Source organism: Zalophus californianus, chromosome 8, assembly GCF_009762305.2.
Source record: "Zalophus californianus isolate mZalCal1 chromosome 8, mZalCal1.pri.v2, whole genome shotgun sequence".
In the NCBI taxonomy this organism is placed as follows: Eukaryota; Metazoa; Chordata; class Mammalia; order Carnivora; family Otariidae; genus Zalophus; species Zalophus californianus.
This window is the reverse complement of record NC_045602.1, coordinates 101,893,032-102,037,210: the sequence shown is the minus strand read 5'-3', so window position 1 is coordinate 102,037,210 and position 144,179 is coordinate 101,893,032. Positions and strand designations below refer to the sequence as shown.

Genomic DNA, 144,179 nt, shown 5'->3' with positions numbered 1-144,179 from the left:
TTTAGGCTTTATTTGCTGTTCTTTCTCCAGCTCCTTTAGGTGTAGGGTTAGGTTGTGTATTTGAGACCTTTCTTGTTTCTTGAGAAAGGCTTGTATTGCTAAATACTTTCCTCTCAGGACTGCCTTTGCTGCATCCCAAAGATTTTGAAGAGTTGTGTTTTCATTTTCATTGGTTTCCATGAATTTTTTTAATTCTTCTTCAATTTCCTGGTTGACCCATTCATTCTTTAGTAGGATGCTCTTTAGCCTCCATGTATTTGAGTTCTTTCCGACTTTCCTCTTGTCATTGAGTTCTAGTTTTGAAGCATTGTGGTGTGAAAATATGCAGGGAATAATCCCAATCTTTTGGTACCGGTTGAGACCTGATTTGTGACCTAGGACACGATCAATTCTGGGGAAGGTTCCATGGGCACTAGAGAAGAATGTGTATTCCATTGCTTTGGGATGGAACGTTCTGAATATGTCTGTGGAGTCCATTTGGTCCAGTGTGTCATTTAAAGTCTTTATTTCCTTGTTGATCTTTTGCTTAGATGATCTGTCTATTTCAGTCAGGGGGGTGTTAAAGTCCCCCACTATTATTGTATTGTTGTCCATGTGTTTCTTTGCTTTTGTTATTAATTGCCTTATATAATTGGTTGCTCCCATGTTAGGGGCATAGATATTTACAGTTGTTAGATCTTCTTGTTGGATAGACCCTTTAAGTAGGATATAGTGTCCTTCCTCATCTCTTATTACAGTGTTTGTTTTAAAATCTAATGTGTCTGATATAAGGATTGCCACCCCAGCTTTCTTTTGGTGTCCATTAGCATGGTAAATGGATTTCCACCCACTCACTTTCAATCTGGGGGTGTCTTTGGGTCTAAAATGAGTCTCGGGCGCCTGGATGGCTCAGATGGTTAAGCGTCTGCCTTCGGCTCAGGTCATGATCCCAGAGTCCTGGGATCGAGTCCCGCATCGGGCTCCCTGCTCCTTGGGAGCCTGCTTCTCCCGCTGCCTCTCTCTCGCTCTCTCTCTCTGTGTCTCTCATGAATAAATAAATAAAATCTTTAAAAAAAATAAAATAAAATGAGTCTCTTGCAGACAGCATATTGATGGGTCTTGTTTTTTAATCCAATCTGATAGCCTGTGTTTTTTGATTGGGGCTTTGAGCCCATTTACATTCAGGGTAATTTTTGAAAGGTATGAATTTAGTGCCGTTTTATTGCCTGTAAGCTGATTGTGACTGTATATTGTCTGTGTTCCTTTGTGATCTATGCTGCTTTCAGACTCTCTCTTTGCTTAGCGGACCCCTTTCAATATTGCTTGTAGGGCTGGTCTCGTGTTTGCAAATTCCTTTAGTTTTTGTTTGTCCTGGAACCTTTTTATCTCTCCTTCTATTTTCAATGACAGCCTACCTGGATATAGTATCCTTGGCTGTATATTTTTCTCGTTTAGTGCTCTGAAGATATCATGCCAGTCCTTTCTGGCCTGCCAGGTCTCTGTGGATAGGTCTGTTTCCAATCTAATATTTCTACCATTGTAGGTTACATATCTCTTCTCCTGAGCTGCTTTCAGGATTTTCTCTTTGTCTCTGAGACTCGTACGTTTTACTATTACATGTTGGGGTGTTGACCTATTTTTATTGATTTTGGAGAGCGGTTCTCTATGCCTCCTGGATTCTGATGCCTGTTTCCTTCCTCACATTAGGGAAGTTCTGTGCTATTATTTGCTCCAATATACCTTCTGCCCCTCTCTCTCTTTCTTCTTCTTCTGGGATCCCAATTATTCTAATGTTGTTTTGGCTTATCATACCGCTTATCTCTCGAATTCTGCCCTCGTGATCCTGTAGTTGTTTATGTCTCTTTTTCTCAGCCTCTTTATTTTCCATTATTTGGTCTTCTATATCGCTGATTCTCTCTTCTGCCTCATTTATCCTAGCAGTTAGTGCTCCCATTTTTGGTTGCACCTCATTAATAGCCTTTTTGATTTCAACTTGGTTAGATTTTAGTTCTTTTATTTCTCCAGAAAGTGTTTCTCCAATAACTTCCACGCTTTTTTCAAGCCCAGCTAGTATCTTCAAAGTCATGATTCTGAACTCTAGGTCCGACATTGTACTAATGTCCATATCAAGTAGTTCCCTGGCAGACAGTACTACCTCTTGTTCTTTTTGCTGAGGTGATTTTTTCCATCTTCCAGAAAGTGGTTGCTTTTCTGTTCAGAGAGTTATTGCTATTCTTCTCTTCGATCTCCTGTTGAGTTCATAGGTGTTCAGAATGGTTTGATCCCTATTCAGCTGAATTCCTGAGACCAGACGAAATCCAGGTCTCCTACTCCTCTGACATCTTGCTCTGCCCCCCGGGTAAATATATTTTTAACTTTATTAAGAAATACTAATTTCCAAAGTGATTGTGCCATTTCCTATTTCCATTAGCAATGTATGAGATTTCCAGATGCCCCACATGTCAACACTTAATATTTTCAAACTTTATAGTTTTAGATATTTTTACATGTGTGTAAGTAATGTATCTCCTTGTGACTTTGTTCTGCATTTAGTTGACAATTATTGAAAGTGATCATTTTTTTTCATGTGTTGGTTGGCCTATCACTTATCTTTTGTGAAATGTTTTGTGAAATTCATTGTCTATTTTAAAGGGAGTCACTTTATCTTAGTATTGATTTGTAGAAATTCTTTATTTATTCAGGATATGAAATTTCTGTTATATATGTGTTGCACATATTTTCTCCCAGTCTATGGCTTACCCTTTTATTTTCATAATGATGTTGTTTTTGATTAGGAGAAGATTTTAGTTTTTATAATATCTTACTTGTGAATTTGTTTCTCTTGTGGTTAGTATTTTTATGTCCTTTCTAAAATATCTGTTTCCTCTTCTTCTATGATTTATTTCAAGTTAATTTTTGAGTACGGTGTGGGTCACGGATACTTTTTTCTATATAGACATTCAGTTCCAGCACCATTTGTTGAAAGGCTTTCCCATTAAGTTGACTAGATATCTTCGTTCTATTTTTGAGCTTTCCATTTTATTCCATGTTATACTGGTCTATCCTTACAAAAGAGTCACACTGCATAAATTACTGTCACTTCTTAGTAAATCTTGAAATCATGTAGTTTAATTCCTGTTTTAAAAAATTTATTTGAGAGGGGCGCCTGGGTGGCTCAGTCATTAAGCATCTGCCTTTGGCTCAGGTCATCATCCCAGGGTCCTGGGATCGAGCCCCGCATTGGGCTCCCTGCTCTGCCAGAAACCTGCTTCTCCCTCTCCCACTCCCCCTGCTGTGTTCCCTCTCTCTCTGTCAAATAAATAAATAAAATCTTTAAAAAAAATTTATTTGAGAGAGAGTGTGTTGGGGGAGAAGGAGATGGGAAGGGGCAGAGAGAATCTCAAGCAGACTCCCCGCTGAGCATGGAGCCCTATTTGGGGCTCCATCTCAGGACCCTGAGATCGTGACCTGAGCTGCAATCAAGAGTCAGACAACTGACTGGGCCACCCAGGCACCCCTAATTCCTTTGATTTTATCCTTCTTCCAAATTTTTTTCTATTCTAGATATTTTACAGCTTATCAATTTCTACATGAACAATTCCTAAAATTTTAATTGTGATTGCATTGTATTTATAGATCAATTTGGGGAGAATTGATAGCTCACAACTTTTGAATCTTTTTTTAAATTTTATTTTATTATGTTATGTTAGTCACCATATAAGACATCATTAGTTTTTAATTTTTAATCTTTTAAGCCATGAATATAGTATTTCTCTCCACTATTGGTCTTTAATTTCTCACAGCCATATTTTGGTGAAGTTTTGCATGTCATTAACTTAAATTTATTCCTAGAATTTGATTTTTGATGCTACATAAATGGAATTGTTTTAGATTATATTATCAGTTGAAGAGGTTCTATTCCTAATTTGCTAAGAGATTTAATTCTACATGGGTGTCAAATTTTATCAAATGATGTTCTTTATATCTTTAGATGGTCATATTTTTTATTAAATTAATATAGTACATTATATTCATTACTTTTCAAATTCTAATTCAACTTTGTGTTCCTTAGATAATCTCCACTTTGTCACAGTTTATATATTTTGAAATCAATTTACTAAACTTTGTAAAGAATATTTTTGTTTGGGTTGGGCACCTGGGTGGCTCAGTTGGTTAAGTGGCTGCCTTCAGCTCAGGTCGTGATCCCAGGGTCCTGGGATTGAGCCCCACATCAGGCTCCCTGCTCAGCGGAGAGCCTGCTTCTCTCTCTCCCTCTGCCCGCCACTCTGCCTACTTGTGCTCTCTCTACCTCTGTCAAATAAATAAATAAAATCTTTAAAGAAAAAAGAATATTTTGTTTCAGTTAATGATGGATATTAGTTTGTAATTTTTTTCATGTTTTCATATCAAGGTTATGCTGGCTTCATAAAATTAGAATATTACCAATTATACATATAATTCATTAATTATATAATGTTAATATATTTATATATTAATTACATGTTATATATCAATTACATATATAACACATAATATATTCACACAGTATATAATAGTAATATATAACATTATTAATATATGATATATTAATTATATATATATTTTGAAAAGACAAATTGGAACAGGAAAAATTTAATCCTATAAGATTACATGTAAGATGATAATTGACTATAAATTTAATACTTTAACTACTTCACTACCCTTTGTCTATGTTAGTATTTATGTTTACATTTAAACATATAGTAAGTTGATATATAAGGCATAAAGTTTTACATAATGGTCAAACAATTTTATATCTGCAATTTGAATTCCCCCACAGAAAAGTATAAATTAGACATGGTAAAACAATTATTTACTATCACCTCTTAACATTGTTACAGTTGAATGCCTTTAAATATTACGAAGCAAACTTTCTTAGTACTGCAACGTCTTTAGCAAGATGGGAGACAATCATAAATGCTCCCTGGTAGTTGCCATTATAGTGTTCTCTGGAGCCAAATACAGAAGTCCTGCATTCTAGGCATCATTTGTCTAAAAGGTTCATCCAAATATCCATTGGCTATGGTGATGTGATTCAGAACCACAGAGAGTTCAAAAAAGAGACAATCTCCTTTGGAGTTGAGGTTCAAACACAGATTTTAAGAGTAGATAAGGAAATCATATGAGCACAGAAGGCAATTGAAGACTAGCCTCAGATTTTTCCCATCACAGCATTCAGTATTGAAATATAGGGAAAAAGGTTCCAAGGGATAACAATACAGCCTCAAGAATTTGTACCCAGCTGTATTTTTCTCAACTATAATGGCAATACAGAGACATGTTTGAGCATGCAGTATTGGAGATCAGAATAATAAGCCCAGCTTATGAAAAAATATCATGTCTATCTAGAATAAATCCAAGTTTAAAATCAGGAATGAGGAGAGAAAAAAAAGAAATCATGGTAAAAGGAAGAGTGATAAGAATTGAATCCCCTAAACTTTAAAATTAAGATCAAATAATAACCATTATATTGGTCATAAAACTTTTGACAAAGTAAACATATAAATGCTAAATATATATTTATAATATGTAAATACCAAAGATTAGGAGGGTAGTATGAAGAGGGTATACTAGTTTCCTTATTTTTCAGAACAGGAAGTCAATAAAGCTTGTCTAAGTTTGAAACATAAGGTTAAAAAAATACTCTAACATCATAAAGTATCTCTAATCTAATATATTGATTTCAGATTGCTCTTTTGTCAATCAAAGTCAGGTGGTGAAGCAACATTTATCTGAAGCTCAATATTCTTTAATTTCAATGCAGGTTTTGCCACCTATCTTTGGTTAAATGTAATTAAATTTTAATTAAAAGTCTAAGTGTAGCATTGTAATGTGATATCCATCTTTCTAAAATAATTTACATTTATTTGTTTATCATTTATTATTTAGATGGATGTATTTACATAGACATCCCTAAAATATTAGTCCTTAAGTGTTGACAATGATCATTTTTGAGTGGTAAGATATGGATTTTGAAAATATTTTCTTGTATATTTTTGAATTGTCTGATTTTTTAATATATTTGCATTACTTATATATAAAATCATCCTTCTAAAAATTAATTAGGAAAATTAAAGTAAATGATATTTGACTTAAAAATACAAACTGGAACCACAATGGAAAAAGGACAAAGAATAGCAACAAAAAGTGAAATGTTGTTGACCAATATATTAAGAATAAATAGTGCAGATTCTCTAGTAATCAAAGAAATTCAAATTCAAATCAACTTTTCTTTCTCTTTTTTAATCTGCTTCTAAAGGAGTATTGAGCTGGTCTTCTCACAATCTGGTGTTGGAAGTATAAATTGATATAACTTATCTAAATGCAATTTGGCAGCATTTTGTCTGAGTTTTAAAAATACTCATAATCTTCCACAACTTCAGGAACTTCAGCCTGCAAAAATACTCAAAATGTAAACAAGCACTTATGAAAATAGATGATAGATATGTATTTCACTGTTATTGCTAGAAAAGAAAAAAATAATCTAAAAGTTCAACAATAGAAGAAATATTAGAGTCTATGAGAAATAATAGTTTCCATTTATTGAGCTTTCATAACATGCCCAATTTTGTCAAGGGCTCTCCATATGTGATCTCATTTTATCTTTATAATGACACAGGGAATAAGGGCTATTGACATTTTGCACTTGAGAAATTGCCCATCTGAGAGATTAGGAAACATAGTGGAGATTATCAAAATCATACATGGTAAGGTTTGGATGCAGTGTCTAAAAATGAATGTTCTTCAATTTTATGTACTTCCTTCCTTTATATTAATATTGTGCATCCATTTTATTTTTTTTTTCATTTTAACAGTTTTTATTTCAAGTCACATATAAGATTATTTTACTCCTGCATCTTCTCAATTGTTTCTTCCTTATATTTGCCCTTTTCCTTTCCTACTTGGCGAGATTTGGCTTTACGTTCAAGGATCTTTTTGCGGTCTTTGTCCAGTTTTAGTCTGGTGATAACCACCTTGCTAGGGTGAATGCCCACGTGGACGGTTGTGCCGTTTGCCTTCTCTCGCTGCACTCGTTCGATGTGGATGACGTACTTCTTCCTGTAAACCTGGACTACTTTGCCAATCTGCTGACCTTTGTAGTGTCCTCGCACAACCTGCACTTCATCATCCTTTCGGATGGGCATGGATCGAACGTTGTACTTCTGTCTCAGCTCTTTAGAAAGAGGGGAAGACATGATCTTCCTGCGAATGTGGGAAGGTGCATTGAAATGCCGTTTTCGGTTCTTGCTCCGGTCCGAAGTCACAAAGGGATTAAACTTCATTTTGGCCGGCGCCGCTTCAGCGATGGCCACAAGAAGGAAGAGCTTGTGCATCCATTTTAAATGAGGGTTTCATTTTGTTGAGTCATCATTGAATTGACCTATCAACAATGCTGCTCAAGTGTAAATGTCATTTTACTAACGTTTGGTTATAGAGATCTAAAGACTTGAAAAAATAAATGCCAAGTTTTGGTTCTCAATTCCTCATGTTGGGAGCTTGGAAGTTGCCACTCTATCTTAAGAGCAAGTAAAAAGTTGGACAGACTGAGTAATCAACAACTCTTCTTGGATCCATAAGAGGATCTAAGAGGGGAGGACACAGGGCAAACTGCTGCCTGCAAGATTAGAGAGACAGACAGGTTGCCACAAGGAGTCACAACTTACCAGAGTGAAGACTCAGGAGTAGAAACCTCCATGGGAACCAGTGCCTGGGTAGGAAAACCTGAACAGTAATTGAGTAATTGCTGGAGGCTCAGTGTAGACAACTCTGAGAGTTAAACATTCCAGAGAGACCCAGTCTTGGTGTGGGGGAACCACCACAGTTTTGTGAGATTTACCTCTGGGAGATTGATCAGGTTCTTAAAATAAATATTGGAGAAAAATGTCCTCATACTTTTGGCAGAGGGAGAGGAAAAGGAGTCATTGTATAACTAGAACACTTTGAAATTCTTAACAAGGCCTGCTCTCCTGAGAAACTAATTAAACACAGCCCAATCAGCTGGTTTTTATCAGAGCCTAACTGAATGGGGGGCAAGGAAATATCCAACTCCAGTCCCCTTGAGCCATCCTGTCTCACCTAAGCGGGGGGGGGGGGGGGGGGGGGGGAGGGAGAAAAATATCTGAGAAACACTTGTAATGTTCACAGTCCAGGGGCAGTCTTCCTAAAAGACTGAGACTTAGTCACAGGACTGCAGAACGGTTCATCTCCCCCCACAGCTTACCACCACATCACTAAAGGCCTGTTTACAGCAGTTTCCTTTACCAGGTACAACATGTCCGGCTGTCAGGAAAAAGTTATAAAACATTCCAAAAAGCAAAAGCAAAAAAACAATTTGAAGAGACTGAGCTAGCAAGAAAACCAGACATGGCAGGGATATTGTAATAATCACATCAGGAATTAAAAACAACTATGATTAATATGCTAAAGACTCTCATGTATAAAGTAGACAGCACACAAGAACAGATGGGCAATGTAAGCAGAGAGATGGAAATCCTAAAAAAAGAACCAAAAACACTGTAACAAAAATGAAGAATGTCTTTGGTGGGCTCATTAGTAGACTGGACATGGCTGAGGAAAGAACCTCTGAGCTTGAGGATATCTCAATAGAATCTTTTAAAACTGGAAAGCAGGGAACAGAGACTGAGGAAAAATAGAACAGAATATGTAAGAACTGTAAGACATTTATAAAAGGTGTAACATCTGCGTAATGGGAACACCAGAAGCAGAAGAAAGGAGCAGAAGAGATATTTGAAAAAATAATGACTGAAATTTTCCCCAAATTAAAAATTTAGGGGTGTAGATGTTTCTCGCAATGTTATTTGTTTTTTCAAAAATACTATTTTTTATTATTAGAATTTTTTAAAAGATTTTTTTATTTATTTTAGAGAGAGAGGAGAGAGTGTGTGAGCTGGGGGAGGGCCAGAGGGAGAGGGAGAGAAGCAGTCTCCCTGTTGAGCATGGAGCCCAAAGTGGCCTCGATCTCATGACCCTGAAATCATGACCTGAGCTGAAATCAAGAGTCGGATGATTAACCCACTGAGTCACCCAGGCACCCCCTATTACTAAGTTTTTAATTTTAATTCCAGTACAGTTAACATAGAGGGTTTTATTAGTTTCAGGTTTACAATATACTGATTCAACAATTCTATATATTACTTCAGTGCTCATCATAATTGTACTCTTAATTCCCTTCACCTATTTCACCCATCCTCTCCCAAACTCCCCTCTAGGGACTGTCAGATTATTTTCTATAATTAAGATATAATTTCTGTTTCTTGGTTTATCTCTTTCTTTTTTTTTCTTGTTTGTTTCTTAAATTCCACATATGAGTGAATCATATAGTATTTGTCTTTCTCTGACTTATTTTGCTTACATTATACTCTCTAGCTCCACCCATGTTGTTGCAAATGGCAAGATGTCATTCTTTTTTATAGCTGAGTAATATTCCATTAGATATATATTCCACGTTTTCTTTATCCATTCATCTATTGATGGGCACTTTGGCTGCTTCCAAAATTTGGCTGTTGTAAGTAATGCTGCAGTAAACGTAGGGGTGCAGGTATCCCTTTGAATTAGTGTTTTTGCATTTTGGGGGTAAATACCTAGTCATACAATTACTGAATCATAGAGTAGTTCTATTTTTAGCTTTTTGAGGAAACTCCATACTGTTTTCCAGAGTGGCTGCACCAATTTGCCTTCCCACCAACAATGCATGAGGGTTCCTTTTTCTCCACATCCTCACCTACCCTGTTGTTTCTTGTGTTTTTGATTTTAGCCACTCTGACAAGTGTGAGATGATCCCTCATTGGAGTTTTGATTTGTATTTCCCTGATGATGAATGATGTTTGAGCAACTTTTCATGTGTCTATTGACCATCTGTATGTCTTCTTTGGAGAAATATCTGTTCATGTCTTCTGCCCATTTTTATTTTTTTATTATTTTTATTTTTTCACTTTAAATTTTTTATTATGTTAATACCCATACATTACATCATTAGTTTTTGATGTAGTGTTCCATGATTCATTGTTTGTGCATAACACCCAGTGCTCCATGCAGAACGTGCCCTCCTTAATACCCATCACCAGGCTAACACATCTTCTCACCCCCCTCCCCTCTAGAACCCTCAGTTTGTTTTACGGAGTCTATCGTCTCTCATGGTTCGTCTCCCCCTCTGATTCCTCCCCTTCATTCTTCCCCTCCTGCTATCTTGTTCTTTTTTTTTCTTAACATATATAGCATTAATTGTTTCATAAGTACAGATCTGTGACTCAACAGTCTTGCACAATTCACAGTGCTCACCATAGCACATACCCTCCCCAACGTCTATCACCCAGGCACCCCATCCCTCCCACCCCCCCACCACTCCAGCAACCCTCAGTTTGTTTCCTGAGATTAAGAATTCCTCATATCAGTGAGGTCATATGATACATGTCTTTCTCTGATTGACTTATTTCACTCAGCATAACACCCTCCAGTTCCATTCACATCGTTGCAAATGGCAAGATCTCATTCCTTTTGATGGCTGCATAATATTAAATTGTATATATATACCACATCTTCTTTATACATTCATCTGTCGATGGACATCTTGGCTCTTTCCAAAGTTTAGCTATTGTGGACATTGCTGCTATAAATGTTGGGTGCTTCAATTCCCTACATTGGTATCTTTGGGGTAAATACCCAGTGGTGCAATTCCTGGGTCGTAGGGTAGATCTATTTTCAACATTTTGAGGAACCTCCATACTGTTTCCCAGAGTGGTTGCACCAGCTTGCATTCCCACCAACAGTGTAGGAGGGTTCCCCTTTCTCACATCCCCGCAACATCTGTCGTTTCCTGACTTGTTAATTTTAGCCATTCTGACTGGTGTGAGGTGATATCTCATTGAGGTTTTGATTTGGATTTCACTGATGCTGAGAGATGTTGAGCACTTTTTCGTGTGTCTGTTGGCCATTTGGATATCTTGTTTGGAAAAATGTCTGTTCATTTCTTCTGCCCATTTCTTGATTGGATTATTTGTTCTTTGGGTGTTGAGTTTGATAAGTTCTATATAGATATTGGATACTAGCCCTTTATCTGAAATGTCACATGCAAATATCTTCTTCCATTCTGTGGGTTGTCTTTTGGTTTTGTTGACTGTTTCTTTTGCTGTGCAAAAGCTTTTTATCTTGATGAGGTCCCAGTAGTTCATTTTTTCACTTGCTTCCCTTGCTTTGGCGATGTTTCTAGGAAGAAACTGCTGCGGCTGAGGTCGAAGAGGTTGCTGCCTGTGTTCTCCTTTAGGATTTTGATAGACTCCTGTCTCACATTGAGGTCTTTCAACCATTTGGAGTCTATTTTTTGTGTGGTGTAAGGAAATGGTCCAGTTTCATTCTTCTGCATGTGGCTGTCCAATTTTCCCAACACCATTTGTTGAAGAGACTGTCTTTTTTCCATTGGACATTCTTTCCTGCTTTGTCAAAGATGAGTTGACCATAGAGTTGTGGGTCCATTTCTGGGCTCTCGATTCTGTTCCATTGATCTGTGTGTCTGTTTTTGTGCCAGTACCATACTGTCTTGATGATGACAGTTTTGTAATAGAGCTGGAAGTCCGGAATTGTGATGCCTCCAGCTTTGCTTTGCTTTTTCAACATTCCTCTGGCTATTCGGGGTCTTTTCTGGTTCCATACAATTTTTAGGATTACTTGTACCATTACTTTGAAAAAAGTGGAGGGTATTTGGATGGGGATTGCATTGAATGTGTACATTGCTCTAGGTAACATTGACATCTTCACAATATTTGCTCTTCCAATCCATGAGCATGGAATATTTGTCCATTTCTTTGTGTCTTCCTCAATTTCTTTCATAAGTATTTTATACTTTTCTGAGTACAAATCCTTTGCCTATTTGGTTAGATTTATTCCTAGGTGTCTTATGGTTTTGGGTGCAATTGTAAATGGGATCGACTCCTTAATTTCTCTGTCTTCTGTCTTGTTGTGGGTGTATAGGAATGCCACTGATTTCTGTGCATTGATTTTATATCCTGCCACTTGACTGAATTCCTGTATGAGTTCTAGCAGTTTTGGGGTGGCGTCTTTTGGGTTTTCCACATAAAGTATCATATCATCTGCAAACAGTGAGAGTTTGATTTCTTCTTTGCTGATTTGGATGCATTTGGTATCTTTTTGTTGTTTGATTGCTGTGGCTAGGACTTCTAATACAATGTTGAATAGCAGTGGTGATAGTGGACATCCATGACATGTTCCTGACCTCACGGGGAAAGCTCTCAGTTTTTCCCCATTGAGAATGATATTCGCTGTGGGTTTTTCATAGATGGCTTTTATGATATTGAGGTATGTACACTCTATCCCTATACTCTGAAGAGTTTTGATCAAGAAAGGATGCTGTATTTTCTCAAATGCTTTTTCTGCATCTGCTGAGAGGATCATATGACTCTTCTTCTTTCTTTTGTTAATGTATTGTATCACATTGATTGATTTACGGACGTTGAACCAACCTTGCAGCCCAGGGATAAATCCCACTTGGTCGTGGTGAATAATCCTTTTAATGTACTGTTGGATCCTATTGGCTAGTATTTTGGTGAGAATTTTTGCATCCATGTTCATCAAGGATATTGGTCCGTAATTCTCCTTTTTGATGGGGTCTTTGTCTGGTTGGGGAATCAAGGTAATGGTGGCCTCATAAAGCAAGTTTGGAAGTTTTCCTTCCATTTCTATTTTTTGGAACAGTTTCAGGAGAATAGGTATTAATTCTTCTTGAAATGTTTGGTAGAATTCCCCTGGGAAGCCATCTGGCCCTGGGCTTTTGTTTGTTGGGAGATTTTTTGATGACTGCTTCAATTTCTTTAGTGGTTATAGGTCTCTTTAGGTTTTCTATTTCTCCCTGGCTCAGTTTTGGTAGTTGATACATCTCTAGGAATGCGTCTATTTCTTCCAGGTTATCTAATTTGCTAGCATAGAGTTGCTCATAATATGTTCTTATAATTGTTTGTATTTCTTTGGTGTTGGTGTGATCTCTCCTCTTTCATTCATGATTTTATTTATTTCTGTCATTTTTATTTTCTTTTTGATAAGTCTGGCCAGGGGTTTATCAATGTTGTTAATTCTTTCAAAGGACCAGCTCCTAGTTTCGTTGATCTGTTCTACTGTTCTTTTGGTTTCTATTTCCTTGATTTCTGCTCTGATCTTTATTATTTCTCTTCTCCTGCTGGGTTTAGGCTTTATTTGCTGTTTTTTCTCCAGCTCTGTTAGTTGTAGGGTTAGGTTGTGTATTTGAGACCTTGCTTGTTTCAGGAGAAAAGGCTTGTATTGCTATATACTTTCCTCTTAGGACTGCCCTTGCTGCATCCCAAAGATTTTGAACAGTTGTGTTTTCATTTTCATTGGTTTCCATGAATTTTTTTAATTCTTTAATTTCCTGGTTGACCCATTCATCCTTTAGTAGGATGCTCTTTAGCCTCCATGTATTTGAGTTCTTTCCAAATTTCCTCCTGTGATTGAGTTCTAGTTTCAAAGCATTGTGGTCTGAAAATATGCAGGGAATGATCCCAATTTTTGGTACTGGTTGAGATCCGATTTGTGACCTAGGATGTGATCTATTCTGAAGAATGTTACATGGGCACTAGAGAAGAATGTGTATTCCGTTGCTTTGGGATGGAATGTTCTGAATATGTCTGTGAAGTCCATTTGGTCCAGTGTGTCATTTAAAGTCTTTATTTCCTTGTTGATCTTTTGCTTAGATGATCTGTCCATTTCAGTCAGGGGGGTGTTAAAGTCCCCCACTATTATTGTATTGTTGTCAATGTGTTTCTTTGCTTTTGTTATTAATTGCCTTATATAATTGGCTGCTCCCATGTTCGGGGCATACATATTTACAATTGTTAGATCTTCTTGTTGGATAGACCCTTTAAGTAGGTTATAGTGTCCTTCCTCATCTCTTATTATAGTCTTTGGTTTAAAATCTAATTTGTCTGATTTAATGATTGCCACCCCAGCTTTCTTTTGGTGTCCATTAGCATGGTAAATCGTTTTCCACCCCCTCACTCTCAATCTGGGGGTGTCTTTGGGCCTAAAATGAGTCTTTTGTAGACAGCATATAGATGGGTCCTGTTTTTTAATCCAATCTGATAGCCTGTGTCTTTTGATTGGGGCATTTAGCCCATTTACATTCAGGGTAACTATTGAAAGATATGAATTTAGTGCCATTGTATTGCCTGTAAGGTGACTGTTACTGTACATTGTCTGTGTTCCTTTCTGGTCTATGTTGCTTTTCGGCTTTCTCTTTGCTTAGAGGACCCCTTTCAATATTGCTTGTAGGGCTGGTCTCATGTTTGCAAATTCCTTTAGTTTTTGTTTGTCCTAGAAGCTTTTTATCTCTCCTTCTATTTTCAATGACAGCTTAGCTGGATATAGCATTCTTGGCTGCATATTTTTCTCATTTAGTGCTCTGAATATATCATGCCAGTCCTTTCTGGCCTGCCAGGTCTCTGTGGATAGGTCTGTTGCCAATGTAATGTGTCTACCATTAGAGGTTACATATCTCTTCTCCTGAGCTCCTTTCAGGATTTTCTCTTTGTCTTTGAGACTCATAAGTTTTACTATTAGATGTTGGGGTGTTGGCCTATTTTTATTGATTTTGAGGGGCATTCTCTGTGCCTCCTGGATTATGATGCCTGTTTCCTTCCCCACATTAGGGAAGTTCTCTGTTATAATTTGCTCCAGTATACCTTCTGCCCCTCTCTCTTTCTTCTTCTTCTGGGATCCCAATTATTCTAATGTTGTTTCGTCTTATGGTATCGCTTATCTCTTGAATTCTGCCCTCGTGATCCAGTAGTTGTTTATCTCTCTTTTTCTCAGCTTCTTTATTTTCCATCATTTGGTCTTCTATATCGCTGATTCCCTCTTCTGCCCCTTTTATCTTAGCAGTTAGTGCCCCCATTTTTGATTGTACCTCATTAATAGCCTTTTTGATTTCAACTTGGTTAGATTTTAGTTCTTTTATTTCTCCAGAAAGGGTTTCTCTAATAACTTCCATGCTTTTTTCAAGCCCAGCTAGTATCTTTAAAATCATGATTCCTAACTCTATGTCCGAGATCGTACTAATGTCTGTATTGAGTAGGTCCCTGGCAGACGGTACTACCGCTTGTTCTTTCTGTTGAGGTGATTTTTTCCATCTTGTCATTTTGTCCAGAGGAGAAGAGATGAATGAGAGAACAAAATGCTAACAAGGTGACAACGTCCCCAGAAATTATAGTCTAAAGAAATCAGAAAAGACCTGAAACCCGGGGAAAAGAAAGGAAAAGAAAGAAAAAAGAAAGAGAGAGAAAAAAAGGAAAAGATAAAAACAAACCAAAAGAGAACAAAACAAAATAAACCAGAATATGATCAATTATGATCAGACTGGTGCATAGATCAGTGCCACACACTAGATTTTGGGTGTATTTTGGTCTTTTAGAAGAAACTGCTTCCCAAAATTTTAAAAAAGAAAGACATATGTACAAAATAAGGGTTGATACAATGAAAAGATGGAATATGAATGTAAATGTGAAAATTATAAAAATTTTATAAAAGGAATTGATAAGATAAGAAGTTTGAAAAAAGAAAGAAGAGGATTTAAAAAAAAAAGAAATCAAAAGGGGGAGAGAATGTCATCAGGCAGGAGACTAGAACAAAGCCATACACTAGAGATTTAGGGTATATTTTGATCTGTTAGAAGGAACTGTATCTCAAAATTTTAAAGAGAGAACAACTTATATATATATATGCCAAAAATAAGGGTAACTATTATGAAGGGATAGAATATTACTCTAAAAATGAAAAATAAAAATGTTTTTTTTAAAAAAGGGATTGTTAAGTTTTTGGGTGAAAAAGGGAAAAAGAAATTCAAAAAAAAGACAGTTATAAAAATAACTTTGGAAGACTACAGAATCTTTTTTAAAAAGCCATGAATTCTATGTGCAGTATTCCCCTAGCGCTGGAGTTCTGCCGTTCTCATTGATTGGTAAACTTGGTCTTGGCTGGCTGTTCTTGCTAATCTTCTGGGGGAGGGGCCTGTTGCCGTGGTTCCCAGAGTTCTTTGCTGGAGTTGGAATGCCCTGCCCTTCTCAGTCTGAACTAAGTAATATGCTCAGGTTTCCTCTTGGGAGCTTTTGTTCCCTGCAAGCTTTCCATACAGCTTTGGAGGATGAGAGTGAAAATGGTGGCCTCTGATGCTCCGCCCTGCAGAAGCTGAGAACTCAGGGCCCCGCTCCTCCGTGTGCCCCCAGAGAAAAGCAGTCAGTCACTCCCGTCTCCCTGGTCTCCGGCCGCACTCTGTGCTCACCTGGCCTGTGACCGAGCATTTCTATCTCTGGCACCGACTCGGTGTGGAGTCTCGAAACCCAGCAGATCCCTGCGGTGTGCTCCCGTGCCGCTCCTCCCGAGGGAGTAAGGGGAGTCTCCCCAGATCTGCCGCTTGTTGGGTCCCTGCTGGAGGAGCAGTGGCATGAGTGTGTCAACGATCACAGTTCATGGCAACCCCGAGGTGAGAGCCCGCACCTCATCTCCATCTCTGCAGCTGGCTTCCCTGATCTGATACCCAGGAACTCTGTCGCACTCAGGCACCCCTGGTCTTTTTGTGACCCTGAGGGTCCTGAGACCACACTGTCCCGTGAGGATTCCATCCCCCCCCCCCCCCCCCCCCCCCCCCCGCTTAGCCACTGGAGCGACATCCCTCAGTGGAGCCAACTTCTGAAAGTTGAAGTTTCAACTTTCAAAACTCCGATTTTGTGCTCCGCAGCTCTATCACTTGCCAGAAGTGGCTGACGGAGGCCCCCTCCTCTGCCATCTATCCTCCCGAATATCACCTCGGATTCACTTCTCCACACGTCCTCCCTTCCAGAAAGTGGTCGCTTTTCTGTTCAGAGAATTGTTGCTATTCTTTTCTTCGATCCCTGTTGAGTTCGTAGGTTTTCAGAATGGTTTGATCCCTATCCAGCTGAATTCCTGAGACCAGACGAAATCCAGGTCTCCTACTCCTCTGCCATCTTGCTCCACCCTCTCTCTTCTGCCCATTTTTATGTTGGATTATTTCTTTTTTGGGTGTTGAGTTGTATCAGTTCTTTATATATTTTGGATACTAACCCTTTATCAGAATTGTCATTTGCAAATATCTTCTCCTATTCAGTAGGTTGCCTTTTAGTTTTGTTGGCTGTTTTCTTTGCTGTGCAGAAGGCTTTTATTCTGATGCAGTCCCAATAGTTTATTTTTGCTTTTATTTCCCTTGCCTGGGGAGACATAGAAAAATGTTACTAGGTCCAATTTCAGAGAAATTACTGTCTGTGTTCTCTTCAAGGATTTTTATGGTTTCAGGTCTCACATTTAGATCTCTAACCCATTTCAAGTTTATCTTTGTGTATGATGTAAGAAAGTGGTCCAGTTTCATTCCTTTGCATGTAGCTGTCCAGTTTTCCCAACACCATCTGCTAAAGAGACTGTCCTTTTTCCATTGCATATTCTTTCCTCCTTTGTTGAAGATTAATTGACCATATAATTGTGCATTTATTTCTGGAATTTCTATTCTGTTCCACTGATCTATTTGTCTGTTCTTGTGTCAGTATCATACTGTTTTGATTACTGTGGCTTTGTAATATAACTTGAGGTCTGGAATTGTGAGACCTCCAGTTTTGTTTTTCTTTTTCAAGATAGCTTTGGGTATCCAGGGTCTTTTGTGGTTCATACAAATTTTAGGATTGTTTGTTGTAGTTCTGTGAAAAATGCTGTTAGTGTTTTGATAGGAATTGAATTAAATATGTAGATTGCTTTGGGTAGTATAGACATTTTAACAATATTTGTTCTTTCAATCCATGAGCATGGAATGTCTTTCCATTTTTGTGTCCTCTTCATTTCTTTCATTAGTGTTTTAGAGTTTTCAGAGTACAGGTCTTTCACCTCTTTGGTTAAGTTTATTCCTAGGTATTTAAAAAATATTATTTTAGATTTTCATAATAAGAAAATAGATTAGCATATGTTTTTAGATGAAGCTACACTCATTAAGAGTTTTCAAAGAATATATAATGATTTAGGAAAACACATAAAATATTAAATTAATTGGGAAAAGAACATAAAACATTTTATGTTACATCTCAGTTCTATCTATCAATACAGGGAAATATCAGAAAAAAAGGCAGAAATAAATAAAACATCTTAATATGATATCTGAGTGGATTTCTATATAATTTTACTTTTCTTCATATCTCCCTTTTTAAAATTTTGTAGTACATACACACATTATTTTCTTCATTGGAAAAATAAGACACTTTTTAAAAAGAGTATATTGTGTGGGGTGCCTGGGTGGCTCAGTTGTTAAGCGTCTGCCTTCAGCTTAGGTCATGATCCCAGGGTCCTGGAATCCAGCCCCGCATCGGGCTCCCTGCTCAGCGGGAAGCCTGCTTCTCCCTCTCCCACTCCCCCTGCTTGTGTTCCCTCTCTCACTATGTCTCTCTCTGTCAAATAAATAATTAAAATCTTAAAAAAATTAAAAAGAGTATATTGTGTGAGAGTATTTTGAAACAGATGCACAACAGCCAAAAACTATAATCTTCCAATAAATGTGCCATTGCAGTGAGGTAGGAAAATGGCTATCTGTTCTATAGTGGTTCTGTGTCTATTCATAATCCATATGAAAAACAATAGTTTGATTCCTAACTCACTCCATACACACACACACACAATCAATTCTAGGTGAGACAGGTAAAAAGTGAAATAAAAAACAGTTTTGCCTAATAGAAATATAAAGGATGCCAATTTTTACAGAGGTGTAATTCATATACCATACAATCTACTACTTAAATTACATTATTCAGTGCTTTTTAATTCTATTCACACAGTTGTCCAACAGTCACCACAATTTTTTGGAAAATTAATTGGCAGTTTCAATTACATTAAACATTTGTTTTACTCTGTACCACTCCTAAGTATATACCAAATAGAAATGAGTACATATGTCCACCAAGATATATGTAAAAGAATGCTCATTTCAATATAATTTATAGTTGCCAACAATTAAAAAGACCCTAACACTCATCAATACCATGGGTAAATCATATAATGATATATTCACCAATGGAATATTAAATAGCAATGGAAAAGAACAGACAGCGCGTCTAGGCAGAAGTATGTGTTGCACTCACAGACATAACATTCAGGAAAATAAGCCATCTGTGGAAGTGTATCGATGGTATTAGCCCATTTATATGAATCAGGAAGGGAAGCAAATGAATCTGTGGTAATAGCTGCCAGACCAATGGGTATTTTGTGGAGGGTATTGCGTGGGAGAGGACAAGAGAGAGCATTTTAGGCTGCCGAGAATTTTCTATGTCTTTAACTGTGTGATGATTGCCCAAGAGTAGGCATATGGAACATTTATTTCATCAGGTGGTGCACCTAAGGTTTGTGCATCTTACTGCATGCACGATACACCTCAATACAATTTTTAAAAATTTAAAAAGTGTAATATGAGCAATGAAAGATTCCCGTAGGCCAAACAACCCAGGAGTGATGGGAATAAAAATTTAATGATGTAGAAGATCCGTCTTTTCAAGGAAATAAAGATTGCTAGGACTAGAGCATGACATAGACTTTTCAAAGCAGTTTTATCCATCATTTTTTAGTTGATTTGGTTTGGATTTAAATTATTTTTATATTATGGCAGTTTTGATAGCTAAATTTCTTTCATGATTTGAAATCTCCAGATATATTTAAGGGCAGGAAGAAAATAATCGCTATAATGAGTAAAAAAGAACTTTTTCTGCCTCGAGCTTACAAAGATAAGAAGACATTTAATGGAGCTTTTCGTTTAACTTTAAAAGCACTCTGCATGGGGGAACCCTCTTTCCATATAATTTAATGATCCAGGAAGAGTTTTCATGAATGGCAAACTAGTATGCTGAAGGAAGGGTAGAAAGGAAGCAGAAAGAGTAAGTGAGTTGGCTTACACCATAAAAGAGGTGGTAGTGTTTACCCTATCAGAACTGGGCTAGAAAAAAACAAAAGGTAAGGAAAGGAAGGTAAGGAAATACACATTAGGTATGACACAAAAAGATTAGCTAGTACTACATTGTGGACAATAGCTCTTTGAAGGATCCGCTGGCTCTTATACATGACCAGACTGAGAAAGAATAAAAATGAAGTAGGTCAGATTATTTACAAAACTCCAGGAAGATATCTGGCCAGTTTCCTCTGTTCTGTGAGGTCAGTCCCATTCACATCATTTTGGTATATATATGATATATATATATATATTATTATTATCAAATGATCTGATCAGTATTTTTCTTTACATTAACTGTTTTTTTAATTTTATTTATTTATTTGACAGAGACAGCGAGAGAGGGAACACAAGCAGCAGGCAGAGGGAGAGGGAGAAGCAGGCTCCCCACTGAGCAGGGAGCCGGATGTGGGGCTCGATCCCAGAGTCCTGGGATCATGACCTGAGCTGAAGGCAGACGCTTAATGACTGAGCCACCCGGGTGCCCCTACATTAACTAATTTTTATAAATCAATTATACTTTTGTTAAGCAATACTGTATGAAACTATATTTTGGGGTTGCTACATTCTAAATACCTAGTCAAGTACACATATAATTATTAATATTTAAAAACAATATATAGGTATAATCTGAAAGCCTCTCTCATGTCACCAGTGGTATAAGTACCATCATTTGAGGAACATTGGCTTAAGGGATGCCAAATGGCACACTTAATCTCAAAGTGTGGCCTTTATTATAGGAAACCTATTATGGTGTCTGAAGTTACCATCAAGAAAGCAAAATCTTTGTATTATGACAGTACCTTTTAAAGGTCCTAGATTAGAAAATTGTGTCAACAGAGAAGGAAAAGTCATTATCAGACATAATTACAGTTAACCTTACCCTCGTATACAACAGGTCTCTCAGAAAATGGACTAGTAGAAGCTCACATTTTGATATTTGAGGCAGGGAGATCATAGACCCTGGTAAGGCTGGACAGAGTTAGAGAAGATAGTGAAAATATCAGGAGATAGAGATAGATAGATAGATAGATAGATAGATAGATAGATAGATAGATATAGAGATATATAGCCAAGGAGAAGCAATCATGATGTCAAGGGAAGTTTCAAAATCCAGCCTGGCTATATTCCAAACATCAGTGAATAAGACACATTGGTAATAGTGAAAATGTGGAATGGAATGGAACAAAATATAAATTACATCTATATGGTCAATTGCTTTATGACAAAATTTCCAACACAATTAAATGGGCAAAGGAAAGTCATTTTAACAAGTGATGCTGAATTAACTAGATATTCGTAGGAAAAAAATGAAACTTGGCCATTATTGATGCTATATGTATATAGCATCAATAAAAAAGTAACTCAAAATAGATCATTGTCATAGGGTAAACTTAAAATTATAAAACTTTGAGAATAAAACAGGAAATGATCTTTGATTTTTGGCTGAGCAAAGATTGCTTACAACATAAAAAGCATGAACCATTAGAGAAAAACTGGATAAATTGGACTGCATCAATTTTTTTTTCTAAAAAGCTCTTTAAAAGGTGTTTAAGAAAACTAGGCAAGCCACAGAGTGAAGAAATACTTCCAACACATATTATCAGACAAAGGACTTGTATCCGGAATACATAAAAACCCCTTGCAACTCAATAAGAAGATGCACAACCTAATAAAATATGGGCAAAAATTTAAATAGAGATTTCACTAAAGAAGATATGCAAATGACCAACAAGCACATGAAAAGATACTCAATATCATTAGTCATTAGGGAAATACAAACTAAAACCACAAAGAGATACCAGTACATACTGCTGGGCAAGGGGGAACCAGAGTGTCCTGATTTAACTTTTGGAGGGTTTCTTCTTGTATTTTAACAGTAAGTCTTTTCAATTTTCAAGGGCAAATGTCAGCAGGAATCATTAAGAAGCCAACCCGAAGGGGGTAGAGGATACATGATTTCATAAGGCCAATTAAAAAAAAATGATAATTCTAAAGATGCTGTTTTTCATCTTTTCAGTAATGAACTTGGGAGGCATGGGATGCTCAGTTTTGTGTGCCATTTCAGGCTGGGATAATGGGCTCCCCTGGGTCCTACCTCAGTGATGCTGCCTTGCTCTGTCAGGCAGGGAAACAAAGACACCAACTTGCATCCCTGGCTTTGTCATATCCATGCCTGAAGATGATTTTATGTATGCGCTTCTGGAAATATGGGGATTTAAGTTCCACTACTCCAATAATTGTCTCAGAGAAGTGGGATTTTGTGAGGTTGGGAGGAGAGAGACGATGAAGGCTATTACTGAATAAATGTCCTGCTTCTGCTGTTAGGATAGATACATCATCGTCCCAGCTGTCACCAGTCACCACTAAATGAGCATGCATTTGTCACGCTTCATTTAGCAGGCTTTTGGGACTGGCTGAGCTTGAGCCTGGCCAAGATTATAGACTATTTAAAGTCTCTAAACCAGAGTTCATAATAAATCCCCCCACAAAGCCAGAGCCAGTGGTGAAGGGAGCCAGGTTATTGCAAGGCTTTGTGAAGAGGATAAAGGTAGGATCGATACTGCAGAAAAGGACTAGGGAAAGGAAAGAAGTAAGGCAAACCTCTTGGAGGTCTTTAATCTGCATGGATTTTTCTATGCCCCACTAGCTACAGGCAAATCATTATCATCAATTCCATAATCATCATAAACAACAACCAATAAAGGTAATGGAAACCGTAAGTCTCCAAAGAACTGGGAGGTGTTTTTGCAAGGGGGGCTGGGGCAGGAAGCAAAAAAGTCACTGTTCAGCCTTGGTATTGTTACAACTCCACTAGTATATAAGCTTATGTATGCAGTTGATGGAAAGAGCTGTGGCATGGGAAATGTTTGGTCCTTTCCTTGCAATCACTTAGAATGTGTAGGGACCTATTGTAAAAGCTAGGAACATATGTGTACCAAGCAGCTGATCTCATCCTGAATGGCCTTCTGAGCAGTGTGAGTTAGGAGAAACACTCATCTCAAACCTGTTCTCTCTCATCTGCCCTGTGATGTGGATGTCAACACCAAAAATGATGTACAGAATCCAAAAGCAGAAGGAAATCCTAGGGTGCCTGCTAGAGAATGTGGGTGGATACCGGATTCTCTCTGTGAAGCAGGAGGGAAGGCAGGTAAAAATTATATGGCAGGAACCGGGACTGTTCGGGGACTGTTCAAACCAAGTCAGTAGGGAGGATGAGCCAGAATAGAGAAAGGGATGTGTGAGGAATGGATGAGGCATAACATGCCAGGAGGAGAGAATGTGAGGTGTGCCTGGGGAAGTCAGATGATGGAAGAGCTTCAAATCCATCCTATGGAGTTTCAACTTTATGCTGAAGATAATGGAGAGACATGGGAGAGTCTTAAGATATTGGAGGATCTTAAGAGTGTTGTAAGGAGATCATTGTAATTACAGTACGGAAAATGGGTTGAGAGGGAGTAAAACTAAAGGCAGAGAGGTTGGTCAAGATGGCTGTACTGATCCAGATCAATTATGATGAACTGACCTCCTGAAGAAACAGAAATGGAGAAATGAGAAAAAATGTGGATGGATTCCTCGAGTCAGTGTTGGCATGGATTTGTGATTAGTTTACTGGTTATTGTGTTTCCCTGCTTTGCTGCTTGAAGTATGACTCAGTGCAATATCTCAGCCCCAACTCACTCTCATTCATGGAAAGTCTAACACTTGTTGCTAAGGTCTCCATTCATTGATTGATATCTCCAAGAATCTTTAGGGAGCATCCTCATGCTTGAATTTGAATTTGAAAGACTATGGTACCATTATGAGAAGTTGGATCATCTAGTTTAGGAGGATCTGTGATGCCACTGGTGTTATCTCCAGTACCAGAGGCCTGGGGATTGCAGATGAAACCTAGTCAAGAAAGATTATCCTGCCTCCATGGTGCAGCTTCTGTCACATTTCTGTGATCCCCTGTTGTGTCCAAAGCAATGTGAGTACTTGCTCTATCACAACCATTGGTGCAAAACCCTGCTGAAGCTACAATGATTTTTTTTTCTTAGTCTTTCACAAACCCCAGTGGTAATTTGCTCAGCAAAGAACATACCTGACAGAATTGTCATGAGCTCCCAACATTAAATTTATGTAGAATCCATCACATTGTTTCTTCCTTAGGGTTTCAGAATGCCCGCATAAAGTGGTATGGAAGAATCTCTATTCTCTGCCATCTTCGGAGACCAGAGTTACCATTTTTGTACAACACCAAAATCCTAGGTCAAGTTCCGAGAAGCTGACCCTGAATTGATGATTCCTGGGAAAATGATTTATTTAAAAATTGCATTTAGGGGAAAAGTGTAAGGGAGAAGAGCAGGGAAGAAGGAAGAAACCAAGCAAGGATACAGCTTCAGGCAAAGCCTCAGTTTTAGCCTAATCCTACAGGGACTATAGTGTTTAAGTTATATCCCAGAATTTTCCTTGACTCAAGGCAAAAGAATTGGGCTTTCCTACTTGTTGACCAAGGTCCATTCCAGGTGATGTAAACTACCAGGCACTTCCTAATCTCTGCTGGTGATGTGGGCAGAGAAGCTTCAGTAGCCAAAGGACAGTCCTGCAGGTGTCTGCAGGTGTGAGCCTTAGGCAACAGCCCATAGAGCTGAGGGATGGGAACACAGAGAGGGTGAGAGGAAACTGAGGGGAACTGGGGTGAACACCAGCTGTCCTCAAACTACACCTGGTTTTGTAATCTCCTGATGCTTTTATCATGGGTGACTCATTGCATTCATTGAATCTGGAGGTTTTGTCATGCCCATTTTTTTTTTCTATCCAGTCACATTCTAAAGGTTTTGAACTTAAAGGAAGAGGGTGAGGGACTCTTGATTCCTCCCCTTCCAGAAAGACCTGAATTCTTTATGCAAATTTCCTTATCACCTTCAATCTCTACATTTCAATATTGTCTCTCTCCTATACGTCCAACATTTATGTTTCCACCTCATCAGAGATTCTATTATCATTAAATCTGGGAATGAGGAAAGATCCAGAATGACATCCAGGATTTTTACTTCATCTACTGGGTTTCAGAGCACAGACTTCGCTGGACATGAGCCTGAGCTCCTTGTAGGCAGTTTCTCTGGTTCATGAAGCTTGCAGGGCAAGGGGTTGGCATTTGGGAAATACTGTTGGGTTTCCTGAAGAGCATGAAAAAGCTGTAAGTGATCTTCAGAGAGGACCTTCAGCCCAGATTCTTTTCTAAAACTAAAGATATAAAAGAAACTGAGGTGCATTTATTGTTCTAAGGTACACAGTTCCTACAATCATAGAGTGATAGGGCTCTATCAGAACTATGGGATAGTTTAGTTATCCCCTTTATGGTACAAAGCGAGAAACTAAAGCCCAGAGGTTGAGTGACCCAAGCACTGGTTGCTCAGTTAATTGGTTGCAAGACCAATGCTGGAGAAATAGAAACCAAAAGAACAGTAGAACAGATCAATGAAACTAGGAGCTGGTTCTTTGAAAGAATTAACAAGATTGATAAACCCCTGGCCAGACGTATCAAAAAGAAAAGAAAAATGACAGAAATCAATAAAATCATGAATGAAAGAGGAGAGATCACAACCAACATCAAAGAAATACAAACAATTATAGGAACATATTATGAGCAACTATATACCAGCAAATTAGATAATCTGGAAGAAATGGATGCATTCCTAGAGATGTATCAACTACCAAAACTGAACCAGGAAGAAATAGAAAACCTGAACAGACCTATAACCACTAAGGAAATTGAAGCAGTCATTAAAAATCTCCCAACAAACAAAAGTCCAGGGCCAGATGGCTTCCCAGGGGAATTCTACCAAACATTTCAAGAAGAATTAATACCTATTCTTCTGAAACTGTTCCAAAAAATAGAAATGGAAGGAAAACTTCAAAACTCCTTTTATGAGGCTACCATTACCTTGATCCCCAAACCAGACAAAGACCCCATCAAAAAGGAGAGTTACAGACCAATATCCTTGATGAACGTGGATGCAGAAATTCTCACCAAAATACTAGCCAATAGGATCCAACAGTACATTAAAAGGATTACTCACCACAACCACATGGGATTTATCCCTGGGCTGCAAGGTTGGTTCAACATCTGCAAATCAATCAATGTGATACAATACATTAATCAAAGAAAAAAGAACCATATGATCCTCTCAACAGATGCAGAAAAAGCATTTGACAAAATACAGCATCGTTTCTTGATCAAAACTCTTCAGAGTATAGGGATAGAGAGTACATACCTCAATATCATAAAAGCCATCAGTGAAAAACCCACAGCGAATATCATTCTCAATGGGGAAAAACTGAGAGCTTTGCCCTTAAGGTCAGGAACCCAACAGGGATGTCTACTATCACCACTGCTATTCAATATAGTATTAGAAGTCATAGCCACAGCAATCAGAGAACAAAAAGAAATCAAAGGCATCTGAATCAACAAAGAAGTCAAACTCTCACTCTTTGCAGATGATATGATACTTTATGTGGAAAATCCAAAAGACTCCACCCCAAAACTGCTAGAACTCATACAGGAATTCATTCAAGTGACAGGATATAAAATCAATGCACAGAAATCAGTGGCATTTCTATACACCAACAAAACAGAAGAAGGAGAAATTAAGCAGCCGATCCCATTTACAATTGCATCCCAAACCATAAGGTACCTAAGAATAAGTCTAACCAAAGAGGCAAAGAATCTGTACTCAGAAAACTATAAAATACTCATGAAAGAAATTGAGGAAGACACAAAGAAATGGAAAAATGTTCCATGCTCATGGATTGGAAGAACAAATATTGTGAAGATGTCAATGCTACCTAGAGCAATCTACACATTCAATGCAATCCCCATCCAAATACCCTCCACTTTTTTCAAAGTAATGGAACAAATAATCCTAAAATTTGCATGGAACCAGAAAAGACCCCAAATAGCCAGAGGAATGTTGAAAAAGCAAAGCTGGCGGCATCACAATTGCAGACTTCCAGCTCTATTACAAAACTGTCGTCATGAAGACAGTATGGTACTGGCACAAAAACAGACACATAGATCAATGGAACAGAATAGAGAGCCCAGAAATGGACCCTCAACTCTATGGTCAACTAATCTTTGACAAAGCTTGAAAGAATGTCCAATGGAAAAAAAACAGTCTCTCCAAAAAATGCTGTTGGGAAAATTGGACAGCCACATGCAAAGAATGAAACTGGACCATTTCCTTACACCACACACAAAAATAGACTCCAAATGGCTGAAAAGGCCTAAATGTGAGACAGGAGTCCATCAAAATCCTAAAGGAGAACACAGGCAGCAACCTCTTCGACCTCAGCCGCAGCAACTTCTTCCTAGAAACATCACCAAAGGCAAGGAAAGCAAGGGCAAAAATGAACTATTGGGACTTCATCAGGAAAGAAAGCTTTTGCACAGCAAAAAAACAATCAACAAAACCAAAGACAATCGACAGAATGGGAGAAGATATTTGCAAATGAGATATCAGATAAAGGGCTAGTATCCAAAATCTATAAAGAATTTATTAAACTCAACACCCAAAGAACAAATGATCCAATCAAGAAATGGGCAGAAGACATGAACAGACATTTTTCCAAAGAAGACATCCAAATGGCCAAAAGACACATGAAAAAGTGCTCAACATCGCTCAGCATCAGGGAAATCGAAATCAAAACCTCAATGAGATACCACCTCACACCAGTCAGAATGGCTAAAATTACAAGTCAGGAAACGACAGATGTTGGTGGGGATGCGGAGAAAGGGGAAGACTCTTACACTGTTGGTGCGAATGCAAGCTGGTGCACTCTTGAAAACAGTATGGAAGTTGCTCAAAAATTTGAAACTAGAGCTACCCTATGATCCAGCAATTGCACTACTGGGTATTTACCCTAAAGATACAAGTGTAGGGATCCAAAGGGGTACGTGCATCCCAATGTTTATAGCAGCAATGTCCACAATAGCCAAACTGTGGAAAGAGCCAAGATGTCTATTGACAGATGAATGGATAAGAAGATGTGGTATATATATATATATATATATATATATATATATATATATATATATACACACAATGGAATATTATGCTGCCATCAAAAGGAATGAAATCTTGCCATTTGCAACGACGTGGATGGAACTGCAGGCTGTTATGCTGAGCGAAATAAGTCAATCAGAGAAAGACATGTATCATATGACCTCACTGATATGAGAAATTCTTAATCTCAAGAAACAAACTGAGCATTGCTGGAGTGGTGGGGGGTGAGAGGGATGGGGTGGCTGGGTGATAGACATTGGGGAGGGTATGTGCTATGGTGAGCGCTGTGAATTGTGTTAGACTGTTGAATTACAGACCTGTACCTCTGAAACAAGTAATACATTATATGTTAAAAAAAAGAAGATAGCAGGAAGGGAAGAATGAAGGGGGGGAAATCGGAGGGGAAGATGAACCATGAGAAACTATGGACTCTGAGAAACAAATTGGGGGTTCTAGAGGAGATGGCAGTAGGGGGATGAGTTAGCCTGGTAATGGGTTGGGGGAGGGCACGTGCTGCATGGAGCACTGGGTGTTGTGCGCAATGAATCGTGGAACACTGCATCGAAGGCTAATGATGTAATGTATGGTGATTAATATAACATAATAAAAAAAAAGACCAATGCTGGAATCAGAGTCTTATAGTTTCTATCAAAGTAAATGCATTCCTGAATATAAAAATGAAAATTGCTATTATAATTGTCTAGATTTTATTTCCCCAAATTCACCATTTTATTCCATTCCTCCAATCTTCCATGAAAATCTTTGAAACTTTTCAATTAATTTGTTTGCCTCAAAAACCATGGTCTAAATATACTGAGTTATTTTATGCTGTTTTTATTTGTCAATCACTCTATAAATATTTACTATCCTCATGAGCCCAAAAGAGTTCAAAGAATTACTTTTCCAGGAAAGTTGAGGCAAAATGCAAGCACATATCCCAATAAATATGATGACAATAAAAATACATCTTTCTGGCTGTAGTATTCCAGCACATGCACTCACCCCAGCTCAGGAGCTAGATGTGCTGCTTAGGTTCTATTCCGAGTATCCCCAGTACCACCAGTGCTTAGCTCTGTGACCTTGGACAAGTTATTTAATCATTCTAACTACTAATTTCTACAAAATGTGTGCAATAATAGTCTTCCTTTAGAGTTGCATAGCAGTAATAATTAATGTTGTGTATAAAGCCCTTAGCATGATACCTAGAATAAAAGCATCCTACTAACAGTTCTTATTATTATTGAATTTATTTTACATTTTTCATTATTGAGATGTAATTGGTATCTCATAAAATTCATTATTTTGAAGTGTATAATTTAGTATTGTTTAGAATATTTCACAAAGTCTTGCAATCATCATCACTCTCTAATTCCAGAACATTTTCATCATCTGTAAAAAAGCTACCATACCCTTTAATAGTGGATTCCATTCTTCTGTTCCCCTAGCCTCTGGCACCTACTAATTTACCTTCTTTATTTATGGATTTACATATTCTAGACATTTCATATGAATGGAATTATACAATATGTAACTTTTTGTGTCTGGCTTCTTTCACTTAACATTATATGTTCAAGTGTCATCCATGTTGTACTATGTATCAGTACTTCTTTCCTTTCTATGGCCAAATAATATTCCATCCTATGGATATACCACATTTTGTTTATCCACTCATCAATTGATGGACATTTCAGTTGTTTGACTTTTTGGCATTATGAATAATGCTGCTATGAACATTCATGTACAAATTTTTGTGTGGATACATATTCTTAGTTCTCTTGAGTATACGCCTAGGAGTGGAAATACTAGGTCATATGCTAATTCTATGATTAAAGTTTTAAAGAACTGAAGAACTGTTTTTCAAAATGGGTGCACTGTCTTACATTTCTACCAATAATGTAGAGGATTATAATTTATTCAAATCCTGTTCAACACTTGTTATTATCTGTTCTTTTGATTATAGCCATTCTAGTGTATGTGAAGTGGTATCATATGATGGTTTTGATTTGCATTCCTTTAATGATTAATGATCTTGAACATCTTTTGATGTCCTTATTGGCCATTTGTATATCTTCTTTGGAAAGTTGTCTATTCAAAACTTTTGCCCATTTTAAATTGAGTTTATTTTTCTTTTTATGGTTGAGTTGTAAAAATTCCACACATTTTATTGGGTATTACTTTGCAAACACAAAGTTGCAGACACAAAGAAGAAAATATAGACAAATTCCTGCTTTTGTGAATTTATATTCTAATGCAGATATAGGTAACAAAATAAAAAAGGCAAACAAGTAAATTAGCAAGAAAAATATCTGAGAACAATAAGTGTTTTTAAAGGAAAGAAAATGGGGGATATAACAGTGACAGGCAGAGTGGGGACAATATAAGATGTGGTGGAAAGAGAAAGATACACTTCCAACTTTAGTTGAAACCTATAGCAATAGAACTAACCTATCATAGAAAGATAAGCTACTACTGAAAAGATGTACCAAGATTTCAGTAACATAAGCAAAAAAGGAAAACTGTACTCCAAAATAAAGTGTTACCCATAGTTGAAAATGGCCCTTTTAGCTTAGTCACATTGCTGATAGAAATTTTGATCAACTTGGCCCTAAATCTGCAATTATATGACAATATGTAATTTTTGCCCAAGATTCCTTTCACATGTCATCATGTAGGCAAAATTTGCCTTGATATATTTTAAACAAAAATGTTGTACCTCTTGAATTCAGGGCCCATACAGAGCTTTTTTCCAGTTTATTAGTAAATACATATTTATTAAGTATATAAAATTCAAGTCTAGTCCCCACCAGTTTACAGTAATGAGACCAAAGGGTAAGGAATAACTTTAACTTATCCTCTTTATTAAGAAAATAGATGGCATGGGAAAAAAATCAGGCATTCAAAAATGCTAGAGCTAAGTTCTATGCTCCTAATGTTGAAGTTTGAGATCATTTTCCAAAGCAAATCCATAAAATATGAGGTAACCGTATTTCCTATTTGCAAACAATGCATAAAACATAAAGTAACAAGCACAATATTCACATTTTAAAAATGCAATTTGGAATGTAGTGCTCCCTTTTTTGTTTTGGAGCCAGCTGCCAGAGGATATGAATAACAAGATCAGAAAAATCCAATAAAGCCTAAGTGTGCTTGTGGGTAATTTCCCCATCATTTTGGTGTAGTTCCACTAAAATGAAGCACAGATATCTGAAACCAGTGCACACATTTCACTAGAATTTAGCACACACACAAAAAAGACCCTCTGTTCAAAACTTCAATGTAATGCAGCTTGACCTATTTAACCAAGCATCAGCAACACCTTATTATGAAGGTTGGTGCTTTTACTAAATTGATTAAGAGCAGAAATTCAAAACTAGAAGTTAGCAAAAATGCCTCCAGAATAACTTATATATGGAAAGTAGTACCTATTATTGGTAGCTATTAGACATCAACTTTATAAATAGCCATTTATTGGCTACCTACCATGTACCTGATGCCATTTTTAGATGCTGGAACACAAAGATAACAAAAATAGACAAGGCCTCATCTTAGTAAGGCTACTACACTCTAGTGAAAAGCACAGATAATAAATAAATAAATAAATAGATAGATAGATAGATAGATAGATAGATAGATAGATAGATGATAGATGATAGATAAGCAAGAGAACTTTGGGATATAACAAATGCTAACAAAGAAGAGAGAATGGGGTTGTGTATAATGATAAGAAGGGTTAAATGGGGACAGGATTAAATAGGGTGATTAGCAAAGATCTCTGTAAGATTATAAAATGGGACTTGAGACTTGAAAAGCTAGGCTTAAATAAAATGTTTCATGTTGTATTTTTTGTATATCCTATGTGTGTGTTGTTTAACCTTCTTTGTTACAATTAAAGAAGGATTTCTAGTTTGTGTTGTTTTTCACTACTTTTCTAACCTCATTTTTATTACTTTGCATATTTATAAAGGTTTGAATCAATTACTTTTTTGGGAGAATATTAGCATATTAAAATAATTTCTGCATTTGTAGGTCTAATATTTTACAAAAAGTAACTCTATTATAACCGATATTGTCCTGCTCCAGTATTAAAGGATTTGCTTGCTTACTTTCTATATCAGTTAGCTATCACCATAATAATGCCATGTAACAAAATCCCCAAGTTCAGTGTTTAAAACAGTTATTTATTCTAGTTATGTATCTGTGGGATAGGCTGATCAAGGATTGACTTTGGGTTTGGCTGAAAGCTGCAGAGTGGAGTTTCCCATTTTCCTTAAACTAGTAGTTACCTGAGGGAGGATCTTTTCATGTAGAAATGTAGAATTGTGAGAGACCAACCCCAACCATGAAGCACATGTTAAGCATACGTACTAACATCCCATTGAGCAAAGAAAGTCACATAGCCAAGCCCAAATCAAGTGGTGGGAGCTACACCCTCCCCATGATGTGGCCTGAGGAAGTCTCATTGCCAAGCCCCACATCAACGGAGCACAGAAGTAACCCCTCCCTTGCAGTTAAAAGGAAGGAAGTAAATTACCACACAACAGCCTAGTCTACTACACATTTCATCCAGCAACTGAATATTTGAGCATCTGGTATATTTAAAATATTGTGTCATGTGCTGTGGGATATACAAAAATTAAATAGAAGCACAGGTTATGTAGAAAGAAACTCATTTAGGTGTGCTTATTTCAGTCAGTGACACAAGGTAGCAATTCTCAAGTGTATTTTCAAAGAATCACGTAAAAGACCTTGGACATTCAGAGAAGGATGATATTACATATGTTCCTCATCTTACATTGTCTTTTCAATATAGAAGATCTTAGGTTGAAAAAAATGTACACCTACTCACTATTTCTACACATAAACACACAGACAGACTCAGTATATATGAAACATTGTGTTGAATGTTGAACATATACATAATCTTCCATCTTTATAGAAGATGCTGTCAGTATCCTTTCCATTTCTCCTTGCCACTTACCTTCCTGTAATAACCAATGGCTTTGCACTGCAAGAACCTGCAGCCCTCTGTGTAAAGTCTTTGTCTTCTCTGAGGTGCATGTGTGTCCTATGCATGGGATTGGCTAGATGAGCCATGGAGTTAAAGCCCTGGTAGCTGCCCTCAACTAGGGATGGACCAGACTTGATGGGAAAACCTCAACTCCTTGCCCCCTGGCTCATTAAGTGTTCTCCAGCAGGATGGAGCCCCCGGCACCCACAGTAGTACCTGGTTTAACACACCATCTGTTGGCTCCCTTCCCCTCCCTGCCTCACTTCCTTGGTCCTTATCAGTGTGCTTCATGGGATCACCTCCCTAATAAATTATCACTGTACTTGGATCCTTGTTTTACGGTCTGCTTCTGGGGAATCCAAACTAAGATCATGACATAAACTGAAATAACTCGATTTGAAGCAGAAACGTTAGACCAAAACCAAAAAGCCTTGAGGCCATCAGTGTTAGACTTGGTATCTGACTTGGAGCTTTTAATCTGTGCTGAGTTTCTGTATAAAAAAACAGCAGTTTCCATCTCTACAGAACACATTATATGCTTTATCAAGCAACGCAACTCAAGTTAAATTTGCATCACCAAGAAAGATTATACACATCCAGCTGAAGGAATTGGGGATTAGTTCTTATGTAAACAGTTCATTCTTCATGAGGACCTGATAAAAACCAGAACCATGCATCCAGAAGCTGGTCATTTCTTCCTAACCACTATTAATTCTACCAACACTTAGTGATAATATACTACATGAACGTTTCTATTCTACTTTTTGAGATTAAATATTAGATTTAGGCCTGGTGCCTCCTGCCCTCTAAGTATTTATAATCCAGTTAAGAGTCAAGGATGGAAGAAGATAATGAAAATTAAACTATAATATAAATTATGGCAAATGCCATAATCAAGGAATAAGTAAACTATTCTCTGTATGCACCCAAACCCGATCTGAAGTGAGACTTGCTAACAAGATAATCTCAGATAAACATTAAAATATAGGTTGGAATAGGTTTTTTAAAAGAAAGACAAGCCACTGCTGAAAATATAACATATAGTTTAAGATAAACGAATATGTAGTTTAATATGTATTTTTGTTTTTTAGCAAAAGACTTTTTTTTTTTTTTTTTTTTTTTTTTTACAAATGGTGTGGCATTGGACCCAACTTTGTGAAATCTGGATCAGGCAACATTTTGTCAGGAAAACAGAATTGTTTTTATAATATTTTATAATAATTTACTCAGGGTCAGGGAATTGGTTGCACAGGTACTGGAGGACAAAGGGGCCAAAGAGGAAAGTGGTGTCCCACCTGGGAGCAGGAGACCTGCAGCATGCCTTGGCCTCAGAGAGTTAGGGGATGCTGGCCTTTAGGCTTGTTGCTAGCAGGAGCCAGAGATAAGAGACACCCTCCTTTCCTCCTTCCCATGTTCCAAACTCTCACCAAGTCTCCCATTGGCTGAACCCCGTAGTAAAGTGCAGCAGTGGGAGCCTGAGAAACACAGCAGGTGAGGGACAGCCGCGCTGTCATGGGAACTGAGTCAGGGCACAGGTAAGGAGAGGACTGGAGGGTAGCCCAGCCTAAGACTGGCACGGGAACTAAATTTCACATCTAGGTTCTCAGGGCCTTTCTCAGCAAATAGAAAATAATACCCACTCCTCTCTTGAGAAAGAAATTATATATATATAATATATATATGTATGTGTATATATGTGTGTGTATGTATGTGTGTGTATGTGTGTATGTGTGTGTATGTGTGTATGTGTGTATGCATACATATACATATTGTGTGTCTATATAGGTACATACGTGTGCATGTGTGTATGCATATATATTGTGTTATCGTGTGCACATACACACACACAGCCTGAAATCCTGAGATTGGCATATTAACATCCATGAGCGAAAGTTGAGAAATAACTGTTACTTGCAATTCACACTGTAGCTTATCAGCAAGCGAAACTAACGCTTCATCTTTCTCAAAAACATTTTAAAAATACATGTAAGCACTTCCACATCTTTATGTCTTGGTGTTTAGATCCAGTTTATATTTTGAATAGAAGTTGTGCTACCCTTCCTGGAAGGTGCCTTGTTCTATCTCAATCCATTCTCTTGGGCTTTTTCTTTCGCTAGTTAATTGCCTGTCAAACCGATGCAGAATTTAGCCGCTCCTCCCATTCCCCTGCACACACTGAAATATTTGTTTTTCTTCACTTACAGTAACAATGCAAGAAGGTTAGGAGTGGTAGAGATGTTCAAAAGAAACCGTTGTTTAAAGGAGGATCCAGAAACAGAAAGTCGGTCACCAGAAATTGCTAAGTACCTTTACATGCTCAGCACTAGCTTTGTGCTTATGTGGGCTCTAAGATACTTCGTGTCATCAAAGTTGTTATAATCTCACCTCCTCCCCTCCCTCCCTCCCTTCCTTCCTCTTTGTCACTCACATTACAGGTGAGTGAGTACTTCTAAAGTGATACAAGATGGATGATTTCATACAGAATCAGGTTTTTACCTCCCTCACCCCAGGAAAAGCAGGGAAGTTCATGAACAAGCACCAGCTCAATCAGAGATAATTACCTGGTCAAAAAGAAAAAAAAAAGTTACATTTTTCATAATGATAGCCACAAAAAAAGAAAAGGGAGAGAAATGTATTTTTAATGTGATATAGCTGTCTCTGAAATTTATTAAAATCAAGGTCCAATTTGACCTTGAAATGAGCCTGTCAACATTTCTTTTTCATCTTCTCAGCTTTTCTAGCTATTGCTGTTTGAGAACCTTTCTGGAACAAAGCTTTTATGTTTCATTCTAGGGCTGCAGCATCTGACTCTCTTTGTCATCAGTTTACAAAGAAGTGTACTATATATTCAGATTCTAATTGCTGAACATTCTACTTGCACAATGTGATTAAGAACCTTCAATGACGTCTCAAAATAAACTGAATTTTTCATCTCAATCTCTCTCTTGATAAGTCAACAAACACCAAGCAGACATTTTAGACTCTGGGCCTGGATATGTAACCTTATTTTAATTTTATCAAGATCAGGATGTATTTTATTTTACAGGTCATTTTTCAAAAAGAAATCATCCATTTTGCATCACTTTATAAGTACATACTCACTTGTAGCATGAGTGACAGTGGGTAAGAATGGAATGCCAATTCAGAGCCACGGAGGAGGATATTTGATTAGGCTCACTAACTTGCTATGTAATTCCTTCCCATCTGCCAGTCTGAGAGTGACCATCATTCATATCTTCATCCTAGCAAAATTGCAAATGACTACTTGGAAGAGACCTTCAGGAAAGTTCTTGAATGAGCAATATTAAATATTAAATCTGTAAGTACAACCTACTAGTATACTTGATTTAATTTTGACTCCTTCTTTTGCTCAGTGTGGTGATTAAGAGCACAGGCTCTGGAACCAGGTTGTTCCTATGTGAATCCACTACACCAGTTACCAATATGGCAGCTTGAGTAAGTTCTTTAACTTCTTTTTGCCTCCATTTTCCTCATTTAAAGCACTGGTAATAGTAATATTTATGTTGTAGTATTGTTGTTTGGAATAAACATGGTAATACATGTAAAGGACACAGAGGAGTATGTGGCTTTTAATAAGCACTCAATAAATGCTAGTTTATTTTTTTCTAGCCATTAATTACCCCCATTCTACCTCACCCTTGGGTTGAACATCATTTACATGATTTTCTAATGACTATTTCCAAAGCATGTTATCATGCAAAATAGATCAAATGAGCTCTATTTAATGATTTAATTAATTAATCATTTAGGCTGTATTTAAATTAAGTCCTAGACATTTTTATCTAAGATATATTAATTTGCTTGGCCTATTTCCTAGGCTCTTGTGAATAAAGGATGCTTGAATGAAATACACCCTTTATTCTTGTCCCAAATTATCCCAGTGAGAGGCTCTTTGAAATGGCATCCCTGTCAGGAAATTCAAATAATTTTGAAAACAAACAAACAAACAAGCAAAACCCAGACTATTTGGCTGTATTCTACATGATAATTAAATGGAGCTTGAGAAACCTTATATTGAGTTAGGGTGCTTTAGCACCTTTTGACTTCTTTAATGTCCATCTGAGATTTCAGCAGCTCTTGTTCAGATTGAAATGTAGTTTTCAAACCCTGGAGAATCTAACCAAAATGAGTGAAAGTAGAAGAGGAACAATGAATTATTATGCTTTGTGGGTTGTAGGTGTGGATTTTCTTTTCCTTTCCATTTTTTTTTCCTTTTTGGTAGTGAATTCAAAACATTTATGATTTGCCAAGATTATGTTTTTTTGGAACTGGAGAAATAACACAATGTAACAAAAATAACATTCTAATCCACTGACTGTCCTCCATGATGGCATTTTGGGAAGCAAAAAGAGGGACTTCTTTCTGATTCACTCCAATTTTTTTTAAGAATCAAAGGGAAATTCGAATACCTTTAATTTCCTGGGCTTTGTCTTTTGACTCTCATCTTATTGCATACAACAGCTAAAAATTTAATAAGCCTGCTGAAAAGCATTTTTTTCCTTAAAGATTTATCTTAAGGCAGATATTGAGAGGGCTATTTCTATTTCTTTGTTTTGGAAATGAAAGATGTGAATGTAAGCTACAACAAGTGGAAGTCAGAATTGATTTTGACTATGCAACCTACCTCTTTAGCATAACGGTCTGGGTGTTGAAAAAAAAAACAACAATGGATCACACCGTTGTTCTCTTTTACCTCCTATGGAATTATCCTCTAGGAGGTAAATGCTGCTTATTTGTAATGAGGAATATATGGGAAAACTGGACAAGAAGAGCACATATAACTCTTGAGGAATCCCCAGAGGAGCTGAACACCATGGTCCCTCTTGTTTATTATCTAAGTTCCCCACAAAGAATGCCAAGATGGTCCCCTGATTTATGGAGTCTGCTGGGAGGATAGATTCATAAATATTTTTAGCAAGTGTTGAGTGACTATATTTTAGGATTACTCTTCTTGATTTGGGATGTCACCTTGCATTTTAAAATGATGCTTTATTTTTCATTGAGATATTCCTTTCTGCAGGTTCAGGCCCCATTTACACTGTGTGTAATATGCCAGAACAAACAGATAAATCATCCCCAGCCAGAGCAATGTAATGCTAGGTTACTGTAATTTTGCCCTGAGTGCTGAAATCCTGGCACTTTCAGGGTTGTTACCCTATAATGTTATTTCAGTGAAGAAATAATAGCACTTTCCTCTATCTCTTAAAAATATCTTCTGGCATTTTCCAGGGCACTAATCATAAAATCTGTGTTTAATAAAAGGAGAAATGGGAAATAATAAGAAATGAATTAGGTTTCAAACAGCACTGAAGGGAACTATGTGAATGCACAGTGTGTTGAGAGGTAAATGTTTTGGATTTTTGACATGTTAAAATTAAGACTCTAAATAAGGTATTTTTCTACTCTTTGGGGATAGAAAATGTTGAATAAAGGTGAGTGAGATGTATTCCATTTCTTTTTATATTTTAGTGCTTTTTCACATAGTTATTTTCCCTAAATTATGCACCTGAAAATACAAATACAAATGTGTCTTCGATAGTTAAAATGGAACTCTGATGGTCTGAAAATAGCCTGAACGGTCATAAGGAGGGTTTAATTTACATTTACCGAGGAAAATTATTCAAGTATCACAGTTTTCAAGGCTTGAATTTCTATATACTTGATGTAAAGGCAGATTACTAACAATAAAGATAAAATGAGATAATTAGGGCATCTGGGTGACTCAGTCAATTAAGCATCTGACTCTTGATTTCAGCTCAGGTCATGATCTCAGGGTTGTGGGACTGAGCCCCATGTCAGGCTCTGGGATGAACGTGAAGCCTGCTTAAGATTCTCTCTCCTGCCCTTTCCACCCTCTCTCTCTCTCTCTCTAAAAAACAAAAACAAAAACAAAAAAACAAAAAATGGGATAATTAGTGCTCCTTTCAAATACACACCATTGAGAAACTCTAGTTTATAGGAACAGGGGACATTAATTTTAAAAGAGAAAAGTTGATAATAATCTAAATCTAAATAAATAAATTGAAATCTGATAATCTAAATAATCTAAATTGAAACATGAATTGAATTATATTTCCATAATGATACTATACAGCAGTTGAAATGAGTAAGTTAGATCAACATATAACTATGCAGATAAATCTTAAAAACACAACTTTAAGTGCTAAATAAAATTGCAATGTGATAGCAGGTACAAGAATTTTAAAAACACCATGTAATGTTATTTATGGATATTCACATATATGTAATAAAATATGGAAACCTGGCTGAGAGAGACACACCAACTTCATCCTCTTGACAATCTTTGAAGAGGGGCTCCTGGGTGGCTCAGTTGTTAAGTGTCTGCCTTTGGCTCAGGTCATGATCCCAGTGTTCTGGGATTGAACCCCACATGGGGCTCCCTGCTCAGCAGGAAGCCTGCTTCTCCCTCTCCCGCTCCCCCTGCTTGTGTTCCCTCTCTCACTGTGTGTCTCTCTGTCAAATAAATAAATAAAATCTTTAAAAAAATAAAATAAAATAAAAAATAGGGAAAGATCAGTGAATGTGGCGAAACCTATTTTAGATGAAGCTGGAGGGAACATGGCTGTTGGCTTGTGTCATTCCCTTACTTTCATTGTATGTTTGAATTATACTGTTTGAGGAGAAAGTCTTATCTCTGGCCTGAAGATCTTACAGTCTACTGTGAAGAAGGTAGGAGGTTTTGTGGACATGAATGGCGTGTTCAGTATTAGATGTTCAGTAATATGTGTAAAGGCCCTCAAAGTGATAGTCATAACCTGAGGGAGCCAGGGAAGTCTTTGCATTCCATGAATTCTGTATCTAGTTGCTGGAACTGGAACGTCCCCTATGAAATGCAATGGCTCTCAATCTGGGGCCACTGGGGTGAGGCATCATTCTGCTCATAAATGATTATAGTGCACACGTTCAGGTGAGATCTTCATACAGAAGAGCAAGGGATGCCAAGAAAAGCTACCTACGAATATTATGAGGATGTCAGTCTTGAACCAACACACAGAAGGTGGCAGAAGCAAGACAAAACATAATTGCCCTGCTAACCACAGTTTTCATTTCCTTTTTTTACATGGACTGGCTTCACTGAACTAATTTGATCTGTAACCCAGACATCTGCCAGTCATTTGAAGGGACTCCCTGTCTGAGGAACACTACTTAAAAATGGCCATTTAAAGTTGAAAGTCATACACATGTGGATGGCTATTTAGAAATGAGAAATTGCATAGAACACCAGAATGTTAGTGTTAGAATTCATAGTTCAATTAAGTCACTCTTCGTCCAGGTAAGGAAATTGAGGCCCCAGAGTGATTCTGTGACTTACCAGACATCCACAGAGGAAGAACAAAGTGTAGGACCCAGATGATTTACTTACGAGCTGAGTGACCTGCACACTACTGCAAGAAATCATTCCATTACAAAACTTCAAGGATGATTGTTTGGGATTCTCTTTTATTCTAAGCTCAAAAAAAAAAAAATCTGTTGAAAATCCCACAGGAGCTGAAATTGGTGAAGACACTAGCTCTTTAATTATGATGTGCAGGGAGCTGCTTTTACTTTTCGCTTATCTCTGAAGTTGGATTGCCCAGTACATCTGAATGTTCCCTGACAGGTCCCTGTGATTTATATCAGCTCACAAAATTAAAAAAATGCAGACTTGTAGCTCTAATTTGCCAGAATCCTTAAGATCTCTTTTATCATGCCCTGCTGCCTGGATAGAAAGCAGCATTCTCTTTAGTGGCAATCTGCTCTAATCATTTTTTATTCAGGTAGCAGGCAGGGTTCAGGCAAAACATGAAAGAGAGTGATTGGAGCACAATGTCTTCAGATGGCTTAAACCGCATCACTCAGGCAATTTTGATCCTTTTTTATTTAGCCACATTTAAACAGGTTTCTTTTACAGCTCAGGAGACCAAACCACTGCACAGGATATAAATAAGGTACATCAGAAAAGAGCATGGCATTTGGAGTCTGAAGTTCCTCCCTTCTAGATGTGTGTGACCTTGGGTTTCTAAATCTCTCTGAGTCCTCATTTCCTCATGTACGAAAAAGGGAATAAAAAAATGCACTCATCATTGGATTATTCTGAAGGGAAAATAAGCTTTGAGAATTGTAAAAGTGCTTCATATGTTTTCAAGTGTTACACAAGTGTGTCCTATACCCATTTTCTGTGTGAGTTTTTAAAATGTGCCATCTTGTCTAGAAATCAGTTAAAAACAAGACACACTAAAATTCTCCCAGTAAATGTCTAATTGCTCATGTCCTCTCTGAGTTATTAAAAAAAAAATAAATTCAGGGGGTACCTGGGTGGCTCAGTCAGTGAAGCGTCTGACTCTTTGTCTCAGCTCAGGTCTTGATCTCAGGGTTGTGAGTTTGAGCTCCGTGTTGGGTGTGGAGCCTACTTAAAAAAATTAAAAATTGAAAAAAAAATTCAGATTCTGGTTAGTTTTCTTTTTTTTCATTTTAAGATTTTATTTATTTGACAGAGAGAGAGACACAGTGAGAGAGGGAACACAAGCAGGGGGAGTGGGAGAGGGAGAAGCAGGCTTCCCGCGGAGCAGGGAGCCCAATTCAGGGCTCGATCCCAGGACCCTGTGATCATGACCTGAGCCGAAGGCAGATGCTTAACAACTGAGCCACCCAGGCACCCTTCTGGTTAGTTTTCTTAATAGTATTCTGTGCTGTGCTATTCTGAAAGGTAAACATAGGACAAATTGTATAAAAAGCAATGGTCTTATTTACTACCAGTTTCTGGAAAGGAGAGAGAAATTGTTCCTTTGCTGCAAAGCTACAGCAATTTATTTTACTTTATGAGAAAAAAAAATCAATGAAAGAAGAAGACAGCTACTGGGGCCACCAGAAAGAAATTCAAAATGGTAGTTGGTTTGGCAATCTTTGCTGGTTTAGAGAAAGCCTCCATCTTTTTGATGATCCTGTGGGTGTGGGACCCTAGGACAAACTCCATGTGACAGCATAAATTCTTTCACTCAGCCAGTTGCCTTTTCTTTGTATTTGGTTCAACTTGCAAATAGTAAGGTGGGCTTTAATGAGTGAGTTACCTGTGTTGTAACTGTCACCTACAATTGCCCACTCAGGTGAACTCCAAGTTGCCTGGTCTGGCCACCAGGAAAGTTCAATGTATTTTCATCCCATTGGAATATTTTTGTGTGCCCCTCACCAAGGGTAAGATCCTCATGATGGAAACCACAATTGCATATTGTCTCATCATCTTTAGGGAAGTAGTGCCTGGATCAGAGATAATTGTATAAACTACTACTGGATTAATATTGCTTTGCCAGTTGGGATATATGGGGCAACCAATCATAAGTCCAACTTAACCCTCAAGCATCTTACTATTGCCATTTCTTCCCTAATGCCTAAAATTCCTGTGGGTTCATTGAGAAAATGTTTATAAGAACTACAAACTTAGTACTAGATAGAGTGCTAATGCTAAATATAGAAAGGTAATATTCATTCCTGTGTGATATAAGGTTTCTCTCTTAAAAGTCTTCTTAATGGTACATGTACATGTTAATGGCTGAGGGCATTAGACCCTGTAGAAATAATACATCATTTGGGTCACAAGGATTGGTTTGATGTGGCCATATTCTTGTCCTCCCTTTCTTCACTGGAGTAAAGGAGAGGGAATGGAAGAGAGGATATTAATCACTGAACCATTAATGTGGACACTGGGGGGGGCGCATTTTGTAGCTGGAGAACATTATGAAGGCTCTGAGGCCACCAAAGTAGACTGAAGGGTGGGTTACAGAAGAGATAAAGCTCATGCTTCCTTGTTTCAGGATCCTGTCCTGAGCTGACCACACAGCAGACTATAAATTGGAAGTGAATTCAAACAGCATCAAAGTCCCCACCATGTAGACCCTTGACTGAGACATGCTGAGGTGGCTATAGCCTTGTTTCTGAAAGTGTAGGCCCTGGACCAGTAGCATTATCATCATCTGGGAGCTTGTTAGAAATGCAGAGTCTCAAACCCACCAGACTTCCTGAATCACAGCCTGTATTGCAATAAGATTCTCACATCATTCTTTTGCTCTCAAGTTTTTATAAAAAGGATGGGCTAGTGAATTTAATAGCAGGGAAATGCATATAGAGAGTGTATTGTAATTCTTCTCAAGCTATCTTAAGGCTAGATCAAATTGGGCATTCTTTAATATCTCTTTTTAACAAGCTCTTAAAAAAGCACAAGAGCCACTTCATCAAGTACAGTGGAGAAGAAAGAAACAAGGACGGAGTCCAAATAGTTTTCACTCTACCACATGGTCTTCCACATGGTCCTAAGATGGCATATTCTAGTGGTCTGGACATTGTCTACTCAGGATAAAGAGGGCCTGTGTTAGAGGTGACAGTGACAATGGATGATGACTTTGGTCTTCAGGGCTTTCTAAGGAGCTTCCTGATTGGGGGATGTTGGAGGAGCAGGTTTTGATTGCAAGGCGTCTTCTAAAGGGAGGGCAATGTATAGTAATCACAGCAGGTCTGTTTCATCCCTGCCTTAGTCCCCTCCTCTCATTCCCAAGCATCTTGGTCTGCCAGCCACTGGTCTGCCTCCTCCAGTGTTTTCACATCAGGTGTGAGATTTTGTCATTGAGCTAAGGAAACCCCATGCAGTATTTGTTAGTATTTAACTATTATTAAATGCCAATAAGAAAAATCACATATCTAATTATAATAATAAAAGTGCTTTCTCTTGCTTGGTGAGATATCATGAAGAAAACACAACAAATTTGAATATTCAATAAGTCTGCTTACGAGGAGCAAATCATCCACACCTTGGTTACTCAAAAAAGTATATATTAAATCAAAACATAATTAAAGGAATGTATGTTCCTCTTTGTTCAAAAGTAAGAAATTCCAAACAATATCCTATAGGAAATTTTCCCTAAACATGGTCACATTTGCTAACACAAAGCCCACTCTTGTCAGGCTGATGAGAAACTATTAAGCACTGGCCTTGAGAATTCAAAAGCAAACAACAAAAAAAAACCCTATAATGCTGTTGGATTTATACAAATAAATATGTTGCATATATTAGTTTGAATAATAGGTTGATTTCACATGACTCAACCTAATGAAGATGGAATCAATATTAAGTCAGGATCCCACTGTGGATTGAGAATTTTGAGTACATTTATTAAACTTTATAAAGCACCTAATAGTGACAGGGATTGAACTAAATGTTGATACTCAGACTTGAGTAAATTCTGGTCTCTGTGAATACATGCTTATCAATCATGGTATTTCAAAATCAGTTGTCCCTTACTATATGAACTCCTATTAAAAAATTCCCACTTTGGTGCCTTTCCAAAGCTCATGATTGGCAGATCAGTGTTTGGAAAAATTCAAGACCACTGTGTGTATTTCAGGTCATCAATGACATGGACATACCAGTCCTAATGAAACTCAACCAGTAATCTGAGGTGGCTTGAAGCCCTAAAGAGAATGAATATACAAATAGACCAGGCCAAATTATATATGACAACAGAACTCTGACTTCCAACCTCTGCAGCAACTAGTTATGGAAGCCAAACCAGTCTCTGTAGCAGTCACCCTGAAACAATCCTGATCAATCACTGCTAGCTTCCTTGTTTTTGGTCCCTGCTTTCAACTCAGAACCAACAAGAATAAGCCAGATATGCTCCCTAAACCAATCACAAAAGATGCCCTCTTCTAGTTAGCCTGACGCCAACTTCCCCACACCAATAGCCTCCAATCACGGCACACCTGAAGCCTTCCCTTTGTACCTCCCTTGCCTGCATTTGAGTCTCTGCTGAACATAAGGATGAGGTCTGACCCTCTTGCTAAAGCAAGTTCTGAATAAATAGGCTGTATTCATTCTCTTTGGATGGTCTTTTAGTTCCACATTCCACAACCCCCTCATCATCATCCAATCTGTGGGCCTCCAAGTCTTGATGGGAAAGTTATTCTCTCTCCTCAATGAAGAGTATAATGAAAGACCAGATACTTCTTCTCTCAATACACAAGCTGATCCAGGCTTTTCACTGACTTGAACTTTTATTAGTTCCCCTTCAGGGTAGTTTCCATCAATTCTTTCCAGATTGGAACCCTCCATATCCACTGTGTGGCTGCTCTAGTTGGTGGAGCTCCCAGGAATGAGCAGTGTCAGTTTTTCTTTCACCTTGTAACCTTGATGAACCCATGTGTACTCATAAAGTGTTGTGTATATTGCCTGGTCATATAGTAGTTACTATTATTAGTGTGATCCTCATATCATCCTCATATCATCCACATAATCAATATCACCCACATATAAAATATATATATACACACACACACTATATATAAAGAAGTCAAAATTAATATTTTATATATTTATATAATATTTTATATATATAAAGCAGTCAAAAATTAATTTTAAGGCTTCTGCTGGGCTTACTATATTTTTCTTTTTTTAAGTTTGTTTGTTTATTTGTTTATTTCCTCTCTACATGCAACATGAGGCTCGAACTCACAACCCCAAGATGAAGAGTTGCATGCTCTTCTGACTGAGCCAGCCAGGTACCCCTCTTTATCTTTATTTTGAAGCAATATTTTATTTATGTATTTCCATGGGTTTTACCCAGTCTTGCAAATATCTATTTCCCTACTGCTTTAGGCCAAATAAAAGTGAATTCTTAGCAACAGGTAATGTTGATTAGCCTCTGGATTGCAATAAAATGTAAGAAGTATCCCAAAGTACTTACAAAAGATAGAAATATTATGATTACAAATAAACTTTGTAACAGAAAACATTAAAATCTCCACCCTGGAGTCATTTTATCTCCTTTATATTAAGTACCTCACTACTAAGTAAAATAGAGCTGAGGGCCATTTAGGGTTATTTATCTCAGACTTGATAAATCTCTTAAGAACGAACTTGGAGTTTGAACTACTCTATGTCAACCCTAACCACACCACATGATTTAACTCTGTTAAACGTGAGAAGGGAGTCACCTCAGGAGTACCCTCAGCTCAGAGGAAAGCACAGAGGCTGCTAATCACAGGCTTTAAAATCAGACTAATTTGCCTAATTGGTGACATTTATAGGAAGTCCCACATTTGTGTTTATTCATTTGTTCATGTATCTAAATTTTATTCTTTACTAGGCACCATGCTAAATGCTCAGAATATAGTATTTAACAAGACCTGATCCTTGTCCTCAGTGTGCTCAGGGCCTATTTAAGTACACAGAGAAGAGGAGACAAAAGTGTAATGTGTCTTCCCTCCTCTCTCTCTCATTTCCCCAAATGAAAATTCTTGCTTACCAGCCACCTTTACGTCTCGTAGTAAAGCAAAAGCAAAAGAAATTCAAATAATGTAAAAATGCTGTGTTGATTATCACAATAAAGATCCATATTGTAGATGAAGGGAGAGGGAAGAAAAACCAGCTGGGCTAGGTTTGGGAGAGAGTTTTGGGGAAGGGAGAGAGAGAGAGAGAGAGAGAGAGAGAGAGAGAGACAGCAAAGACACTAACTTGGATTTGCTTTTGTTGTTCCTGGTTTTTTTCAGCATCTCTCAGGCATGAAAAGTGTATAGAAAAATAAGAGATATAGCTACAGAAAATATTTTAAAAGATTTTTACTTTAAATGCACCCACTGGTACCCCTAATATTTCTGAAAGAGAGTTATGTTTTAAGTGGCTCTCAACAGTTTTGTTTAAGTAATATTACTCAGAAACTGGGCCATATGGAACCCCAATTCTATTCCAGTTAAGGAAGTAAGTGAGGAGTTACAATCCAGGGATATAAGTGCTCTGATAAGGGAGATATAAGGTGTTGTAGCATAAGATAGGGAAGGCATATACTGCATCAAGGAAGGATTCTCAGAGGAATCATATCTAAGCTGAGACGGGAAGCATGAGATATCCAGACAAACCCAGACGTGGTAGGGGATCAGGCAATAGAATCAGAGCAGTAGGATTGCAAAGAATTCACCATTATTCATAATGACTGGAATAGAGTGTGTATGGGAATGAAGGGAAAAATAACCTTGGGAAGGGCCTTTTCTTTAGATATTCTCTGATGAGGTATGGAATATAACCTGGGGTTTCCTTTAACAAGCTCTCTTTCTGCCCTTGTAATATACATCTTTTCAGTGAGATTGCAATTGAACTATCTTGAGTGATGAGTCATTTACTTTGCCTGGTTTTTAATCTATAGGGCCCAGGGCTATATTGTCCAAAGAATAGGCTCAGCAGATAATCAAACAAACTAGTTAACTAGTTATCATTTATTATATCTACTATGTATCAGACCCTGCACATATATCATCTTTAATCCTTATCATAACCCTAAAAAGTAAGGTTTTATTTGTCCTACTCAAGGGATGAAAATACCAAGGCTCAGAATCCATTAATTTGCACAAGATCACACATCAAAGTGGAGAAATAAGCTACACTGTTCTTCACTTCAGTAGACTGCTTTTAACTGCTATAAACACTTGTGGTCTTCATTTAGTTATGGGGTCCACTACCAATGCTACCCCTTCTCCCCACAGTCCGCATAGCAAGACTTCCTCAGGCTCACCCAGCCCTTTGTGCCTTGCCACTGGACTTGTTCAATAACTTCTTAGCATCATTTAGTAAGAGTAAGGATCTTAGGAGTTAGACTCCCACTCACAAATTCTGTGACTTTGGAAATATTACCTTAATCTCCCTATACGACTCTGATCTTCATCTGTAAGATAGGGATTGACTGGCTACCTATTTCATGGGCTGTAATTAGAATTATGTGAGCTTATGTAGGAGAAGAGAAGATTTAACACTTGACATAGAGTCAGCCAGCAATATGTTTTCAGTTCCCTTTGTGGACTTTCTCAACCACAACCTTACTCTAAACTTTCTCAAACTCAGCCTACTTTTTGTCTTCTTTTACAGAAACTTTGCCCCCATTATCACATCCACACAGTTTACCATTGGAAATGGCCATGGATTCTTAAATTAACAAAATGCCAGCTGATTAACCCTATTGGCACATGTATCATATGTATGTGACTATGCACCATCATAATGTGACATTTAAATGAAATACTCAAGATTTCCTTCTCTCTTCCTTTCCACATGGAAACAAACTCCTTTGTTCTCTCAAGACCCTTGTGGTAGAAATAATCAAAAGATTTACCCCCTACAGAAAGTACCTTTATGCTGACATTTAGAATTCATGTTACTTTATACAGGAAGTGAGTACAACTGTACTAGAGACTCCAATCAGCCCTGAGTCTGCATTATCTCCTCTTTCACCGAGTTAATTATCAAAGGGCCAGTAAAAGAAGGAAGTGCACATAAAGGGAACATTGTGCCTTTAAGAATTCTCTCCCTGCCAGTGCCTTTCAGGCAATGCTTCTGATCTTAAGAATGCATTGTCTCAGAAGGATGTAGGATGCAGAGGTAAATGTCACATAAATAATATGTGAATTGTCTCTTGGTATCCTGAGCACCAAGCTCAGACTCCAGGCATTTCTCACTCATGATGCTCCAGAGAAACTTCCAAATGTAGCAGAGCCATGTTGCAAAATGAATTGAGGACTCTCTCTTTTCCTGCTGACTGAGCTCTTTCAGTCCATGACAAGACCAAATGGAAGGTAGCTTTTGGGACTGAGGGTTGGTGCAGAATTGTGATATAACCAGCCAACAAGACTCAGGAACAGTGTATCAGGTATTTTTGTCCTGGGCAAAACCACCCATGGGAAACACAGACACACCTACACACACACACCTGGGGACACCACTATTCAAGAAGTAGAATGAAAAGTTAAGTTTTTGAAAAAAATAAGATTTATATAAAGCTTCTGGTCATTTTCCCTGGAAGCAGACCCTGAGATGGGAATTCCACTGCATGTGATTTATTGAGGGCAGACTCTCAGGAGAAGAGTCAGAGAAACAGAGGAGGCAGAGGGAAAAGCTAAGCAAGCGTATTGTCTTCTTTGGAGGTTAACCTTGGCCTGATCACACAGAGAGCCCCAGATCATGAATTTAAACCTCAGAGTTGGTCCCACCTTGAGGCAAGGGGCTGGAGGCTTTGGATCCTTGCAGATCACTCCAAGGGTGGTGATATAGAATCTCCCTAGTGAGACAGCTCCTTTATGGCAGAGAGCAGTCTCCAAAGAACTGTGCAGCCTGAAGCTCATTAACAGCAAACACTCTGCAGCTGGGGGACGGGTACACTGGCTGAGTAAAGGGCATCTGGGTAGCATCTACTACACTTGGAGTAACTTTACTCTTTGAATATATGTGTACTTGTGGATGGAGAAGATCCCTCTCTATTTCTCTCTCAGCTATCCATCTATATCATCTATTTACCTACCTACCTATCTTCTAATTTAGTCTCCCTACCTATGATCTATTTCAAGTTTTCCTTAAATGTTGCTGTACTTATAGATTATTTCCATTTGTTTCTATCTACCTATAATTACCTTTCTAAGTGACATTTTAAAAAGCAAACTCAAATGTAGAATACTTACATTACACAACTGTACAATATGCTTTTGGTCTTCTGTTATGATAAACCAAAGAAAACAAAACAAAACACACCTCTGAATATTGCACATCAGCTGATAGAACAGAATTGCATCTCAGCTGTGAGAAGAAAATTTATCCTTTCCTGGTCTGTCATAATTAATAGCCTAAGCATTTGATTTACAAGATTCTCTAATCTAAAAAGTACCATTTCTATATGCATGACAAAATTATTAAACAATGAAATTGCAAAATCTGTATACAGAAATCAACAAATTTGATATTCTCTCCATAGCCCTAGGCCTGGAAGTGAAGACATTGTCTGTCATTCTCCTCACTGCTCTCTCCAGTCCATCCTCTCTCCCCACTCCCTAAAATATCCAGGTGTGAATTTCATGTTCTTGCCACTTGTCTGTCACCACAACTATGTTCCATAATAAGCTCCCTCCAAAACCAGAGGCCTAAAGCAATGAGCACTTACTTAGTTATTGGGTCTTCAGATTACTGGTTTAGGCTGATGTATTAGTTATTTATTTCTGTGCTAACAAATTTTCCCAAAACGTAGCAGCTTAAAGCAATATACATTTATCTTCCCACAGTTTCCCTGAGTCAGGAATCTCGTGCAGCTTAGTGGGGTCCTCTGGCTCTGGGTCTAGCCCAGGATGCAATCAACGTGTTGGCCAGGGTTGCAGTTGTTTCAAGGCTTGACTGGGGGTTGATCTACATCCAATCTTACTCCTGTGACTGTTGGCAGGCTTCAGATTCTTGCTGGACACATCAGTGCTTTACTGCATGGGCTTCTCCATAGGGCTCCTCACAACACAAGAGTTTGCTTCCCCCCAGAGCAAGGGTCACAGGAGAGGAGCAAAAGAAGGGCAAGACAGAAATCAATCTTTTGTAACCTAATTTTGGGAAGTGGCATTTCAACACATTGCTGTATTCTATTTATTAGAAACAAGTCACTAGGTCCAGCCCACATTCAAAGGAAAGATTTCACAAGGGCATAAATACCAGAATCATTGGAAGCCATCCAGTGCGGCTGGTTAGTTACCTCTGGTTTTGACTGGACTCATCTTATACCTGGGGGTCAGCTGCTGTTGGCAGATCTAGGATGGTTTTGGCTGTATGACTTTGCTCTGAGACTTGTGTGTTTCACACTCTGGAACATCAGCTGGGGCATGTTCTCTTGGTAATGGCAGAGGCATAGGAAGACGGGCAGAAATATCCAAAGACTCTTGAGACTCAGGCTCAGAACTGGTACATCATCTCTTTTACTGCATTCTAATTGGCCAAAGAAATAGATCCCGCACCTGACGACAAGAGAAGCTGCAGGGTCACATTTGAAAAGACATGAATATAGGGAGGTCTGGAAAATTGGGGCCACTAATAAAATCAAACTAGTACATGTCAGTAAGGTCCTTCATTTCATATGCTCTCACTTCATATTCTTGAAGCAGTCATTCACACACCTAAAGGCCACTCGCCTCATTTCTTGAAGTTTTTGTCATTTGTTGTCACTCTATACAATGCTATTCCTGTTGGAATTCTTAGGGATGTTGATGTCCACACAAATCAGTGTTTCCCAGTAGGGCACCAGTGTTATTTAGGGGGAGGAAATTCTTCACTTACATGAAACTGTCTCTTGGGTTGCAGGGTATTTGACTTCCTTGAATCCTGCCCTTTAATTGCCAGTAATGCTTCCAGGTTTGAAAATGCCCCAACAGGGAAGGAGGTCATAGATAAACAAGTGGAGGAGGCTAGTATGATCAATGTGATGCGAGTTAGAGTCAGAAACATCAGTATGAATTCATGTTTAGCTTGTTATAGATATGGTAGAGACCATTACATATAGAAATTTTTATAGATATGGGTATATGTATGCATGTGTATATATATATGTCTATTTGTATATCTGTGTAGATATATGTATCCATACATATATGTGTATGTGTGTATATATGTGGGCGTGTCTATGTGTATACATATGTGTATACACATTTGTGTATATACAAGTGTATATACGTATGTGTGTATATAGATATATGCATACATGTATGTATACATATATGTGTGTATACACATATATAGCTATGTACATGTATGTATATATATGTATATTTGTGTGTGTACATGTGTGTATCTATATACACACATATGCTTTGTCAGCTGATAGGCCCAGAAGCAACGACACTGCAGGAATAATGAGCAAAGCTAACACTCAGATCTTGATTTCTAATACCATTCTCCAATAAAAGAAGCCAGAACTCCTTGGAGAAATGACTATTCTAGGCCTGGAACAGGAAATATATAAGATGAACCTCAAGCATATGGTGAGACTAGAAAGTAAGTACTAAAAGCAAACAAAAAACCCCCACAGGGATGGGAGTATGTCAGAGGGGCACAGAAGTCAAATGAAAGAGCTTGCAAGGCAGGAACAATTTGAGTAACACAATAAGCAAAGTAGTATTGGATTATAACACCAAGTATAAAATAAATATCTACAAGCCCATACTGATGTAAATTAAAAATTGAATAAATAAACAAATGAAGGAAAATGTACAAATCTCTTATGCAGAAGAATGGCAAATAATTTATGTAGCTACTCTGCACTCCAATATAACTCCTCATTCCTGAATTGTGGGTTGCATGCAGTGACTTCCTTCCCAAGAGTGGAGCCTAGAAAGGGAAAGAGAAGAATCAATTTGTAGTGAAGAAACATGACAAACACTACCTCAGTTGGGTGATCAAGGTCAACACCGACTGTGATCAGCCATGTTGATAGCAAGTGTGCAAGATATAACACGATGTGGATTTCATCTCTATAAAGTAGGTCTTTCTCTCTAAAACCCAGAACCCTAGTCTCATCATAAAAATACCAGACAAATCCCAACTGAAGGATGTTCTACAAAATGCCTGATGGGTATTCCTCAAAACTGTCAAAGTCAGCAAAAATTAGAAAAATCCAAGAAACTGTCCCAGCCAAGAGAAGCCTAAGGAGATATAACAACTAAATGTAATATGGCATCTTGGATGAGATCCTGGAACAAGAAAAAAAGAAAGCTAGGTCAAAATTCATCAACTATCAATACAGTGTGGAATTTAGTTAGTAATTATCAATATTGGTTCATTAATTGTGACAAATATACCATACTAATATAAGATACTAATAATAGGAGGACAGGGTGTGGGGTATATAGACACTAGGTACTCCATAATTTTTATGTAAATCTAAAACTCTTCTAAAATAAAAATTGTATTTTTAAACATGCCGTAACACATTTTCACCCCCTCCTCCCGGGTGAGTGATAACACTCTTATTTGAAAGACACTGACATAGATATCCTTCCAATGCTGTCGATTCCTTGACCTTATTTCCTCCAATGATCTTGTCTTCCTCCCCACCTCAGCCATTCGCACTGTTGGCCACACCCCAGACATTAGCATCAGGGCTAATGAAGGTCTTTCATGATCTCAGTTTCAAACGTTTCTCTCCTTTCTCCAGTTATTGTGTTCGACAATTCTTCAACCCCTGGGTCAGGACCTATGGTCCTTTGCTCCTACCATCTTTTCACTGTCTCAAGTGTCCTCGTGAGGTGCCTTTGCCTGTCTTCAATTCTAAAGTTAATCATTAGGATTGCTCCCTTGGATATAGTCTTTGTTTCTCTCTTGCTTTGACCTATTCACTTGGCAAAACTCCAGCCATAATTAAATTAGATTCTCCACCTATTTATCTTATGTACCCATTTAGCTGAGCACAGCTGGCTTATAATGTTGCCTGGCAATAATGTCCTACTTTCCTACTAAATTTATTGTCCTGCTCTCTTGGACAACAGTTGCATGCTTTCTCTTCTCTTCTCAAGCCTTTAATACAGCTTTCCTTATTTTTGCTTTCACCTGATGATATATCTCCTGTTTTGATGAGAAAATAGAAGCCTTCAGAAGAAAACTTGTACAAACTCCCACCGTCACATTTACCTACTCACTTGCATCTGTGCCCATCCCTCCTATTTTCTCCTCTGTTACTGTGGAATTCCCTTGGTTTTCAACCAAGGCTAAACTGTACCCTTATGTACTACATCCTCTCTCTTTATACTTTACTTAAAAGTGTGAGGGGAGTTAGCCTGGTGATGGGTATTGAGGAGGGCACGTTCTGCATGGAGCACTGGGTGTTATGAACAAACAATGAATCATGGAACACTGCACCAAAAACTAATGATGTAATATATGGTGATTAACATAACAATAAAAAAATTAAAAAAAAAAGTGTGAGGGGATTATTTTCTCCCTCTCCTGCTTCCTCAGCTTTTTTTCTCTCTATGGGATCTTCCTCCTCAGTATGCCAATATGTCATTATTTCTTCCGGAGAAACAAGTCTTGATCCACTTCTCCCTCTTGCTACTGTCCCATTTTTTCCCCTTTCCTTTATAGTTAAATTCCTTTCAAAAGTGTTTAATACTCTACCTCCCCAATTGCTCACTTCTCATTCTCTTTTAAACCCACTCTAATGAGGCTTCTTCTCTACTGCTCCACCAAAGTCAGACTGCTCTTGTCAATGTCACCAGCAACCTCTGCATTGATAAACTCTATGGTGGATCCTTGGCAGTTAGGCACAGCTGATCACTCACTCCTCTCTGTTTTCATTTGGCTCCCAGGATTTCACACATTTAAGGTTTTCCTCCTAACTTATTTGCAGTTCCTTCTCAGCCTCTTGTACTTATTTCCTTGTATCTCTGTGATCTCTTAATATGGGAGAATCACAAGGCTCAGGACTTACACCTCTTCTCTGTCCATCTACACTTGCCCCCTGTGTGGCCTCATTCAGTCTCTCTATTTTAAAAACATCTGTATAGTAGTGATTCCAAATTTATATCTGTAGTCTGAACTTCCACCTTGAACTCCAAACTCATACATTCGAGTGCCTGCTTGACTCTTTATCTGGATGGCTAATAAACATCTCAAACCTAATATGTCCCCAGCTCTGCTCTTCCAGAGACTTGCCATCTCAGTAATGGAAATCCCATCCTTCCAGTTCAGGCTAAATACTTGGCATCGATTTGTTTCATAGATTGCTGACTGATTTCCAAGAATCTGATGATGTTCCTCCTTCAGTCTATCTTCAACAGAGGTGAAAATTGCTGCTGTTAAACAAGTCAGATCATGCCACACCTGTGTTCAAACCCTCCATCTCCCCAGAGTTAAAACCAATGTCATCACAATGGTCTAGAAGCCTACAGAATGTCTTTAGTCAAAAAATTTTTGAAAAAATTCCAGCTCTGGGGCTTCTCAGTTCTACTTACTGAAACCTTAAGTGGTTGGTGCCTTTGTGAGAATGAAAATGCTCTTATCCCCTTTGTCAGGGGCAGCCCTGCACCAGAGCTTACACTTTGACAAGTATAGGGCTGGCTGGATGACAGACCCAACCTGGTCCCTCAACCTGTGTCCTTGTGCAGTGCACACACTGCACAACTGCTTCAGCTCTACTCGGCAGCTTTGTGCCTCCCCTGACTCCTATGCACTAATCCCCTTCCACTCTCCCCTACATTTACTCAACCCAACCATATGAGCCTCCTTGTTGCTCCTTGAACCTGACAGGCATACTCCCACCTCAGGACCTGTTTCTACCACCCCAACATTTTTGTCCAGGTTATACATCAGGTTTACTCCATCACCTGCTTTGGGTCTTTGCTCTAATGCCACTTTTTCAGTGAGGTCTTCCCAAGCTCCCTATCTAAAGCTGTGCTCATTTCTTCCCCTACTCTTTATCCCTCTATTTTTTAAAAACCTTTTCCATAACATATTCTACTTAAGATATGTTTATGCATTTGACTGTACCTTTCACCTCAAAGATATGCTCCCTGAAGGCAGAAATATATATATTTTAATTTTGTTATTTATTGCTGTTTCCCCAGGACCTAGAGTTCCACCTGCTACATGGTAATCATTCAAATCCTATATCATATATAGAGAGGTTTTTTGGTATGAAGGATATACTACTTCTCTCTCTTACCCACTCTCCACCACTAAGCACAATGTCTTTTCTTCCCCAGTATCTCAGTTGTGCCTGAATATATTTTCTTATGCTCTGTCAAATGCATCCTGCCTATCTGCCACATATACCCACTGACCTCACTCATCTATTTCTCCTCTATTTCCCAGAGGGGCTCCCTAGATCAAACACTCACATTGCATGATTAATTGGAGGGGGAGCTTCTACTGTATAAATATTATATCGGTAAATAATAGAAACATTTAATTTTTTTCAGCCCAGTACATCCGTTTCTGAGTGAGAGTGAGACGTTGTGAAAATCTCCAAAGATAATGGAAAAAATATAAGCAAAACAGTATTTGTGGATAGTTTCAAAATGGCAAAGTAGCCCCAATCAATAATAAAAACAATGGTTGTTTCTGTTGATTTATAATGAAACACAAACCAATCCTAATTGCCTTACTATGCATCGAACTGAAGTCCATCCGCTTCAAAGACACTTAGAAAGAAGGGCAATCCATATGCTAACAGTCATGGTTGATGTTTGCTGGCCATTAAAACACCAATTAATGTTTTGTTTTAAAAAAAAAAAGAAAGAAGGGCAATCCTTCCTGAGGGTTTGCCTTTCCCCCTTTGACTATAAAATGTTGAAGGGTGGGGGACTGTGAGTTTTCTTTCTTTGGCAAACATCATTTTCTTTCTTTGTCAGGTGGTCATAATGGCATTCTCTTGGTAACATCTCTGGCCTTGCAAAGTTGGGCTTAACTTTCTTGATCTCTGCATGTATTCACAACAAAACAAACATGCTACATTTATAGAAATACGTCATCTGTTGCTCTTTGTTTGAGCTCAGCTGGAGAATAGGAAGCAAAATCAGGTTTTGAAGAAAAAACAACAGCTCCATTTGGACAGCTGCAGGCACGAATTTCTGAGGAGGAGACCTGGGTCGGGTTATGTCTCAGACTCTGAGCTCTTTGCCCTCAAATAGAAGCCCTGCAGTAAAGGAGGGCCTGTGAGATGGGGTAGTGGGGGGCTGCAGCCTAGTGTGTTGGTTGCTAAATTCATAGCATGTCCATTCTGTATCAAAACCTATTACTTTCCCCAAGTTCAGATGGCAGGTTTTTAAAGCTATTTCTGGCTTTCAAAATATCACCACTGTCAGGGATGGAAAATATTCTCTCTACACCCACCCCAGCAAACAGTGAATCCTTGCCTTGCACCAGTTATAAGCATGCACAATAGCAAAAAGTGCTTACGCCATCTGATTTCTATCCCCTAAACAAGATCAGTCAATTCAGCATGGTCGATATTTTTGATTGATATCAATTTATATAGGAGCTACCTGCTTCTTTAAGGGTTTTTACCATATTCTAATAGTATTTCTGGAGGCCAGCTAAGTAGTGAAATATGTCCATTAACTTTTTAACCAAAACACACTCTCAACACACAATACAATATACAGACCACCCGCATACCCACAACATATACTGCGTGTGCCCCCGACATACACCAACACACCTCTCATCCACTACCTCCTCACATCAAACCTCTTAGGAGAGAGTTATTTCAATGGCTTATTCACACTGCAGAAGGTTAAGTTGTTTATTCAATTTCTGTTCCCCCAGAGAATTTATAATTTAACTGATGAACTTTGGAATTTTAGGTGTCACAATGCTGGCAAGGAGTCTAGAAAGTTAAGCATTCCAAGTCCCTCCGAAGCTACATTATTTAGGCACCAACCCTGTTACTTGCAAAGCCACTTTTGAGGGAGGTAGAAATCAACGTGGAGGGAGGCCCTTCAAAGGAGGCCCTTTGTCCAGTGGATAGTTTTATCTGAGAGACACTGCCTATTAACTCAGACCTGAGGAAAAGCCTGAGGTGATACTGATCCCTCCTCAGAAGTAGAGCAGATGCTGTGGGTGCCTGCCACATCCCATGCTCCTACCTAGTCCGTCAGTGCACAGCAGGTCAGTTTTTAAAGCCTGCCATCTGCATTTCTTTGCCTGAGGGCTTTCTCAGGACTAGGAAGCCGGCTTTGCTCACCTTTGTGATGAGCTTCAAGTTCCCAGGAACTGACACCACCAAAAAGCAGCTCTCCATCTGTGACTGGTGGGAATTAGCTCCCCTTCCTTTGAATGGGAGAATTTTTCTGCATGCTCTACTATGGGCTTCTAGAAGTCTCCATGGGTTTGAGTCTATAGTGGTGACTGGCTTGATAACATGCCCCTTTTTGACTGCTTTCCTTCCCCCACCCTGTCTCACTTCCCCTTAACCCTACCAGTGTTTTCTGGGGTCACCCCTGAGATAACCTGCTTGCACTGAAATTCTCACTCAGGGTCAGCCTCTGGGGAAACCCATAGTAAGACACGAGGAAAGGGGGGAATCCTCTGCAACTATACATGAACAAAAGATAGAGGTCAGTTTAGACAAAAGGGATCAGAGTCACAAATGTGTTTATAAAACCCTCCCGTTATCTTGATTTGATTTGCAAGGAAGCTTTGGGAAGTTTGCCTCTCTGCTGGGGTAGGGACCAGAGTGACCATGCAAAGGGGAAGCAGATGCACTCAGCCTGCGGCCTCACACATCTGCTAGATGAGCAACAACTATAATTTTCCAGGAGGGAGACAATAAAAAAATTCACATAAAACTTTTTATTGTGTAAGTAACATTGGTTATTATAGTCAGCAATCAGAAAGCTACCCTGAGGATAGAACTTCTCTGCCTATTAATGTAGAGCAAATGGCTAGCCTGTCTCTCAAGTCTCTCAGTGTAACATTGGAGATGCTAAGATTCATTCCAGAGGAATTATAATATCAGCAAAATACAAGAAAGATGTGACAAATGTGTTTCAGGAAAGATAATAAAATAAAATCTAAGCATTTCAGAGCTCTTGGGGCAAATTGAACCCATGGGAACTGAAAAATAAAGGCTTGGAAAAAACACAGCTTTTTTTTTTTTTACAGAGGACAGGAGGAAAGTAATGTATTTCTCCATTTTATGAAAGGAAGTTCTTCTGGACCCCAAACTACTACTGAGGCTATTTCCATAGAAAATATATTATTTAATCGGGATCCACAGTTTTGGTGTTTATAATCAGGTCTTCATCCAAAGATATAGATATATTTTTAGTACAGAATGCTGACAGTTCATGAATGCGATTTGTAAAGAAGCCCTATGTAAGAATAACCAACACCTCATCCATCTTCTCCTTTACTGTTGATGCTACTTCCTTTAGGGCCAGACTCTGTGGGGGCAGCCCACTCCACACCCTCCATTCCAGCACAGCTCGAAGGGGCTCTGCATCACTCACCAGCTGTAGAAGACATCAGAATGACTTAGGGGTCATCAGTGCTAAAATAATTTTGGGGAGGTATCCTGCTGCACTTTTTCAAATAGCCTAACTCAAGTGCTGTAACAAAGACCAGCATCTATAACTGGTCTTATCCCCCAAATCTTGACATTTAACAAAATGTAAATTTATTTATAGCTTATATTAAAATTGAACACACGTGAGTGGAGTGGCAAAAGACATTAGTCCACAAGGTCGTTCAGAAACCCAGGCTCCTTTCATCTACTGGTTCCACAATCCCTTAGACAAAAGTTGGAAACTTATTTATCATCTATTATCTATCTGTATTTATAGATTTTACTTATCTATCTGTATTTATAGACTTTACTTTTGAGAGCAGTATTAGGTTCACAGAAAACTTGAGCAGCAGGTACAGAGATACTCCATAGTCTCCCTGTCCCCTCAACATGCACAGCTGTCCCCACTGACAACATCCCCCGCTGGTGTTATAATCGATGAACCTATACCAACACATCACAGTTACATTATATTATTATTAAATCGTAATATATACTATGAATATATTAAATTATAATATATTATTACATTATATTATTACACAGTTTATATTCACTCTTGATGTCTATTCTATGGGTTCAGACAAATGTATGATATGTATCCACCTTCACAGTGTCATAGTTTTCACTGCCCTAAAAATCCTCTGTGATCCACCTATTCATCCCTTCCTCCACCCTCCCCTAAAATCTTGGCAACCCCTAATCTTTCTGCCATCTCCATGGTTTTGTCTTTTCCAGAATGTCATATCGTTGGAATTATATAGTATGTAGCCTTTCTGATTGGCTTCTTCCACTTAGTAATGTGCATTTAAGATTCCCCCATGTCTTTCCGTGGCTTGATAGCTCATTTCTTTTTAATTTTTTAAAAGATATTTATTTATTCATTTGAGACAGAGAGATACAGAGAGAGAGCATGAGCAGGGGAGAGGCAGAGGGAGAGGGAGAAGCAGGCTCCCAGCCAAGCCAGGACCCAGACGTGGGGCTCCATCCCAGGCCCCTGGGATCATGACCTGAGCTGAAGGCAGACGCTTAACCATCTGAGCCACCCAGGTGCCCCAGCTCATTTCTTTTTAGCAATGAATACTATTTCATTGCCTTGATGTGCCCCAGTTTATTTATTCATTAATCTACTGTTGGGCATCTCGGTTGTTCCAAGTTTTTGGCAAATAGCGAACTTTATTTTTAAAGGGCCAGATCGTACGTATGTTCAGCTTTCTGAGTGATACAATGCTATTGCAACTGCTGCCATTGTATTGTCAAAGCTTCCCTAAACAACACATAAACAAATGGACATAACGCTGTGTGGCAATAATGTTATTTACAAAAACAGGGTGTAGTATGCAGACTTCTGCCCTATGGTCTTGGAGTCCTCCACTGGCCCTCATCAGCAGACAAGGGAAAAGAGAGAGCAGAAGATCTGGATAGTGTGGTAAATATTTTTAAAGAACAGTCACATAACCTTGCTCAGACCACATGAGCTCACCCCACAACAAGGGAGACTGGGAAAGGTAGTTTAGTTAAATGTGCCCAGAGGAGAAAGGAAACAAGATTTTGTGAGCGGGAGAGAGCAAGATGGCGGAGGAGTAGGAGACCTAGATTTTGTCTGGTCTCAGGAATACAGCTGAATAGGGATCAAACCATTCTGAACACCTACGAACTCAACAGGAGATCGAACAGGAGAGTAGCAACAACTCTCTGAACAGAGAAGCGACCACTTACTGGAAGGTAGGACGTGCGGAGAAGTGAATCCGAGGCGATATTCGGGAGGATAGACGGCGGGGGAGGGGCCTCCGTCGGCCGCTTCTGGCAAGTGCTAGAGCCGCGGAGCACAAAATCGGACCTTTTAAAAGTTGGCTCGGCGGAGGGACGTCGCTGCAGTGGCTAAGCGGGGGGTGGAATCCTCCCGGGACAGTGTGGTCTCAGGACCCTCGGGGTCACAGAGAGACCAGGGGTGCCTGAGTGCGGCAGAGCTCCCAGGTATCAGAGCAGGGAAGCCGGCTGCAGAGACGGAGCAGAGTCGCGGGCTCTCAGCTCGGGGTTGCCACAAACTGTGATCTGCGGCCCAGTCGGGGCACGGCTCCCCCAGCAGGGACCCAACAAGCAGCAGATCCGGGGAGACTCCCCTTCCTTCCCGGGGAGGAGCGGTGCGGGAACACACTGCAGGGATCTGCTGGGTTTGGAGACTCCGAGCGGGGTCGGGTGCCAGAGATAGAAACGCTCGGTCACAGGCCGGGTGAGCACGGAGTGCGGCCAGAGACCGGGGACACGGGAGTGACTGCTTTTCTCTGGGTGCGCACTGAGGAGTGGGGCCCCGAGTTCTCGGCTCCTCCGGGCAGAGACTGGGAGGCCGCCATTTTCGCCCTGGTCCTCCAAAGCTGTACCGAGAGCTTGCAGGGAACAAAAGCTCCTGAGAGCAAACTGGAGCAGCTTCCTTAGCCCGGACCGACAAGGGCGGGGCAATTCCGCCTCCGGCAAAGGCATTTGGAAACCACAGCAACAGGCCCCTCCCCCAGAAGATCAGCACAAACAGCCAGCAAGCCAAGACCAAGTTGATCGATCAAGGAGAATAGGAGAACTCCAGCGCTAGGGGAATACTGCACATAGATTCATGCCTTCTTTTTTTTTTTTTTTTTTTTTTTTTTTTTTTTTTTTTTACCATGATTCATTATTTCATCAAAGTTAATTTTTGTTGACTTTTTTATTTTTCTTTTTCCCTTTTTCAACCAACATCTTATAAATCCCTTTTTTTAAAAAAAAAAACATTTTTTATTTTTTTTTCATTTTTAGAGTCATATTTTATCCCTTCATAGTAGTTATCCTTGTTTTTGGCATATATATATAAGTTGTTCTCTCTTTAAAATTTTGAGGTACAGTTTCTTCTAACAGATCAAAATATGCCCTAAACCACTAGTGTATGGCTTTGTTCTAGTCTCCTGCCTGATCACATTCTCTCCCTTTTTCCTTTTTTTTTTTTCCTTAAATCTTCTTTCTTTTTTCAAACAACTTATCTTACCAAGTCCTTTTATAAAATCTTTTATAATTTTCATCTTTACAGTCATCTTCCATCCCTTCATTGTATCAACCCTTATTTTGTACATATATGTCTTTCTTCCTTTAAAATTTTAGGAGGCACTTTTTCTAACAGACCAAAATACGCCCAAAATCTAGTGTGTGGCACTGATCTATGCACTAGCCTGATCATATTTGATCATATTCTGCCTTTTTTGAATTGTTTTGTTTTTGTTTTTCTTTTTTTTTCTTTTTTTTTTTTTCTTTTTCTCTTTCTTTTTTCTTTCTTTCCCTTTCTTTTCCCCTGGTGTCAGGTCTTTTCTGATTTGCATACAGTATATTTGCTGGGGACGTTGTAAACCTGTTAGCCTTTTGTTCTCTCATTCATCTATTCTCCTCTGGACAAAATGACAAGACGAAAGAAATCACCTCAGCAAAAAGAACAAGAGGTAGTACCGTCAGCCAGGGACCTACTCAATACGGACATTAGTACGATGTCGGACCTAGAGTTCAGAATCATGACTTTAAAGATACTAGCTGGGCTTGAAAAAAGCGTGGAAGTTATTAGAGAAACCCTTTCTGGAGAAATAAAAGAACTAAAATCTAACCAAATCGAAATCAAAAAGGCTATTGATGAGGTGCAATCAAAAATGGGGGCACTAAATGCTAGGATAAATGAGGCAGAAGAGAGAATCAGCGATATAGAAGACCAAATGATGGAAAATAAAGAGGCTGAGAAAAAGAGAGAGAAACAACTACAGGATCACGAGGGCAGAATTCGAGAGATAAGTGATACGATAAGACGAAACAACATTAGAATAATTGGGATCCCAGAAGAAGAAGAGAGAGAGAGAGGGGCAGAAGGTATATTGGAGCAAATTATAGCAGAGAACTTCCCTAATGTGAGGAAGGAAACAGGCATTAAAATCCAGGAGGCACAGAGAACCCCTCTCAAAATCAATAAAAATAGGTCAACACCCCGACATCTAATAGTAAAACTTACGAGTCTCAGAGACAAAGAGAAAATCCTGAAAGCAGCTCGGGAGAAGAGATATGTAACCTACAATGGTAGAAACATTAGATTGGCAACAGACCTATCCACAGAGACCTGGCAGGCCAGAAAGGACTGGCAAGATATCTTCAGAGCACTAAACGAGAAAAATATGCAGCCAAGAATACTATATCCAGCTAGGCTATCATTGAAAATAGAAGGAGAGATAAAAAGCTTCCAGAACAAACAAAAACTAAAGGAATTTGCAAACACGAAACCAGCCCTCCAAGAAATATTGAGAGGGGTCCTCTAAGCAAAGAGAGAACCTAAAAGCAGCAAAGAGCAGAAACGAACACAGACAACAGACAGTTAACAGTCACCTTACAGGTAATACAATGGCACTAAATTCATACCTTTCAATAGTTACCCTGAATGTAAATGGGCTAAATGCCCCAATCAAAAGACACAGGCTATCAGATTGGATTAAAAAACAAGACCCATCAATATGCTGTCTACAAGAGACTCATTTTACACCCAAAGACACCCCCAGATTGAAAGTGAGGGGGTGGAAGACCATTTACCATGCTAATGGACACCAAAAGAAAGCTGGGGTGGCAATCCTTATATCAGACAAACTAGATTTTAAAACAAAGACTGTAATAAGAGATGAGGAAGGACACTATATCCTACTTAAAGGGTCTATCCAACAAGAAGATCTAACAATTGTAAATATCTATGCCCCGAACATGGGAGCGGCCAATTATATAAGGCAATTAATAACAAAAGCAAAGAAACACATTGACAACAATACAATAATAGTGGGGGACTTTAACACCCCCCTGACTGAAATGGACAGATCATCTAAGCAAAAGATCAACAAGGAAATAAAGACTTTAAATGACACACTGGACCAAATGGACTTCACAGACATATTCAGAACATTCCATCCCAAAGCAAAGGAATACACATTCTTCTCTAGTGCCCATGGAACATTCTCCAGAATTGATCACATCCTAGGTCACAAATCAGGTCTCAATCGGTACCAAAAGATTGGGATCATTCCCTGCATATTTTCAGACCACAATGCTTTGAAACTAGAACTCAACCACAAGAGGAAAGTCGGAAAGAACTCAAATACATGGAGGCTAAAGAGCATCCTACTAAAGAATGAATGGGTCAACCAAGAAATTAAAGAAGAATTAAAAAAATTCATGGAAACCAATGAAAATGAAAACACAACTGTTCAAAATCTTTGGGATACAGCAAAAGCAGTCCTGAGAGGAAAGTATATAGCAATACAAGCCTTTCTCAAGAAACAAGAAAGGTCTCAAATACACAACCTAACCCTACACCTAAAGGAGCTGGAGAAAGAACAGCAAAGAAAGCCTAAACCCAGCAGGAGAAGAGAAATCATAAAGATCAGAGCAGAAATCAATGAACTAGAAAGCAAAAGAACAGTAGAACAGATCAACGAAACTAGGAGCTGGTTCTTTGAAAGAATTAACAAGATTGATAAACCCCTGGCCAGACTGATCAAAAAGAAAAGAGAAATGACCCAAATCAACAAAATCATGAATGAAAGAGGAGAGATCACAAGCAACACCAAAGAAATACAAACAATTATAAGAACATATTATGAGCAACTCTATGCCAGCAAATTAGATAACCTGGAAGAAATGGGTGCATTCCTAGAGATGTATCAACTACCAAAATTGAACCAGGAAGAAATAGAAAACCTGAACAGACCTATAACCACTAAGGAAATTGAAACAGTCATCAAAAATCTCCCAAGAAACAAAAGCCCAGGGCCAGATGGCTTCCCAGGGGAATTCTATCAGACATTTAAAGAAGAATTAATACCTATTCTTCTGAAATTGTTCCAAAAAATAGAAATGGAAGGGAAACTTCCAAACTCATTTTATGAGGCCAGCATTACCTTGATCCCAAAACCAGACAAAGACCCCATCAAAAAAGAGAATTACAGACCAATATCCTTGATGAACATGGATGCAAAAATTCTCACCAAAATACTAGCCAATAGGATCCAACAGTACATTAAAAGGATTATTCACCACGACCAAGTGGGATTTATTCCTGGGCTGCAAGGCTGGTTTAACATCCGCAAATCAATCAACGTGATACAATACATTAACAAAAGAAAGAACAAGAATCATATGATCCTCTCAATAGATGCAGAAAAAGCATTTGACAAAGTACAACATCCTTTCTTGATCAAAACTCTTCAGAGTATAGGGATAGAGGGTACATACCTCAATATCATAAAAGCCATCTATGAAAAACCTACAGCGAATATCATTCTCAATGGGGAAAGGCTGAGAGCTTTTCCCCTAAGGTCAGGAACGCGGCAGGGATGTCCACTATCACCACTGCTATTCAACATAGTATTAGAAGTCCTAGCCACAGCAATCAGACAACAAAAAGAAATCAAAGGCATCCAAATCGGCAAAGAGGAAGTCAAACTCTCACTCTTTGCAGATGATATGATACTGTATGTGGAAAACCCAAAAGACTCCACCCCAAAACTGCTAGAACTCATACAGGAATTCAGTAAAGTAGCAGGATATAAAATCAATGCACAGAAATCAGTGGCATTCCTATACACCAACAACAAGACAGAAGAGAGACAAATCAAGGAGTCGATCCCATTTACAATTGCACCCAAAACCATTAGATACCTAGGAATAAATCTAACCAAAGAGGCAAAGGATCTGTACACAGAAAACTATAAAATACTCAGGAAAGAAATTGAAGAAGACACAAAGAAATGGAAAAACGTTCCATGCTCATGGATTGGGAGAATCAACATTGTGAAGATGTCAATGCTACCTAGAGCAATCTACACATTCAATGCAATCCCCATCAAAATACCATCCACTTTTTTTCAAAGAAATGGAACAAATAATCCTAAAATTTGTATGGAACCAGAAGAGACCCAGAATAGCCAGAGGAATACTGAAAAAGAAAAGCAAAGCTGGCGGCATCACAATTCCGGACTTCCAGCTCTATTACAAAGCTGTCATCATCAAGACAGTATGGTACTGGCACAAAAACAGACACATAGATCAATGGAACAGAATCGAGAGCCCAGAAATGGACCCTCAACTCTATGGTCAACTTATTTTTGACAAAGCAGGAAAGAATGTCCAATGGCAAAAAGACAGTCTCTTCAACAAATGGTGTTGGGAAAATTGGACAGCCACATGCAGAAGAATGAAACTGGACCATTTCCTTACACCACACACAAAAATAGACTCCAAATGGTTGAAAGACCTAAACGTGAGACAGGAGTCCATCCAAATCCTAAAGGAGAACACAGGTAGCAACCTTTTCGACCTTAGCCGCAGCAACTTCTTCCTAGAAACATCGCCAAAGGCACGGGAAGCCAGGGCAAAAATGAACTATTGGGATTTCATCAAGATAAAAAGCTTCTGCACAGCAAAAGAAACAGTCCACAAAACCAAAAGACAACCGACAGAATGGGAGAAAATATTTGCAAATGACATATCAGATAAAGGGCTAGTATCCAAAATTTATAAAGAACTTATCAAACTCAACACCCAAAGAACAAATAATCCAATCAAGAAATGGGCAGAAGACATGAACAGACATTTCTCCAAAGAAGACATCCAAATGGCCAACAGGCACATGAAAAAGTGCTCAACATCGCTTGGCATCAGGGAAATCCAAATCAAAACCTCAATGAGATACCACCTCACACCCGTCAGAATGGCGAAAATTAACAAGTCAGGGAACGACAGATGTTGGCGGGGATGTGGAGAAAGGGGAACCCTCCTACACTGTTGGTGGGAATGCAAGCTGGTGCAACCCCTCTGGAAAACAGTATGGAGGTTCCTCAAACAGTTGAAATTAGAGCTACCGTTCGATCCAGCAATTGCACTACTGGGTATTTACCACAAAGATACAAATGTAGGGACCCGAAGGGGTACGTGTACCCCAATGTTTATAGCAGCAATGTCCACCATAACCAAACTGTGGAAAGAGCCAAGATGCCCATCGACAGATGAATGGATAAAGAAGATGTGGTATATATACACAATGGAATATTATGCAGCCATCAAAAGGAATGAGATCTTGCCATTTGCAACGACGTGGATGGAACTGGAGGGTGTTATGCTGAGTGAAATAAGTCAATCAGAGAAAGACATGTATCACATGACCTCACTGATATGAGGAATTCTTAATCTCAGGAAAGAAACTGAGTGTTACTGGAGTGGTTGGGGGTGGGAGGGATGGGGTGGCTGGGTGATAGACATTGGGGAGGGTATGTGCTACGGTGAGCGCTGTGAATTGTGCAAGACTGTTGAATCACAGATCTGTACTTCTGAAACAAATAACGCAACATATTTTAAGAAAAAAGAAAAAGAAGATAACAGGAGAGGAAGAAAAGGGGAGTATGTCAGAGGGGGAAACGAACCATGAGAGATGATGGACTCTGAAAAACAAACTGAGGGTTCTAGAGGGGAGGGGGGTGGGGGGATGGGTTAGCCTGGTGATGGGTATTGAGGAGGGCACGTTCTGCATGGAGCACTGGGTGTTATGAACAAACAATGAATCATGGAACACTGCACCAAAAACTAATGATGTAATATATGGTGATTAACATAACAATAAAAAATTAAAAAAAAAAAAAAAAAGATTTTGTGAGCGGACGACATTCTATACCAACCTGAGAACTAATCTCTTTTTATGATATAGTGTCTCTGGAAAAGGTATTCTGAAATTCTAAATAACTGGTTTTAAAAGCCCTGGAAACACAATTCCTATGGGAATTAGAAACTCCTGAAAGCAATGAAAGAATTTGGCAAATTATAATATGATGTTTGAGAGAGGCATTGTTTAAGCAATGCCAGAAATCAACTATTTCCCATATGGATGAATTTTGCAAGTCTTAATGAGAAATTAAAAGGGATCTTGCTGGACTTCTGCTTGTAAACAGTTGGTTAACAGGGTATGACTCATACATAGGAGTAATAAATCTCTATTTCTTTTTAAATGCTTATAATTTCTGCTTCCCTTAATGGACGATTGGTCTTTCCTCCTATTATACCAAATTAGTAAGATTTGACTGAAGTCATGAGTTTGGCCAATACACCAAGTTTTGTTTCCTTGTGTAGCTTTAGAGGACAATATTATCAAATTCAGCATTTATTTCTCTCCATTAATTCCTCAGAGTAATTATTTTTGTAGAATCCGACAATAGAAAATAGTTATTTTGTACCGTTCAAGGTCTGACCGTGTTTAGTAGCATTAGCAAACCCAAGGATATAAATGAAATTTCATCAGACACTCTTGCCATGAAGGAAAGAAAAAAAAATCCACTGTAATTGTTCTTGTGTCTGGTTTGGGTCAGACTAAGTAAAAAACCAAAGAAATAAATCTAAAGCTCTTGTCTTCATTTTTCAGCCTTCAAGCTTTCTAATGAGGCAGAGCTGTGCAGATAAATCTAAAATTTTAATAAGGAAAAATGAAAAATATATGGCAGTTATTCTGCAGTGCCCTTCCAGGTCACCCTGAAATTTTTAAAGTTACTGTGATTGCTCTTGATTCTGGGTACATTTTGTCCATTTGAAAGCAACTTTCTCCAAATATCAAATCACATTTAAAATTGCCTTAATTTGTTTTGTTCTGTTTTTAGATGCAGGTTTTTTTTTTTTTTAATTCTTTTTACTGATGATGTTTTGGCCTCTGGCAAGTTAACCTAATTCATCTGTTAGGGCAGTGGTTCTTCGCGTTTAGCAGGCCTGAGAATCACCTGGAAGACTAGTTAAAAATACAGGTTCTTGAGCATACTCTCAGAGACTCTGAATCAGCAGGTCTGGCCTGGGGCCTGAGATTCTGCATTTCTAACAAGCTCCCAGGTAATGTTGATGCTGCTGGTCTGGTACCACACTCTATTTAACACCCAAGTCAAGAGTCTTTCAATTGGAAACCCAACACAAGCTGGCTTAACAAATAGAAAATGTATTGGCTTGCAAAAATTAAAACTCCAGGCTGTTAGTCTGACTTTCTGCACTACAAATTCCATCTGCTCAAGTAATATCCTGAGGTTCCAGTTTGTCTCTCTTCCTCTCCTGGCTCCATTTCCCTTGTACTGGCAATTCCCTCATGATTGCAAATGGATTGTGGTGCTCCAGGCCTTATATTCTCAAGTTTCCAAGTCCAATAGAGAAAAGGGACTGTTTTCTCCCTCAACTGTTGAAAAAATTTTCTCACTGTTATTGGCTATAATTGAGTAAATGATCATTTTGAACCAATCACTGTTTTCACTGTAAACCTAAGGATGTGATAGCCAATCAATTTAGGTTAATCTAGACCTACCCCTAGATTTAAGGGATTCAGACACCTGCCATATCTCCTTTTCTCCATCAGAGATTATTCCAAAGCCATGGAGGCTCTCTCAGCTTGAGCTTAATGCAGTCTAGGTGTGTACAAGTATGATGCCCTTGCATCCCCCAACCAATGGGACATGGGATTCATGGATAGTGGTCCCCATCTCTCAGCTTTCAGACAATTATTATGCGTATTCTATAATGTTTCTTAGAGGGTCTGGGTAGGATTTTGTTCCAGTTGCCCACTGTGGAAACCAGCTCTATAGTAGAGTTTGTACAAACATTTCCTCTTTTTCTGTCTCTGACTCCCCACTCCTCACCCTGCCCCTGGAACCACCTCCCAAATAAACTACCTGTTCCCAAATGTTTACTTCATGTGCTACTTTTATGAAAGTCCAAACAATAACCCTACCTAAACCATGTGGACTGACACTGGGGGAAGAGGTTGTTCTCCAGAGGGAGGGGTGAAAAGATGCTGAGAAAGGAAAACAACATATTTCCCCTAAAACCAGGGGAAATTTCTGGGTTTGGGTAAATTCACAAATAATACTGAATTCCTATTCAATCAGAAAATAAATTTGAAGCTGAAGTACTGCACGCATGGATCAAATGGCAGCAGACCAACTGTAGACACTGCCCATCCTACAGGTAGACTGGGAGAGGAGAATGGGACCTTGGATGTCATGCTACTTTTAAACATGGTTTTAGTTAATAATAAGTTTTTTTTAAAAAATATACTTTATTGCCCTCCATCTCAACCAATCTTGTAACATCTTACTCAAATGTCTAATGCTGCCATCTCCCCAACCTTCCTAGAATTGTACATCCCAAGCTTCCCAGTACATTCTGTATCTCAGTCTTCCATGTCTCAACTAAACCCCAGCTCTCAAAGCTTTCCTGACCTGTGTCCCATCTGCTAAGGATGGACGTAGGCTGAAGCTAGCTGATGGCCTGACATCCATGTGTTTAACAATGAGTGAGAAGGGATATGACATGCAAAGTCTTGCTTCAGCCAGGAAATAATTCTATTATTGTGCTTTTCTGGAAAGCATTAGCCAAATGTTTTACAGAAATGAGTTCCCAGGAACTTTTCTCTCATGAGAGGTACTATCACCTAATTTTTGGAAATGCTGGATATTGCCTTTTCTTTTCAGAGTCACGGTAAGCATTCAGTTATTAAAGGCTCTGATCATTTGGGCTGAAAACTTTACTTAATCCAGATTCTTCCTAACTTAGGTGATTCTGGCTCTGAGTTTTTGCTGTTATTGCTATTTTTGTAGTACTTTTCATGGAAAACCATTCACATCTTAAAAACCTCAAACACTTCTAAAAATTCTGCCCTAGTGTAAAAGTGACAACTAAACTGGGAAATTCTATTACCCCTGTGGAAGAATAGGAGGGACCTTTAGGTAATTCATCTTGGTGAAAGCTGAGACTCTACCTACTTACATGCGGGTCTGGCTCTGGGCTCATTTCCAGGCCTGCCCAAGATTTCTACCCCTCACTCTTGGTGTTGCCATGGCATGTTATTTCCCTGAAGCCAGGAAGTGCTAAAAATGGGTAGTTTCTGTAGTAGTCAGTAGAATAAGAATTGGAGCCACCATATCTGACATTGCTTTAGCAGATATGGCAAATGTATTATTTTTTGTAAAGTACTACCTAAGAAACTGGGATTATTAACCAAGTCCACACATTTTGAATAGAATGACTGTGGTGGTGTGTGCATGTGCTTCTAGCTATATATGATTAAAACACACAGAGCCCTTTAGTTACAGTACCTACTTTCCACATGGGAATCATGATCTACTAAAAGTGAAAGCTGTATTTTATATTTGTAATGGTGGAAAATGAATGTTACTTTAGAACAGGGGATTAAGTTCACCAAGGAAAGGATTTGCACATGAGCAAAAGCTCAGCAGTGACTTCAAGGGAACTTTTAAAAATGCATTGTAGTAATTTTTCCTAATGCACTGTGTTATAGGGTAACACACAGTAAAAAACCCAAATCCCTGAACCAAAGAGCCTTTCTCAGATTACTCATTGCAAATGGCAGCATCCCCCCAACTCCTTAAAACCCCTTTTCTGCTTAACTTTTGTCCATCATGCTATCCCAACTGTCAAACCATATATTTGTTTGTTTCTGCACAATAGAATAAAAGCTGACTGAGACCCCAGGCTTCATTGTGTTCACTGCTTGGCACACTGTAGGACTGCCAGAAATATTTCTTGAATCTATGAATGCAAGTATTAGCCTATTGTCCTAATGGTTTTATTTCTAGAAATCACATATACCTTATCCAGTCCTTCGTGTCAGCAAGTAAGTAAATGTATTTGGTAAAGAAGTTGAGGTTACACTCATGATTTTATTTCCCCTTTTCTCCAGTAAGCTCTTAAACCTTTTTGCAGGTGGTGGTTTTTTGAAAATTATTTGGAAATTGCAGTGCATTGTTCTGTCAGGGTACTTGGCAAGTTTGAGATCAGAAGGACAAAAGAGTTTTGCGGGTAATTGCCACTTAATGGCAGCAGAACTGTGACTTGCCCAGAGAAAACAAATATTCTATAATATTATACTTGTTCGTTATTATAGAGAAATGTGAAAATTATACAGAGAATTCATTTATATAACTATAGATACATTTTTGTTTATATAGTTTGGCTCATCCTCCAGGCTTTGGTGCTATCAAGACATCAGGCTCAAATCTCTGTACATATTAACTGGGCCACCTGGAAATTTTCTTAGCCTAACTGAGTTACCGTTTCCTCATTTGTGAATACAGGTGAGAATATCCACTGCTGGGGATTATTGTAATGACTGGAAATTAAAAAAATATGAAAGAACCTATTTTCTTTTTTTTTTAAAGATTTTATTTATTTGTCAGAGAGAGAGAGAGAGTACAAGCAGGGGGATCAGAAGGCAGAGGAAGAAGCAGGCTCCCTGCCAAGCAAGGAGCCTGATGTGGCACTTGATCCCAGGACCCTGGGATCAGGACCTGAGCTGAAGGCAGTTGCTTAACTGACTAAGCCACCCAGGCATTCCAAAAGAACCTGTTTTCAATAAGTGGTCATTATTTTTATCATTGGATCAACATATTTCATGAACTCTGTATTACTTTTCTAGGGCTGCAGTAACAAAGTGATACAAACTGGAGGTGGGGGGGACTTAAAACAACAGATTTTTGTTCTCTCAAAGTTCTCATGGATAGAAGACCCAAATTAGGTGTTAGCAGGACCATGTTCACTCTGCAACCTGTAGGGGACAATCAATCCTTCCTTGCTTTTTTCCTAGCTCTGGTGGGGCTATCAGTCCTTGGCATTCCTTGGCTTGCAATTGCATCATTTCAATTTCTGCTTCTGTCTTCACGGGATATTTTCCCTGTAAGTCTGTGTCTTCACATGACCATCTTATCTTACAAGGTATTTAAAAGAAAAGCACAGGCCCAAAATGGCGCCACTTAGACCAAGTCGGCAAACCAATACTTAATATCTAATCTACTATAGTTTCAACCCCCTGGAAATGTAACCTTTAACCAGTAACATGGAATTTCCTGGTCAATACTAAGAAATTTACTGATAGACCCCGTCTGCTCCCCTTAGGAGGGCAACCTTTTCTAAATAATGCATTTTCTGCTAATAAATAGCTTTCTTTTTTTAATGGCCTCTCTCTGCCTTTAAAAAACTTCTCTCTCTCTTAGTTCAGTGGACCTCCCTTCTACTTGCTAGATTCATGAATCATTTAATAAAACCAATTAGATCTTCAAGTTTACTTGGTTGAATTTTCTTTTTTAACAAAGGACACCAATCATATGGATGAATGGCCCACCCTAATGACCTCATTGTAACTTGATTACATCTGCAAAGACCCTATTTCCAAATACAAGTACCACGGATAAGGACTCAACATATCTTTGGGGCAACATAATTCAACCTATAACAAACTTACAGAACAGGAGAATTCATGAGTTCTCCTCTAGCCCACCACCTGTATTTCTAGTCCTGCTGTAGTTCTTTTCAACCCATCAACCTGTTGCCACTCCAGGACGTTTTCAGCCCAGAAAGAAAAGAACTTTCTGACTCAGAGAAAACTACAAGACCAGCAACTTCCTAAAGGTTTCAGAAAGAACAAGGAAGCCTGACTTTGCCAGGCTCTAAAAGCCAGCTTGGAGAAAGAGATTTAAAGCTTGTAAATATCAAAGAGCCTCTGGAATACTGAGGGCAGGAAGAACAGTCCTAATCACAGTGAAACATGAATAAAGTTGGACTGGGTTCATTGGCTTCACTCCCAGGGCAAAATTATCCTCCCCTTTCCAAAAGTAGCATTTAGCACATTATTAGTTTGGAATGGTTATTGTCTTTGTGGAATACATTATTTTTTACAGTTTATGGCAGGAATTGACACACAATGTCACATTATCCTGTATTTCTACTCAGACACAGAAAGGTAGGATTGTAGCCCTGATGGGGCTTTTGAGACTGATCTAATCTGATCCCTACCCTAAACAAGGTCATTTTCCTGCCCCCTGCAATAACCATCTTCTCATCTGGCTCCTCAACTCTAGCATTATTCTTTACATTTTATATATCCTTTCTGATTAGAGAAGAAATACATTGCCATTTTACATATAGAAAAAATAAAATAAAATTGCCCCACAAGCTCGTCGCTTTTTTATAAAAACCATTTGCAACCTTGATTTTTAATGACCTCCTAATACTCCATTGTCTGATGTACTGTAATTGTTTTAGTCAATGCCGTGTTAGTGACCATTTACATAGTTGCCATCTTTTTCATTCTTATAAAAGTTGCCATAGTGACCATTTTTGTACCCAAGTTGTTGTGTTCCCCGAAGCATTAGTTCTAATTTGTATCCTCAGTTAAAAAATTTTTAGAGCCCAATGGTCTAAATATGTCTATTCTCTAACATGGAACTCTGGTCACCTTGAAGGAGGAAATAAACACATCAGGTCCCAACAGCTTTGTCCTGTTCTTTTATGATCATCCATATGTGGAGTCATCGAGAAGAGGGTAAAAAGGGGTGCCTTTGGCTTCAATATTCTTAGGTTGTGTTCACTTGCCCTCCTACATGCACAGATGGGAAGAGTCTACCTAAAGCTGTTCTCTGGCTCCTGACAGATTCTGATGTAATTTCCCCATCTATTATTCCCAAAGGCCTTAGAAAGAGCCATTAGGAAAATCTTGGACCTCAGCCCACATTGATTTACTATAAGCAGCCAGAAAGTGGGTTTGTGGTAGGCCTTCCGACGTTGGGAGCAGTTTGTGGTGTACAGATTATGTTCCTCTCAATCACTGTGCCTTCATCAGTCAGAGCAATTAGGGGCCATGCTGTTATATCTCCTCCCCATGAACTCCCATCTTCCAGACCCAATCAAGAAGCAGGAGGTGGGCCTCTTCTTTACCCAAATCTACCCTGGCTGGGTTCCAATCAAAATTTTCTCATTGTTTCTTGCTCTCCCCCTCCATAGAGGGACCTCTATTCTTCAATCATGTCTTTGGCAATTTAAATGACGGATGGCTTTTTGCATATCATTAGCAGGACTTGGAGAGAATGATAACTGCACATCCCCACTGATCAGGGCAATAAGATAAAGAATTTATCTGGAAACCATTTTGCCAGATGACAGAGTAGAAGCCAAAAGCCAACATAGAAAATCTAACCCAGTGTTTGCTGTTTGCTGAAAGAGATAGCTTTCTCATCTGAGATTTGACTCCATTTTACTAGTGGAGAGAGAACAAAATAGCTTGAGTACACACTGCAAAAAGGTGGGATTCATTTATACTTTCCTGAGGATGATTTTTTTGCTATTCAAAGTGCGGTGCAGGGGTCAGCAACCTTAGCATCTCCTGGGGGCTAGTCAGAAATGCAGATTCTTTGTCCGCACTGAACCAGAACATCCATTTAACAAGATTCCCAGCTAATCTATTTGCTTGTTATGCCTTCTAAAACACTGATCTATTATATATAAGGTATGAGCATTTAGTTGCCTGGATAACACCTTTTAATTTTTTTATATATTTATTTAATTTTTTATTATGTTCAGTTAGCCACTGTATAGTATATCATTAGTTTTTTTTATTATGTTATGTTAGTCACCATACAGTACATCATTAGTTTTTAATGTAGTGTTCCATGGTTCATTGTTTGTGTATAACACCCAGTGCTCATCACAACACATGCCCTCCTTAGTACCCATCATCCAGTTACCCCATCCCCCCACACCTTTTTAAAAACTTTCTCACCTTATAAAACAAAACAAACTGAAAACATTCGAGTTCTTCCAGGATCCAACTGAACTGCTTATGGGACTTGTACCCAAAAATTCATTCTAAGGAATGGGATTGTTCATCTGGATCTCCTTTTATTTTTAATTATGTAATTTTAAGTAGTTTAATTTATTGGAAAGTAATAGACAATTGGTAAAATTTTCAAAGAGCATAAAAATATATACATTGCAAAGTAAGACTTCATTTTAGACAGTTTCATCCCTCAAATTAATCACTACTAATAGATATTTTTTATATTTTTGTATAATCTTCCAGAAATATCCTGTGATACATACATACATATACACATATATATATTTGCTATTTACTATTTTCTACTATATGCAATAGTCCACACTTTTGTTTTTCAGAGATATCCTGTAACACAGAGAGATCTACCTCATTGTTTTAAATGTTTACATAATATTTTTCCTGTGTTTGCATCAAAATTTGTTACTGTTCAGTTTCGTTTTAGGATGTCTCTAGCTTCTTTGTTTTGGCTACACCAAATGATATTACAAGGGATGTCTCTGTGCATACATGTCTGTATACATGTATGTTTATAACCTAAAAATCTGAGAATAAAATTGCTGGTTGTAAGGATAGAACATTTAAAGTTTTGTTAGATTTTGACAATCTGCCCTCCAGACAACTGTTTTCACTAGTACCCCACCAACCATCCACAAGATTTGTGACTGCCCTAAGTTCCTGCTTTAGTGAGAGATCAAACTTGAAATGTGTAATCTGAATCTGATTTCTATTTTATATGCATTTCTTTTATTATGAGTGAATTCGAGCATATATTTATGTATTTAGAAGTCTTTATTTCTATTTTGTGAAATGTGTTTATTTTTTTCAGCTGTCATTTTCTTTTTGTATTTCTATCTTTATCAAAATATATTTGACATACATTAGTGTAAATTTAAGGTGTACAGAGTGATGGTTTGGTATGCATATATTGTAAAATGATTATCATAATTACCATAATAAGGTTAGTTAACACATTTATTACCTCACATTGTTACCTTTTTGTGTATGTGTGTTAAGAACATTTAAGATCTACTCTCTTAACAATTTTTCGGTATAAACTACAACATGGTTAACTGTGGTCACTATGCCATACATTATTAGGTTCCCAGAACTCATTCATCTTATAACTAGAAGTTTGTACCCTTTGACCACCATCACTCATTTGTCCCACTCCCTAGCTACTGACAACTACTAATTTACTCATTTCTGTGAGTTCAGTTTTTTTAGATTTCACATATAAATGAGATCACACAGTACTTGTCTTTCTTTATCTGACTTACTTTATTTAGCATAATGCCCTCAAGTTTCAACCATGTTGTTGCAAATGGCAGGATTTCCTTCTTTCTTATGGCTGAATAAGGTTCCATTATTCACATTTTTTAATTCATTAATCCATCAAAGAACACACAGATAAATACTGCAATGAACAAGGGGGTTGCAGATATCCCTTAAAAATAGTGATTTCATTTCCTTCAGATATATACCCAGAAGTGGAATTGCTGGATGATATGGTAGTTCTATTTTTAATTTTTTTATTATGTTATGTTAATCACCATACATTACATCATTAGTTTTTGGTGCAGTGTTCCATGATTCATTGTTTGTGCATAACACCCAGTGCTCCATGCAGAACTGGCCCTCTTGAATACCCATCACCAGGCTAACTCATCCCCCCCACCTCTAGAACCCTCAGTTTGTTTTTCAGAGTCCATCGTCGCTCATGGTTCGTCTCCTCCTCTGCTATCTCCCCCTTCATTCTTCCTCTCCTGCTATCTTCTTTTTTTTTTAACATATACTGTATTATTTGTTTCAGAGGTACATTTCTGTGATTCAACAGTCTTGCACAATTCATAGCACTCACCATAAAACATACCTTCCCCAATGTCTATCACCCAGCCACCCTATCCCTCCCCCCCCACCATTCCAATAACCCTCAGTTTGTTTCCTGAGATTAAGAATTCCTCATATCAGTGAGGTCATATGATACATGTCTTTCTTTGATTGACATATTTCGCTCAACATTACACCCTCCAGTTCCAACAATGTCGTTGCAAATGGCAAGATTTCATTCCTTTTGATGGCTGCATTATATTCCATTGTATATATATATATATATATGACTTTTATTTATCCATTCATCTGTCGATGGACATCTTGGCTCTTTCCATAGTTTGGCTATTGTGGACACTGCTGCTATAAACATTGGGGTGACGTATCCCTTCAGATCCCTACATTTGTATCTTTGGGGTAAATACCCAGTAGTGCAATTGCTGGGTCGTATGGTAGCTCTATTTTCAACTTTTTGAGGAACCTCCATACTGTTTTCCAGAGGGGCTGCACCAGCTTGCATTCCCATCAACAGTGTAGGAGCGTTCCCCTTTCTCCACATCCCCGCCAACATCTGTTATTTCCTGACTTGTTAATTTTAGCCATTCTGACTGGTGTGCCGTGGTATCTCATTGAGGTTTTGATTTGGATTTCCCTGATGCTGAGCGATGCTGAGCCCTTTTTCATGTGTCTGTTGGCCATTTGGATGTCTTGTTTGGAAAAATGTCTTTTCATGTCGTCTACCCATTTCTTGATTGAATTATTTGTTCTTTGGGTGTTCAGTTTGATAAATTCTTTATAGATTTTGGATACTAGCTAGATCTGACATGTCATTTGCAAATATCTTCACCCATTCTGTTGGTTGTCTTTTGGTTTTGTTGACTGTTTCTTTTGTTGTTCAAAAGCTTTTTATCTTGATGAGGTCCCAATAGTTCATTTTTGCCCTTGTTTCCCTTGCCTTTGGCAATGTTTCTAGGAAGAAGTTGCTGTGGCTGAGGTTGAAGAAGTTACTGCCTGTGTTCTCCTTTAGGATTTCATGGACTCCTGTCTCACATTTAGGTCTTTCAACCATTTGGAGTCCATTTTTGTGTGTGGTGTAAGGAAATGGTCCAGTTTCATTCTTCTGCATGTGGCTGTCCAATTTTCCCAACACCATTTGTTGAAGAGACTGTCTTTTTTCCATTAGACATTCTTTCCTGCTTTGTCGAAGATGAGTTGACCATAGAGTTGAGGGTCCATTTCTGGGCTCTCTATTCTGTTCCATTGATCTATGTGTCTGCTTTTGTGCCAATACCATACTGTCTTGATGATGACAGCTTTGTAATAGAGCTGAAAGTCTGGAACTGTGATGCCACCAGCTTTGCTTTAATTTTTCAACATTCCTCTGGTTATTCGGGGTCTCTTCCAGTTCCATACAAATTTTAGGATTATTTGTTCCATTTCTTTGAAAAAAGCGGATGGTATTTTGATGGGGATTGCATTGAATGTGTAGATTGCGCTAGGTAGCACTGACATCTTCACAATATTTGTTCTTCCAATCCATGAGCATGGAACATTTTTCCATTTCTTTGTGTCTTCCTCAATTACTTTCATGAGTATTTTATAGTTTTCTGAGTACAGATCATTTGCTTCTTTGGTTAGATTTATTCCTAGGTATCTTGTGGTTTTGGGTGCAATTTAAATGTAATTGACTCCTTAATTTGTCTCTCTTCTGTCTTGTTGTTAGTTTATGGGAATGCCACTGATTTCTGTGCATTGATTTTATATCCTGCCACTTGCCTAAATTCCTGTATGAGTTCTAACACGTTTGTGGTGGAGTCTTTTGGGTTTTCCTCATAAAGTATCATATCATCTGCAAAGAGTGAGAGTTTGACTTCCTCTTTGCCGATTTGCATGCCTTTGATTTCTTTTTGTTCTCTGATTGCTATGGCTAGGACTTCTAATACTATGTTGAATAGGAGTGGTGATAGTGGACATCCCTGCCGTGTTCCTGACCTTAGGGGAAAAGCTCTCAGCTTTTCCCCATTGAGAATGCTATTCGTTGTAGGTTTTTCATAAATGACTTTTATGATATTGAGGTATGTACCCTCTATCCCTATACTCTGAAGAGTTTTGATCAAGAAAGGATGCTGTACTTTTCAAAGCTTTTTCTGCATCTATTGAGAGGATCATATGATTCTTGTTCTTTCTTTTGTTAATGTATTTTATCACTTTGATTGATTTGCAGATGTTGAACCAACCTTGCAGCCCAGGGATAAATCCCACTGGGTCGTGGTGAACAATCCTTTTAATGTGCTGTTGGATCCTATTGGCTAGCATTTTGGTGAGAATTTTTGCATCCATGTTCATCAAGGATATTGGTCCTTAATTCTCATTTTGATGGGGTCTTTGTCTGGTTTTGGGATCAAGTTAATGGTAGCCTCATAAAACGAGTTTGGGAATTTTCTTTCCATTTCTATTTTTTGGAACAGTTTCAGGAGAATAGGTATTAATTCTTCTTGAAATGTTTGGTAGAATTCCCCTGGGAAGCCATCTGGCCCTGGGCTTTTGTTTGTTGGGAGATTTTTGATGACTGCTTCAATTTCCATAGTGGTTATAGGTCTGTTCAGGTTTTCTCTTTCTTCCTGGCTCAGTTTTGGTAGTTGATACATCTCTAGGAATGTGTCCATTTCTTCCAGGTTATCTAATTTGCTGGCATAGAGTTGCTCATAATATGTTCTTATAATTGTTTGTATTTCTTTGCTGTTGGTTGTGATCTCTCCTCTTTCGTGCATGATTTTGTTGATTTGGGTCATTTCTCTTTTTTTTTTTGATAAGTCTGGCCAGGGGTTCATCAATCTTGTTAATTCTTTCAAAGAACCAGCTCCTAGTTTTGTTGATCTGTTCTACTGTTCTTTCGGTTTCTATTTCATTGATTTCTGCTCTGATCTTTATTATTTCTCTTCTCCTGCTGGGTTTAGGCTTTCTTTACTGTTTTTTCTCTAGCTCCTTTAGGTGTAGGGTTAGGTTGTGTATTTGAGACCTTTCTTGTTTCTTGAGAAAGGCTTGAATTGCTCTATACTCTCCTCTCAGGACTGCCTTTGCTGTATCCCAAAGATTTTGAACTGTTGTGTTTTCATTTACATTGGTTTCCCTGAAATTTTTTTTAATTCTTCTTTAATTTCCTGGTTGACCCATTCATTCTTTAGTAGGATTCTCCTCAGCCTTTATATATTTGAATTCTTTCCGACTTTCCTCTTGTGATTGAGTTCTAGTTTCAAAGCATTGTGGTCTGAAAATATGCAGGGAATAATCCCAATTTTTGGTACCGGTTTTGACCTGATTTGTGACCTAGGATGTGATCTATTTTGGAGAATGTTCCATGGGCACAAGAGAAGAATGTGTATTCCATTGCTTTGGGATGAAATGTTCTGATTATGTCTGTGAAGTCTATTTGGTCCAGTGTGTCATTTAAAGTCTTTATTTCCTTGTTGATCTTCTGCTTAGATGATCTGTCCATTTCAGTCAGGGGGGTGTTAAAGTCCCCCAGTATTATTGTATTGTTGTCAGTGTGTTTCTTTTCTTGTGTTATTAATTGCCTTATATAATTGGCAATTAATGAGCTGTTCCCATGTTAGGGGCATAGATATTTACAATTGTTAGATCTTCCTGTTGGATAGACCCTTGAAGTAGGATATAGTGTCCTTCTTCATCTCTTATTACAGTCTTTGTTTTAAAACCTAATTTGTCTGATATAAGAATTGCCACCCCAGCTTTCTTTTGGTGTCCATTAGCATGGTAAATGGTTTTCCACCCCCTCACTTTCAATGTGGGGGGTCTTTGGGTCTAAAATGAGTCTCTTGCAGACAGCATATCGATGGGTCTTGTTTTTTAATCCAATCTTATAGCCTGTGTCTTTTGATTGGGGCATTTAGCCCATTTACATTCAGGGTAACTATTGAAAGATAAGAATTTAGTGCCAATGTATTGCCTGTAAGGTGACTGTTACTGTATATTGTCTGTGTTCCTTTCTGGTCTATGCTGCTTTTAGGCTCTCTCTTTGCTTAGAGGACCCCTTTCAATATTTCTTGGAGGGCTGGTTTCGTGTTTGCAAATTCCTTTAGTTTTTGTTTGTCCTGGACCCTTTTTATCTTTCTTTCTATTTTCAGTGACAGCCTAGCTGGATATAGTATTCTTGGCTGCATATTTTTCTCGTTTAGTGCTCTGAAGATATCATGCCAGTCCTTTCTGGCCTGCCAGGTCTCTGTGGATAGGTCTGTTGCCAGTCTAATGTTTCTACCATTATAGGTTACATATCTCTTCTCCTGAGCTGCTTTCAAGATTTTGTCTTTGTCTCTGAGACTCGTAAGTTTTATTATTAGATGTCGGGGTGTTGACCTATTTTTCTTGATTTTGAGAAAGGTTCTCTGTGCCTGCTGGATTTTGATGCCTGTTTCCTTTCCCACATTAGGGAGGTTCTCTGCTATAATTTGCTCCAATATACCTTCTGCCCCTTTCTCTCTTTCTTCTTCTTCTGGGATCCCAATTATTCTAATCTTGTTTAGTCTTATGGTATCCCTTATCTCTCGAATTCTGCCCTCGTGATCCAGTAGTTTTTTCCCTCTCTTTTTCCCAGCTTCTTTATTTTCCATCATTTGATCTTCTATATTGCTAATTCTCTTTTCTGCCTCATTTATCCTAGCAGTTAGTGCCCCCATTTTTGATTGCATCTCATTAATAGCCTTTTTGATTTCGATTTGGTTAGATTTTAGTTTTTTTATTTCTCCAGGAAGGGTGTCTCTAATAACTTCCATGCTTTTTTCAAGCTCAGCTAGTATCCTTAAAATCATGATTCTGAACGCTAGGTCCAACATCGTACTAATGTCCGTATTGAGTTCATCCCTTGCAGACGGTACTACCTCTTGTTCTTTTTGCTAAGGTGATTTTTTTCATCTTGTCATTTTGTCCAGAGGAGAATAGATGAATGAGAGAACGAAATGCTAACAGGTTAACAACGTCCCCAAGAAATATACTCTAAATAATTCAGAAAAGACCTGAAACCAGGGGAAAAGATAGGGAAAGAAAGAAAAAAGAAAGAGAAAAAAAGAAAATGAAAAATATAAAAACAAACAAAAACAGAACAAAACAAAAAAAAACAGAATATGATCAAATATGATCAGGCTAGTGCATAGATCAGTGCCACACACTAGATTTTGTGTGTATTTTGGTCTGTGAGAAGAAAGTGCCTCCTAAAATTTTAAAGGAAGAAAGACTTATATATGTACAAAATAAGGGTTGATACAATGAAGGGATGGAAGGTGATTGTAAAGATGAAAACTAAAAGATTTTATAAAAGGAATTGATAAGATAAGAAGTTGTTTGAAAAAAGAAGAAGATTTAAAAAAAAAAAGGGAGAGAATGTGATCAGGCAGGAGAGTAGAACAAAGCCATACACTAGTGATTTAGGGTATATTTTGATCCATTAGAAGAAACTGTATCTCAAAATTTTAAAGAGAGAACAAAGTATATATATATATATATATGCCAAAAATAAGTGTATCAACTATGAAGGGATAGAATATGACTCTAAAAAGGAAAAATAATTTTTTTTTTCAAAAAGGGGTTGATAAGATGTTGGTTGAAAAAGGGAAAAAGAAAAATTCAAAAAAAAAAAAAACAGTTAAAAAAATTAGCTTTGAAAAACTGATGAATCATGGTAAAAAAGCCATGAATTCTAGTTGCAGTATTCCCCTAGCGCTGGAGTTCTCCTGTTCTCCTAGATCGGTAAACTTGTTCTTGGCTGGCTGTTTGTGCTGATCTTCTGGAGGAGGGGCCTGTTGCCGTGGTTCCCAGATGTCCTTGCAGGAGGTGGAATTGCCCCGCCCTATTGGTCCGGGCTAAGCAATCCGCTTGGTTTTGCTCTCCAGAGCTTTTGTTCCCTTTAGGCTCTCGGTACAGCTTTGGAGGATGAGAGTGAACATATTGGCCTCCCAATGTTCTCCCCGAGGAGCCAAGAACTCGGGGCCCCGTTCCTCAGTGCGCTCCCAGGGAAAAGCAGTCAGTCACTCCTGTGTCCCCGGTCTCCGGCTGCACTCCGTGCTCAACTGGTTTGTGACCGAGCATTTCTATCTCTGGCACCCGACCCCGTGTGGAGTCTCCAAACCCAGCAGATCCCTGCAGTGTGCTCCCGTGCCGCTCCTCCCGGGGGAGGAAGGAGAGTCTCCCTGGCTCTGCCGCTTGTTGGGTCCCTGCTGGAGGAGCAGTGGCCCGACTGTCACCGATCACAGTTTATGGCAACCCCGAGCTGAAAGCCCGAGCCTTGGCTCCATCTCTGCAGCCGGCTTCCCCGCTCCGATACCTGGGAGCTCTGCCGCACTCAGGCACCCCTGGTCTTTCTGTGACCCCAAGGGTCCTGAGACCACACTGTCCCACGAGGGTTCCACTCTCAGCTTAGCCACTGGAGCGACGTCCCTCAACGGAGCCGACTTCTAAAAATTCCGATTTTGTGCTCTGCGGCTCTGTCACTTGCCAGAAGCGACGGTCGGAGGCCCCCTCCCCCGCTGTCTATCCTCCCGAATATCGCCTCGGATTCACTTTTCCGCATGTCCTACTTTCTAGTAAGTGGTTGCTTTTCTGTTCAGAGAGTTGTTGCTATTCTTTTCTTCGATCCACTGTTGAGTTTGTAGGTGTTCAAAATGGTTTGATCCCTATTCACCTGAATTCCTGAGACCAGATGAGATCCAGGTCTCCTATTCCTCTGCCATCTTGCTCTGCCCCTGCCATTAATTATTCTTTAAATATTTGGTAGAATTCACAGGTGAAACCATCTGCTCCTGAGATTTCTTTGTCAGGAGATGTTGATTACTGCCTCAGTTTCCTTAGTCATTAGTCTGTTCAGATTTTCTTCATGATTTAGTCTTGGTAGTTTGTATGTTTCTAGGAATTTATCCATTTCTCCTAGGTTATCCTATTTTTTGGTGGGTAATTATTCATGGTAGCCTTTTCTGATCCTTTGTATTTTTGTGATGTCAGTTGTAATGTCTCCTCTTTCATTTACAGTTTTGTTTTTTTGAGTCTCCTCTCTCTTTTAGCTAAAAGGTTTGTCAATTTTGTTGATCTTTTAAAAAACCAACTCTTAGTTTCATTGACTTTTTTATTGTCTTTCTATTTTCTATTTCATTTATTTTTGTTCAAATCTTTATTATTTTCAGGGTGCTTGTGTGGCTCGGTTGTTTAAGCAACTGCGTTTGGCTCAGGTCATGATCCCAGAGTCCTGGGATCGAGCCCCGCAGGGAGCCTGCTTCTCCCTCTTCTGCTCCCCCTGCTTGTGCTCTCTCTCTCTCTGTCAAATAAATAAAATCTTAAAAAAAAAAAACCTTATTATTTTGTTCCTTTCACTAACTTTGGGTTTAGTTCATTCTTCTTTTACTAGTTCCTTGAGGTATAACGTAAGGTTGTTTATTTGATATCTTTTTCTTTTTTTAATTTATGCATTTATTGCTTAAGTTTCCCTAGTTCCTTTCTTTCTTTTCTTTTCTTTTCTTTCTTTCTTTCTTTCTTTCTTTCTTTCTTTCTTTCTTTCTTTCTTTCTTTCTTTCTTTCTTTCTTTTTCTTTCTTTCTTTCTTTCTTTCTTTCTTTCTTTCTTTCTTTCTTTCTTTCTCTCTTTCTTTCTTTTTCTTTCTTTCTTTCTTTCTTTCTTTCTTTCTTTCTTTCTTTCTTTCTTTCTTTCTTTCTCTTTCTTTCTTTTTTTTTGACAGAGAGAGGGAGAGAGAGAGCACAAGCAGGGGCAACAGCAAGCAGAGGGAGAGATAGAAGCAGGCTCCCCATGGAGCAGGGAGCCTGATGCGGGGCTTGACCCCAGGACACTGGAATTATGACCTGAGCCAAAGGCAGATGCTTAACTGACTGAGCCACCCAGGTGCCCCTCCTAGTTCCTTTAGCACTGTTTTTGCTATAACATGTAAGTTTTGGTGTCTTGCATTTTGGTTTACCTTTGTTTCAATACACTTTCTGATTTTCCTTTTGATTTATTCTTTGACCTATTGATTGTTCAGGAATGTGTTGTTTAATTTCCACATATCTGTTAATTTTCCAATTTTCATCCCATTGTTGATTTCTAGTTTTATACCACTGTGCTCAGAAAAAATACTTGATATCAATCTTGTTAAATTTGTTAAGGCTTTTTTTGTGACCCAAACTATGATCTATCTGGAGAATGTTCTTTGTTTACTTGGAAGAATATATATTTCCCTGCTGTTGGATGGAATGGTCTGTATATATCTGTTAGGTCCATTTGGTCAATGGTGTTTCGTGTCACTGTCTTCATACTGTATATTCTGTCTGGATGATTTATCCAGTGTTAAAAGTGGGATATTGAAGTCCTCTACTATTATTGTGTTACTATCTATTCTTTCTTCAGTTCTGTCAATATTTCAGGATCTCTGAGGACAGACGAGAGTGTCTCCTGCTGGGTCTCTAGCAGTACTGCTGATGGGCTACAGTTGGGAGGAACTGGAGCCAAATATAGGGCCCTTTAAGAAACACTGGGATTGCAGACCCTTGAGTCCCAGGACATCTGGCAAACTGTTGCCGTGAGGGGGCTGGGGCTCAATATTGGGCCCTTTTCAGCTGTCTTTTTCTAAGATGAAATAGAAATTTTCTTGTTAATCTATCAGAGCTCTTTTATATTAATGGCTTTAGAAACCATCACTTAGAGAGACACATGTTATAAATATTTTCCTTGGTTTGAGTTGCATCTTCTTTAAATTTCATATTGTATTTGTTTTGAACAGATAACACATTTACATATTTTAAATATTGGAACAATATATTCACACTATGAATTAAGAAGGCTCACTTCTATACCTGCCCCTGTCTGCTCCACTGTCCACCCCCTTGTGGGGAGCCATGTTCATCATGTTTTGTGTATTCTTTAATGTTTATATAAGCAGATACACATATGTATTATTTCTTCCCTTTCTTACAAAAAGTAGAATGTCACCTGTAATATTCTTGCTTTTTCTTTTTCACTTGGAAGAACATCCTGGAGATCTTTCCATATTAATAGAAAAGAGTCTTACCATTCCTTTTTTTACAGCTATGTATTATTCCCCTGCTGGGATGTGACATATTTTATTTCATCAAATTTGTAGTGATGGACATTCATGTTGTTTCTAATGTTTTATTAAAAATAAAGCTTCAGTGAATAACCTTGTAACTATATTATTACTTCATATGGGAGCAGATGTATGTGTGCGATATATTCCTAGAGGTAAGACTGTGAGACAAAGGATAAATGGTTGCCAAATTTCCCTGAGTACTAGTTCTGTATTCCCACTAGCAATGTATGACACTGCCTGTGTTGTCCAAATTGTCAATTATTACCATATGATGAATAAAAAAATAACATCTCAATGTAGTTTTAATTTCCATCACACTTTTCATGAGAAAGAATGTATGAATGGTTTAAGGACTATTCTGTGTACTGCTATTTATCCTCTCGTATCTTTGCCTACTTTTCTGTTGGATTGCTGTCTTCTTTATCAATTTTAACAATTTCTCAATATATTCAGATATAAGCTCTTTGTCTTCTACATGAGTTGCCAGTTTTTAAAAACAGGCTATTCTTTTTTTTCCTTTAAATTTTTTATTGTTATGTTAATCACCATACATTACATCATTAGTTTTTGGTGTAGTGTTCCATGATTCATTGTTTGTGCATAACACCCAGTGCTCCACACAGAACGTGCCCTCTTTAATACCCATCACCAGGCTAACCCATCCTCCCACCCCTCTCCCCTCTAGAACCCTCAGTTTGTTTTTCAGAGTCCATTGTCTCTCATGGTTCGTCTCCCCCTCCGATTTCCCCCCTTCATTCTTCCCCTTCTGCTATCTTCTTCTTCTTCTTCTTTTTTTTAACATATATTGCATTATTTGTTTCAGAGGTACAGATCTGTGATTCAACAGTCTTGCACAATCCACAGCGGTCACCATAGCACATACCCTCCCCAATGTCTATCACCCAGCCACCCCATCCTTCCCCCCCACTCCAGCAACCCTCAGTTTGTTTCCTGAGATGAAGAATTCCTCATATCAGTGAGGTCATATAATACATGTCTTTCTCTGATTGACTTATTTCACTCAGCATAACACCCTCCAGTTCCATCCACGTCGTTGCAAAGGGCAAGATCTCATTCCTTTTGATGGCTGCACAATATTCCAGTGTATATATATATATATACACCACATCTTCTTTATCCATTCATCTGTCAGTGGACATCTTGGCTCTTTCCACAGTTTGGCTATTGTGGACATTGCTGCTATAAACATCGGGGTGCACATACCCCTTCAGCTCCCTACATTTGTATCTTTGGGGTAAATACCCAGTAGTGCGATTGCTGGGTCGTAGGGTAGCTCTATTTTAAACTTTTTGAGGAACCTCATACTGTTTTCCAGAGTGGCTGCACCAGCTTGCATTCCCACCAACAGTGTAGGAGGCTTCCCCTTTCTCCGCATCCACGCCAGCATCTGTCATTTCCTGACTTGTTAATTTTAGCCATTCTGACTCGTGTGAGGTGGTATCTCATTGAGGGATTTGGATTTCCCAAAAACAGGCTATTCTTTTGATGTTTCTTACTTTTTTCATGTAAGATGAAAAATTTAAAAAACATTAACATTATTGACTTTTATGTCTGCTGGTTTTGAGTCATATTAAAAAGACCTTCCCTGCTACAAATTTAAAAAGAAATTTACCCATATTTTCTTTTAGTTCTTTCTAAAAATATGCTCTTTTTGAAGTTTATTTTAGTGTACTACATCAAGCATGGATCCAATGCCATTCTTTTTCTAATAGCTATCCAACTATACTAATATCATACATTTAACAGAAAATACTCTTACTGAACCTACTAAATACTCCATGTATCATATACTACATGCATCATGTAACTTAATCATATGTTAAATACTACATGTATATGAAATAATTTCTAGATCTATTATTTTCCATTTATTTGACTAGTCATGTGCCAATGCTGTACTGTTTTAATTAGTGAGGCTTTATAGCATGTCTTTATTATGAGTAGGTTTGGCCCTTTTCACTGCTTTTCAGATTTAGAGATTTCCTGAATATTCTTGCTAGTTTATTTTTCCATATAAATATGGAATCAGTTTGTCAAGTGCAAAGAAAAAAATCTGCTGGCATTTTTATTGTAGACATGTTAAATTTATAAATTAACTTAGGCAGAATTGACCTCTTTATCATTTGGAATCTTTTCATCCTAAAACTGCTAAGTCTTCCCATTTACTTATGTTTCCTTTTTTTCATTCTTATTTTAATGTTTTGCTCCTATATAGTTTACATGTTTCTTACTAAGTTTAAACTTGGTGCTATTGTGAACAGAGTCTGTCTTTTGTTATGTATTCCTACTAATTGTTATTTGTATATATGAAGGAATTATCTTCCTTACATTTATTTTATAATCTGATATCTAACTACATTATTGTTTGGTAGTAGTTTTTTCCAATTGATTCTCTTAGGTTTCCCAGATATTCAATCATATCAGATGGACATAATGATAAATTTACCACCTTCTTTCAGATTTTTTTGTTCATCTAAGACAGCAGACAAAGTGAGGTGGGGGGGATCTCCATCCCCACCCAACAAATAAGATAACTAAATATGAGAACATACAATAAAACTCCTGAGGAATCCAAGAAATATTTATGGGGAGATCTTGCAGAAGGCCAAAATCACACGTTGGGCAGGATCCAATAAGTTTTTAGTTGCTCCCAGCTAAGGAACAAGTCCTTCAGGATCCAGGCTGGTGTTGGGGCTCACAGAAGGAACCAGCAAACTCTATAGTTAGGCATTTATTTTCTTTGGAAACTAGGACATAAATATTTTTATATAAATAATACATAGATATTTGGGGAAATATAACCTCATTTATTTTTACTTGAGTCATCTATTTTCTTATTTGTTTTAGTGTCTACTTTATCTGTCAAAAATTAGAGAAGTGTAATAAATCCTCCCAAATCTATTGTGTTTCTATGTATATCTCCTCTTTCCTCACTTGGAGCTGTATCTATTTTGATGTCTTGTTTTCTAGTACATGTAGGCTCATGAGAATTATAACTTTTATAAATAAGTCTCCTTGTCCTGTTTTTATGCATTCTGCCTTGAATTTGAATTTGTCTAATGTTAGTATTGTTATTGTATTTCCTTGGTTAACTTTGTACATCACCTTTTTTTAAACCATTTTGAATCTGTGTATTTTATATAGTTAACAGTTGTAGACAGCAAATAGTTGGGCTTTTGCTTCATGACCTATCTGTGAATGGCTAAGTTTTAGTATTTATTCGTGTTTATTGTCTCATTTGTGTTTATTGTCAGGATTGACATGCTTATTATGTTTGTCAGCCTTCTTCTGGCTTATTATTTTTGTGCTTCATTGTGGTTTCATTTGCCTTCTCTTATTTGCTGTATGGCTTCTGTTTCTGTTCCTCTTTTTAAAATGTACATTTTCACGGCGCCTGTTGGCTCAGTTGGTTGAGCATCCAACTCTTGATTTCATTTTAGGTCTTTTTGATCTCAGGGTCCTAAGTTCAAGGCTCCCATTGGGCTCAATGCTGTGTGTGGAGCCTACTTAAAAAAAAAAATAAATAAATAATGTGCATTTTCTATGTGATATCCCTCATGGTTACATTTAAGATTTTCAAAAACATTCTTCAACTTAAAGTCCTTTTTGCATCAAAGTTAAGAACAAAATAATAAACTCTGATTTCTTTCTATGCAAGAAAAGCAATGGGACACTTTACATTGTTCTGTTTCATATTCTGCAATATTCATGCATTTATTTGTATGATATATACTCTCAGAACCAAAGAATTATAATCAAACCATATTTAAATACTGAAGTATTATCTTCAAAAAGACAAATGACATTCAATTGTATGTCCAAGTTTTTCATAACTTTATAAACAATTTCATTTTAATTTGTCTCAGTGATCATCACCCATAATTATATACCATGGCTTTCCCATTCTTGAATTGTAGATTCTTTTTTTTTTATGATTGGGAGTTTTTCTTATTTATTTTTTTATTATGTTAATCATCATGCATTAAATCATTAATTTTTGATGTAGTGTTCCATGATTCTTTGTTTGTGCATAACACCCAGTGCTCCATGCAGAACGTGCCCTCCTTAATACCCATCACCAGGCTAACCCATCCCCCCACCCCCCTCCCCTCTAGAACCCTCAGTTTATTTTTCAGAGTCCATCGTCTCTCATGGTTCGTCTCCCCCTCTGATTCCCCCCCTCATTCTTCCCCTCCTGCTATCTTCTTCTTCTTCTTTTTTTAACATATAATGTATTATTTGCTTCAGAGGTACAGATCTGTGATTCCACAGATTCACAGTGCTCACCATAGCACATACCCTCCCCAATGTCTATCACCCAGCCACCCCATCCCTCCCAGCCCCCACCACTCCAGCAACCCTCAGTTTGTTTCCTGAGATTAAGAATTCCTCATTTCAGTGAGGTCATATGATACATGTCTTTCTCTGATTGACTTATTTCACTCAGCATAATACCCTCCAGTTCCATCCATGTCATTGCAAATGGTAAGATTTCATTCCTTCTAATGGCTGCATAATATTGCATTGTATATATATACACCACACCTTCTTTATCCATTCATCTGTTGATGGACATTTTGGCTCTTTCCACAGTTTGGCTATTGTGGACATTGCTGCTATAAACATTGGGGTGCACATACCCCTTTGATCCCTACATTTGTATCTTTGGGGTAAATACCCAGTAGTGCAATTGCTGGATCATATGGTAGCTCTATTTTCAACTTTTTGAAGAACCTCCATACTGTTTTCCAGAGTGGTTGCACCAGCTTGCATTCCCACCAATAGTATAGGAGGGTTCCCCTTTCTCCGCATCCCCGCCAACGTCTGTCAATTCCTGACTTGTTAATTTTAGCCTGAATTGTTGATTCTTACTTCTCAACCAGCTATTTGTTGTTGTTGTTGTTTTTTTTTTTTTTTCCACCCAGCTATTTGAAGCCCATAGCCAAGTCATTTTTTCAAGGAGGGGACACAGGCATTTTGTATCTGAACCCTTCAATAAGTAAGAACATCTTTTTTGTGGTTTATATGCATCAAATAAAGAGAAGCTCTCAAATATATATTAGGTAACTTTTCCTTACAGCAATGTGTACATGTGATTACGGTACTTTCTGTCATTTAATGTTGCACAAAAGAATCTCCACCTACCCTAAAATTTGTTTCTTTGGAGGAATCTGTTACGTCTCATTGGTAGTTGGCACAGATATTTCTCATAAAGTTCAATTAATTTTTCAGTGTTTGTTGATTTTTACCTAAAATGTCTTAACATATTTCAGTGCTTTTAAACAAGTTGGTTTGGGGTCAGGAAATATATTTTTATATTTATTTTTTATTTTTACTTTTGATTGACATTGTTTCCTCCTCAAGGACACCTTCAATTGTTAGGCTAATTCTCTGTTTTCAATTCTGTCCTTTTTTTGTCTTTTCATTTTAATCTCTTTTTCCTCTGCCTCTTTGTTCTTAAAGAGCATCTCCAGTTTATTTTCCATATTACTTGTTTTTAAATTCTAGTTTGGCTTGAAGTCACTCAGGAAATAGTTTAAAAGTATAAAGTCTACTGGCATCCTGAGAATAGAGAATGTGAATGTTCACAATTTGGTCAAAGGCACACTCAATATCATAATTTAGCCATGTGCCCTTTTCCATCACCAATATATTGTACATCCTGTAAGCAACAGGTAGAAGTCTAATAAAAAAAATTGAATGAGAAAAGCTTTAATGTTTATTTTTGGGGATTTTATGCTAAATACATATACTCTTGGGCCACCTAACATCTTGTGATATATTCACCTGCAAATGGCTCATTAATAACCATACAATGTGTCTGGGTGTATCCAGTATTTAATCTACTACAACATTATTCATGAAGTTCTCCATGAATCAGCACTCACACATCAAATAAAAAGTAAGTGCTTATATTGCACGAATTTAGAGAATAGAGAATACAGATGGCAGATCTTATTTCTCACAATGAAGCAAATCTCAATCACAGAAACACCACCAGGTAGAGGATACGGAGAACATCTTCAGAAATTCCTATCTCTAAGAAAATGCAATACACAACAAAAGATGCTGTCAGTGGTAAAGATATCAGGGCTCTTCTTAGAACCTTGGCCCTCCATAGCATCTTGGCCCTCACTCATATACACCAAAGGCAACTTATGATAAACCTCTGGGATTCTTTGCCTGCCTGTCCACAGGAGTACATCTGACCCAAGTTTTGGGCAAGCCTTAAGAGTCAATGACCACAGAAGCAGCCCTCACCCAATGATGGAGGAGGATTTGGTGGACAAATTCTCCAGCTCCCTCACTCTTTGGGGGGAAACCCCGTTGGTGTGCACCACACTGCCTCCCAGAACTCCCCAGGAAGAAGGTTTTAAGATTGTCATAGTAGTAACATCTTTATAAGCCCACTCTATTATAAGCTGCCTTCCTTTCTCTGTTTCACTTCTTCACTCCTGTACCAGTGTTTCCTGAAATCACCACTCCAATAACTTATGTGCACTGCAATTCTTTCTTAGTCTGATTTTTGGAGAATACAAACCAAAACAGACTCCAACCAGAGACAAAAACAAACAGGAGAAACATAGGTGATGCCCCTTAAGCCCTATGACCAGTAAAACTTCCCTTTGAGCTCCACTGATTTAAACATACCCAACAAATAACATGTTTAAGGTTTTCTCTTCCTCTAAGTGTTCAGGAAGATATAGGTTTTTTGTTCCTCTTTCTTCCTTCCTAAAGGAGGAGTCATATACGGGCCATGTGTGTGAAATTCCCTGAACTCTGCTTTTCCCCCTGGGCTGCTCGTTTCCTATTCTCAGATTCACAGCTACTGAATAGGTTGCTTTGCTCAGATCTCAGCAAAATTCCTCAGGACTAGTAAGATAGGGTGTGATGGGAGTTCTGTCACCCTGGGGGAGAAGGGAGGGCTGTTTCCCTCCACATTGCCTCACCATACTTGATTGTATGTGGTGGTTCCAGATTTTTTTCTCCATTCCTGCTTAACAATGGCTTAAAAAACACCACATTCACTCTGATACTTTGTCTTGTTTTCTCTCTCTTAAATGGTCTCCATATTCTACTTGCTGAAAACTATCTGTTCCTTCTTCAAAAACCTGCTACCCACAGGATGGCAAAGCATTCATGGTTGGTAGCTACTCCTTAGGATTCTCTATGCTTCTCTTCAGTACTTCCCAAGACTCAGTTCTATTTGTTCCCAAATCTGGTATTGCCAGACATACCTGTTACTGTAATTGTTACCATTTGTAATTCAATTGTTATGTAAAACAGTGAACTATGGATGATAAAAGGGAAAATTCTTGTGTCTGTGAGAGCAAAGGTGAATGCTTCAGAAAGACTCAAAGAAAAATTGCTTTAAAAAATGTTACATTTGATATAGAGATGTGAGAAAACTGTAAAAGACTGGGAAATTAGATATTTATGTATATATATATTTATTTGTACATACACATAGACATAAGTCTTTTGCACTCATATTTGCTTTGCAAGTGTTGTGAGTTCCTTGCTTCACCTTAAAGACACAAAAACTGGAATTCTTAGACTAGTGAATAGTTAACCTCAGATGCACGTTAGAATCACCTAGGAAACAAAAAATGATTGGAGTTACCCTGAGAGATTCTGATCCTATTTTTCTAGAGTGGTGCTGGGCATCAGGAGTCAGGACTGATTTTTTCAAGCTCCTATGGGATCTACTGTGTAGTAAGGCTGCTAGAGATAAGAAACCTCTTTATCTTCTCTTAGAAGAGTGGCCACTCTAATGTAGGATGCAAAGCACAGGACTCTATTGATCACTTATTTCAGTATTGCTGCATCAGTTAAAAATTAGTGGCTATTCTTTCAGATTCTGGCAATAGGTTGTTTGCTATCTAAGATTCCAGTGAAATTGAAAGTTTCCATCTTTTGCTTAGTCTGTACAGGAATTTCAGAGTAATGTTGTAGGAGAAAGGCTCAAAAGCTCCTAGCCTGATGACCTTTTAAATTGGATATGGCTGAGAATTTTTAGAAGTATGTCCACCCTAGCACCTTGCAACTAATGCTTCCTTGTTTTTTGCTACTTTTGTTTTTCTTTGACATTATTTTATGTATAATTCTTTATGGCACATGTTATATCATAATTCATTTTTATTATGGAATACACACAATAAGCATTTTTAACACGTGTAAGAATAATAAAATGAACATACATGTGCCTGCCACCCAAGCTAAGAAATAGAAAATTGTCAAAACTGTTTAGACTCTTCACCATTCCCTTACTTATTTTCCTTCCTCCTCCTGAGAGTTAACCCATTCCCCAAATTTTGCACTTATGCTTCCTATTTGAAATAGTTCTCAACATATATTGATGTATCTTTAATTATGCATTGTTTTGTTTTACATATTTGACCAATAAATACATAGAATCTGATTACCTTTTCTGACACTTCTGGAACTTGCTTCTTTTATTCAATATTATGCTTTTACTATCCATCCATGTCAGTATGTTAATCTGTAATTATTTCATTCACACTGCTGTACTGAATACCATTATGCGAATATATCTCAATGTATTCATCCATTCTATGGAATGGATACTACATTAAGGTAGTTTGCAGTTTTTTGCTTTGGTAAACAACATTTCCATAAATACTGTTTTAAATGTTTGCCCAGTGTAATCAAGCAATAGTTTCCCTGTTTGCCTGGTAATGGGATTTCTGGATCATAGGATAGTAATACCTTCAACTTCAGGGGATTAGTTCAAGGTGTTTTCAAAATTGAATCTAACAAATTATGCTACCCAGCCAAATCTTGGTGCGCTATATCTTTTTGCTTTTCATCAAAATGTGGGTTGTAAAATATTGCACCATGGGCTTAATTTTATTTCCCAAACAATTATTGAAAATTATCATTTTTTTCCAGTGTTTACCCCTCATTTAAAATTCCTCTTCTGTGAAATGTTCACTCACATCTCTTGAGCATTTTTTGATTATGCTATTTTTCTATTTTTCATGGTAACTAGAAGTTATTAGTATCTTCTAGATATTAATCCCTTGGGGTTTTTCATATGTGTAAAAATTTTCACACCAGCTTGTTATTTTTCTTTTTACTCTTACCAAGATGTTTTTGATGAACAGATGGTCTCCCTTTAGTATAATTATAGGGTTTTCCTTTAAGGTTTGTGGTTTATTTTTTTGTCTTATTTAAGAAACTGACCCTTACTCCAGGATATGAAAGATAGTTTCATACTTTATTCTAAAAGTTTAAAGATGTACCTTTAGTTTTAACTCTGTAACTCACACAGAGTCCAATTTGGCTGTGAGTTGAGTTAGAAATCTAGTTGCATCAATTTCCAAATTGAGAATTTGTGTCAGCTCTGTGTAGTGAGTGGCCAATCCATTCTCTATGATCTGCATTGTCACTTCTGTCATAAAGCAAATTCTGTGCTGTTATCCTGTTCATCTATTCACCTATTTTGTGCCAATGGACAACTGTCTTAATAACTCTAGTTTTATAATGTTTTCACTTCTGGGAGGATAAGTGACTTTATCCTTTCCTGGAAATATTTTGATCATTCTTAGTCCAGTACTTGTTCATGGAAATATTAGAATTAGCTTGTTAAATTACACACACACACACACACACACACACACACACACACACACACACCCCTCTAGATTTTCATTAGAATTGCACTAAAGATAGATTATGTAGATCAGGAGTTGACAAACAAAAAACCATAAATCAAACGTGGCCTGCCATCTCTTTGCCTCTGTTTGCAAATAAAATTTTATTGGAACACAGTCACATCAATTCCTTTATCTGTGGTAAATGGCAACTGTCAAGCTACAGAGTGTGTGATAGAAATCACATGACCTACAGAGCCTAAAATATTTACTATCTCATCCTTTATAAAGTTTGCTTGTCCCTGATATAGAGCATTTGGGAGAATAATTTTATTTTTATGATTTTGAGGTTTTATATCCAGGAACATGGTATAAATCTGGCTTATTCTTCTTAAATATTTCTTAATATTATGTTTTTTTCTCCATAAAGGCCTTGTACATATTTTGTTAGACTTCATATCAGCTACTTTATATTTTCTTCTAGCAATTATAAATTGTATCTTTTAAAAATTATAATCTCTAATAGTTTGTTGCTAGTGAATAGAAATGCAATTGTCTTGTGTATAATCATGTCCAATGATTGTATAGGCAGAGAATTTGCTAAGCTGAATTATGGATTTTAGTAAAGCATCTACACTGTTTGTATTTTCTAAGTTCAGAATCATATGAACTGTGACTAATGATTGCTCTATTTCTTCTTTTCCAATCCACATATAATTGTAGTATCTTCTTCTTATCTTAGGGCACAAACTAGGATCTCCAGAACAATATAAAAATAAGTACTGATACTGAGCAAGTTCATCTTCTTTCTGTTTTGTTTTAAAAGGAAATACTTTAAATGCTCAATATTAACTAATGTGTATGGTAGTTTTTTTGTTTTGGGTTTTTTTTTAGATAAATCTAACAGATTAAGGAGTTCCCTTCCATGCTCATTTGTAATGAAATTTTATTGTGAATCAATAAGAAAATTTAGCAAGAACATTTCTTATCTCTGTTGAAATGATCATCAGAGCTTTAATTTTTCCTTTTCTTTTGTTCTTTAATTTGTCAATGAGTAGAATTTGGTATGTGTTTGTGTGTGTGTGTGTGTGTGTGTGTGTTCACTCATTTCATTTTTTTGTTCTCTCCTCTAGGTTGGAAGGTATAGCATTTATTCATGTTCTTTCAGTAGGTACTCTAGGCACTTTGTCACTTATGGTTAATTTAAGAATATCTAAGATTAATCAGTACTTTTACCCACTTTCTCAAAAGTATAAAGACCTTGGAATATTTTAACATGAATCAACTCCCACTTCCATTTATATTCTGTTGTTAGAACTAAAATTGGAATGACTTATTTTACTCTGTTCTCATATATTAAAGGTATTGTCATTAGTGTTTTGACACTTAATGTTTGGTTATATTTACATCTTGAACGGTTTATGTACTCATTTCTTCTTGTATTTTCCTTCTTCCCAAAGACCATCTTTCAGAAGATTCTTTAATGAGAGATAAGTTCAATTTTTGTTAGCTTTGAAAATGTCTTTATTTTGCCATCATTCTCAAAAGGTAATTTCACTGTGTAGAATTTTAATTGACAGTTATTCTTCTCTCTCAGTGGTATTTTGAGAATACCATTAGTCACTGTATCTCGTTTCCAATGTTAATACTGATCAATCAACTGCCAATCTAATTTCAATTTCTCTTTACTCTAAAGTTCCTTTTATTCTGTTTTCTTTTTTTATCCCTGCAATTTTAGTGTTACAGATCCAGGTGATAATGCGTTTTGTTTTGTTTGTAATTACTTATTCTACCTGGGATTTACTATGTGTCTTGGATTTAATGACTACTGAGCTTTTATTAATTCTGGAAAATTGTCAGATATTATGTCCTAAATATCACCTTTCCACTATATTCTCTTATTTCCCTCCATTTTGGAAAACATCTCACTATATACATCATGTGTTTATTGACTTCTCTTGAAATTCTGGGCTGCATTCTAGATCATTTCTTTAGATCTATATTCCAATTCACTAATTCTCCATTTAGCAGTATCTAAACCTGTGGTTCCCAAACTGACTTGCCTCAGGTCACTGACTTGTTTTGGGGTGATATATTAAACTCACAGGGGCCACAGAATATTTCAACATTTGAGGGGAACACAGCAAAACTCAACATGTAGTAGTAAGACACTCTGCTGCTACCTCAAGGTAGGTCAGTTTCAACACCCCATTCTTTCACAGTTACTGTGATCGAAAGGAAATACCAGAAACAATTGATGTGAAACAGGAAATTGTTGGGTCCAATCTGAATTACATTTTGGAAAGTTGTACAGTGCCCAACATTACTTGAAATGGTTATTTAAGAGTGAAATAGAATTGTTACTTTTTGTTCAATTTCCTCCTTTTTTATTTATTTATTTTTTTTTTTTAGAGAGAGAGAACATGAGCAGAGGAGGGGCAGAGGGAAAAAGAGAGAGAGAATCCTAAGCAAGCTCCACACACAGCATGGGCTAGATCTCACAACCCTGAGAGTATGACCTGAGCCAAAACCAAGAATCAGACACTCCATTGACTGAGCCACCCCCGTACCCCTATTCTTATTAATTTTAAATGGCTACTAAGTTCTTATGACAAATACATATTAAGTGTTTGAACCTAATGTAACAATTTAATAGATGGAACTGTAGGGAATTTCTTTGGGCCTAGAAAAACCTTGATAAAATTACTGAGATCCTACGGGCACCATGAAATATGAAGGTTTATAAACTTCTTGTTTAATATGCTTTTCTTCCTTTAGCTTTCAGTCGTAATGTTTTGCTTTTCATCTGTATAAGTTTGATTTGGTTCTTTTTTCCAAACTGCTTGACCATTTAATATAATCTCTTGTTTATTTCTCACATTTACCTGCTCTACTTTTAATAAATTAAACATATGTTGCTTATATATATTCCTCTAAGTATCTTGTAATATTTAGGTACTAATATTTACACTTTTAGATATTTAATTGTGCATGTGTGTGTACAGGATAAGTAAATAAATATATATTGGTATATATCAATAATATATCTATCTATCTACCTATTTTAAACTAGCTCTTTTTTTTAAATTTTTTATTGTTATGTTAATCACCATATATTACATCATTTGTTTTGGTGTAGTGTTCCATGATTCATTGTTTGTTCATAACACCCAGTGCTCCATGCAGAACATGCCCTCTTTAATACCCATCACCAGGCTAACCCATCCCCCTACACTCCTCCCCTCTAGAACCCTCAGTTTGTTTTTCAGAGTCCTATTTTAAATTAGCTCTTAAGCATAGTATCCCATTTACTTGCACATGGTTGAGATTACTTCACTATGAGTTAGTCTTCGGAGTTTTATCTGTGACAGTTGTTTGAGACCTAGCATGAAGTACATTCATCCACAGAGTATTGGTTTTATCCCTGGTTGGCTCAGAGGAACACTACTATCTCTGGATCCTTTTAAAATAAATTCTCATCTTGATATTTTTTTCAGATAATATAAAGAGTCTGAATTTGGGTCATCAACCTAGTAAGGAATGGCTTATGATTAGGATTTCTCAAGGCATTTTTTCCCTTGGACTTAGCAGCAAGTTTGAGATAGGCAAATTTCCTTACCAGTATATTCTGTGGGAGGTTTCTTTTCATCCTCTAATTTACTCTTCAGATGATAATGTAGGCCTTTGGAGTTCTGGCCTTATTCTGGGTTGGGTGATCTTTAAGTTTATCTTCATTTCCACGTTGACATTAAAATAAACATTTAAGGTAAGCAGAGGTCAGGTTAAAGCCTTGGAGCACCCACCAGCTTCACTCTTCACTTATCCCTTTGGATTTCTCCTTTCACTGTCTTAACCAATGAAGATTTCCCCCTTTTTCCTAATAGTTTAGAAATACATTTTTTTTAAACTGGCTTTGCATGAAATGTTCACATTGGTATATCCCCTGCATCTCTGAGCTAAAGATGGGAAATTGTGCAGACTGAGCTTCTTATCTAAGAAAACCGCTAATTTCTCAATTAAATCCTATGTAAGTTTTTCCTCAGTTAAATTCTATATAAGTTTTTCCTCAGAATTTATTTTAAAGGGATCCAGAGATTTTAGTGCTCCTCTGAGCCAACCAGGAATAAAACCAAAACTCTGTGGTTGAATGTACTTCATGCTAGGTCTCAAACACAGGGAAAATATCATAATCTTGTACTTCCAATACTGTTGTAATATCATTCCTTTTTTTCTTCCTTTGGGAGGGAGCTATTTTAAAGAGGTTTTAAAAAGGAATGCTAGAGGAAACCCATAATGATCTGCCTGACTTGACATAGACTCACGAGTGTGAATGCCAGTTTTGGGGGCCAACCGAGAGCTGATACCAGGTTTTTAGTACATTTCTCTCTTGCCCAAGAGTTTGGGTCTTGTGAAAAGTTGGTGTTCACAGGCAGTGTTCCAGCACCATGCAACAGTGATGATCTCAAATCCATCACCATATACCAAGCCAGAGAATGAATGAAGCTAATTTCAGACATTTTATATCATCCCATTCCCAGTGCAACTGGATTTTCCCCCTAATGGGACATTAACTCCTGATGATGTTATGGGCAGGCCACAAGAGTATCTCAAGTCTCTATGGTCTGGGGCATATCAATTGGCAAATAGTTTTTACTTCTCTCACACAGCTGAACTTAACTGAATGTGCAACAATTGGAGTACATTGAGTAAATTTTACTGTTGAAAACAAATCAGTAGTAAATAACTGTGAGAGTTATTATCTATACAGATTTCTTCCAAAGTAGTAGTGAAGGATACAACACTCCTGTCCCCACAAATAGGATAATGGCAATCATAAATTCTGCATTCTCTTCATTATTAAGATGCATATGGAAAAAGGAAAAAAAATGTATCCAAAGCTAATAGGAGGAAAAATGAAATTTTGGCAAAATAATGGTTTAAGGTTTTACCCGTCTGCAGAAAAAAGCACTGTCTTTAGAAAAGACCAGAATAGACAAGTATGTTTTAGGCACCATAAATTGGAAAGAAGGGCAAGAGGCTATATTATAGGGAGAAAGCAACTGTATATGGAAGATAGGATCTAACCCACAGTATCACACTGTATTTGTGATATATCATAAAATCACTAAACATTAGATTTTGGCACCCATCTTCAGAAGGGGAAACGGGCCCACAGGTGTTATGTTTTGTCCATTGTCAAGGCACTTTAAAGAATGATCATGTGAACCCTGTGCCAAAAGCTAAGACAACCCGGGTTATAGTGCCCGTTTGGCTCACTTGTTTCTATGCCTCATAGTGATTAGGAAAGTAACTTGTTGGCTAATCATGAGCTTGTTTTCTCTAATGAATTCAATTTGGTTCAATGAAATGCTCTCTTAGGAAGGAATCCAGTTCTGTAGCAGCTAGTGTTGGGTGTGAAATAATAAAATAACGGGTTAGTTTTGAAGGGTGTATAGACAAGGCTCCAGATGGTTTATTTCCTAGAGAAGACCAGAAGGAAGGGCACAGGGCGATGGTTTACACTGAATGCAGATCCCAGTTCTGAACTAAGGTCTCCTTTCAATGTAACCAAAAACATATGTTTGAGTACTTGGGGGACACATATTTGAACAAATACTGTTACTGTCCTCAAAAACCTTATATTCTAGTATAATTAGTGCTTAATACTTAATAAGACTTGAATAGTTTCCCATTTTGTATGAATGAGATAATACTTCTAAAGTGGTTAAAAGATAGCCAAGACAGTTGTGATTCAGGAAGTAGGAATATCAATTTCCGAATAGCTCCACAACACACCATTTCTTGTATCTCTTTGTACATTTGCAGTACTAGACACATGGTAAATGGCTTCTGTTCTTCCTGAGTGGCTAAAGGGAGAACAGCCAAATGCAAATTCAGTGAAGCTAAACAACTAATTTTACCTCATATTCTTACACCTACTTTGTTGTGCTCCCAAGTTCATAATGGAACTTATCTCTCCTTACCTAAGTGCTTTGACAAGCACTCTTTCTAAATATTTTGATCAACACACACAGCTGGGTTGAAAACCTTCTTATCACAGCACTCAACTCTATTTTATTCTCTACAATGACATGATGGAGAAAAGTGCATTGCAAATAAGAGTTATAGAGCAAAGAAGGAGAAAGACTGTATTTTTTTCTGTTACTATGGGTAGGGAGGTGTATAAGGAAGAAGATGTGCCCTACACTGCTAGCTGCAACTTCTCTTTGTCATTGAGTTTTAAATTCCCTGACCAACATCAACCACAATTTCCTGAATTCTTCAAGACCCATTCATATTCTGCCTCTTTAATAAAACTTTTCCTGGTCATTTTCACCCTTACTTATCACTCATTTTTTTGAACTCCCTTATTAACAAGAAAACCTATGCCACCCATTTAAGCTCTTAATTATAGGTCAAATTCTGTTGTTCCCCATTCCTTTTCATTTGAATTTTTTTCTATTACTCTGCAGCATGGACCACGATCCATCAGACCTTTGCTTGTATCATATGTGCCAACATCCTATTCATCAAATTAAGTCACATGGCCAAGCCCAAAGTCAAGGGTCGGGATAGTCATTTCTGCTTTGGTGGGGTGAGGGCTTGCAAAGTCACTTGGAAAAGAATGTGAGTACAAGGAAGAGTGGAGAATTGGAGATGTCTCATTCAAGCTTTTGTATTTACCTCCTAATTATATAATCTTGGCCTAGTCATTCAATCTCTCCAAATTTCAAATCACTCATCTACAAAATGAAGTGGATTCTACCTTCTTCTTAGTCATAAATTTTGATAAAATAAGATAATGAAATAAAACACCCAGCATCAGACCTGGCTCTTCCTCTCATAATAGCACCTAATATATAAAGTACCTGATTAGCACTAGGACTTTCAAACACTGAGAGAGCTCTCCAGACAAAGAACAGGCTGTTTCATGAAGTGTGAAATAGGAACTAGAAATCTTGAATCAGCAGCTGGGCAGTCGAGGAGGAAAACGAATCTTTGCCACCTCCATGACAATATGATTCTTTCCATATGATCTTGAGTTCCCTCCCACCCTAGAAGCTAAACATCCCATATGCATATTTTCCCTTTCCCCCTTGAAGCTGGGGCTCAGAGGGCATATTATAAGGTTCTGGCAGTCAATCCCACTCTCCATGTAGGTCTTTAATGAAAAATAAGGACAACAAAGAATGCTCTATAGATGGCAGTAACAGCAGTAGGCATTTCTGAAGCAGCATTGACAGCAGTCTGAACCATGGAGGTGGATGCAAAAAAGCCAGGTTTCTGGGAATAGCAATAGCAGCTGCACTAAACTGCAGCAGAGCATGCTTCCATGTCAAGGTCATAGCAGTAGCTGTTTTCTTCCACAGTTGTAGGGTGTGGGTATCACCCCCACCTACAATGCTGTAACTGTTTCTCCAGTGTTTCACCAGCTATCCAACATTCTCTTTTAAACTGTATTTTCTACCTAACTCATCTAGATTTAATAAGAACACTTATTGATATGGATATTGGAAACAAAAGTAGGCAAGTTAGCAAGAGTAGGTGGTCATCAGACCCTCCAAGAAATTTAGAAAATAAGAGATTGGTTATTTGACTTGGCTGGGGCTATTGTCAGTGAAGATCCAGTTAGTCTTAAGGGATGGGCTCTGGCAAAATATGGAGAAAAATTAATTTAATACTCATCTATGGTCACTAGGGATGAAGGCACAGCTTTAGGAGATCAATTGGCTACTTCCCTAAAATGGTATAAAAATATTTAAAGACCAAAGTGTAAGGTATTGTGTCTAATGATATTGGACTTGAGAAGAGAGATCAGCAATGTCACATTTCTTAACTTTCACCTCAAATTCACATTGGCTGACAACAAAAAGCTTTCTTTCCCTGATAGAATCACCATTACTTTCTATGATTTATTTTATTTTTTCTTTTATTTTTTTTATTATTATGTTATGTTAATCACCATACATTACATCATTTGTTTTTGATGTAGTGTTCCATGATTCATTGTTTGCATATAACACCCAGTGCTCCATGCAGAACGTGCCCTCTTTAATCTCTTATCTCTTGCAACTCCAAGACTGAAAATTAAACAAAAAGTTTGATATTTGTGACTGTATATGACATTGCCTGCTGAATATGAGGTTTAATCAGGTCTTTTAGAGTATTTGGCTAGGGAAAACAAGAGCTAGAATAGGGAAATATGGGAAACCTCAGATGATTTGTAAGACCTCAGATTTTCACTCCCCATTAAGAGTGCCTGGTTGACAAAAGAACCTTTCACATTTTTTGTCTGATAGGCTATTTACACATGCTGGGGACTCTCCACTGAACAAGTTCCTTTGCAAGAAGTAAATTCTTCTGTCACTTCACCCCATCTTTCATGGTCTTTAGATTTCAGGTAGAGTCAGATTCTAGCATATTTTAGGGCAATTTATAAAGCCAAATATGGGAAGGAATGGCTACAAAACAAATGAGGTATAATATTATGCTAATTTCTATCAACAAAAGCTGGCATATGGTTGTAAAAATTTATTACAATGATGTGAGATCAAAGAGAAACAAAAACATTTTTTGGTCTGCCTGATTTCATCAACACACATTGGTGAATGTTCCAGAGATACTAATTCACTCTGCTCACGTAGGTGCCAGGGGGGCTGATAGTTTAGTGGACTGAAATCTGGACTCAAATGTTAAAGCAAATTTATCATATGTGACCTATTGAACCCTGCCAAATGATGCCCCTCAAGAGAATGTAGAAAGTACATTATTGAGGAAGAGAACTTGTTTTGTTTTGGGAGGCAAATCATGCTCAGAGACTGAGTTTGTCTTTGCCAATGATTTATTTAACACAGGTTCACTGTGGAATTTCATGAGCCAATAGCATACAAGGTAACATCTCTTGATACACTAATAATGAAGTAACATACTCCAAATCAATGATAATCATACTGTTGTTCTAGGCAGGGAGAGGGGAGCAGTGAAAGGAATAAAGTTCAAATTTAGTTGAGGTTTACTTTTTATAATGAGTTGGTACTTAGGAGGGAGAGGCTTAGCCAACTGAGAGCTGCTATCAGCTGCCAGGCAAAAGTGTAAGTCCCTTGCTGCTAGAGCACATTGCTGGGGAGCAATAGGACTGATGTTGATGCACAAACAGATCGTCTCCTGGGCCACCGCACAGCTTTTACCACTGCTGGTGAGATTCACCTCTACTGCACAGGAGCTAATTGCTCCAAGGTCATTGGAGAACTATTTAGATCAGCAAAGTGCCTCCTTCCCCAAACCAAACACATTTGGGTAATCCTCACAAACTCTTGGTATTTATAGTCAAAATGTCCCCTTGACATAGTTACTTCTCTATATGTCTTCATAAATGAGCCCTGAGCTGGGGTGGGGGTGGGGGGGGCAGCAGCTGAATTACTGAATTCTTAGTGGTGAAAACAGATGAGATAATGACATCCTGATACAGCTTACTTTATTCTTGTATCAAAACAATTTTTTTTGTCTTTGTCATAAACAAGTAGATTAAAACAAACCTCATTTAGGTCAAAACAAGTGGATTTGAAATCATATCAAACCAATACATGACAGAACTAACAGTGGATAATCTTGAGGCACAGGGAACTGGTGGAAAGTGCTGCTGCTGAAATGGGTTTCCTTGATTCCCATGGGGAAGCCAGAATCCTGGGTGGCAGAGGTCAGATTGAGCGACTGTCTGAACAAAGGCTGAATGGCTACCATGCTAGGCAGCAGGTAATCCAATGCTCTGACCTGCAGGGCACTTTGAATTATAACTAATTCAGTCTTGGGCTCCTTGGGTTCCAAATATTTGGAAAATCTACCAAATTTATTTTATTTTTGAAGAAACAGAAAAGAAGAGAGAGAAAGGGAGAGGAAGAGGAATAAAAACAGCTCTTGAACAGAAGGCTGATTTGATCCACAAATTCAGATTGTCTCATTCAGTTCCCAAGCCTGAACTGGCTGTCTTTCTCCTCCTCCTTCAACTTCTTCCCCTTTTCCTTCTTCAACAGTGAATAGAGAAAAACAAAAACAAAAAGAAATACACAAACCTACAGAAAAACAAGTAGGGTATTTAGTTTTATTGGACCTAGCTTTATCTTGATAAATCAATTTATCAAATGTCTTTCTTTCCTGGGGCGCCTGGGTGGCTCAGTCATTAAGCGTCTGCCTTCGGCTCAGGTCATGATCCCAGGGTCCTGGGATCGAGCCCTGCATCGGGCTCCCTGCTCCGCGGGAAGCCTGCTTCTCCCTCTCCCACTCCCGCTGCTTGTGTTCCCTCTTCGGCTGTGTATCTCTCTGTCAAATAAATAAATAAAATCTTTTAAAAAATGTCTTTCTTTCCTTCAAGTTTCTACCAGCTCAAAGTGAGGCCCCACTGCACTTCATTACCCCAAGGACACAGGAAGGTTTCCTCTCTGTGCAAGATTCTTTGCCTTATTTTGGAAAGGGAGACATAGAAACTGAGCTACGTTTTCCAATTTTTATTTCTTTTCCATCTTTAACCCCAAGTGTCTTGAACATCGCCTAACTCAAAATAAATGGTCAATAAATGTTTCTGAATGAATTGATGCTTTGTAATATTCTGTAATTTTACTTAGGATGTTCCACTGAATTTTGAATGCAGTGGAGATGAACAATGTATAAGATTGCAGCCTGGGAGCTGTTAATGGAACTTTCCACCATACTAACAAGTGTTCTTTCCTATAAGAGGAAGGAATAGTTTTTCAGCATCCACACAGGCCTTGAACTGTTCCATAATCCCAATCTTTAAAACTACTTTAAAAAGTCAAGAGTTTCTAGAACTTTCACATCTGAGTTACCTCCCTGTGGAGTCTTTGAGCTTGTGACAATTACTTCTTTGGGTGGCATGGCCAAAATCCAGCAGTTTTTCAGGCGCCATAAAGTAGATTGGTAAGATATCCCCCTTCCTGCTAGGCAAGACTTTATCAATGCAGAATATTTTAGGCTGAGTTTCTGGTAAGCAGAGCCTGAGATGATAGAATAGGGAAGTGATTACCTGAGAGATTTCTTTCAGAAGAATGGGAGTAAGGGAAGAAGATTGGCTAGCAGGAGGAGCTGAGACAGCATGTTATTTTGTATGTTCTCATCACCAATTCTAAAAGATGATCCAGTGGTCACCTCAACTACCTCCATTTTGACCTCAGTTTGTACTTTCTAAGTAAGTTCTTCTTTCCTACTTACCTTCTAACTCAGGGAAAAGACCCGGTGGGCAAAGCATCCTGTGATGGGAATTGAAACTACTCCCTCAAGCAGTGAAAACTGCCCTGACACCAGCAAGGTGTGACCAATCCCAAGACAATAATCAACCTGACCTTTACCACCCAGCTGTATATACCCACCAACCTTTGTCCCACATTTTCCTTATATAAATTTAGAAGTATTTTCAGCACTTTGGAGACAGCCTTTGGGACACTTGTCTGCTGTCTTCCCAGTGTTGCCCTCACTGAAATAAATTCCTTTCTTGTTTCACCTCCATTCTTTTCTCTGGATTTTGTCAGCAGCTAGTGGCCAAACCTGGTCTGTTTGGGAACCCTGGAGCCAGGTGCTTTTGCACATTTGGGCCCCAGTTACAACTCCAGTATGTGTGTGGGAGGAGAGGGAGTCTTCCCTACACCAATAAGCAAGTCTGAGGATTTAACCCAATTTAGATACTGTCTACCTAGAGATACCATCAGATTCCATAGGTTTATCGCTCAGTTCCAAAAAAATGTCCCCTCACAACCCCCACCTCAGATACCAGTTGCAAGCACAGGTTACCTGTATTTCTGGCTAACTGACTATAAACCAAAAGTGCCCATGATCTCTTCCCTGTGTTCCATTAATTTGCTAGAGGGGCTCACAGAACTCAAGGAAACATTTATTTAGTTGACAAACAATTTATTATAAAGGATATAAATCAGGAACAGCCAGATGGAAGAGATGCATAAGATAAGGTATGGGGACAGGGAGAGGAGATTCCATGCCTTCCCAAGGTGCCACCCTTCCAGCACCTCCATGAGTTTATCAACCTGGAACCTCTGTCCTTTTGGTTTTTTTTTATAAAGGGTTCATTATGTAGGCATGACTGATTAAATCACTGGCCATCCATGACTGAACTCAATCTCTAGCCCTTCACCCCTCCCAAGAGGTGGGGGTTCGGTGGGGATGGAGAACAGAAGTTCCACTCTTCTAATCACCTGGTTGGATGTCTTGGCAGCCAGCCCCCATCCTTAGGAGCTTTCCAAAAGTCACTTCCTTCACATAACAAAAGACACGTTTATCACTCTGCTCTCATCACTTAGGAAATTTCAAGAGTTTTAAGACCTTTGTGCCGGAAGTGGGGATGAAAACCAAATATGTATTTCTTATAAATCACAGTATCACACATGTGGTGTCAGCTGGAGTCCAGACTAATCACACAAAGAGCTCTAGAAGGTGAATTGCAACAGAGTTGGTCCCACTCCCAAAGCGAGGGATCTCATCAGTCTCTTGTAACTGTAATTTCATCAGTTATTGGCTCCAGGCTACCCCGGCTAAGAGTGTTACTTACCGATTCCTACCAGCCAAAGGCAATTCTCTGCCAGGGAGGCCAGTTCTGAGCTAGTAGCAGTCAACACTCAGAGGCTAGTGGCTAGATGCATAAATCCCGTAAAGCAGATCTGGGCAGGGTACCAACAGTGTCTCTTCAGGGCCTAACATGACATTGGTCTCTATTGAGTGCATTACATTTGTTATTTATATTGGCTTTCTCATCTACTAACATCAATGGGTATTTTTCCATACCTAACTGCTGTTCAAGTCTATATAGTCCTTTCTGCTTTTGTACAGATTAGTTTTTTAACCTCAGTATAAAACATTACCTTCCCCTCTGTTAGGTATCCTCTCATTACATTTTCCCCTTCTACTCAGGCTATCTGTATCATTTTGGATGCTGCCGTCCAATACTCCATAAACCATCTGACTTCAGGTGAACGCATGTTTGAGTTCTCATTAAAAACAGACTGATTCTGTCAGCAACATATGGTCTCTGAGTGTTCAGTCCCATCTACTAAAGCCCCAGTATCCAGAATGTCAAGATCAAACTCAGCTAATGCCTATCACTTTGAAATCAACATTTTGCTTTCTTAGAAATTTCATACCTTTGAGGATAAAAGGTTTCGTTGCTTCAAAGAAAATATCTCAGATCAAAATATTGTCAAAGAAATGTATGGGTTGCCCTCCCCATCCCCTATTTAGAATTTACTTCCCAAGCATCCAGTCATCTAGTTCCTAAGCCAGCAGAGGTTTTTGGCTGGCTTTTTTTCTGATCAATAGCAAAATGAATCATTCCCTTCATGGGAACCCTGAGTCCTCAATGCCTGAGAGGTTAATGCAGACAGGGTCTCGTTGCCCGAGGTCCAAGCTGTACTTTCTGGCCACATGGGTGGTTAATGCAATCAAGGATGAGATTAATTAAATTAAAAGTCTGCTTTTATTGCTCAGAAAATACAGCAAATTCAATAGTCTTTGACAGCCTGGAGCTGGAGGCCTGGCTGTAATGTGATCACTGCTAGATGGGTGTAGCCAGACACCATGTCATTTAGGGAGGTAGAACGCATCTATGCCAGTTATGGGCTGCATCCACTGTACATTTCTAAGCCTTTAGTAAGCAATCAACATAATCTGCATTTACCTCTTCAGGTACCTGCCCAGGACTGAGCCTGGCACCTTCTGTTTGCTTCTAAAAACACTGCGCAGTTAACTAGTCACCCCCCGCAATGAGCCTAGAGCCCCTGTTGTTCTGCTATGCTTGGAAAACTTAGGTACCAGCTCTTTTAATTTCCCAAACCCTGTCCCACTATGTCCTACTTTAGGAATTGCCTTCCAAAAAGACATGTGTGTAAAATCTTTTCCCCTGGAATGTTGAAGGAGACCAGTCTAGTCAGTATCTATCATGAAGCAGATACAATATATGCCCTTTGCCATGATCTTTTGCATTAGGCTCTTGGTGGGGGTGGGGTGCATGGATAAAACAGACTTTAGAAATGGAGATACAGTTTTGATTTCTGCCTTCATAATTTACTCATTATAAACTTTTGGTAAATTACTTAATCTCTCTATACCTCTAACGTGGGTCTCAAGATACCCACCTGTAAGACTATCTGAAGGTTAAAAATAATGAAACTTGCAATGTAGCATTCATTAAAAGTCTGCTATGTTTTCTTGTTGTTATCATCATTAACCCAAGTTACAGAGACTCAAAGAGATCAGGAGACGGTCCCAAAAATGCTGCATCCTTAACCTTTCTCCTATCAAAAATAGCCTCTTATGAAAGTCAGCCACTTCCACCTTAGCATGAATTCAATCCTAAATGTGACTCCTCTCAGATTTTCATTCACATTTAGCTGGACTCTGGGTTTGGGTTGCACGTTGGGATTACCCAGGATGCTCTATGCCTAGGTTCCACCTCTAGCTGGACTCTGGTATCTTTTAATTGGTCTGGGGTGCTGCTTGGACACAAGAATATTTAAAAGCTCCCCAGTGATTCTGTGGTGTAGCCAAGATTGAGAGGCACTGTACCAACCTCTCTCCAACCATGGAAGGAAAGTCTTTGGCCAATGTTAAAGAGTTTCGTGAAGGTTGGAGGACGTGTAGGCTCTGACATATCAAAGAGGAAACCATTTTGGTCTACTTTAAGAGTAGCTGTCATTTCACAAACACTGAGAGGGAGCTCCATGAGAAAGATGTGTGATCTCCTAGGAAGGGAGCAGTTTAAGAATTCTATAGCACTGCATGGCTGTGTCTAATGTGTGTGACCCTGGCCCAGCATGCACTTGCTATGGGGCGCCCAGTCAGAATGTATGGGCTGGCCCCAAGAGGGCTCTCCCTATAGCTCTGGGTTATAATTTATCTTTTCTAGGCCTGTCTCCCAGCTAGACTCTCAGCTTCCTGGGGGCCAGGAATGTATTTAACTTTTCTCAAACACACAGTTAAACTTTTGTGAAATGGATTTGGAAAATTCCACTGAAATCCAACTCAGAAGTGCTTGCTTCTAACCAACTTTAGAGTCCAGTTAAGGAGAGGACAAAATAGTATGAACTTTAAAATTTTTAAACAGTTACCAGAAGAAGAATTTTTAAATACATCACCAATTTTCATTGGGCAATGAGGGTCTTTTGCCTTAAAAATATAAACAAGTAAACCTTTAATTCCTGGTGAATGAAATGGAAGAGTAGCTGTTAGATAAATCACTTTACCATAAATTCTTTTGTCATTTGAAATATTTTCTAGAGTAAGGAATAAAATTTTAAAAATAAAAAATCAATTAATCAACTCAATCAATAAATCAAATAATATAAATTGGCAAACAAAAGAGTAGATATGTGAACTGAAAACACTGATTTCTCTTTTTCCATTATAATAGTGTTTATAACATTTAAAATAATTTAAAAAGTGTTCTTCCTTTGAGTGTTTGAAAGATTCCAACCTGTCCCATCTTGCCTTAAGCAGAATGTCCCTACAGGAAGATGTTAGACCCTAACATATGGATATATCAGATAACTATTTTTTTAGAAAGAGGCATTAAAAGGCTTTTTTAAAAGTAGTATCTGTCAAAAGGTTCTTTATTTCCGTGAAACTGAATATCTCCAGCTGCATAGGAATTATGGCATTTTAGAACAAAAAGAGACCTTAGAACTTTTGCCAATCAAATTACCTCACTTTGTAGATGAACAGAGATGCTGAGGAACTTGCTCAGGGCTGCCCAGGAATCTACTAACAGAATAGGGCTCTGCTACAAGCCTTCTTGAAACCCTGTTCCTTGCTCATTCCATGCCACATACTACAGCTTATTTTCATGTCTTTTGTCTTTAAAAATGCAGGGGGTGGGGGAGAGAGAGCAGGAGTCCATTTTATATATAGTATGATGCCAGGTTATTAAATCATCCTCTCTCAGATAAACTTCTTTGAGAACTTCTCTTATTTGAAAAGACCTGAATTGTCTCCACTTTCCTCAACCTGCACGGCATTCATCTTTTATTTCCTTTTCTTCCTTGTTATTGCATTTTTCTGCAGAACATGGCACAAGGGCACATGGAGGAAGGATGGGGAGTGAAGGTACCTGTGATATAAACAGAGTGATGGATCTGGGTGCTTCTGAGTGAGCTCAGGGCCAATCTAATTGTGAGGCCGTGTCATTTCTCCCTCCTCTCACCCTATCCCCATCTTTCTCCTTGGGTACAGGGCCACATGTACTTCTGAGGCAATTCCTCCAATCCCTGAAATAGATGGGAATAGACTGGCCAAGGGATCTGTGGAAATTGATAGCCTCCCTTGAATAAGGGCCTAAACAGCAAGGTTCCTTCAGTGCCATCAATCAACAGTCACTAGGAACAGAGAAAAGATTTTCCCTAGTGACTTAATCAGTCAGAGGGATGTTGCCTAGCTGATTGAGGGCAGCTGGAAAGTGAGCAATTGTTTCTATTATAACTTGTCATCAGCTGTTGGTCTCAATAGGGAAAGCTAGGTCACAGCAGTTCAACAAAAGATCAAGGCAGGTGTTTTGTTTAGTCCCTTGGAGAGATGCTGATTTGGGAAAGAGAGAATGAGGGCTTTCTTGAAGATGGTCTGTTATTACGTTTAATATGAAATTTATATCCTAGCTTTCACAGATGATCCAGGGCACTGGGGCAGAGATTAAAAAAAACAAACAACAACAACAAAAAAACGCTATGTTCCTTTATTTGGTGTGGGAGGAGGAGGAAGGTAATCTTTGTACTTTCCATCCTGCGTTCCCAGGTTATTCGGGCACTATTGCCTAGTGGCTGGCCTGCTACCCCACCCATCTCCCACTTCTCCTAGGCAGGAGGTCCTTCTCTGACCACTCTGCATGTTGCCCTGACCATAGTCCCTCCCTATCACATTCCCCTGTTTCCCTTCCTTTGTAGCATTATCATCCAGAATCATCTCACTTTTGGTTATTTCTTTACCTATACTCCACTTCTAGAAAGTAAATAGCATGATGATGAAGAACCTGATCTCACTTTGTAGTTATCACCTTATCATCTACCCATGGTGCCTGGAAGACAGTAGGTACACAACAACTCTTTGATTAATGAAGTAATTATTTCATATGTGTCAATTCTTTTTAAATAGCTATTATCAGATTGGGTTGTAGAAGCAAGGGCAGATTTGCAGACCTAGGCAGACCTCCGACTTCAGGTAACATAAGGTCCAGCACGCAGAGGAGCCATCTGGATTCAGACACTGGGGTAAGCAGTGGTCAGAAAATAGCAGTGTGGGCAACTTTACATCAACTGAAAAAAAAATCCCTCAACATTAGGCAAACTCACGCTTCTTCTCAGAAGTCTTCTCTCTTTATTTGTCCTTTGAAAGCAAGAATGTATCCCCAAGCTTTCACTAGTTTGAGGCTTGTCTTTGTTGTTCAGTGAAAATCCTGGCTGGGAAGCAAAGGGAAACGGGGAGGGAAGAAGAAATTCTTGTAGGGACCCCTGTTAGTCCTATGGCATGAGTAGACTCCAGACAGACTCATATGTCCTGGGTTTCTTGTCCTTTGTGAATGGACACTGAGAAGGTTCAAGATAAAAGGTAATTAAAAAGTGTATAAAGCAGTGTTACTGCAATGAATTTAGAATAGGGCATTCAAGGCATCCAGGCAAATAGTCAGTGATGGTGCAGGGCCTTCAAATTAACATCTGTGTTTCCTTGAATCTTAAATACACCCTCCTCACTAACATTTAATAACAATCTATTGGACATTTAGAGTGTGCTCCTTAAGCCAGAGAAGGCAAATCCCTGGGAGGGCACACTGTATGCTGGGAGATATCCAAAAATAAACATGTTTCATCTTAGCATTGGGGGGACAGAGCTTTTCTTGTAAAAGAAAAGCTTTTCTTTTTCTTTTACAAAACAGATGTTTTGTATTTTTTAAACTCATGAAAAGTTTAATGATAAAACACGAGACTTTCGAGAAGTGCTGAGCAGGTGGTCAGGCTGTTTTGGATTGAGCCTCTGGTCCCCACAACTCTTGCCCAGTATTTTCATTGTCATTTAGAAATAATCCACATTTTCCATTATCTTTATCCATTCAGCATCTTTTCCCTTATGGATTTGGAATGTCTACATCTCTACCAATTACGGATGAGATGTTTAGATGGAACCACTATTCCATGTGTTCACTTGAATTTCCTAGACTTTGCCATTGGGATGGGGCCATGAAACAAGTTTTGGCCAATAGATCCTAAGTAGAAGTGGTGGATGTCCCTTCCCAGATGAGCCAGTTAAGAGCTAATGTGTCTCCTCCATCCCCTCCCCATCTCCTCAGTAACCTTGGAAGCCACATGTTGAGATGGTGGAAGTAGAATTGGTGGAATTGCCTCAGAAGTACATGTGGCCCTGTACCCAAGGAGAATGATGGGGATAGGGTGAGAGGAGGGAGAAATGACACGGCCTCACAATTAGATCAGCCCTGAGCTCACTCAGAAGCAGCCAGCTCCATCACTCTGCATCCCATCAACCTGCATCAGATTTTGCAGGACCCAGAAATAAATCTTCATTGTGTTAAACCACTGAGATTTTGGGATTTGTTTATTTCCATTGCATGGTGTAAGCTATCTTTGTCTAATACTCCATTCATAATCATTTCAAAGTAGAGGTGTCAGCTGAAGGTGGAAACACATGTTTTCTGACTCATCATGATTTGGGATGTTAGCTTGTTTGTAGAGTCAAATCTATAAGATCCTGGTTCTGGACATAGGAGACCAATCATGTATGTTCACATGCTGCCCTGATAGGGGTTTCAATAGATCCTCAAACTAAACTTTAAGCTATTCTTTGTTAACTTCTCAAACTAGGCTTTGCAGTTCTTAAGTGTTAATTTGAAATTCTCTGGTTATTAAAGTCCTGGAGCTCTTTTTAACCAAAAGGACAAAAGGAGTTGACTGCAGTCACTGTTTAAAAGGTCTCATCTCAATAGAGTTGAAAGAACACACAGATCTTCCCTGATAACAAGGTGACCTAAATCATGCTTACACTGGCAAGAGTTCCAATCCATTCTATTGAATGGCTGCTATCCCCAACAAGAATATTATATTGCCCCTCATGTTACATTGCATTGCAGGAGGCTGGCAAGAAACTCAGTGTACAAATCAAGGTTCAGAGGAACACACTTGATAGAATGGAACTGAAATGGGGCAAAGGTCGGCAGTTCTAAGAGTATGGCAGTGGTTTGGAAACCCAAGACCCTCAAAACTTTCACCATTCCTCAGATGTGATAATGCTAAATTATACACTTTAGGAAATGAACACAGTGGGATAAACTTCCTAGTGAGGAGTTGCTTGCTCATCTTTGGATGCTGTATTAACTCTGCCCAGAGATAAGAATCCCCTTGTAAACAAGGGCTGTGTCTTAAAAATTTATCTTTGAAGACTTTAACCCAATACCAGAAGTATACTAATAATAACAACTAGTATTTATAACACTTAATACAGGCCAGTTTTACTATACGCACCTTATGCATATTGACTTAGTTAATCCTCAGAATAAACGAGTGGAGGAAGGATTATTATTAGTGACTGTTTATCTGTAAGGAGTTTAGGAAGTACTTAAGTAAGGGGACTTAAAGCAGATTGCCCAAATACATATGTATAGTGAATATTGGACCTGGATTTGAATCAATTAGCCTGACTTTAGAATGTGACATTAAATCATCATGTCCCAGTGCCACTCTTAAGAGTATTCATGAATGGGGGGCGGAGGAGTAGGAGACCTGGATTTCGTCTGGTCTCAGGAATTCAGCTGACTAGGGATCAAACCATTCTGAACACCTAAGAACTCAACAGGAGATTGAAGAAAAGAATAGCAACAACTCTCTGAACACAGAAGCGACCACTTACTGGAAGGTAGGACGTGCGGAGAAGTGAATCCGAGGCGATATTCAGGAGGATAGACGGCGGGGGAGGGGGCCTCCGTCAGCTGCTTCTGGCAAGTGATAGAGCCGTGGAGCACAGAATAGAAACTTTTAGAAGTCAGCTCCGTGGAGGGACGTCACTCCAGTGGCTAAGCGGGGGGTGGAACCCTCGCGGGACAGTGTGGTCTCAGGACCCTCGGGGTCACAGAAAGACCGGGGGTGCCTGCGTGCAGCAGAGCTCCCAGGTATCGGAGCGGGGAAGCTGGCGGCAGAGACGGAGCTGAGGCGCGGGCTCTCAGCTCAGGGTTGCCATAAACTGTGATCTGCGGCCCAGTCGGGCCACTTCTCCTCCAGCAGGGACCCAACAAGCGGCAGAGCCGGGGAGACTCCCCTCCCTCCCCCGGGAGGAGCAGCAGTGGGAGTGCACCGCAGGGATCTGCTGGGTTTGGAGACTCCACAGGGGGTCAGGTGCCAGAGATAGAAACGCTCGGTCACAGGCCGGGTGAGCACGGAGTGCGGCCGGAGACCAGGGAGATGGGAGTGACTGCTTTTCTCTGGGGGCACACTGAGGAGCGGGACCCCGAGTTCTCAGCTCCTCCGAGTGGAGATTGGGAGGCCACCATTTTCACCCTGGTCCTCCAAAGCTGTAACAGAGCTTGCAGGGAACAAAAGCTCCTGAGAGCAAACCCGAGCAGCTTGCTTAGCCCGGACGACAAGGGCGGGGCAATTCCGCCTCTGGCAAAGACATTTGGGAACCACGGCAGCAGGTCCCTCCCCCAGAAGATCAGCACGAACAGCCAGCAAGCCAAGACCAAGTTTACCGATCAAGGAGAACGGGAGAACTCCAGCACTAGGGGAACACTGCACATAGAATTCATGGCTTCTATTACCATGATTCATTAGTTTTTCAAAGTTAATTTTTTTAAACAGTTTTTTTTTAATTTTTCTTTTTCCCTTTTTCAACCAACATCTTATCAATCCCTTTTTTTAAAAAAAACATTTTTTATTTTTCATTTTTAGAGTCATATTTTATCCTTTCATAGTAGTTACCCTTATTTTTGGCATATATATAGAAGTTGTTCTCTCTTTAAAATTTTGAGATACAGTTTCTTCTAACAGATCAAAATATACCCTAAATCACTAGTCTATGGCTTTGTTCTAGTCTCCTGCCTGATCACATTCCCTCCCTTTTTTTTCTTTTTCTTTTTTTTCTAAATCTTCCTTTTTTTCCAAACAACTTCTTATCGTATCAATTCCTTTTATAAAATCTTTTATAATTTTCATCTTTACAGTCATCTTCCATCCCTTCATTGTATCAACCCTTATTTGTACATATATAAGTCTTTCTTCCTTTAAAATTTTAGGAGGCACTTTTTGCTAACAGACCAAAATACGCCCAAAATCTAGTGTGTGGAACTGATCTATGTACTAGCCTGATCATATTTGATCATATTCAGTTTTTTTCGTATTGTTCTGTTTTTGTATTTATATTTTTATTTTTGTTTTGTTTTGTTTTCTTTCTTTTCTCTTTCTTTTTTCTTTCTTTCCCTTTCTTTTCCCCTGGTTTCAGGTCTTTTCTGAATTGTATAGAGTATATTTGCTGGGGACGTTGTTAACCTGTTAAAATTTTGTTCTCTCATTCATCTATTCTCCTCTGGACAAAATGACAAGATGAAAAAAATCACCTCAGCAAAAAGAACAGGAGATAGTACCGTCAGCCCGGGACCTACTCAATACGGACACTAGTATGATGTCAGACCTAAAGTTCAGAATCATGACTTTAAAGATACTAGCTGGGCTTGAAAAAAGTGTGGAAGTTATTAGAGAAACCCTTTCTGGAGAAATAAAAGAACTATAATCTAACCAAGTCGAAATCAGAAAGGCTATTAATGAGGTGCAATCAAAATGCGGGTACTAACTGCTAGGATAAATGAGGCAGAAGAGAGAATCAGTGATATAGAAGACCAAGTGATGGAAAATAAAGAGGCTGAGAAAAAGAGAGAAAACTACAGGATCATGAGGGCAGAATTCGAGAGATAAGTGATACGATAAAATGAAACAACATTAGAATAATTGGGATCCCAGAAGAAGAAGAAAGAGAGAGAGGGGCAGAAGGTATATTGGAGCAAATAATAGCACAGAACTTCCCTAATGTGAGGAAGGAAACAGGCATCAAATTCCAGGAGGCACAGAGAACCACTCTCAAAATCAATAAAAATAGGTCAACACCCCAACAGGTAATAGTAAAATTAACGAGTCTCAGAGACAAAGAGAAAATCCTGAAAGCAGCTTGGGAGAAGAGATATGTAAGCTACATTGGTAGAAATATTAGATTGGCAACAGACCTATCCACAGAGACCTGGCAGGCCAGAAAGGACTGGCATGATATCTTCAGAGCACTAAACGAGAAAAATATGCAGCCAAGAATATTATATACAGCTAGGCTCTCATTGAAAATTGAAGGAGAGATAAAAAGCTTCCAGGACAAACAAAAACTAAAGGAATTTGCAAACACGAAAGCAGCCCTCCAAGAAATATTGAAAGGGGTCCTCTAAGCAAAGAGAGAGTCTAAAAGCAGCATAAATCAGAAAGGAACACAGACAATATACAGTAACAGTCACCTTACAGGCAATACAATGGCACTAATTTCATACCTTTCAATAATTACCCTGAATGTAAATGGGCTAAATGCCCCAATCAAAAGACACAGGCTATCAGATTGGATTAAAAAACAAGACCCATCAATATGCTGTCTGCAAGAGACTCATTTTAGACCCAAAGACACCCCCAGATTTAAAGTGAGGAGGTGCAAAATCATTTACCATGCTAATGGACACCAAAAGAAAGCTGGGGTGGCAATCCTTGTGTCAGAGAAATTTGATTTTAAAACAAAGACTGTAATAAGAGATGACGAAGGACACTATATCTTACTTAAAGGGTCTATCCAACAAGAGGATCTAACAATTGTAAATATCTATGCCCCTAACATGGGAGCAGCCAATTATATAAGCAAATTAATAACAAAACAAAGAAACACATGGACAACAATACAATAATAGTGGGGGATGTTAACACCCCCCTGACTGAAATGGACAGATCATCTAAGCAAAAGATCAACAAGGAAATAAAGACTTTAAATGACACACTGGACCAAATGGACTTCACAGACATATTCAGAACATTCCATCCCAAAGCAACAGAATACACATTCTTCTCTAGTGCCCATGGAACATTCTCCAAAATAGATCACATCCTAGGTCACAAATCAGGTCTCAACCAGTACCAAAAGATTGGGATTATTCCCTGCATATTTTTAGACCACAATGCTTTGAAACTAGAACTCAATCACAAGAGGAAAGTCGGAAAGAACTCAAATACATGGAGGCTAAAGAGCATACTACTAAAGAATGAATGGGTCAACAAGGAAATTAAAGAAGAATTTAAAAAATTCATGGAAACCAATGAAAATGAAAACACAACTGTTCAAAATCTTTGGGATACAGAAAGGCACTCCCGGGAGGAAAGTATATAGCAATACAAGCCTTTCTCAAGAAACAAGCAAGGTCTCAAATACACAACCTAACCCTACACCTAAAGGAGCTGGAGAAAGAACAGCAAATAAACCCTAAACCCAGCAGGAGAAGAGAAATCATAAAGATCAGAGCAGAAATCAATGAAATAGAAACCAAAAGAACAGTAGAACAGATCAACGAAACTAGGAGCTGGTTCTTTGAAGGAATTAACAAGATTGATAAACCCCTGGCCAGACTTATCAAAAAGAACAGAGAAATGACCCAAATCAACAAAATCATGAATGAAAGAGGAGAGATCACAACCAACGGCAAAGAAATACAAACAAATATAAGAACATATTATGAGCAACTCTATGCCAGCAAATTAGATAACCTGGAAGAAATGGGTGCATTCCTAGATATGTATCAACTACCAAAACTGAGCCCGGAAGAAATAGAAAACCTGAACAAACCTATAACCACTATGGAAATTGAAGCAGTCATCCAAAATCTCCCAACAAACATGGCCCAGGGCCAGATGGCTTCCCAGGGGAATTCTATCAGACATTTAAAGAAGAATTAATACCTATTCTCCTGAAACTGTTCCAAAAAATAGAAATGGAAGGAAAACTTCCAAATTCATTTTATGAGGCCACCATTACCTTGATCCCAAAACCAGACAAAGACCCCATCAAAAAGGAGAATTACAGACCAATATCCTTGATGAACATGGATGCAAAAATTCTCACCAAAATACTAGCCATTAGGATCCAACAGTACATTAAAAGGATTATTCACCATGACCAATTTGGATTTATCCCTGGGCTGCAAGGCTGGTTCAACATCCGCAAATCAATCAACATGATACAATATATTAACAAAAGAACAAGAATCGTATAATCCTCTCAAGAGATGCAGAAAAAGCATTTGACAAAATACAGCATCCTTTCTTGATCAAAACTCTTCAGAGTATAGGGATAGAGTGTACATACCTCAATATCATAAAAGCCATCTATGAAAAACCTACAGCGAATATCATTCTCAATGGAGAAAAGCTGAGAGCTTTTCCCCTAAGGGCAAGAACGCGGCAGGGATGTCCACTATCACCACTGCTATTCAACATAGTGCTAGAAGTCCTAGCCACAGCAATCAGACAACAAAAAGAAATCAAAGGCATCCAAATCAGCAAAGAGGAAGTCAAACTCTCATTCTTTGCAGATCATATGATACTGTATGTGGAAAACCGAAAAGACTCCACCCCAGAACTGCTAGAACTCATACAGGAATTCAATAAAGTAGCAGGACATAAAATCAATGCACAGAAATCAGTGGCATTCTTATACACGAACAACAAGACAAAAGAGAGACAAATCAAGGAGTCGATCCCATTTACAATTGCACCCAAAACCATAAGATACCTAGGAATAAATTTAACCAAAGAGGCAAAGGATCTGTACTCAGAAAACTATAAAATACTCAGGAAAGAAATTGAAGAAGACACAAAGAAATGGAAAAACGTTCCATGCTCATGGATTGGAAGAACAAACATTGTGAAGCTGTCAATGCTACCTAGAGCAATCTACACATTCAATGCAATCCCCATCAAAATACCATCCACTTTTTTCATAGAAATGGAACAAATAATCCTAAAATTTGTATGGAACCAGAAGAGACCCCGAATAGCCAGAGGAATATTGAAAAAGAAAAGCAAAGCTGGCAGCATCACAATTGCAGACTTCCAGCTCTATTACAAAGCTGTCATCATCAAGACAGTATGGTACTGGCACAAAAACAGACACATAGATCAATGGAACAGAATAGAGAGCCCAGAAATGGACCCTCAACTCTATGGTCAAATAATCTTCGAGAAAGCAGGAAAGAATGTTCAATGGAAAAAAGACAGTCTCTTCAACAAATGGTGTTGGGAAAATTGGACACCCACATGCAGAAGAAGGTAACTGGACCATTTCCTTACACCACACACAAAAATAGACTCCAGATGGTTGAAAGACCTAAACGTGAGACAGGAGTCCATCAAAATCCTAAAGGAGAACACAGGTAGCAACCTCTTTGACCTCAGCCACAGCAACTTCTTCCTAGAAACATCGCCAAAGGCAAGGGTAGCAACGGTAAAAATGAACTATTGGGATTTCATCAAGATAAAAAGCTTTTGCACAGCAAAAGAAACAGTCCACAAAACCAAAAGACAACCGACAGAATGGGGGAAAATATTTGCAAATGACATATCAGATAAAGGGCTATTATCCAAAATCTATAAAGAACTTATCAAACTCAACACCCAAAGAACAAATAATCCAATCAAGAAATGGGCAGAAGACATGAACAGACATTTTTCCAAAGAAGACATCCAAATGGCCAACAGACACATGAAAAAGTGCTCAACATCGCTCGGCATCAGGGAAATCCAGATCAAATCCTCAATGAGATACCACCTCACACCAGTCAGAATGGCTAAAATTAACAAGTCAAGAAACAACAGATGTTGGCGGGGATGTGGAGAAAGGGGAACCCTCCTACACTCTTGGTGGGAATGCAAGCTGGTGCTACCACTCTGGAAAACAGTATGGAGGTTCCTCAAACAGTTGAAAATAGAGCTACCATATGATCCAGCAATTGCACTACTGGGTATTTACCACAAAGATACAAATGTAGGGACCCGAAGGGGTACGTGCATCCCAATATTTATAGCAGCAATGCCCACAATAGCCAAACTGTGGAAAGAGCCAAGATGTCCATTGACAGTTGAACGGATAAAGAAAATGTGGTATATATACACAATGGAATATTATGCAGCCATCAAAATGAATGAGATCTTGCCATTTGCAACGATGTGGATGGAACTGGAGGGTGTTATGCTGAGTGAAATAAGTCAAACAGAGAATGACATGTATCATATGACCTCACTGATATGAGGAATTCTTAATCTCAGGAAACAAACTGAGTGTTGCTGTTGTGGTGGGGTGTGGGAGGGATGGGGTGGCTGGGTGATACACATTGGGGAGGGTATGTGCTATGGTGACCGCTGTGAATTGTGCAAGACTGTTGAATCACAGATCTGTACTTCTGAAACAAATAATGCAACATATGTTAAGAAAAAAGAAAAAGAAGAAGATAGCCGGAGGGGAAGAATGAAGGGGAGTAAGTCGGAGGGGGAGACGAACCATGAGAGACCATGGACTCTGAAAAACAAAGGGTTCTAGAGGGGAGGAGGGTGGGGGAATGGGTTAGTCTGGTGATGGGTATTAAAGAGGGCACATTCTGCGTGGAGCACTGGGTGTAATGCACAAACAATGAATCATGGAACACTACATCAAGAACTAATTATGTAATGTATGGTGATTAACATAACAATAAAAAAATTTAAAAAGTATTCATGAATGGAAGCAGGAAAGAAAGAAAGAAACCTGGAGGAGAAGGAGTTATGGAAGAATGATGAAGGGGTGAGAGGAAGATGAGGGGTACTAGAAGGAGGGTTAGATGGGTGAATGGAAAGAACTTTGGAGAGAGGATTGGATGGAAGGATGAAAAAGTTAGATGGAAGAAGAAATGAAAGACAGGATAGAAGCCATGACGGATGGATGGATGGGTGGATGGATGGATGTATGGGATGAATGGATGGAAAGAAAATAATTTAACTGGAATAATAGATGAAACAAATAGAAGCCTTTTCCCCCACCCTAATGGAGCTTCCAATGTTACTGTTGAGAAAGCCCCTGATGCCCACAAAATAAAGATTTATGGCAACAATGATCTAGCTTTCCTGAAAGCAATGTAGTTTGATGAGCAACTTTTCTCTCCCTTTCTCTTCTCGTGCACATTGAACCTGTGTGCTATCTATCTCCTGCTTGGGATTTCTTCCCTAAGGCTATCCTAGATTTTCTTTTAACTGGTTGTTACCTCCATAAGTGGTATTTGGAGACCCCAGGGTCTTGCCTTTTTGGTCTTCTGCAAGGATGCAGAAAAAACATCTTCCATACATCAATTTGGGTTGTTTCAGAGAAAGATTGTACACCTTCTGGACAGAGGTGCTGCTAACTGAACTTTTCTTATGAGAAAGGATTCTGCACTTAAATCCCAGGCCCTCTGAGTCCCAATTCAGTCTCTTCTTCATCACCTGATGCCACATGCTCAATAAGTATATATACAATTTAAGAATGATTTGGTATGTCATAGCCAGAACTGCATCAGTACCCTATATGCTGCTTCCTCCAGTGAAACCAGCCCCAGAACTGCAAAGCTCATGCTCCTCTATGCTCACTCCTGGGAACCCATTGGGACTCAACACTTCCAAAGCCATCCCAGAAACAGAGAGGATTCTGTAATTATGAAGTGAAATTTCTCTTCTTATTTTTGGGGGGTGGGGAGAATCTGAAGAGCATTGAGGACGCAGGATTCCCAACCACCCCTCCAAAGAAACTTTGATTATCCTCCACAGAGCTCCACAGAGCTGGAAGAAGTAAGGCAAACCTGCTCTGGTTTCTGCACTGTGAGACCTCCAGGGGTACCTCAAGGAGATGAGGGAGCCTGCATGCACTTGTGGGACAGAGGATACAGATGATGTGTGCTTCTTAACCTTTTTTGTGCCTTGGAGCCATTGGCTGTCTGAACAATGGTGAAGAATCTGAACCCCTTCTTAGAGTAATCTTTTTTAAATGTATAAAATAAATGCAAAGCACTGCAAAGTAAACCAATCATATTGAAATACAGTTATCAAAATATTTCTTAAAAAAATATTTCTTAAAATTTGTGATAGAGCAAAAGGTGACTTCTTTACTGCATAAGTAACAAGATCCAGCTATTGATGTGATAACTACCATAACTTTGGAATAGAGACAAATGTAATGATAATTGGAAATATGCCCAATGATGGGAAAGGACTATGAAAACATCTGTGATTTCTGTTGGTGACCAAGTCACAGGTACTACTAATATTGCTGCAGCATTACCTACACTCAGCATTGAAGGAAATGCTACATAGTTGTAGGTTTCAGTTAAAGGTTTTAGGTTAGTGACCATGAAGATGCCATTTTCTTTTTCCTATCCAGGTTCACAGATCCCCTGAATTCTATCCATGGACCGAGGATGAGAACTCCTGGGAGTTAGAAGCTTTCTTTTTTTTAAATTTATTTTTAATTTTTAAAAATTGAAGTATAATTAACATGCAATATTATATGCATTTCAGGAGTACAACATATTGATTCAATAGTTCTATATATTACACAGGGCTCATCATGGTAAGTGTAGTCACCATCTGACACCATCAACGTTATTACAACATTACTGACTATATTCCCTATGCTATACTTTTCATCACTGTGACTGATTTATTTTATAACTGGAAATTTGTACCTCTTAATCCCCTTCCCCTATTTCACCTATCCCCCCAGCTCCCTCCCCTCTGCCAACCACCAGTTTGTTCTCTGTATTTGAGAGTCTGGCTTTTTGTTTATTTCTTTGTTTATTTTTTTATTTTTTTATTTTTTAGATTGCACATATAAGTGAAATCAGGAGCTTTCCTTTTGTTCACTCTATTTTAGTCCTGATGATAAAATGCTCTCTGCAGCTAGGTATATACCCAAATGAATTGAAATTCGAAAGCAAGGACTCAAAAAAAAAAAAAAAGATATGATGCAGATATTATACCTATGTGCTGAGAGATTTGTAGAAGAGAGGGAAACAGAGTTTGTGTTGGTTGCCCCGTCAAGCTTCTTAGGTTGGTTGAGATGGGTATTCAAGGACAGTGGTATGTCTAGACAAATGTAGTAATGATTGAATGGACAGGGTCACAGGTTGTATTCTCCAAGAAGCAGACTGTGAGACAAGATTTCAAGTGCCAGTAGAACACTGGGGAGATTATCCCAGGAAATACTGCAGGGAGGTAGGTGAAGTGAGACAGAGAAGGGAAGGAAGCCAACAAAGAGTAAGTTCTCAATCAGCTACACTATAGGTGATTGAGCTTAGTCCCCTTGGGGAACTGTGAAAACCTGTGTGGACATGCATACAGGGCACCTCACCTGAGTGGCGAGAGAGCTGGTGTATTTACACACCAGTTTCCAGTAGTCATCGTTTGAAGGCTGCTCTGATGGGAACAGTGCATTACTTCTGGCACATCCTGTGTGCTGTACAATGCCAAGGTAAGCTCCAGCAGTCAGAGAAGGGCCTTGGGCAAAGAAGAGCAGGTGTTGAGGTTGATAGTCGGATCATGTACCCTGAAGCTGAAAGGGCACATGGATACATGTAAGCTGATGGGAGGGACGATGCATGATGCAAACAGAACTTCCCAACTCCATTTAAGATGGAACCAAGAAGAGGAGTACAGTTGACTGTCGGGGTTGGGGGCAGCAACCCCCTCCATGCAATTGAAAACCTGTGGAGAACTTTTGATTCCCCTAAAACTTAACTACTAACAGCCTACTGTTGACTGGAAGCCTTACTGATAACATAAACAATTGATTAACACATATTTTGTATGTTATATGTTTTAAATATTGTATTATTACGAAAAAGTAAACTAGAGAGTAGAAAATGTTATTAAGAAAATCATAAGGTTGGGGTTCCCAGGTGGCTCAGTCAGTTAAATGTCTGCCTTCAACTCAGGTCATGATCCCACGATCCCATGGAGCCCCATATCGGGATCCCTGCTTGGCAGGGAGTCTGCTTCTCCCTCTCCCTCTGCTTACCACTCCCCCTGCTTGTATTCTCTCCCTGTGTCTATCAAATAAATAAATAAATAAAATCTTAAAAAAAGAAAGTTATAAGTAAAAGAAAATACATTTATAATACCATACTACATTTACTGAAAGAGATCACGTATAAGTGGACCTGCACAGTTCAGACTTATGTTGTTCAGGGACAACTGTAGTAATGACTTTTGTTTTTGTTGACCAAGAAGAGGAGGAGGCTGTAAAGCAACCAAAAGCATTTATTTGGGGTCTTAGGGAATTACAGTTTGGGAAACACAGAGTAGACTGAAATTGATGGAAATCTGAAGTGTGCTCCAAATTGCCAGCAGGGAATGAAGGCTTACAAAGGCAAAAACTGCAAGGTTACATAAATTGTTCTGGAAGAATTATGCTGGCAGAGTTAAACTCGCTATCTAATATAGGATTGACTCTTTAGCTAGCAGGTGTTACATTATCTCTATTTCAGTCCAGAGTAGAAGGATGTATTCCAGGAGGTGGTCCCGTTGTAGTTGACAAGTTGCATTTGACAAAAGTCAAAAGGCCCTGGGTTTGGAAGAATTCAAACAGGAGAGGTACATAGGCCCTGCTTCCTCCATGTCCTCTGCACCCTATCTTGAATGACTCTCTTAGCAATGCTTACTTCATTTTGAATTTTTCTTTCACATTTTCAATAGTGCCTTTAGGTTCTAGAGGGAAGGGGGGTGGGGGGATGGGTTACGCAGGTGGTGCGTATTAAAGAGGGCACATATTGAATGGAGCACTGGGTGTTATACGCAAACAATGAATCATGGAACACTACATCAAAAACAAATGATGTAATGTATGGTGATTAACATAACATAATAAAATAAAATAAAATAAAATAAAATAAAATAAAATAAAATAAAATAAAAACAATAGCGCCTTTGAAAGAGTTAATTTCAATAAAGTGTTAGCACAGCACCCGAGCCCTATATAATTAAGTCCATTTTAAACATGTGAAGAGGAGTCTTTGAGAATTTAGTTGCTTTGCCTGATGTCACATAACTGTACTGAGGTGAGGTCAAAATTAGGGCTTAACTCTTATGCTTCTGCATCCAGGATTCTTTACATTTCTGTTCTCTTGTACTGTGTTCATGTCAAAGTCAAATGGAAGACAGACCAGAGCTTTCTGCCCTTTCCTGGAAATCTAAATATAGAAAAGGAAAAAGAGTGTTAATCCAGACTCTCAGGCATTTGCTGTGATTACTTAAGGTGCCCTGAGGATGTGGTAATGCTGCTCTGGATTGTTCCATCTTGGTGGTGACTGATTTACCATCTCAGTATAACATCCTTTTACAGCTCTGAGCTCTTTCAGGGAAAGATTTAATTTCAGTTTACATTTTAGATAGGAAAGGAGAAAGGCTGTGAAATTGAGACATGAGCCACATTATATCTGTGGCTATCTATTGCTGAATTTCTGGAGGACATTGAGGAGGGTGGTTAACAGACAATACGTGATATGGGAGGTTGGACACAGAGTCATGGAATTGAACCCAAAGAGAGAAGCTTCTAGAACATGGCCTGTATTGGTATCCCTATTCTCTCTTGACTCCCCATGGCCATTTCCCAGATAGTCCATTCAGGCCTCCCTGTCTTCTTGCAAACCCTCCTCCTAACATACCCACTGATTTCCTTCAGAGGCCTTACTCTTTGCTTGATCACTGGAACGCCAGCCCATGTGCATCACTTCCTGCTGGGTTCCCCTTCCCAAGATATTCATTAGCCTTACCTGACACCTTCTAGAGGTTCAGCTTCACACCAAACAAGGTGCCAGTCAAGACCTCAGGCACAGGAGAGAGAGCTTTTTTGAGGACAGGTAACCTTTGTCAATTTTGAAATCAAGTCACCCTCCCAGACTATAGAAATTCAATGTGTTTGGCAACTTAATCTTCTGTCCCCAAATTCCTACAGCATTCCAAATCTTGAGTAATTGTGCTGTTTTCAATAAAAGTGATTTGTCCCACATGTAATGTAATAATTGACAAGTATAATTTTGTAAGTCTTTTGATGAACACATCTTGTTTAGATTTGTAGAAAATCACTTCAGATACTTAGGTCAACTCAACTGGACACTCTCCTCTCCTCATCTTTCAGATTTAATTGCCTGACTCAGCTTTCCCTTGGCCCACGTGTTAATGGAAATCATGAAAGTCTGGCAGGGTGGAAAGAAGCCCAGCCTGCTGTCTATTTTGGGCACAGCCTTCCAGAAGGTTATCTTTACAGCTTATAGATGTTAGATTGGCAAAATACATAGTATTTCTTATGTTTCTTACACTCAGCATCTCCTAACCACTGAAGAGTAAAACAGATCCATAAGCGATGTTTCCCTAGTGCTACCAGGAAGGAAGGAAGGAAGGAAGGAAGGAAAGGAGGAAGGAAAGAAGCGAGAGAGAGGCCCTATTCCTATGGCAATCTTTGTATACCGATTTTTAAAACACAGGATTTGCCTTGTTTCCTAAGGCCTGATTTTTTTTTTTTTTTTTGTAACTCCCCTTATGTGTTCTCTCTAGAGATTTGACTTGAGGAGGACAGGGTGGTGGTTCCACATTGTGACTGCCTGCCAGGTGTCAGGGAACAGGTGAACTGAGAGCATCTCACCTGGGGCCTGAGGCATGCTTCTTATGTTTAGTTTTCATTGTATTACTTAACTCATTGAGTCGGTGACTGTTTTTTTTAGGCCACATCCTCCCTTCTCGGAAGGAGATTGAGAAAGAATATGCCCACACAATTCTCAGAATAATAACATGCTTGAAAAAAAACTCCATTTAGGGGAATTTACTTTCCAATGATCTGGTGTTGTATAAGCCACTAAGAGTACTGCTTGGCAATAGTTGTTTTTGAGATAATTCTCTTAATGGTCAGATTCACCAGTGATGGTTCTCAGCCACCTACAAAGAAATTGCCATAGGTCTTCCTTTTTCCCTCCAGATAGCACAGTCTTGGTGATTCTTTGTAAGTGTGCATCTGCCTCCAGGGCAATTGACAGAGATCAGGGTGCTTTGGGAGGTGCTGAAGCCAGGTGAGAAGGCGGCCATCTTTTTCAAAGGCCAGGTCCCTGTCCTGTCCCATTTCTCTTCCTCCCACTAGAGGGCTTCAGACATTTGTGTTCCCGTCAGAAGCAGGTGGGAGAGGGAGAAAGGAAATCAGCAACATGGAAACACCACCATCAATGAGGATTTCCCACATAGCTCTGGGCCACGATGAAGGAAGACCTGCAGTATCCATGGCAGAGAGGCAGTAGCCTGGTTTTTTTTTTTCCATGTTCCTGTCATTCCGGATATATTGATCAGTAGGAAGACAGTACAGGGTACCAGGGGTAAGTGGAGGAAGGTAGCCAGTTAAGGAATCCAACACAAACTATCAAATAAAAGGGAAAGGCAAGATTTCATTCTTTTTGATGGCTGAGTAATATTCTATTGTGTATATATACCACATCTTTTATCCATTCATCTGTTGACGGGCCTCTGGGCTCTTTCCATATTTTGGCTATTGTGGACATTACTGCTGTAAACATTGGGGTGCATGTGCCCCTTCGAATCACTATTTTTGTATCCTTTGGATAAATACCTAGTAGTGCAATTGCTGGGTCATACTATAGTTCTCTTTTTAACTTTTTGAGGAACCTCCATACTGTTTTCCAGAGTGGCTGCACCAATTTGCATTCTCACCAACAGTTTAAGAGGGCTCCCCTTTCTCCACATCCTTGCCAACATCTGTTGTTTCCTGAGTTGTTAATTTTAGCCATTCTGACCTGAGTGAGGTGATATCTCATTGTGGTTTTGATTTGTAATGACGTGGATGGAACTAGAGGGTATTATGCTACGCAAAATAAGTCAGTCAGAGAAAGAAAAATACCATATGATTTCATTCATATGTAGAATTTAAGAAACAAAACAGATGAACATGGGGAAGGAAAGGAAAAAATAAGATAAAAACAGAAAGGCAAACCATAAGAGACTCAACTATAGGGAACAAACTGAGGGTTGATGGAGGTGAGGTGGGTGGGGGGATGTGGTAACTGGGTGATGGGCATTAAGGCGGGTACTTGACATAATGAGCACTGGGTGTAATAGGCAACTGATGAATCACTAAATTCTACCCCTGAAACTAAAAAAACACTATATGTTAACTAACTTGAATTTTAAATTAAAAAATTGAAAAAGAGAGAGAGAGAATAGTACCTCTCCTCACTCCTCTCACAAAAGTATCAGAAGTAAAGTGAGAGGATAGCAGGTGGAGTAGGGGAGCACCATGGGCAGTGGTTGCTCTGGGCTCACAACCTGGGAAGCCAGGTGTGTCCAGACCACACAACCTGTGAAAGCTACTACACTTGATTCTTCCATTTGAAACACAGAGGGGATGGGATGTAAATTGAGATGACCTTTGAGTTAACTAAGACATTGACCAAACCACCAACTGAGACTCTACTTAAAACATGCCTAACACACAAGCAATTGTGGCAAACTAAGGCCCACTGAGACTGGAGGATGATTTTTCTGAGAAAATGAAAAATAAAGGTTTATTGCCTTCTCAGGATTATTAAAACTCCCATGGCATTTGTGGAGAGTTAGAGCAAAGTTCCATTAATTGTCTTTGCTATTGCAATTTAGGAATTAACTTAAAGACTCTTTGAAACCCTCTTTAAACAACTTGGACTGAATAAAAAATGATCCGAGTGACAATATCGTTTTTTAAAGATTTTATTTATTTATTTGACAGAGAGAGAGAGAGAGAGAGCAAACGTGATCCAGGGGGAGAGGCAGAGGGAGAAGCATGTTCTCCACTGAGCAGGGAGCCTGACGTGGGGCTCAACCCAGGAATGCTGGGATCATGACCTGAGGCGAAAGCAGACGCTTAACCGACTGAACCACCCAGGCACCCCCCCCACCACGAGTGCCAGTATCTTAAACATATCTTTGCCTTGATTCTGGAATGATTTAGGCAATGAGGGTGAACTAAATCACCAGATTGACATTCCAATCCAGTGCATGTGGTTGAGGGACCCTGGGAGGTTCCAAAACCTGCAGCTGTTACTATTATCTGATCTGCCTCATGCGGCGGTAGATATTTGCTCAAACTCATAAAAATTTCTCTGCAAGGTCTATTGAATGTCACTGGTATTTGTAACATAATAATCAAAATGAATTGTTGCTCTGGTGGTAGAATGAATACACAAGGCCTGATTAATCCACTTGCAGAAACCCTGAAATGAAGATGAAAAACATCGTAACAGCCACCCTTAATATTAACCCTGTGGGGACTCAGTTATTAATTGGTCTGGATTTGAGCACAGCTTTTAGTCAACTTGCAGCGTTTTAAGCTTACACCCCCAGAACTGCGCATTCATCTCTAAGAAATGTGAATTAAATGGTGAGCAAATGTCAGTGAAGGTCCTTTTGAGAGCTCATCTTAGGACATTTCTTTTACATCCATATCTTGTAATAAAGCAGTGCAGCTGTGCACCTGACCGAGCTCACATCTGGAGAGATTTGTCTTTAGTTTTTCATAGAAGAATGAAAGGATAGCTCTATGCTGCAGAGTAAACAGGTTTTTGAATCTATACTCGGGTAATTCAGGCCAAAGTAATTATTCTTAAGGGAGGAGGGGAAAAGAGGATCTTATAAATGAAAATAATGGATTCAGACTCTGGGATAATAAACTGGACTGCAAGGTTGATCTCAGCAGGGGTCCTAAAATATTTGGATTTCAAGGAATTCTTTGAAAACTCTCTCTCCCCAGAACAATGAAACTATGGACATATATGTCTCCCAATGTAAACAAAATCTAGGGAGTTCATAGACTCCCTAATGTCCATCCTCTGACTCATAGGTAAGAGCCTCAATTTAGATGCTTTCATGTACTTAATGACTCCCCTCTTGTAACGCCCTTTACATCTGTTATGATTGGTTTGTTGCCTGTCTTTCCTGGTGGCCTGAAGCAAAGGTAGGAGCCACGTAGATTTTCATCACTGAACCCCCAGCATATAAGTCAAGGTCTGGAACACAAGTAGAACTCAATAAATATTTATGAAATTAAAAGACTACTGAATGTTTAATGTTCTTGTCCAAGTCCAAATAATGCTAACTAAATAAAAAGAGAGAGAGAGAAATTTTCCCCAATTTGGACAACACTAACTGTTCCCAGGCCTCCAGTCTGCCTGTCTAACCTTTCATTGTGCATGATTGACTTAATGATAATGGATTTGTGGAAATTAGTGTTCATATTATATTTGATTCATTGAGTTTTCTAAAGCAGTGCTGCTCAAACTTGAACATGCATGAGAGTCACCTGGAGGGCTTGTGAAAACAGAGATTGCTAGGCTCAACCCTCATTTAACACTGATTCTTAGAGGACTGACTTGGAGCCTGAAATTCTGTATTTCTAATAAGCTCCAGATGATGCTGATACTGCTGGTCCATGGACCACACTTTGAGGAACAAGTCTTTAAAAACCCCATAACGTGATTCTCAGCATCTCCTTTTCCATGGAGGGAATCTTGAGAGTCACATCAACCCCAGATAACACCACAGAGCTAGGATCCTGAAGACAGATTTTTAGACTTCAGTTTCTGTTTGTATTATGTCAGGATGCCACCCCATTAGTGGACCAGAATAACATCCTATCACACCTCCACATCATATTCCTCATTGGGTTCTTCTTCAGGAGATACAGCTAAAAAGGAATTGAGCTCTTAATTTGTCTTATTATATAAACACCATTATAACAGCATTAATCAAACTTTTCAGGAAGGAAAATAAATCTCTAATCCTTCCATTTTATTGGAGGTTTTTTTGTTTGTTTGTTTGTTTTGGGTTTTATGTTTGTTTTTGTTATGAGCATGCTAATTTTTAAATAGCTGTAATCATGATGAATATAAAATTTGTGTTCAGTTTTAACTTAACATATAGGGTATTTTTCATTAAGGTGCATTGTTTTCATTATTTTAATGATGGTTAAATATACTAAAATGTACTCGTGCTACTGAGTGTTATCTCTTCAATGCAGTGACCCTGAGAGGCTATAAGCCTACCTCATTGCAAGAGTGTTAGGATGCCTCTTTTGGAAAAATTCTCTGAACTAACTCTAAGAGATTCAAGAAGAGAAATCTTTTTTAGCCTCAGTCTGGTTTTGATCAGAGGACAGTTACCCAACATCATTCCTTACTATTAACCTTGCTTGACTCTAAAAGACTTTTCCCATTTTCAAAAAAAAAAAAGTACAAATGTATCTTTAAAGGATCAATATTGACCACTACTGCGGGACATGAAGACTATGGGTCCTGGTGGTGGAGGCTTGTTATTTTGTGAGATCCTTCGATACCTCCTAAAATGACCTATAATTCTTGTAAAAATATACTTTTTGCAGACTAGTCTTAACTTCTTATGGAAACATAAATATATGAGAATAATAAATACAATTCTGAGGAGAAAATGAGCAAGAGACCCAAGTTTGCCAGATTTTATAATGGGCCATGAATAGAAGAATTGATAATAGAAAAGAGTCCAAAATAGATTTGAATTCTGTATTTCCTAAGAGCAAGATTTTAAGTCGATGTGAACTGATGAGTTTTCTAATGCATGGAATTGAGACAAATTAGTTAGATATTTGAAAACATAGTTTAGTAGATCTCTATCTAAATTGCTGCATCAAAAAAAATCCAGAAGGAAGAAAGATTTAAGTATTTAAATAAAGCTATAAAATTACCCAAAGGAAATATGGAAGACTGATAAATTTGACTATATAAAATGCAAAATTTCTGTATGACAGCAATACCATATTGCAAGCAAAGGTCATAAGAAAAATCAACCTGAAAAAAAATTCTTAGCACATAAGAAAAAAGGATAATTTATTTAATTTACAAAGTACTCTTTTTTTTAACTTAAACTTTCTTTCTTTCTCTTTTTTAAATTATGTTCAGTTAGCCAACATATAGTACGTCATTAGTTTTTGGTGTAGTGTTCAATGATTCATTAGTTGCATATAACACCCAGTGCTCATCACAACATGTGCCCTCCTTAATACCCATCACCCAGCTACCCCATTCCTCCCACCCCTTTCCCTTCTGAAACCCTCAGCTTGTTTTCTGGAATCAAGAGTCTCTCATGGTTTTTCTCCCTCTCTGATTTCTTCCCCTTCAGTTTTCTTTCCCTTCCCCTATGGTCTTACGTGCTATTCCTTATGTTCCACAAATAAGTGAAACCATATGATAATTGACGTTCTCTGCTTGACTTATTTCACTTAGCATAATCCCCTCCAGTTCCATCACGCTGATGCAAATGGTGGGTATTCATCCTTTCTGATGGCTGAGTAATATTCCATTGTAAATACGGACCACATCTTCTTTGTCCATTCATCTGTTGAAGGGCATCTTGGCTCCTTCCACAGTTTGGCTATTGTGGACATTGCTGCTATGAACATTGGGGTCCGTGTGCCTCTTCTTTTCACTACATCTGTATAACAAAGTACTCTTTCAAATCAATTATAAAATACTAGAATCATAATACAAAAATGTACAACACATATGACCAAAAACAGAACTTTAAGTAGTTTATAGACATAAAAATTTATGCAACATCATTCCTATTAATAGGAATGTAATGATGTAAAGGTACATTAAAACATCATTTTTCACTTATCAGATTGGAAGCTACCAAAAGATTTAATAGTTTATAATATTATTAACAATAATTAAAGGAACCAGGCAGTCTCATACCCTCCTGATGAAAGTATAAATTACTACAACCTCATTGTATATCAGTGTGATAGATAAATATCTACCACAAAATAAAATGTACATATTCCTTTAAACCATGATTTTTACTTCTAGGAATTTATGCCACAATTATACTCACAAATGTGCACTGAAATATATGTATAAATATATTCATTATGAAATGATCTGTAATAGTTTAAAAAATATGAAGCAACCTAGACAGGGGAATGGCTACATAAATTATGAAACATCCATTCAATAGAACAGCAGATAATTACAAAGAATGAGGTAGAACTCTGTGTGCTGACGAGGAAAAATCCCCAAGTGATGTATTGTCAAATTAAAAAAGAAGAGAAAGGAAAAGCAAATTGTAGAAGAGCATATAGTATGTATATATTATGCTTCTGTCTTCTTTTAAACCAATTCCTTGAAGTTAAAAACTAATATCTAATATTTATTTAGTTCTCCCTGTAAGTACATATCTCATAAGAATATCATGAAGATGAAATGAGATAATGTATGTAAAAACTAATGACTTAGTTCCAGTTATCCATTGCTACATAACAAAACAACATAACACTTAGTGATTAAAATAATAAGGGTTCTCTTACAATAATAAAAAAAATACTTTATTCCTCTTTGTTGTTGGGTAGCATTCCATTGTATGAATATGCTACAATTTGTTTGCCTCTTCACCAGTTAATAGACATTTGTATTGTGTCTAATTTTTGGCTATTATGGATGAAGCTGCTGTGAACATTCATGTACAGGTTAGAAGAATGAAAAAGCAAACCATAGTTAAAGAAAAATTAATCGCAGAGCATCTGAAGAAGCACTTGTATCCAGAATACATAGAAGACCTTCAAAATTCATTAATAGAGAAAAAGAAAAAGAAAACCCATAAAGAGGGGGAAAGATTTGAACAGACATTTCACAAGATATAGGGATAACAAATAAGCACATGAGAAAATACTCATTGGCCACTTAGGAAAATTAAAATCAAAATGAGTTATCACAACATACCTTTTATAAACTTGTTAGAAAATTTTTTAAAAAGTTAAACATACATCTGCCATAGGATTTAGCTATTCTACTCCTAGGTATTTATTCAAACTGAACTTTGATTTCTGATTATTTGAATGTTTCCTTGACCAGAATATAAACGTAAACACCTTAAACTTAGAGACACTGTTTTTCAAATCTTGGTTTATCTTTTTATTTAATGTGGATATTTCTAACATCAAGTATTATATCTAGAATCTGATAGCTGTTCAGTAAAAGCAATCTTGTAAGTGAAAGTAGAAAATATTCCTGAATTTGTTACTAGAGGAGAGGATAAACAAGACAAAACAGAAAAACAACAATAAGGATTCATTATTCCCATAATCCTGTGAGTTGACTGGGTTTTCTGTTATGCTCACCTGAGGTCCTTTGAGCTGCTGCATTCGGCTGGCAAGTTGGCCAATGGCGGCGCTCAGCTGGGAAGACTGGAATATCTGGGCCTCTCTCTCCACATAGCCTCCCACCTGGGCTTCTTCGTGGTGGACTTCTCCACATCATGGTAGTCCCAGGACAGCACTGCAAGAGGACTGTCCCAGTGCTCAAGAACTTAGCAAGATTCTGCTTGTATCGTATTTGCTAATTCTATAAAAATGCTGTGTAACAAGCCATCTCAAGATTCAGTGACTTTTGCTCAAATGGTAACTTTGGTCTGAGCCACTTTCTTCCCCATCATCCCTCTTGTTTTGGCTATTTTCTCCTGATCTTCGGGGTCCCAGTGTAGAAGAAACTTATTCCATGAAAAGATTTTTCTGGCTCTCAGATTTGGATAGCAAACCCTCTTATGTATTTCAGTGTCATGATGCATTTGACTAATTTTGTTTATCAATTATAATCACCTAATTAATTTTCTTTCTCTCACACCTAACTTTAAACTCCCAGAGATCAGGAAGAACATCTGCTTGGTTAGTTTTGGAGCCCCAGTACCTAGCACAGTGCTGAAATATTTTGGAACTCTTGCTGATATTTCATTGAAACAATTCCATTTAGGGTATCAGCATTTCACTGCATGAGCTTATTTATATTTCATGATGCCTTTGCTCTTACCTGAGGTTAAAGCCAGGTGGACACTGCTAACAGAGCAGTGCTATTTGAACTAAAAACAAAAACAAACTAACAACAAAATACAGGCAATGCACTTGAGTAATTCCATAGTGTATGCCTTATACTTTCACATGGGCTGGAAAAGAGAGCTATCGGTGACACTGTAAATAAGATGGCAAGCTGGCTGCATTGGAGGTGTTCATATCTCATGACTGTGAGAGGTACATTTTGAGCAATGAGGCAAGAGTGGAGGCAAGAGTTCATTTAATTTCTCTCAAAAGATGGTAAGATGAGAATACTAGTATGTCTAGGAAAGAGATGGTGACACCTTTCGAGAAACAGCAATAGAATAAAACATCCCATATTCCATATGTGGTTGAGACAATCTTCTCTTTAGGAAGTCAACTTTTCACCGGAGCTTGCACTGTTACATGATTACATGATACATCAAAGATCCTGGACATTTTCTCTGCTCCAGTTCTCTGTGTTGAATTTTTTTCTCTTAAGTCCCTTTGGAGCTGTGATCCTACCCATTAAACATGCCGTATAACCAATAACCAAAAAACAAAAACCTTAAATTGCCGATGTTTTTCAAAACTGTAAGTGTTACAAAGACAAAGAAAGACTGAATAGCTGTCCCAGATTAAGATCTGAAGAGAAATAAAACAAAAACTGTGCATGAGGCCTAACTAGCTCCTGTGCAAAAAAATAAAAATGTTTCATGAAGGGTATTACTAGGAGAATTAATGAAATTGGATAAGGACTATAGATTATAATGGAGCATTACATCTAAAGTTAAATATCTTGATTTTGACAACCTTTCAGCAATTATATTAGAAATCATCCTTGATTTGAGGAGATACATATTCAAGTACTAGGGAATAAAGGAGCATGTGTCATAGTTTAGGGAAAAAAATAGGATAATACAATAAAGGTAACAAAATATTAAATATTGATGAATTTGGGTAGAGAGTACATAAAAGTTCTTTGTATTATTCTTATAAATGTTCTGTAAACTTAAAATTATTACAAAATTTTTAAAGAGTTCAAAAATAATCAAAGTATAGGATTTGTTGACAGGTCTCACAGCGCCCCTTCTAGTGGGCCTCCTGAATTTAGAAATTTCTGGACTATAAGGGGGCACTAAGCCCTATGTTCTAACACAACTCCAAACTCCAGGGGACTCATGAACAACTTGAACAATCATGTAACTGCTCACTACTGGGATAGGTTGCTTATTCTCAACAAGGGGAAGCATGGCAGGAGAGTTGCTATGGATCACAGAGTTTATGCTGGAACCAGAGAGAATAGATCCAGAAAAGCAGTGGTTCCAGAGTTTCTGTATGATGGGTGCTTAGGGGCCACACTCCAGCTGGGCAGGCAATAGTGGGCTGGTGTTGAGCTGTGACCACATGCGCTGTTTTCACTTACAGTGGCTATTTAGGAGTACCTTCGGAGGCAATGAGATAATACGGAGGATAAAGCCCCTGAAGACCACTTCTTAGTGCTGCCACTGGTTCATACATCAGACTGGATGTTATTTCCTTCGCTCAGATATTGCTGCAAGGCCCAGAACAAAGAGCAGGTGCAGCATCATGTTCAGAGTAAGGAACAAGCTGAGACTGTCTGAAATAAAGTCAGCATCTCAGAAGCAGTTTCATAAAATGAAACCAATAGAACAAAACATTGCTCCTAAATGAACAATAAAATATCAAATAAGTTTAGCTCTCCTTTTTTATATATGCAAATGCTTCCTATATATGCAAATGTGTCCTACACAGGACTCTAAAAGCCACATGCAAATCTATTAGTGAGGAGTTCACTTTTTTTGTGAAACTGATCTGAAAAATTCTTTAGCTCTCAACCCTATTTACTTTCTCTAGGGTCTTTCAGAAAATAAACATTTTCCTCCGTAGCACTTGGCCTATAATTTTAGGGATGCATTATATATTAACATAAAAAGTTCCGTGTTGCCTTTATGTATCATTCATTTTGTTTTTCTTTCAGATGGATGATTTCTTTATTCATTCAACATTTACTCAATACCTACTATAGTAGATATATCAGGGCCATATCTCTTTAGCCTTCCTGGAGATTATCTACAGATTCATTAAACAGTTCCCACTCAAACATCTGGGACCCTCTGCCTAAAGGCTTTCTCTTGCTGTTGGCAGAGGGTGAGAAATAGACCAGAAGTGCTGAGGAATCAATGTTCCCTGTAAGAAACACGAACCAGTGAGAGCTGGGAACTAGTAAATACCCCAGCTTCCCTTCACCCTTGGTGGAATAATTCTGAGGGGGTTCCCACACAGTCTCTCAGAAGGTTCTCAGGGGGTTAAGCTCCAGTCGCGCCCAGTGGTAACCCACTCGATGACACTGTCTTTACTGGCTGCCTTCCTCTTGCTCTCTCTTTCCCAATCCCTCACCTGTGTTTCCTGGGAAACAGCCAAAGAAATCACGTGAACTGAAGTTCTTGTTTCTGTGTCTTCAAACCAAGACACCTGCTCTGCCTGAGGCAGAGGTCTACATGCTGGGTAGTTGGTGGTTAACAAGGCAGAAAAAATGTCTCCTCTCATGAAGCTTACCTTCTAGTGGAAGCAGTGGAGATGAACCAAGTAAAATTCAGAAACAGGATATATCAGGAGTTTATAAATATGTAAAACAGGATAATGAGACAGAACATGGTTATGGAGAGTCTGTTGGAAAAAATATTTGAGCAAAACTAGAAAATGGAGAAGGGGTGAGCTTTGCCAAGATCTTTGGGAAAGCAGATCAGGTAGAGGACCTAGCAAGAGCAAAATCCTGTGGCAGAAAGAGGTGGAGTAAACCAGGGAGCAGAAGAAAGGTTAGTTTGGCTGGACAGTAGAAAACAAAAAAGAAACCGTGTGAGCTTAGACACAGAAACACTAGAAGCACCGATGCATACCAAAAATTTTATTTTTATTATTTGTATTTACATTTTGTTTGGTTTGCATGTTTCTATACACAGTTAGTACAATATTGACTCACTGTGGACTATATATTCATTCATTCAACAAACATTTACTAAACATTTACAAGGCACAGGCACTATTTTAGAAATACCAAAAAGAGAACCAAGCAAAGTGGAATCACTGTTTTCATGAGGCTGACATTCTAGAGCATAGGAAGACATAAAAATCTTCCCCTTTTATTTTAAGTGCCTGTTGTTAACCAGGATTCTTTAAATCATCTTTTCCTATACCAGTGAAATTTTGGCTCAATTTCATAACTTTTCTAGTAAGTTTCAGTTATTACAACTGAATATAATCCTGTTTAATACTTCAAATTCATAACCTATCTAAAGTTCTCTCCTTCCCCCAACTCTTCTAGATTCTAATTTTTTCCTAGGGGAAAAAGAAAATTACAAGTATCTTTATTGACTGGATACAATAATTATGATCATTGTTGTCGGTAGATCTGTTTTGGTCTGGTAAATTGTCTTTTTGTAGGTATCTATGGCTTTCCTGAAGTGATGTTCACCTTTTCCCTGGCCCTTGTATGGAAGGCTCTTGGAGAGAGTCTTCTTTTGGCTCAGTCAGTGGTCCAGGCTCCCAAAACTTTTTTCATGTTAGGGATCGCAGTACTTGACTAGGAGCCCCACAACTCCTGGATTCTCTTAACCTCCATTATCCTACACATGGAGTCACTGGAACTGTTAAAGCCTTTGTCCTCACTCTCCAAAGGTTACAGATAACAACACAATTGTATAATGCTTTCAGGCCTGCTCTATGGATATTACTGGACTATACGAAGACAGAAATTACTAGACCATATGAAGACACTAGATGCTATATTCAGACATAACTCCCAACTTCAGGGAACCTGTGTCAAAAACTTCCAAGAGCTATGATGACATGCTCTACTCTAATGCAGAGAGTTTCTGCAGATTCCAAACCTTGGCAAATATCCATCCTCAAATGATATCAGCCTCCTTTTCTTATAGCAGCCCAAGATATCACAAGTCATCTCCTCTTGGAGAATTGCAGAATTTGGCCTTGGCCCTTCAGGATACAACACCTCTTCTCTTAGCCATGGTAGAAGAACTGTAGCTAATGCTGTAAGTGCCCCAGTCTCATCCCCACACACTCACTACACATAGCATTCTACTGCATGCAACTAAGACTCTCAGTTGAGGGTTTTCAGCCACATGCAGAACAGAACAGAAATGCTGAGGGGTTGACATTGCTGAGGAATGAGGGACTGGAGTTGGTATACTAATACCCTAGGTTCCACATCCTCCTGATGGGAAAACTCTGAGATGTGTTCTACACTGTCTCCTAGTATTCCCCAGCAGGACAGAGATTCAGTTGTTTTTGGTAACCACCTGCTCCATTATACACTTTTTATTGGATTTCCTTCCCTACCTCACTCCCTCACTCCCCTATTGGGATCTCCTGCAATCACATCCCAAATAAATCCCTTACTTTCAAAATCTGCTTCAGGGAGAATCCAAACCAAGAGGAGCAGGAAAATACTTCTATTAAGAACCCGGTCCTCCTCAAAAAACCCAACAAGGGGTACTACATTTTCTTTGTCCTTGTCAGCTTTGGAAATTATCTATAATTATGGTTCATCAGGAAAAACTCTACACAAGACTAAAAATGCTAATTTATATTCACATTTACACTTATATTTATATACTTATGTAAATATACAAATATCTAGCACATATCTAGACACTTAAGTCAGAATAAAATATCTTATAGCTCTTCAATCTCAGGGTCTTACAAATATTTTCCAGCAGTTTTTCTGCATCATACTGTCCTCATCTGTAACATAGCACTTGGACTTCATCATGCTTAGTGCCTCTTCCAATGGAAATTTCTTCAGCAGAACATCATAGTGTCCCTTTTCAATAACATTCCTCCAAAGTTCAGTGAATGGAAGAACCGGGGTGGAAAGGGAGCTAAATGTCTTCCTTCCAGCTTTAGTGACTCAGCAAAACCAACCATATGGACCAGTGGGCAGATGGTCTTTGAAGCATTTCTGATGCCAGGAATGAATAGGCAAATATTCTCTGTGCTTCAACTTTTCCTGTAGGATACAATTTTAATCTTTGACTTCATAGGATAAGTTAATGTATCAGTGATAGTCATGGCACCAATTTAAAGACTTAGTTTAAAGAATTTATTAGGAAACAAAGGGACACATACGAGGATCTTAATTTACAGTATTCTTTTAGCCCATCAGGACACCAATAGCAATGACTGAGCTGTATTGATGACTGGGAACTGGTATCCTACACATATTCTCAACCTTGAAATGAAATTCAGAAAAGTATCAGTGCCAGTTTTACCTTCACCTGAAAAGACAAAGCCAAAAACACTCTTGATTTAATTGAAAAAGCCCCAAGATGGAGGGCATCTGCTCATCTCAAGATCAAGGATTCTTGCTTTATTCTGCATCTTCAACTTCATTCTCACAAATTGATTACTTTTTTCCTGCCTGTGGAGAGCCTTGGCACATGATCAGAGTTTCTGACTCTCGAAACTGTTCATATTCATAGTGATTTTTATAGCCAATCTCACAGACACTGGGAATTATCCATAGGAATCTCACCTGCTCCTGGTACAATGCAGATTACCAAGCAGTGCCTCATTAGCCAAAATCCTTATTTTAAGAATCATAGCCCACAATCTTGCCATCTTGTACTGATTGGATTTCATATTTAATAATTTTTCTAATGGAAATTTCCAGTATTTATCTACTTCATAGCAAATGACTTTGCTTTGGGACTAGGGAAGCAATAAAACAACCACGATTTTGCTAAGGAAATAGAAAAATGAGAGATGAGAGCAACTCTTTCAACTAGATGATGTGGCAGTTATATTTCCTTTTGGTTTTTGAGTGGCTCATTTTCTCTGGCCTAGATAGAAGCAAGCTAGGATCAAAACATCTCACATCCTAGACGCTTGAGTCAGAAGAAAATATCTTGTAGATCTTCCACCCCAAGGGTTTCACAAGTATAGATTCCAGTTCCCAGAAATAGTGAAACCTGAAGTTTTGTTGAGGAAACAGACACATAGGCAAACAAAAACCCCAGACTCAATTATCAATCAGATGGGAAAAATACTTAGGGAAGCAGTAAGGAAAAGGAAAACGGGATATTATTCCTCAGTCTTTCTTATAGTGGTTCTGACATAAAGATTCTCCCACTGGCTATGATCTGTACCTTTCAGCCTACTTGTGACATTAGAGCTAGAGTTCTTCATTCAAGGTCTCATCAATCAAGACTTTCCATAGTCACAGTTTACCCTGCCATTGGCACCAGTGTCCTGTTTCTACTCCTCAAAGAATTCAAGTTCCTGATTAAAAAATAAGAGGTACAAGTTTACTAGATGTTTTGCAAAAGGCTTCACGTTGTTCAGGTAGTATTGGATCCATCAGCATCAAAGTCCAGTCTCCCTGCTCTCAGTTGATCCACAGGTTTCCTCCTGGCAGCAGCTCCTGAAGTAGGAAAGATTAAGGTTCAGAGAACATGCAGGAGGAGTCCTGTTTCTAAAATTGTCATCCTGGCTGTGTCTTTCTCAAGACCTAGCCTAGGCAAACAGTATCTTTGAGCACAGATATGGCTCTAGGCTGGACATACCAGGATGTGACAGTGGAATACAGTTAGTTTTCACTGACCTTGAGGTTGTTTTTCCCTCAGAAAAAAAAAATAAATAAAAATAAAACTGTTTCCTTATTCTGAGCAACCCAAACAAATTGGCCAGTTAGGATCATATCAGAAAGAAAACCGAATCCTTCCTATGAGTTTTGGCAACCACTATTGTCTTGGCCCTGGGTTGTACTAGAACACCACACCTGGGACCATTAATGGTACCCCTCAGCTTGGAGAAGGCCACTTCAGGGGCCGGACTATGACCCCTCCAGAAGCACGGCAAAGCCCCAGGTCACTGCCTTACAACACTGCTGTGCATGGAGAGATGGGGAAACTGGAAACAGAGGGCTGCTTAGGTGGAGGTGGTGGGCTCATTACCAAGAA

General features: G+C 38.5%; 1 protein-coding gene across 1 annotated transcript; it reads right to left on the bottom strand.

The window, feature by feature from the left end:
• Positions 1-6,812: 6,812 nt before the first annotated feature.
• LOC113937525 (60S ribosomal protein L26-like) lies at positions 6,813-7,342 on the bottom strand. Its single transcript, XM_027621900.1, has one exon. It carries the CDS (start codon positions 7,299-7,301, stop codon positions 6,864-6,866), a length of 438 nt encoding a protein of 145 aa, XP_027477701.1. The 5' UTR covers positions 7,302-7,342; the 3' UTR covers positions 6,813-6,863.
• Positions 7,343-144,179: the final 136,837 nt, after the last annotated feature.

Coding starts and splice junctions, on each gene's coding strand:
- LOC113937525 (XM_027621900.1), bottom strand. CDS start 7,301: ATGAAGTTTAATCCCTTTGTGACTTCGGACCGGAGCAAGAACCGAAAA.